Source organism: Trachypithecus francoisi, unplaced genomic scaffold (genome assembly GCF_009764315.1).
Source record: "Trachypithecus francoisi isolate TF-2019V2 unplaced genomic scaffold, Tfra_2.0 Lachesis_group18, whole genome shotgun sequence".
In the NCBI taxonomy this organism is placed as follows: domain Eukaryota; kingdom Metazoa; phylum Chordata; class Mammalia; order Primates; family Cercopithecidae; genus Trachypithecus; species Trachypithecus francoisi.
This window is the reverse complement of record NW_022681463.1, coordinates 1,290,323-1,412,218: the sequence shown is the minus strand read 5'-3', so window position 1 is coordinate 1,412,218 and position 121,896 is coordinate 1,290,323. Positions and strand designations below refer to the sequence as shown.

The 121,896-nt window shown below is 44.4% G+C and overlaps 4 protein-coding genes across 36 annotated transcripts; all 4 read left to right on the top strand.

Moving 5' to 3' along the window:
- The first annotated feature begins 8,030 nt into the window (after positions 1 to 8,030).
- Positions 8,031 to 48,194, top strand: CDC16 (cell division cycle 16). Of its 7 annotated transcripts, none has more exons than XR_004428937.1 (19): positions 8,031 to 8,303; positions 9,771 to 9,825; positions 9,921 to 10,018; positions 11,584 to 11,622; positions 11,944 to 12,084; positions 14,557 to 14,716; positions 15,732 to 15,823; positions 16,324 to 16,457; positions 17,353 to 17,432; positions 18,452 to 18,501; positions 19,766 to 19,839; positions 23,738 to 23,863; positions 32,872 to 33,024; positions 35,125 to 35,188; positions 37,651 to 37,712; positions 38,634 to 38,769; positions 40,937 to 41,027; positions 47,796 to 47,999; positions 48,082 to 48,193. XR_004428937.1 is itself a non-coding variant. In XM_033177083.1 (19 exons), the coding sequence occupies exons 1-18, from the start codon at positions 8,256 to 8,258 to the stop codon at positions 47,959 to 47,961; spliced, it is 1,863 nt and encodes a 620-aa protein (XP_033032974.1). In that variant the 5' UTR covers positions 8,031 to 8,255; the 3' UTR covers positions 47,962 to 47,999; positions 48,082 to 48,194. The 7 variants fall into 7 exon arrangements, 6 of the variants coding, with proteins under 6 accessions (XP_033032974.1, XP_033032977.1, XP_033032978.1 ...); XM_033177083.1 differs by having other exon boundaries at positions 47,702 to 47,999; positions 48,082 to 48,194; XM_033177086.1 differs by lacking the exon at positions 32,872 to 33,024 and having other exon boundaries at positions 47,702 to 47,999; positions 48,082 to 48,194.
- Positions 48,195 to 58,034: 9,840 nt separating this feature from the next.
- On the top strand, positions 58,035 to 80,534 carry UPF3A (UPF3A regulator of nonsense mediated mRNA decay). 20 transcript variants are annotated; one of them, XM_033177088.1, is made up of 10 exons: positions 58,053 to 58,662; positions 59,071 to 59,177; positions 59,876 to 59,982; positions 63,313 to 63,411; positions 63,530 to 63,640; positions 67,106 to 67,161; positions 67,251 to 67,409; positions 74,066 to 74,187; positions 76,549 to 76,843; positions 79,595 to 79,931. In XM_033177088.1, the coding sequence occupies exons 1-10, from the start codon at positions 58,456 to 58,458 to the stop codon at positions 79,721 to 79,723; spliced, it is 1,392 nt and encodes a 463-aa protein (XP_033032979.1). In that variant the 5' UTR covers positions 58,053 to 58,455; the 3' UTR covers positions 79,724 to 79,931. The 20 variants fall into 20 exon arrangements, 18 of the variants coding, with proteins under 18 accessions (XP_033032996.1, XP_033032994.1, XP_033032995.1 ...); XM_033177093.1 differs by having other exon boundaries at positions 58,457 to 58,662; positions 59,071 to 59,330; positions 63,270 to 63,411; XR_004428938.1 differs by lacking the exon at positions 74,066 to 74,187 and having other exon boundaries at positions 58,043 to 58,662; positions 79,595 to 79,803.
- Positions 80,535 to 81,674: 1,140 nt separating this feature from the next.
- CLC (Charcot-Leyden crystal galectin) lies at positions 81,675 to 82,737 on the top strand. The gene is given in 3 exon segments (XM_033177081.1): positions 81,675 to 81,885; positions 81,887 to 82,020; positions 82,023 to 82,737. Coding segments are annotated over 3 exon segments (411 nt in total). The 5' UTR covers positions 81,675 to 81,829; the 3' UTR covers positions 82,244 to 82,737.
- A 13,563-nt stretch (positions 82,738 to 96,300) lies between these two features.
- On the top strand, positions 96,301 to 111,558 carry CHAMP1 (chromosome alignment maintaining phosphoprotein 1). Of its 8 annotated transcripts, none has more exons than XM_033177038.1 (3): positions 96,301 to 96,728; positions 104,079 to 104,162; positions 108,091 to 111,558. In XM_033177038.1, the coding sequence occupies exon 3, from the start codon at positions 108,099 to 108,101 to the stop codon at positions 110,535 to 110,537; it is 2,439 nt and encodes an 812-aa protein (XP_033032929.1). In that variant the 5' UTR covers positions 96,301 to 96,728; positions 104,079 to 104,162; positions 108,091 to 108,098; the 3' UTR covers positions 110,538 to 111,558. The 8 variants fall into 8 exon arrangements, with proteins under 8 accessions (XP_033032929.1, XP_033032926.1, XP_033032925.1 ...); XM_033177035.1 differs by having other exon boundaries at positions 108,047 to 111,558; XM_033177034.1 differs by having other exon boundaries at positions 108,044 to 111,558.
- Positions 111,559 to 121,896: the final 10,338 nt, after the last annotated feature.

Below are 121,896 nucleotides of genomic sequence, written 5' to 3'. Positions count from 1 at the left end.
CTGACCAGATGATGCAGCAAAACTATTTTCTGTGCTTCTTGGACTGATAACTGAAAACAAATTATGCAGAGTAATATTAGGAGCTAAGAGTTTTGAATTAGATTTTTTTCTTTAGCTATGAAGACTTATTCTGTTACCATATTTTGAGCTGTGGTGGATTTGTCTATAATTCCTAGGTGGATTTGTGTACTTATCTTAAAAGCTCTGTGATTGTTCCTTTAACAAGTATCTAAATAAATCATTAAACTTTTTCAACATGGTGAAACTACAGCTTGACTCCAGAGTACATAACCTAAGATACAAAAGGACCCAGAGGGCCAGGCACCATGGCTCACGCCTGTAATCCCAGCACTGAGAGGCCGAGGTGGGCAAATCACAAGGTCAGGTGTTTGAGACCAGCCTGACCAACATGGTGAAACCCCATCTCTACTAAACATACAAAAAAGTTAGCCGGGCATGGTGGCATGCGCCTGTAATCCCAGCTACTCAGGAGGCTGAGGCAGGAGAATCGCTTGAACCTGGGAGATGGAGTTTGCAATAAGCTGAGAAAGTGCCACTGCCCTCCAACCTGGGCAACAGAGCGAGACTCCATCTCAAAAAAAAAAAAAAGAACCCGGAGAGTCTCAGTTGGAGACATTAAGGGTATGTCTGAGAGCCCTTGGTATCTGCTTACGTTCTCTATCAGCCCCAGGTAGGATCTTGCCTAAACTGTTCCACAGCAATGAACATCTAGCCCATGGGCAATGCCTTGAGTTAAAAGACTCACACACCTTCATTCAACAAAACTCTGCATATGTCGTCTCCACCTCATGGAACTGATAGCTAACCCCTCAGAAATGTCATGGTCCCTAACCTCTTTTATTTATGTATTTATTTTTAGATGGGATTACAGGCACATGCACCACCACTCCCAACTAATTTTTGTATTTTTAGTAGAGACAGGGTTTCGCCATGTTGACCAGGCTATTCTTGAACACCTGACCTCAGGTGATCTGCCTGCCTCGGCCTCCCAAAGTACTCTTTGCTATTTTTAACCCATGTTACAGATTTAGATTTTTGTTTTGTTTTGTTTGAGAAGAAGAAGATAATTTCAAGGTGCGCATGGTGTCGCACACCTACATTCCCAGCAGTTTGGGAGGCCAAGGTGGGAGGGTCGCATGCGCCCAGGAATTCAAGACCAGCCTGGGCCACATGATGAGACCCCATCTCTACCAAAAAAAAAAAAAAAGCACAAGCCCCTTTAAAATACACTTGACATGAATAGCAGGCCTTGCCTCCAGCTCCTCCACACGGAATCGGGCAATCCCAGGTTCCTCACCGCTCCTTAGGGTGGACCTTCCATCGACAGTGTTTAAAATCACAGACTGTAGGGTCAGACAGGCCTGGATGTGGATTCTGGGTCTCCTGCTGATCCTGAAGTCTGTTCTGTGCAGCAGGTGGTGCTGGAACCTGAGATGCCTGCATCGGGCGGGGGGCTCAGCCTCTGCCCACTGCAGCCATGACCTCTCCAGGTGGCCCCAGCCCTCTCTCGTGAAGCCCAACCGGGCACAGGACCTCCATGAACAGTCCACATCTGCGCTAAACTTGGAAAAATGGCCTCTCCATAGCAATTGTGTCCTTGGTTTGCAAGCCTCGAATCTGCACCTCCTTTTTGAGGTGGCAGTTTAGGGTTGACTCTGGCAGCGTTTTCTGAATATGTCTGCCTGTGTGTCCCCACCTTGTTCCACCCCACAAGGGTTGTACTCTGCCAGCCCTACCAGCCCTACCAGCCCTCCGATAGGCCCTAATGCAATGAACTTTAAAGGATCTATCACAAAACTAGAAAGGCTGCTGTTTGATCCTGAGAACATTATTCTCTTTTCAATCTGTCTCTTTCCAGAGAGCAAACAGTTTATAAAGACTGACAAATTGCTACACATAGTCAAGAAATAGATAAAATCTTCCCATTACACAGAAGAGCCATGATGTCAGCTCTTTTCCCTTCTGGACTTGGCTCAGAGAGTTAGTGGGCAAATGGAGCATCCTGTCAGCAGCCTTAGTGTAAAAACCAGCCACCCACCAGCTCTGATGACCTGAAAAGGTCAAGTACCAGCTGCATTTTCAGATCCAGAGATGTGTCTGTCCCATGTTACACTGGGTATCAAATTAATTGAAACCTATAGAACTTTGAAATACTTTAAAACCATCATAAATATAATGGATGGAGCAGTGAGAACAGAAGCCTATCCTGTATGAGGTGGGCACACAGGAAATATAGGTTAAATATAGAAGGGAAGAAAATAAAGGAGGGAGAGAAGAAGGGAGAAGCGGAAAGAAGGAAGAAAAGTAGTCCATAGTGGAAGAGGAGGGGAAGAAACAGAAGGAGGAGGAGGAGGATGGAGGAGGGAGGGGGAAGGGTGGGGAAGGGGTGGGGAGGGGGAAGGGTGGGGAAGGGGTGGGGAGGGGGAAGGGTGGGGAAGGGGTGGGGAGGGGAGGGGAAGAGGAAAGGGTGGGGAAGGGGAGGGGAGGGGAGGGGAGGAGAATCGAAGCCAGGGGGAGGTGGGAGGGGAGGGGAGGGAGATGAGAAGTAGGGAGGAGAAATGGGGAGGGGAGGGGATGGGGGAGGATGGACAAGGAGAAAGAGAAGGAGGAAGCAGAATTGCAGGAGTGGCCCAGGCTGGTACTGGGGTGAGGGAAGGGAGTGCCTCCTGCAGAACAGGAGGGTGTTGCCCTCGGGTGTGCAGGGCTCACCTGAGGAGCCTCCTTCATTCTGAGCCCTGAGCGCCGCCTCTACCTCACTCCCATCCCCACCCTGCAATGGTGAAGCCAAAGTCGATACAGCAGTGGCTGCTGTGTGTTTTCTCCAGGTCAGTAGGACATGGGCCTGTTGGACATCGCAGCTCTTTGGCCGTGGCTCTGCCGGGTTTGATTGCCACACTATTCCCTGCTGCCAAATCAGTCAGCGCCACCAGAAGGGTCACACAAGGCCACTCTCAGGACTCCCAGACCTCATCTGTCTCAGAGAAGAATGAGGCCACTATAAAAGGGCGATGTCTTTGGCCTTAGGGTGCATGTCAGCCCCTCTGGTTGCTATGTGGATAGAGCTCCAGATATGAGAGAATGTTCTAGAAATGCAACCTGGGCAGCTGATGGAGTCCAGGCCCTTCGGGTGCTAACACTGTGAAACGTCTCTGTTCTAGAAATGGTTGCCAAGCCTGGAGGTCAGACTTGCTTAGCAGAGAAGGCAAACTCCGGTGAGCTACACCTGGGTTCAGCACACGGGTCTGGTCGGGAAACACACATTGAAACTTTATTAAAACCAGCAAGACTGACACAAGACGTCTGTCCCATGTTACACTGAGCTTGTTTGCAGGTCCAGAGATGTGCCACACTGGGCTGGAGCCACTCGTGAAATATCATTCTGGTCACGCAGCTGTAAAGCTCTCAGTATTTACCAACTAGGACTTTTCTTGTATAGGTATTTAATTGTCTTCTCTCCTCAACAGTAACTACAATGTCCTAAAACTCCGTAGACAATAAATAGTTCTTTAAAGACCAGATTTATGTAACCCACAGGTTGGGGAGGGGGAACCACAAATTGTACTGACCCTCAAAACAGTGGCAAAATAGAAAGAACCCCTTAAACTGAACCCTTAGGAAATCCATCTGTAAAACCCACTGCCTCTCAGATTCTGTGATCTGGGCCCTGAGACAACCTTCAGAGTCCCTCACCTGCATAAGTGCGTGTCTGGGGAGAGACTTTCAAAACATGAAATGCCCCAGGCCAAGCAGCCATCGCCTAACAAGGACCTTAGCGAAAAGCCCATGGACGCATGGAGAAATGGTGCCCACTAGCGGCAATCTCCAGAATGCACGTCCTGTGAAATAGATGCGGCTGGCCGGCAGTGGCTCACACCTGTCAGCACCTCAGGAGGCAGGGGTGGTGGGGGACGGGGTGGATTGCTTGAGTCTGGAAATTCAAGACCAGCCTAAGCAACACAGTGAGACCCTATCTCTACAAAACACACAAAAACTAGCCGGGTGTGGTGGTGCCTATGGTCCCAGCTACTCAGGAGGCTGAGATGGGAGGATTGCTTGAGCCTGGGAGTTTAGGCTGCAGTGAGCAGAGATCCCACCAACACACTCCAGCCTGGGTGACTGAGGGAGATCTTGTCTCAAAAACGAACAAAAAAGATGCCGCTGACTGAAGTACCCGGGCAAATTAACCAGACACTTGGAGATTTTCTCATTTTCTACAAGGCTGAGGGGAAATTTTAAGGAGCCCACAATTCCAACACCCCATCACTCTTTCTCATGTTTTTCCCAATGTTTTCATCAAATCGTAAATTGTGGCAAAATAATGTCTAATTCTCAATACATACCAAGTAACCCAGAATAAGGAGGACTGATCAAGAAGAATGTCACCAATCACCAAGTGCCACATTCACTGGAATCAGCAGTTTGTAAGCATAGTTACCTGTGTGGTGTTGGGCGGGGGGGCTGTAGTGTGTGTGTGTGGTCTGTGTTGTGTGCACTAGTGTGTGGTGTGTGATGTGTCTGTGGGGTATGTGTGTGGTATGTTGTGTGGAGTATGTCTGTTGGGTTTGTACTGGTATGTGGTGTGTGGTATGTTGTGTGTGGTGTGTGTGGACTAGTGTGCGGTGTGTAGTGTGTCTGGGGGGAGTGTGCGCCAGTGTGTGGTGTGTGTGGTGTGTGTCTATCTCCAGATTAGATGATGTCATGCTTTTTTCAGTGAAATACTGCTGTCCTTTTTAAAAATTATCCTCAGCACTGTGTTTCAGGCGATAATGATAATATGTCTTGGCATAAGCAAACTGTGTTAATAAAATATTTTTGGCACTAGGCAACACCTGTAAGCATTGTAGATTATCCAGAGGCAGTTTTTTTTTTTTTTCACACATCGCTGTAGGGAGCTTTTCCTCATTCATCTTATGGGCCCTAACTCACTGCGTTGCAGCCAGACGAGGTTCTCTGCATTCCCTGAACGCCCTGGGCCTTCTCCCACCCCACCCCCTCCCCTATCCACTGGGCCAACCCATCCCTCAGTTCCATTTTGGTGTCCCTTTGAGGACTGCCACTGTGGCCTCCACAGCCATCAAGCCCGTGTTCGCAGGGCCCTCCACAATCTGCACTCCGTCACCCGCTCCTGGCAGAACACTGGCACAGGAGACCAAAGCATGCGTGAATGAGTGAAACAGAAGAACAACTTGTACTAGAAAGTGCTTTCCCAAATTTGACATCAAAATTGAGACCAGTGAACACGTTCATGGCTCATGACAAAGTTCATATCCACCTCACAAAAAATGAGGGCATTATTCAGTTAATTTGATAGTGAGAAAGATAATCAGATAACCAGCTAGAGATCACAACATTTCTGAATTGGCTGTTACCCTCATGTCCGCAGTGCTGGGCCCGTGTATGAGGACAGCAGTCTTTGAGAAGCTACAGAGGGAGCCTGTGCAGGATGACTAGTGCTGCTGTGTCCTGCAGGTGGTGGGACAGGATGCTAGGAAGAAAAGGCGTCCGGCACTTCAGGATGCTCTGTCCAGGTGGCTCGGCTTGCTTCTCGTAGCCTCCCAGTCCTTTTACTGCAGTTTCAGGAGGTGATGCTGGCGACGCGGGGTCTGGCAGATCCCTCTCCAGGCTTCCCTTCACCCCGCAGAGCTTCCCCGCACTGGCAGAACTCAATCACCGCCACCCAGAGGGCATCGTCTCTGAAGAGGCAGGGAGAGGGGGGAAGCTGCAAACCCCAGGCTGATGTTCTCAGTGTCCCCACAGCCTGCTTTTGCCTTAAAACCCCACGTATACTCACGAATGGGTACGACACCCAAGAGGCCATTGTCAGCTCAGGGACTTGGTTTTAGTTGCGGCTTTGGGACCTCACTTAGATAAGTTACCCTCGCTGGGTCTTACTTTCCACATCAGTTAAGTGCCACAAAGCTTAACATTTATAAGTCAACAGAAAGCCTCAATTTTAATTAACAAACATTTACTTATCAATCATTTTTTACCTGGATGGAGGCTAATTCAAAGGAAAGGTATTAACTCAGAAGGTTTTTCTTTTTAAGTGTTAGTGGGGTGCTCATGTCCCAGCGGGGAAGCTCTGAACTTCCTCCGCCCAACTCTGCAGGCGATGCTTACAGCCCCTGTCTGTGGGGTCCAGGTGGACCTGGACAGGTCTCCAAGGCAGCACCGGAGCATGCAGCCGCAGGATGTGGAGAAACGCAAGGTAGATCGAGATTTGACATTTGGATAGATGTTAATTCCGAACCTGAGAACTCTCTTTGTAAAATGACAACAAAGACATACTTGCCAATCATTGACTCCTTAATCATGGCTTTTGCTCTTTGAAAGCCTCAATATTTTGCAGTTTCAGCCAACAGAATTCTCTAACTTTGTAAACTGCTCTCGTGTGGCGACAATACCACCTCACTAATCAGTGAGAAGGGTGATTGTTCTCTCTTCCTTTCAGAGTCATTTAAATTCTTGAGAAACCACTTTGCATATTTAATATTCTGGTCATACTGAAAATCCAAGTCTTGTTTTCCTGACCATATTTCAGGAACTAGTTTAAGGAAGGAATTATCTTTTAAAACCACAAAACACAGATTTTTACACACTCAATTTCACAAGACTCAGTATTGCAGAATTGCAAACACGCTCTGTGACTCAGTCTCCAGGGCTTAACTTCCCCCTTGTAGTAAATTTAGAGGGTCCTGAAATTTTATCTTCTTTAACAAGGGCAAATAGTGGGAGAGAATGTAAGGAGAGAAAAATTAACAGAACATTCTGTTAGTTAAACCAGCCTCCGGCATGTACATATTTGGCAGAGCTCTAATTTTGTTTGCTAACCTCTGATCATTACCTGAAATGGTCTCTGCAGGATATCAAGGCATCAGCAGTGCTGTGCTCCTGGGGCATCTAGGTGAGAATCCAGTCCCTGGCCTTTCTCAGCTTCTGGAGGCCACCTGCACTGCCAGCTCACCTACCTACCTTCCCCCTCCCCTCCCTTCCCTTCCCTCCTTCTCCTCCTTCCTTCCTATCTTCAAAGCCAGCAGCAGCATCTTCCAGTCTCTCTCTCACCCCAAGCCGCCCACTTTCATGTGTAAGAACTCTTGTGATTACATTACACCCAGCCACACAAACCATCTTAACTTAATCACCTCTTACAAAGTCCATTTTGTCATGTGAGGTAATACACAAAATTTATGAGCCCTATCAGTTTAACCAGTTAGTAAACTGTGGTAGAGGAAATACAATGACAGAAGGTTTTGAGGAAAGAAAAATAGCTCAGAGCAGTCTGAACTATCTGAAGGATGCAAAATTTATCAGGACATGAGTGTGAGACTCACTTCAGTCACTGCTCCCCATGCCACAGGGGCAATTGTTTAAGGCATTTTGTTCCTTACTGCTGTGTCACCCATTATTTTCACGTTTCCGGAGTCTGTGAGACAAAGAAAAATCTATAGTCAGTCAATAGCTTATGTTGTTTTAATGTAAGTTCTTGATAAACAACATAAGTTGCTTTCTTTCGTATGTTAAAATCTATTTGCATTTCTTTCCCTGTGAACTGCTTTTTGTCTTTCTCCTGAACCATTGATCTCTTCCCACTTATTACATACATGTAAAGGGAATACTGGCTCTACGTTATAAGGAAATTCGCATCTTGTGATAGGTTTCAAATTTTTCCTAGGTTGTCTTTTGACTTCCTTTGCTGTTTGTACACACAATTCTTTTTTTTTTTTTTGGTAATGAGAGTGCGTTGCTCTTATTTTTAAAATGTTGACTACATTCTGGGGAAGGAAGGCTCAGCCAAAGCCCCCTTTCCATTGCTCAGCCACCTGCTTTTTTGCCCGGGTGGGTGGTCCAGCCCCGAGCCCTCCTGAGTCTCTCGCCAATGCCCAGACGCGCCGCTGTCATTCCGGGGAGGCCGCGCTCTCGCCCCACGGCGGCCAGAAGCCCACGTGCCAGGAGAGGCATCGGAACCAGCAACTCAGGGCCGGTTTCCCGCGCCAGATGGGACTCGTTTGCTGGGGAATTCCGGGGCGGGGCCTGTCTGGAGCGGAAGAGCCTGGGCGGCGCAGCGGGACCGGGCGGGGGTGCGGGTCTGCGGCCTTCGAGTTCTGGGGCGGCGGCGGCGGCGGCGGCGGCGGGCGCGGGCACGGGCGCGGGCACGGGCACGGGGCGGGAGGCGGAGCGGGCAGGAGGCGCGCGCCGGGCGGCGGAGTGCGGCGTGAGGCCGGGCCCGCGCGGCCATGAACCTAGAGCGGCTGCGGAAGCGCGTCCGGCAGTACCTCGACCAGGTGGACGGCCCCGACGGGGGGTGCGGGGCCCGGGCAGGCCGCGCCGGGTCCGTTTCCGCGCGGCGTGGGGCTGGGGTGACTGCCATCAGGGCTCTTGGTGGGGAAGGACTGGGCCGCCCCTGGGCCTTCATCGGGGGCAGCGCTGTCCCCGCCTTACCCCGAAGGGAGCGGCCCCTGCCGCTGGGAGGGGCACAGCCCGGGGAGTGGAGGCCCCCGAGCTCAGGGGGCGCCTCACTCGGATCTGAGCCTCGTTCTGCGCCTGGCGCGGAGGAGGTGCCCAAGAAACACCGACTACTCAGTGCAAGTTGAAGGACAATTTTTGAAGGAAAATTGCAGGGCTAGCGAATAAAACATTTTTGAGAGGTTTAGTTGTAATTTTTATTGGACTGAATTTAAGTGAATAAAGATGTGCAGAAGCCTGTTGTCTGAAATCAGTACTTTAAAAATTCTCGTTAACTATGTCTGTGTTCCCTGCACTACCTTTGAGTGAGTAACAGTGTTTAAGGAAAGAAGTGTCTTCGAGAATCAGCAGCATCAGTTTTATCTATAATGTCATTTACTTTTTGTTGAAATGCTCGCTCTTTCAGGAAATTGGAAAGGAAGGGAAAGAAAAGCCATGGTGATGCAGAGTTTTCGGAATTGGGTGCTAAGTGACGTGGCCACATGTTTGCAGTCCATTTGGAGGGCAGTGTTTTTGTTTACCATAAGTCAGTTGAATTCAGTGCTTTCTGATCGTAGTGAGGAATATGACAGGCCTGGTTTCCAGCCGGAGACTCCGGTATTGAGCATATTTGTAACCATCCCGTTGCCATTCCTCCTGCCTCGTGCTGGCAGCAGTGGTTCTGGCTTGCCTCCAGGGGAACTGAGGCAGAGACTGTAGAAGACTGAGGACCGAGGAGCAGAACAGGGAGTAAAGCTAGCCGTAGGTCACTGGGTGGCTGGCTCTCATTGTCGGCTCCTTAATTTTTGTTAGACTTGGAGGAGGCGAGTTCTTCCCCATGTTCAGTGAAGCTTAGTTAATTTATGTGTGTGTGTTTTTAAATTTGAGTGTTATTAAAACTGCAACTGTTTTATATAAGGTATTTGAGTATAGTGTTCTATCTACTAAATTTCACTTTGGGATTCATTAACAGATCGTTGAAAGTGTTACATAAATAGCACAAGAATTGTTAGACTAGCTTTTGCTGTTTCACTTGCATTTCACTTGTATGTTTCACGATACATTTTTACAGTATGAGTTTTAAAAATTATCTTCATGAGTTGTATATACACAGATATTACAGTAATATTTGTATTGTGACATTGAACTAAAATTCACCCGATGTGAGATATAAGATAGAGATGTAACAAATTGTTGTCTTGAGATGTAGATTTATTACATAGAATTATAATAATATTAGATACCAGTTTAAGACTGTTGAAATAACAGGGCAGTTACCACTTTTTTTTTTTTTTTTTGGTATGCAGCAACAGTATCAAAGTGCTCTGTTTTGGGCAGATAAAGTAGCTTCACTCTCTCATGGTAAGTGACAATGCTAATTGTTTTTCTGATTAATCTTAAATTTTTTTCTATTTCACCTTGTACCTCTGACCACTTATGTGAATTTTTCCCTCCAGAGGAACCCCAGGACATCTATTGGTTGGCTCAATGTCTTTACCTGACAGCACAGTATCACAGAGCCGCCCATGCACTCCGGTCACGAAAACTGGACAAAGTAAGTAATGGTATGAACTTTAAAGCTCTTCAGAGCTTTCAAAAAATGTCATTAGTGGTCGAGTGTGGTGGCTCACACCTGTAATCCCAGCACTTTGGAAAGCCAAGGCGGGTAGATCACGAGGTCAGGAGTTCAAAACCAAGATAGTGAAACCCCATCTCCGCTAAAAATACAAAAATTAGCTGGACATGGTGGCAGTCACCTGTAATCCCAGCTACTCGGGAGGCTGAGGCAGAGAATTACTTGAACCCGGAGGTGGAGGTTGCAGTGAGCTGAGGTCACACATTGCACTCCAGCCTGGACAACAGAGCGAGACTCCGTCTCAAAAAAAAGTCGTTAGTGTTTTAGGTGTATATTCCATTATGTTGAAGTTATTTAAATTTATGCAATTTTTCTTTGTTTTTTTTTTTTTTTTTTTGAGGTCTCTGTGTCACCCAGGAGTGCAGTGGGATGATCGTGACTCACTATAGCCTCAGACTTTGGGTTTGAGTGATCCTTCTGCCTCAGCCTCCCTAGTAGCTGGGACTACTGGTGCATGCCACCATACCCAGCTAATTTTAAAATTTTTTTGGTAGAGACGGGGCCTCACTATGTTGCCCAGGCTAGTCTCGAACTCCTGGTCTCAAGCAGTCCTCCCGCCTCGGTCTCACAAAGTGCTGGGATTATAGATGTGAGTCATCACAGTAGGCCCAATTTTTTTTACCGAATGTGAAGGGAAAATGTTTTACACCTCATCTGTCACATTCTTTTTCCCCATCTCCCATCTAGTCTAAATTCTGAAGACTGTTTTCTAAACAGCTGTGAAATCATGGATATTCCTTTTCTCCCCACTCATATGTGTCAGGCCTTTGATTCTTTGTCTGTTCTGTTACAACCTCTCTGCTTGTCTCTTTTCCGCAGTAAGTTTTTCTCTGCTCACCTTCCCTGTGTCCAGTTCATCTTGTGAACTGTTACAGTGGTGAGTAGTCTTCCTAAAACACAGATGTGATTATATTCCCACAAAGTCATTCAGTGACTTCCCATTACCTGCAGGATAAAGTCAGATGCATCAGTAGGTCTGTGAGGCCCTCCATGATTTCTCTCCAGTCTGCGTCTAATCCACCACCATCAATACCTGGAGCACGTGCTCCAGTCACGTGGGGCTGCTGTGAGCTCCTTGGACACCCAGCAGTTATTCACACTCAGTGCTTGAAGTGCTGCCCAGCGCTCCACTCCTCTGACCACTTACTCGCTGCCTCACTTGCTCTCCTGCAGATGTTTCCTTCTCCACCTGGCTGGTGCTTTCTGTGACCCCCTTTGGTCATGCTTACCTGTTGTGCTTAGTTCACGTCTCCCCTACCGTAACCTCCTGGGGCAGGGCCTTACTCCTTTTTGAATCCTTGGTGCCTAGTAAATAGTAGGTTCATAATAAATATGGTTTAACAGGACTGGAATTTTTTTTTTTTAACTGCAAGAGTAAAACGAGAAATTATGAAATTAGCTCTATTTTATGCTTATGGCTTTCTTTGAAAGTGAAAATACGTATTATTTTGACCACTATGTAAACAAATTAATTTCTTTCCTAGTTGTATGAAGCATGTCGTTACCTTGCAGCTAGGTGCCATGTAAGTATGCTCACAATTTCATTTTTATTTGGTTGAATAAAATGAGTGTTACGCATCCCTTATATATGTGTGAGAATTTTAGTGATGTAGCTTAGCAGGTTAGTAAAATATTTCACGAGGAAGTGTTCTTTTCCTTAGTATTGTTTGCTGTAAAATACTGATTCTTCATTTACTGAAAGCTGACATGCATGAAGAAAATTCTACTTTAGACATTTTATATTTAAGTAGTGGATATAATATATATTATCCTTTAAAAATCTGGATCATATGTTTAGTGTTAGAAATCGTGGGTAATGAGTGGCATTTCTGTTTTCCACATAGTATGCTGCAAAAGAGCACCAGCAGGCCCTTGATATTCTTGATATGGAAGAGCCAATCAACAAAAGATTATTTGAAAAATACTTGAAGGATGAAAGTGGCTTCAAAGATCCCTCCAGTGACTGGGAAATGTCACAGTCTTCAGTAAGTAGTACTGTTAGCACACCTCAGTAACGGCAGCGAGAATTGCCCTCATTACATGGTAGAAATACATTATTTTCTTTTACTGGAGTGTTACCGTATTAAAACAGTTGTGGTTGCCAATTTATTTAATTTGCCCACCAAAACCAAAAAAGATTCTGAGACATTTCTGAGCCCTCGGTTGGAAGCTGTAATTGTATCTGCAGATGCCTGCATCCAAAATAGGCTGGCTTGAAATCTTCCTTCTCTGATGTCTTAAGCTACTCCCTAAAAGTGGAATAATTTTTCTCCTTCTTTCTGTGTTTCAACAGTGTTTTGGACCTACACCAAGAAAGTTGGATTAGCTTACATTGTTTCTTTCCAGGAAATGGTTTTGTGTTCCTGTTTGCTTCAGAGTACATTGCTATGTAATTTTGTGTATTTCAGTTTGTATACTTCATATCTCCATGAAATTGCATATTCCTTGCTGGCAGAAATTGTATAATAACTTATTAAGTGACATTTACAGATCACTAATCTGGATTTTTTTTTAAAAAATAAAAACTGATTGAGGTTTAATTCATATGCCATGCAGTTCACCCATTTAAACTGTATGGTTTGATTCCTTTTAGTATATTCACAGAGTTTTGCAAACCTCACCATGGTCAATTTTAGAATATTTTTATTATTCAGAAAGAATCCCTGTAAGCCTTACCTGACCTACCTACCAATTTATCTTTTTTCCCACATCTTTTTTTTTTTCTTAATTAAGACGGGGTCTTTGCTTTGTTGCCCAGGCTGGAGTGCAGTGGCACAATCACAGCTCACTACAGCCTCAACCTCCCAGTCTCAAGTGATTCTCCCACATCAGCCTTCCGAGTAGCTGGGACTGCAAGCACATGCAACCACAGTCAGCTAATTTTTTAAAAAATGTTTTGTAGAGACAGAGTCTCACTGTGTTGCCCAGGCTGGTCTCAAACTCCTGGGCTCAGGTGATCCTCCTGCCTTAGTTTCCCAAAGTGTTGGGATTACAGGCATGAGCCACCGCACCTGGCCCATTTATTCTTTATATTTTTGGTTGAACTTTATTCGTCTACTTTTCACCTTAGATAGTTATTTTTAAGCATAAAAGACTATTACATATTCTAGGGTTTTTTTTGTCTGTTGGTTTTTGTTCTGGCCACTCATTAATTTATGTGTTAGGAAGCACATTCTTCTGCTAAGAAATGCATTTGTGAGAGTGTCTGGTTCAGTCATTATTTTAGGACCTCTTGTCCATTAACTTACCTGCCACGAAATGTGTGATTTATTTGTAATGATTGTTATTGATTTTGTGAAATTATATTTTTAAAAAAAGCAAATCCTAGGATATTGCTTATCTTGAAGACTCTCATAATTCATTAATTTTTCTAAAATTTTACTTTATGCATCTTCTTCATATCCTTAATGATTTTGGCTGCCTGTTGCTGGATCATCTTTCAATTCAGTTATATGTTTGAGGTCCAGAGTCTAGAATGTGCATCAGATTTCCATATCTTCTTGTTTATGGTAGTCGTGAGATGGCTGTTGAACACCTTACTGTGTGCTAGCACCACAGAGAGGGTAGCATCTCTAGACCTCACAGAGTTCTGTAAGTTAGTGTTTTTACCCTTTTACAGATGAGGAAAGGAAATGGAGGCCAAGAGAGGTTCAATCACTTGTCCAAGGTTACAAGTAAGTGGCAGAGCTGGGGTTTGAACACGGGTCTGTCCTGCCCCAGCAGGCCATTGTGCTGACTGCTCTGACCACGGTGCTGCATTGCTGCCAGTTTCTGCTCATGAAGATCCTTTTGAGGGGTGTCTACCTATCACACTGTCCGATCTTGGAGTTTTATACACATGCATATACACACTGTCGTCTCTAAATCATTGCACTGTTTTGGACAAAACAGGTAATGAACCTAGTAGCTGTGACATGTACTTTGGTTATAAAGATGTGTCGGAACAGAGCGGTTAGAGCCCAGGGAAGATGAATTGAAGAAACTTTGCTGTTTTTTTGTGTGTGTTTTTATTCATGCCTTGACAGTTGTGATTAAATCCTTTTAAATGCAATAAAAACTTCTCAGTATTCTAAGACACAATTCTCTATCAAAAGTTAAGTTTTTAAGGGCTTGGCATGGTGGCTCATGCCTGTAATCTCAGCACTTCGGGAGGCCAAAGTGGGAGGATCACTTGAGGCCAGGAGTTTGAGAGCAGCCTGGGCAACATAGCAAGATTGTCTATACAAAAAATTTTAGAAATTAGCTGTTCGTGGTGTTGTTCACCTGTAATCCTAGCTACTCAGGAGGCTGAGGTAGGAGGGTCACTTGAGATCATAGGAGTTCAAGGCTGCAGTGAGCTATGATCGCACCACTGAACTCCAGCCTGGGAGACAGAGTGAGACTCTGCCTCTAAGGAAAAAAAAAAAGTTAAGTTTAAAAATATTAACTTAATATGCGACCCATTATTTTTCCAACAGATAAAGAGTTCTATTTGTCTTCTACGCGGGAAAATCTATGATGCTCTAGATAACCGAACTCTGGCTACCTACAGCTACAAAGAAGCTTTGAAGCTCGATGTCTACTGTTTTGAAGCGTTTGATCTTTTAACATCACACCACATGTTGACAGCACAAGAAGGTTTGGAAACTCTGGTGTTTTATGTTTAGCAAACTTAATATTGTTTGGATTTTTTGCCTCTGAAATCTTCTAAGTCAACAGTAGGCCACATACGGGTTTAAATAGACCTACTGACTTTCTTAATGTCTTCAAATGTAAAGCACATTGCAGAATGTAGTATTGTACGGTGCCTTGTGCTGTCCAAATCTAGGGATTGTAATAGGAAGAGACCATCTTTTTGAGAAGTGATTGAGATAGTATAAACCAGGATTTCAGTATCTCATTCAGTGATTCTCAACCGTGTTGCTCTTTAAATCCTTGGGAAAATTGAGAAACATCCATGTCCAGTTCCCAACTCCAGAGCAGTTGAGTGGGAGTCTCTGGGTGAGATCCTATCAGATGATTTAAAGCTCCCAGGTGATCCTAATGTACCACAAGCACTGAGAATCACAGTCCCAAGTATGTTGGCAGTAATGTGAGGTGGGTAAACAAGGGAAACAGAAAATAGAGTAGTTGAATTAATAGGATTCTAATGTATTTTAGCCTAGTGCAGGGGTTCTCAACCAACCAGGGTGATTTTGCTGCCCCCCACCCCCCCGGGAACATTTGGCAATGTCTGGAGACATTGTTTGTCACAGCTTAGGGTCAGGGAGGGAGGTTGAGAGGTTGCTGCTGGTATCTAGTGGCTGGCGGCCAGAGGTCCTGCTTAGCACCTGCAGTGCACAGGCTCCCCTGTCCCCAGCAGAGCAAGATCCACGCAGCGTCAGGAGTGCGGAGACTGGTGGTTCTTAGGTGACAAGAGCCACCTGGGGACCTGGCCTCAGCCCTAGAAGAGTGGCCTCCACCTACCAGATGATTCCCATCTGCAGGCCTGGAACTACTGTGTCAGCCTCTGTAGCACATTTTGATCTTCTTATGTTCTCTTTTGAGTTTGATTTACTTAGACCAAGAACTACAGAATAATATTTTTAGTTGTGGGCTTTTTTCCCTCTATAAATATTATGAGGATATTCTTTTTTTTCTCACCATTTTTAAGAAAAAGAACTTCTTGAATCACTACCTCTTAGCAAGCTGTGTAATGAAGAACAGGAGTTGCTGCGTTTTCTATTTGAGAACAAATTGAAAAAAGTAAGTAAAACCAAAGAGTTAGCATTTGCTTTATGTAAATATCATATTCCATTAAATTTGTCATCTAGTCTTGTATTAAATTTTTGAAATTAAAACTTTTTAAATTTAGCACATTTTCAAGAATAGAGCATTTAAAATACATAAGATTCCAAAAAAAAAAAACTTCCAAAAATACCTGTCTTCCTCTGAAAGACTCCTTATACTAAAAGATTGAATTACCAAGTAAATGGAATGGTGTTGCATGAAAATGAAGATTTTTTTTGTTATGCTTCCTGAATGTTTACTTTGAGAAATACATCCCACTATGGAATTCTGTGATAAAATTGAGAAGAGAGTTAAATTTACTGAGAGGAGTACTTATAAAACCTAAAGTTATAAGTTTTCAGAGGCTCACATTTGTTCTTGTAAATGTTTTAACCACTTGGGTCAAACACAAATTGAATCGCATTTTATTTGGTTTTTGCTCATTGAGTTTCTGTTTACATTTCTCTGTGTTTCAGTATAATAAGCCTAGTGAAACGGTCATCCCTGAGTCTGTAGATGGCTTGCAAGAGAATCTGGATGTGGTAGTGTCTTTAGCTGAGAGACATTATTATAACTGTGATTTTAAAATGTGCTACAAACTTACTTCTGTGTAAGTATATCCATCAGTTTTTCTGTAGGAACATGGAGTTCCCTCCATCTTACCTAAGTGATTCATGGACGTGCTCTCTGAATCATCCTGAACTAGATGATAATTTAAGTTACCTTTACCATTTGTAGAGCGCAGAACAGGGTGCTGTCTTAAGAGAGCAGTTTGCAGACATGAGTTTATGCATATTTGTAGATTTATTACATTAACTTGGGAGGGATATACACATTGCTCTTAGTGATCTTGATAATTTCCAAGTTTGAAAATACCATTTTGGCACATTGTTTTGTAAAATTCATTCTCAATTAGAGACTCACGCTGTGGATGCTGGGCGTTCAATATGCTGCACTCGGTAGCTAAGCCATCTCCCACACACATCAGTTTTCCAGTGTGCATAATTTAAACTTTAGCTAAATGACATATACTATTTTTTGTAGATCTTGGTTGGGTTTTAAATCCTTGAAATTACAAAAATTTTAATTGACAAAACACGTAACCTATTTATTAGGTTGGTGCAAAAGTAATTGCAGTTTTTGCTGTTGGACGTAATGGTAAAACTGCAATTATTTTTGCACCAACCTAATAGTATTTCCTATTGGTTTTGATTCTTTTAAATAATCAGCCTACTTATTTTATATATTATAATTCTGTTGACTTAAAGTAAATGTTTGTGATAACGTTTATTTTTATTCCTTTCAAACAATCCAGAATTTTTTCTTTAATTTGTCACTTAATTGTGGCCTTAACTGAATCAACCTGAAGATAATGGAGTGAAGAAAGTGCAGTATTATAACCCACAGCATCATACGTGATGCTGTAATGACTGCACATAGCCGATCCTCGTGAGTGCCGTCACCTACTGTTTTGGGGTAGTAATGTGTCGCTTTTTAACTTTCAGAGTAATGGAGAAAGATCCTTTCCATGCAAGTTGTTTACCTGTACATATAGGGACGCTTGTAGAGCTGAATAAAGCCAATGGTAAGATTTTTTTTTTAATTAAAGTAATTCTTAGACATAAAACAATTTTTTTCTGTAACTTGAAATTTTGTCTCCGAAATTCTGGATAGCTGAGATTGCAGGTAACATAACGGAACCCTACTATGAAAGTAACAACTGGGGAGGAAATGTTTAGGAAAGTAGCAAATGGCCAATTTTGTTTTCCCATCAGAACAATTAGTTTTTTATCGCTGTTTCCTACTACCTTTTCTCAGATATCATTTATGTTTCAAGCTTTGTTAACTTTAAATTGTTGGGTGTCAGTTCTGCCATTTTTTTCCTTTTTGTTTTGTAAATTCCATTGGAAATCTGATATGGTAAGAGTCGATAACTACTTAGAAATTGGAGGGGAGCAGATTGTTTGCTCCTGTTTTCCGTATTTTTAACATTTGACATTTAGCTGTGTTTGGGGATGCATTTGTCCTTAAATTTTTCTAAACCGAATGGTGAGCTCTGTCAGGAAGGAAAACCCTCACTGAATCCCTGCTGCTCAGAGTGTGGTCTGTGGACCAGCAACGTCGCATTTGTGGAAGCTGGTTGGAAATACAGCATCTCCAGCTGTCCTGGTCTGCTGAATCCAAGTCTGCATGTAGGAAACGTCATCTCGAAATGCCAGGATTTACACATTTCTCAAGATTACATAGTATCACTGATCTGATCAAAGTTTGCTCAACCAAATTGGTTGTGAGTGGTTATGATGGTCCATAATGGGCCCTTGGTGTGATAGGCATGAGCTTCTGAGAGAGGTGAGGTGCTTTGCTGTATCCTCTGTAGTATTCAGGAAGTGGTTTCTTAGGGGGTGCCTGTTCCCACCTTGTGCACCATGTGTCCTTCATCGAACTCTCCAGTTAGAGAGTTAATTTTGTATCTAGAAGGAAAGACAAGTATGAAATCATTGCTGTAAGAACAGAATTCTGTGACTGTGAAGAGTTGTAATGAAGTCATGTCTTAAATTACATGTGATATGAACAATTGTTCTTTTTCTGCTTTTTCCTGAACAGAACTTTTCTATCTTTCTCATAAACTGGTGGATTTATATCCTAGTAATCCTGTAAGTAATACAGCTTTTAGTTGTAGTTTTTTTTTTTTTTACCTGAACTTTAAGAAAATGGTTAACTTGTATTTAGACAATAGCTTTAAGTTCAAGCAAGTGCTGTTTTATTAAAGTGTTGCAGCAGAATCTCCTAGTGTTTAACGTATTTACAAAGCAGCATTAACTTTTCAACCCATGAAGGTATTTTTTAATTATACCAAAGCAAAAAGGGTTTTTAACCCTCTTTTCTGATTATAGAAATTATACATGCTTATTTTAAAATACTTAGCATCTAGCAATATAAAATACTGATGATGACAGTCACGCGTCTCTTTCCTAGGAAATGCTGATAATTGTTTGGTAGCTTTCTCACATTGCACATATAAGACAACTTATTGAATTGTGTACTGATTCCAAACTGTTGTGGATTGGAATGGAGAACTAGGAATGGAAAATGGAATCAGGGACTGCATTTTTAAAGACAAAATCGGGAATCAGGGTGTAAGACTCAGTCAAGACAAGAATTTACACCCTATCCCAGTGTGAAACCAGTGCAAGAGAAAACCAGCTAAATAGTCAGAACGCAGTCAGAGAGCAAGGAAGAGCCAGGGTCAAGCTGGGGGAGATGAGCAGTGCAGGGGAGTCAGGACACTGGGGGAGATGAGCAGTGCAGGGGAGTCAGGACACTGGGGGAGATGAGCAGTGCAGGGGAGTCAGGACACTGGGGGAGATGAGCAGTGCAGGGGTCAGGACACTGGGGGAGATGAGCAGTGCAGGGGTCAGGACACTGGGGGAGATGAGCAGTGCAGGGGAGTCAGGACACTGGGGGAGATGAGCAGTGCAGGGGAGTCAGGACACTGGGGGAGATGAGCAGTGCAGGGGAGTCAGGACACTGGGGGAGATGAGCAGTGCAGGGGGTCAGGACACTGGGGGAGATGAGCAGTGCAGGGGGTCAGGATGCTGGGGTAGATGAGCAGTGCAGGGGAGTCATGACGCTGGGGGAGATGAGTAGTGCAGGGGAGTCAGGACTCACAGGCTGGTTTTTGAAACAGGGACTCCAGGGGCCTTGTCTTTTGTAGACGTCTCCTTGAGAAAGAGCCACGGAGTGTCTGCCCTCTTCTCCTTTTGGACCTTAGTAGACTGTGTTAGAGAAATGTCTAACTTAACTAGAATATGTGATAAGAAACATCTAGTATACCCTCTGTCTACTCTAATTTGTTGCAGATTCCAATTGGATATTCCAATTGCAATCTTTGGTTATGGTACATTTTGAACTTTTTAGGTGTCTTGGTTTGCAGTGGGATGTTACTATCTCATGGTTGGTCATAAAAATGAACATGCCAGAAGATATCTCAGGTATGAATTTATTTCCTTCCTCTCTAGGTAACCTATATAATTGATGTCTTGCTCATAAGCTTTCAAGTAGTAATTAGCGAGTACTTTAAAAACAATGTGAAAGAATAAATGTTCTTCTTTTTTTTCTTCTTTTCTTTCTCTCTTTCCTTCTTTCTGTTTCTTTTTCTTCTCCCCTCCCCTCCCCTCCGTGAAGAGGTTCTCACTCTGTTGCCCAGACTAGAGTGCAGTGGTGCAATAGTAGCTCACCTTGAACTCAAATGATTCCCTTGCTCAGCCTCCCAAGTTGCTGGGACTACAGGCACCACCACGCCTAGCTGATTTAAACATTTTTTTTTTTGGTAGAGACGAATCTCACTGTGTTGCCTAGGCTGGTCTTGAACTCCTGGCCTCAAGCAGTCCTCCTGCTTCGGCCTCCCAAAGTGTTGAGATTACAGGCATGAGCCACCATGCCTGGCTGAATAAATGTTTTCTTCAAGAGGTTTTTTCTTTATAAGATGCCACGGGGAGGCCGGGCGCGGTGGCTCAAGCCTGTAATCCCAGCACTTTGGGAGGCCGAGACGGGCGGATCACGAGGTCAGGAGATCGAGACCATCCTGGCTAACACGGTGAAACCCCGCCTCTACTAAAAATACAAAAACTAGCCGGGCGAGGTGGCGGCGCCTGTAGTCCCAGCTACTCGGGAGGCTGAGGCAGGAGAATGGCGTAAACCTGGGAGATGGAGCTTGCAGTGAGCTGAGATCCGGCCACTGCACTCCAGTCCAGGCGACAGAGCGAGACTCCGCCTCAAAAAAAAAAAAAAAAAGATGCCACAGGGAAAGAGAGAGAGAAAAAAAATCAGTGATGTAGACCCTATTCTCAAGGAACCTATATATTTTATTATAAATGAGAATAAATGGCCGGGCATGGTGGCTCGTGCCTGTAATGCCAGCACTTTGGGAGGCCAATGCAGGTAGATCACCTGAGGTCAGGAGTTCAAGACCAGCCTGGCTAACATGGTGAAACTCTGTCTCTACTAAAAATACAAAAAATTAGCCAGATGTGGTAGTGGGCATGTGCGTCCCAGCTACTCAGGAGGCTGAGACAGGAAAATCGCTTGAACCCGGAAAGTAGAGGTTGCAGTGAGCCGAGATCGCACCATTGCACTCCAGCCTGGGCAACAAGAGCAAAACTCTGTCTCAAAAAAGTAATAATAATAATTAAAAATTAATAAATAAGAATAAATATGAAACAATAGAGAATAATGTGGTTTGAAAGTTTCTCTTTTTCACTTGCAGAGATCCTGTTAACCTTCTGCTTTTAGGATTTCTTTTATTAGTTGTGAAATTACACAAAACTTTACATAAAATTGGGGTCACTAAATTTAACTATAAAACAGAGTTCTTAGCAGGGTAAACTGGTTCATATAATGATTTGCTGTGGTTTTAACTTAAGGAAAGTCATGCAGCCTAGTGAAGCTATTTAACCAGTATTATTCAAGTTTAGAAAAATGTCAAGTATATGAAGAATTAATTGCTTAAACTCTAAATGTTCTAATTTCTGTGATTTCTTCTGTGCAACAAAACAGTTGATCTCTAAGGGAAAGAGCATAAACTTTGGAGTCAAATTTGAATTCTAATCCAAGTTCTGTGACTTATCAACTGAAATTTCTTGGGAAAGTTAATTTCTCCTACTCTCTTTCTTTAAAAATGGGGATGTCAGCTGGGCATGGTGGCTCACACCTGTAATCCCAGCACTTTGGGAGGCCAAGACAGGAGGATTACCTGAGGTCAGGAGTTCGAGACCAACATGGCCAACATGGTGAAAGTCTGTCTCTACTGAAAATACAAAAATTAGCTGGGCGTGGTGGCATGCACCCATAATCCCAGCTACTTGGGAGGCTGAGGGAGGAGAATTGCTTGAATCTGGGAGACGGAGGTTGTAGTGAGCTGAGATTGCACCACTGCACTCCAGCCTGGCTGACAGAGTGAGACTCTTGTCTCAAAAAAAAAGGGGTGGGGGGGATGTCATGCTCATATACCAGGATTGTTAGAAAAACTGATGCCACAAAAGTACCCTGTACTAGGAAGAAACTAGAACGTTCCCTGGTTGGTTGTATGGTTAGCATTTTAGAAGAACTTCTACGTAGAAAGATGATTAGTATTGTAAAAGTTCTTTTGAGCTATGCTGCTTTAATCTAGTGTAAATTCAGTGATGGACTCTAATCAGTGGTCTCCAACCTTTTTGGCATCAGGGACCCTTTTGTGGAAGCCCCCACCCCCATCAGGGGTGGGGGCACTGGTTTCATGATGATTCAAGCGCATCATTTATCGTGTACTTTAGTTTTGTTATTATTACATTGTAACATGTAATGAAATAATTATACAACTTACTGTAATGAAGAAGTAAGTTCAGTGGGAACCCTAAGCTTGTTTTCCTGCAACTAGATGGTCACATCTGGGAGAGATGGGAGACAGTGACAGGTCATCAGGCATTAGATTCTCATGAGGAGTGTGCCACCTAGATCCCTCACATGTGCGGTTAACGATAGGGTTTGTGCACTTAGGGAAGCCTCATGCTGCTTCTGATCTGACAGGAGGCAGAGCTCAGTGTTTACGCACTTACAAGAACCTCATGCTGCCTCTGATCTGACAGAGGCTCAGGCGGAAATGCAAGTGAAGGGGAGTGGCTGTAAATACAGATTAAGCTTTTTTTTCCTTTTTTCAAATGGCAAATTCTTTCTTGACACATGAAGCTTTACTCACCTGCCTGCCACTCACCTCCTGCTGTGCCGCCTGGTTCCTAACAGGCCAGGGACTGATACACCAGTCCGTGGCCCAGGGGTTGGGGACCCCTGCTGTACGTGAAACAGGAAACATTGTGATAAAAGAAAACTTAAAATACAAGGAAGTAAGGTATCACCCCATATGTTTTCCACGTTTTGTGGTATGTTCTCTGTATTCCTTGTGGGTTCATTATACAGTGTTCACGGTATAATTATACAGTTATTTGCTGATATATATGAGTCCAGTCCATGTAACCAGGGTACATCTGTTGACCACCATCTACGGGATATCGCTTAATCCCTCAAGCCTCGGTGTACCTGTCTTTAAAATATAAATGAATTTATCTTGCAAGTTATTAGGATGAGAGGATATATCTACTAGGTTACAAAGTGGAGCTCCTGGATTAAGTAAAATCTGTAAGTTCTATTTAGAATGCTAATGGATTTTGCTACCGTACATAAAAAGCTGTGACACTCTCTCCTAAAATTTCTTAAAATTTTGCTATACTTTTAAACAGTTTTAGTTTAAATGAATCAACATAGATGTTACATTAGTGTTTAATATGTTGACAGTTCATTTATTTACTAAATGAATGTTAATGTTTTTGAGGCCATCTCCTTATGTAAAATTAATAATTTAAGAATAAATATTAGCCAGGCACAGTGGCTTATGCCTGTAATCCCAGTGACTCAAGAGGCTGAGGCAGGAGGATCACTTGAGCCCAGGATTTTGAGGCTGCAGTGAGCTATGATCATACCACTGCATTCCAGCCTCCAGCGACAGAGCAAGACTCTGTCTCTAAAAATAAAAAAGAATAAATAGACCAGTGCCTGTAATCCCAGCATTTTGGGAGGCCGAGGCGGGTGGATCACCTGAGGTCAGGAGTTCGAGACCAGCATGACCAACATGGTGAAACCCCATCTCTACTAAACATACAAAATTCACTGGGCATGGTGGCGGCCTATAATCCCAGCTGCTTGGGAGGTTGACGCAGGAGAATTGCTTGATATCGGGAGGCAGAGGCTGCAGTGAGCTGAGATCGCGCCACTGCACTCCAGCCTGGGCAACAAAGTGAGACTTCGTCTCAAAAAAAAAGAATAAATATTATATTACTTAAATTAACTCTCTTGTTTTAGCAAAGCCACAACACTTGAGAAAACCTATGGACCTGCATGGATAGCCTATGGACATTCGTTTGCGGTGGAGAGTGAGCATGACCAAGCGATGGCTGCTTACTTCACAGCAGCACAGCTGATGAAAGGGTACGGCAGAGTAAACTCATCAGACTCCGTGAAGGGATGTTTTTCCTAATAGAAATGAAATTTCTGTTATTATTATTACTGCTATTTGGTTGCTAAACTAAACAAAAACATTTTACTTGCCTTTTAATCTAGTTGCTTGTGATTGTAAAATAACTGCAAGCGGAGGGGTAAAGAGGCTGGTGTAGTGAATTTGCCTAGCAGTTGATTTCAACCAGTGCAAGAAGGAACTAGGAAATTAGGCCAGTAGAGGAGATGAATTATGAAAGCCCTTCTTCACATGCTTATGCAAGAATAAAAATATTCATGAGCAAAATTATTATCTCTTATCTATTACCAAAAGGTGTTTGATGTGGCTTAGTGGAAAGTGCAGGACTGTGTTTGCCAATATTCTAGATTTATATCAATATTAAATGTGTTGATACTAAGAATGTGTTAACTTTGAGGAGTAGAGCACTGCTATTCACATTGACTGTTCGGTCTCGCCATCGGTTACAACTTACAGGGTTCGTTTGTGTGGACTGCTTCTGTTGACTGGTGACTCCATCCCTGCCTGGAGAGGTAGTGGGAGTGCAGTGGTCCAGAGGCCTGGTCTGGAGTCATACCTCCTGCACTCTTCCTGGCTCTTCCACTCCCAGCCATGTGATGTTGGGCAAGTTTCTTAGCCTCCTGAGAAATAGGAATAATAGCAAAATTTACTCACTGGCTTATTGTGAGAAGTAATTGAGATAATACCAATTAAAGACTTTGAAGAGTATCTTACACATAGAAAGCATTCAATGAAAGTTAGCTACCTGGCCAGGCGCAGTGGCTCAAGCCTGTAATCCCAGCACTTAGGGAGGCCGAGACGGGCGGATCACAAGGTCAGGAGATCAAGACCATCCTGGCTAACATGGTGAAACCCCGTCTCTACTAAAAAATACAAAAAAAAACCCAACTAGCCGGGCGAGGTGGCGGGCGCCTGTAGTCCCAGCTACTCGGGAGGCTGAGGCAGGAGAATGGCGTAAACCCGGGAGGCGGAGCTTGCAGTGAGCTGAGATCCGGCCACTGCACTCCAGCCTGGGCGACAGAGCAAGACTCTGTCTCAAAAAAAAAAAAGAAAAGAAAGCTACCTTTGTTTATTGTAGTATGCAGGCGTGGAATCATATATTTATCTATATTGAATTTCATCCTGTTAGGTTTGATCTCTTTGCAAACTGTTAGACTCTTTTTGGCACTCAGTTCTGCATCCAAATTATTATCAACGTCAGTCAATAGTCCTATTAAATTTGGTAAGTATGAATTTTATATCTAAGCATCCAAGTAAATATTGTGAAGGACATAGCTCCTTAGCTGTATTAGTCAGTAGGGTTGCTCTAACAAAAGACTACAGACTGGGTGACTTAAAGGACAGAAATGTATTTTTTCATAGTTGTGCAGGTTGAGAAGTCCAAGATCGGGGTGCTGGCCAGTGCAGCTCCTCTTGAGGGGTTTCTTCCTGGTTTGTAGATAATTGCCTTCTTGCTGTGTCCTCACATGACAGAGAGAGCTCTGGTGTCTCTTTCTCTTGTAAAAACATTAACCCTATTGGATGAGAACCTGACACGAACCCTGTTGGATAAGAGCCTACACTAGCCCTGTGGGATAAGAGCCTGACACTAGCCGTATTGGATAAGAGCCTACACTAGCCCTGTGGGATAAGAGCCTGACACTAGCCGTATTGGATAAGAGCCCTACACTAGCCCTGTGGGATAAGAGCCTACACTAGCCGTATTGGATAAGAGCCCTACACTAGCCCTGTGGGATAAGAGCCTACACTAGCCCTGTGGGATAAGAGCCTGACACTAGCCGTATTGGATAAGAGCCTACACTAGCCCTGTGGGATAAGAGCCTACACTAGACCTGTGGGATAAGAGCCCTACACTAGCCCTGTTGGATAAGAGCCTACACTAGCCCTGTTGGATAAGAGCCTTACATTAGCCCTGTGGGATAAGAGCCTGACACTAGCCGTATTGGATAAGAGCCCTACACTAGCCCTGTGGGATAAGAGCCTGACACTAGCCGTATGGATAAGAGCCCTACACTAGCCCTGTGGGATAAGAGCCTACACTAGCCGTATTGGATAAGAGCCCTACACTAGCCCTGTGGGATAAGAGCCTACACTAGCCCTGTGGGATAAGAGCCTGACACTAGCCGTATTGGATAAGAGCCCTACACTAGCCCTGTGGGATAAGAGCCTACACTAGCCCTGTGGGATAAGAGCCTGACACTAGCCGTATTGGATAAGAGCCTTACATTAGCCCTGTGGGATAAGAGCCTGACACTAGCTGTATTGGATAAGAGCCCTACACTAGCCCTGTGGGATAAGAGCCTACACTAGCCCTGTGGGATAAGAGCCTACACTAGACCTGTGGGATAAGAGCCTACACTAGCCCTGTGGGATAAGAGCCTTACACTAGACCTGTGGGATAAGAGCCCTACACTAGCCCTGTGGGATAAGAGCCTACACTAGCCCTGTGGGATAAGAGCCTACACTAGACCTGTGGGATAAGAGCCTGACACTAGCTCTGCTGGGTAAGAGCCCTACACTAGTCCTATTGGGTAACAACCATACCCTTAGGACTTCATGTAACCTTTATTATCTCTTCATAGGCGCTATCTTGAAGAACAGGCACAGTAGGGGTTAGGGTTAGGGATTTAATGTATGAATCTGGGGACAGAGGGGACACAAACAGTCCGTAGCACTAACATATTACTAGAAATAACCTTCCAGATTACAGTTGTACACCCAGTTACGGATCCACCTAAATGATCCTCATACTCAGTTCAGGTCTTTCCATCCTGTTCACCAAGATGGGTGAGACCTTTTCCAGTTCTCTTCTAAAGCTCAACTCCAGTATCTGCATATTTCCCGTGTGCATCAATCTGATGATTTGTTACCAAAAAAAAAAAAATAAAAGTCTCAAGAATTCACTAAGTTGGTTTTTATGGGCACATGCTGCAGTCTGGTAATTTTGATTTGACATTTTGGGTGCCCAGAAACAGAATAGTCATTTGTTAGTTCCTAGCTGGGAATCAGAATCAATGATAATTAATGACACAATACCTTCAGTGTTTCCAAATCTAACAAACTTTGTCATTAGATTCTCACATTAAGCTAGGGGTGGTAGCTCACACCTGTAATCCCAGCACTTTGGGAGGCTGAGGTGGGAGGATTACTTGAGGTCAGGAGTTTGATACCAGCCCTGGCAACATAGTGAGACCTTCTCGTTACAAAAAAATTTTAAAATTAGCTGGGTTTGATGGTGCCTGCCTGTAATCCCACCTGTGTGGGAAACTGAGGCAGGATGGTCACTGTGCCACCACAGTCAAGCCTGGGTGACCAGTTGAGACACCGTCTCAAAAACATCATGATAACTCATCAAGATAAGCATTATTTTTCTTTCAAGTTTACTTACCTGTCAGAGCAGCCTGCACTTTCTTGTCTGTGTTTGGATAAATGCTTGAAATTGGATGAATATTTTTATGTTTCCTTTATGATTGTTTTTTGGAGTCATTGGTTATTTAAGAATATGTTGACATTTAACTTCCACATACTTATGAATTTCCCACATTTTCTTCTTTTGTTGTTTTTTAACTTAATTTCATTATAGTTGGAGAACATATTTTGTGTGATTTTAGTCCTTTTAAATTTATTGAGGCTGGCTGGGCACAGTGGTTCACACCTGTAATCCCAGCACTTTGGGAGGCCCAGAGGGGTGTGGATCACTTGAGGTCAGGAGTTCAAGACCAGCCTGGCCAATATGGTGAAACTCCTTCTCTACTAAAAATACAAAAATTAGCCGGGTGTGGTGGCTCACGCCTATAGTCCCAGCTACTTGGGAGGGTGAGATAGGAGAAGCACTTGAACCTGGAGGCGGAGGTTCCAGTGAGCTGAGATCACGCCACTGCACTCCAGGCTGGGCGACAGAGCGAGACTCCATCTTAAAAAGAAAAAAGAAAACAATTATTGAGGCTTTTTTATGAGCCATTCTGGAGATTATTCCAGATGTATTTGAGAATTCTCCTCGTGTTGGGTGGAGTGTTCCATAGATACCTGTTATATCTACTTTTTACAGTGGTGTTGAAGTCTTCTATTTCATCATTGATCTTCTACTTATTGATTCTCTGCATTATTGCAAGTGAGGTATTAAAGTCTTCAAATTTTATTGTTGAATTTTCTATTTCTCCCTCCAATTCTGGTACATTTCACTTCATATATTCTTAGTCTCTGTTGTTAGGTGTGTATGTAATTGTCATATTTTCTGGATGGATTGAGCCTTTTATCATCATAAAATATCACTAATTATCTCTAATAATACTTTTTAAATAAAGTCTGTTTCATCTGATGTTACTATAGGCACGCCAGCTCTTTTTTGTTACTGTTTATATGGTGTGGTTTTTTTCATCCTTTTAATTTCAACTTGTGTTTTGAATCTAAAGCATGTCTCTTGTTGACAACATATAGTTAGATCAAGTTTTTAAATCTATTCTGCCAGTTGCTGCCTTTGGACTGTTTATTCCATTTATGTTTAATTACTAACAAGATAGAATTTGTGTCTGGCATTTTGTTCTTTATTGTCTATACATCACATCTTTTGTTCCTGTATTTTTCATTACTGCCTTCTTTTGTGTTGAGTAAATATTTTATAATGTCCCATTTTAATCCCTTTTTTTATTATACTATTTTTTTTTAGTAATTTTCTTAGGTTGGTTATCTTTAGGATTATAATTAGCACCTTAATTTAAAACGACCTACTTTGAATTAATACCAATTTAATTTTAATAGTATACTAAAACCTTACTCCAATATAGCTCTGTTTCCTCTTGCCTCCTTATGCTGTCATTGTCATACAGAATACATCTTCCATATTATAAGTCCATCAGCACAGATCTGTGATTATTATTTATTAGTTGTCTTTTAAATCAGATAGAAGAGTTAACAACAAAAACACATTTTATACTGTCTCATAATTACCAATATAGCTATTTTTATCAGACTCTCATTTCTTCATGTTGGAAACCAAAAATAAAATTTGAAGACCCTCCCCAACTATCTAAATGGGCTTCCTTCTCTAGGCCAGGGCCCTCTAAATTTAACCTGAAAGACTGGTTTAGGCCATGATGGGAAGTGGGGGTCCAACACGCCTCTTTACACCCTACAGCATTAACATCAACATGGATGTTAATGGACCTTCAGTCTGATAAGAAGAAACACTTACCATCTATCCTCTCTGAAGCCTGCTACCTGGAGGCTTCATCTGCATGATAAAATTTGGTCTCTGCAACCTCTTACAACCCAGATATTGCTTACTATTGATAATAACTCTTTCAACCAATTGCCAATCAGAAAAATCTTAAATCTACCTGTAACCTGGAAGCCTGCACTTCGAGTTCTTAGAATTTGACTCTTCTTCAACAATGTGGATTTGAATTCCTATGTAGTATCCTTCTATTTTAGCATAAAGGACCCCCTTCAGTATTTCTTACTGGGCAGATGTACTAATGACAGATTTTCTCAATTATACATTGTTATTATTTATGTAATTTTGTTTTTCAAAGAAGCTGTAAGAAGTGTATAATTTATGTCATTTGTTATATTAACCCTGTTATTTACCATTTTTTGTTCTCTTTATTTGTTCCTATGGGTTCAAGTTACCATCCAATGTTACTTTCTTACTGTAATACAGCTTTGCTGTCACCCGCTTCCTATTATGCTGTTATTGGTAAACCTTACATTTCTGTATGTGATAGACCCAACAATATAATTCCATATTGAGTATCCCTAATCAGAAACTCCAAAGTTCAAAATGTTCCAGAAGCCAAAACTTTTTGAGCAGTGGCATGACACTCAAAAGGAATTGCTCACTGGAACATTTTGGATTTTCAGACTAGGGATGCGTAAATTCCAAAAAAAAAAAAATCAGAAATCCAAAACACTTCTGGTCTCAAGCTAAAGAATACTCAACCTGTACATAGAGTCTCACTCTCTTGCCCAGGCTAGAGTGCAGTGGCACCATCACAGCTCACTGCATTCTCAAACTCCTGGGCTCAAGGGATCCTTCCGCCTCAGCCTCTCAAGTGTCTGGGACTACAAGCCCATACCACCATGCTTGGCTAATTTTTTATTACTTTTTAGAGATGGGGTCTCACCGTGTGCCAGGCTCGTCTTCAACTCCTGGGCTCAAGCATTCCTTTCACCTTGACCTCCCAGAGTGCTGGGATTACAGGCGTGAGCCACTGCACCCAGCCTACAATTGCTGTTTAAATCAAGAGAAAAAAGAAATACGTGCTAAATTGTCTTTTGTAATTACATAATTATCTTTACTAGTACTCTTACTTTTTCTTGTGGATTTCAGTTACTGTCTGGGGTACTTTCAGCTTGTAGAGCTTTTTTGTGTGTTTTCTGTAAGGCGATTTGCATTAAATTTTCTCATTTCCCCCCCCACCCCAGGAATGTCTTAATTTTCAACAGATAATGTTGCTGGATGTAGAATTCTTGGTCAACTTTCTTTCAGTACTTTGAATGTCATTAGCTGCTTTCTGGCCTCCATGATATTTGGTGAGAAGTCAGCAGTTGATCTTACTGAAATTGCCCTTGTATGTAATTAATGATTTTCTGTAACTGCTTTAAACATTCTCTTTTTCATCTTTTTCAGTGGTTTGACTATTATATGTCTAGGTGTGAATCTCTTTGAGTTTATTCTTCTTGGAGTTCTTAAAGCTTCTTGGAAATCTTCTAGCTGTTATTTTCTTCAATATTCCTTCTGCTCCTTTCTTCTGTCTTCTGGGACTCCTTTTATACGTGTGTTGGTATACCTGTTAGTGTGCCACAAGCCTCTGAGGTTCTGTTCAGTTTTCTTCTTTTTCTGTTTCTCAGATGGGACAATCTCAGTTGACATCTTTAAGTTCAATAATTCTTTTTTCTGCCTATTCATGTCTGCTCTTAATCCCTTCTAGTGAATTTTTTATTTCAGTTTTTGTACTTTGTAACTCCAGATTTGCTACTTGCTTAATTTTTATAATTTCTGTGTCTTTACTGGTGTTCTCTGGTGAGACATTGTTCTCATAATTTAGTTTTGTGGACATAATTTCTTTTAGTTCTTTAGAATTTCACATGGCTTATTTAAGCTATTTGTCTTGTTAGTCCAACATCTGGGCTTTTTCCGAGAATGGTTTCTATTGACTGCTTTTTTCATGTGTATGGGCCATAGTTTCCTGTTTCTTTGCATGTCCTTTTTTTGTTGAAAGTAGATATGTAAAGTCATATAATGGGGCAGTTCTGGAAATGAGATTTTCCCACACAGCCCCAGGATTTATTGGTCATTGTCACTGTTTAGTGACTTTCCAGAACTAATTCTCTGATTTATATCCTTTGTTGTATGAAGCCACTGAAGCCTCTGCTCAGTTAACTAGCAGCTTTGATATCTCTTAAACCAGTAAGTCTTCCACCCTTTGCGGAAGGACTCTGCACACCTTCAACACTCAGCATTGTTGACAGCTCTGCCTTAGGCTTCACTTCATTCTAGCACAGAGCCTCAAGATCAGCCAGAGATGAGATAATAAGGCCTTCTCAGGCCTTTTCTGTGCATGCGTATAGCCCTGTGCCCGTGTATGGCCTTCCCAATCCCGAGGAGTGTGTCAGAGCTCTTTAGAGCCCCTGTGGGCATCTTATTCCCCAGGTTTCCTTTTAAGTTTGTGGCCTGCATCCGGTTTGCCCTGACTGGGATAGCTGCCTGAGGCGGCAGCCAATGCTAAATAATTGCTGTTGAGTGTTTCCAACAAATCCCCTGGGGATAGAGCTTTTCTCACTGGGCTTGGAGGTTAGTAGAAGACAAGCTATGAGTGGGGCTCTTTTAGGAGCTACCAGACAGGTCAAATAGCAGCAGTCCCCTGTGGGGTGTTTGAGGAACTCTAAATTAATTCTGCTCTCTCCAGTGGCTGCCAGGCTAATGGCTTTACAGCTACTGTGGTTATGAGGCTGCTTTGTAATGCAAAGCTAGGGAAAGGGAGATGGGAATAAGACAAATTAAAGCAGCACGAAGTTTGTTGTTCTTACTGAGATTTAGCCATTTTTCTTGAATATACACTCCTCAGATTGTTTTAAGAACTTGATTACCTTCCAAAGTTCTGAAAAAGTTGGTTTTGATAATTTTTGCCAGTGTTCTTATTGCTTCTATGCTTCTATGGATGAATAGATTTTTGGAGGTCCTTACGCTGCCATTTTGAAAGTACTTCCAAGAGGTTAGTTGTAAATACTTTTAAAGAATTTGTCATGACCTTCTGTAGAGGATATAATCTTAATTTGAGTTACGGCTCTTGATTAGAACCAAAGCACGTACCAAGCAATCAGTATTTATTGATGTTCCAAGATCATCATCAAAGAAAGATTGTCTTATTACACTTGCTTTAATGCAATCGCTGATCCAGTCGTGTGAACAGATGAAGATTCAATTAAAAAGTAGTTCTGACTCTGCCTAGAACTGCCTCAGACGGTGGGAAAATGGAATCAATACACAGAGCATTCTTCATTCTCTTCTGCACAGAACTGACTCTCATGCGAATTCACAGAAGGGAGAGCATTTATGTTAGAAAAGTCAGAGGTAGCTTCGTAAAGGGAAGTAGACCTCGAACACAATCTTGAAGGATAAATGGTGTGAATAAATCAGAGGAAGACCAGTATAGGCTGTGGCATGACATTAGCATCAAGGAGGAAGACAGCACCACAGAGACATGCCCTTTTGCTTTAGAGAGTTTTTGTTTTTTTACTGTGGAATAAAATGAAAATTAAAGGTAAATAGAAGTGGCAGCTGATTAGTCCAAAGTCCATTAGGCATTCATTAAATATTTATAAATTAAGAGTTAGAAAAAAGTAAATGCTGTGTTTTGGCAACCTTTAAATTATTTTGCAGATAGGATTTGAAGTTGACAGATTAATTTCTGCTAAATCACAGTTTTTGGTGTTAAATATGTGAAAATTTGCAATTTTTTAGGTGTCATTTGCCTATGCTGTATATTGGATTAGAATATGGTTTGACCAATAACTCAAAACTAGCTGAAAGGTTCTTCAGCCAAGCTCTGAGCGTTGCACCAGAAGACCCTTTTGTTATGCATGAGGTCGGCGTGGTTGCATTTCAGAATGGAGAGTAAGTACTGGAAGACTAGAAACCCTTCTGTTAACTAGTGATTGTAAATAGAGTAGACAGTTACTAGAGTTAACTGACCAAAGTGACTCTTCAGTAGATTTGTACTGTTAAGTGTTCTATTTTAGGAGAAGGAGATAGAAAAAAGAGAGAAACTGTTATCTTGGATTTTCTTAAAAATTCTAAATCTTTTTTGACCTGAGCTACCACTTGTTTTCTTACATGATTGGACAATTCAGATTACACACACCCCACAGTGTGGCTGGGAGCACTGTGGAACCCTTAGTTATCTCTGTTGATAAGGAGTTGAATTTATGTATTTGAGAAAGATTTGACATGGTTTTTGAAACAAAAGTGTTTTTTATTTAGTTACTAGTAAGTCAGAAAATTTAAGTAATTAGAATGACCCAATCTCTGAGTTTCCTGGTCAGTGGAGGCTTTACTGTACCCTAGGATATCTGTGGAATAAGTGATTTGGTGTTACACTCAAAGAGAAAAATGTCTGTAATCCTTTGCATTGCATGATATACAAATTTTAAAATGGTAAATTAGTTTTAGTTTTTTTTGTTTTTGTTTTTGTTTTGAGATGTAGTCTCGCTCTGTCACCCAGGCTAGAGTGCAGTGGCGCAATCTCAGCTCACTGCATTCTCTGTCTCCCGGGTTCAAGCGATTCTCCTGCCTCAGCCTCCTGAGTAGCTGGGATTACAGGTGCCTGCCACCACGCCCGGCTGATTTTTTTATTTTTAGTAGAAACGGGGTTTCACCATGTTGGTCAGGCTGGTCTCAAACTCCTGACCTCGTGATCCGCCTGCCTCAGCCTCCCAAAGTGCTGGGATTACAGGCGTGAGCCTCCACGCCTGGCTGTAAATTAGTATTAATACTACTGCAGTGTCATTTATGGCATGTATGTGTTCTAAAAAATGGGTTATCTAGGTATTTTTTTAAAGCTTGAAGCTTTAAAATAGTAATCTTATAATACAGTAATCATCAGTATTTGCAAATTTGCCTACTCACTAAAATTTATTTGTAACCCCCAAATCAGTTCCTGAGGTGCTTTCCTAGCTGTTGGCAGACATGCCCACGGCTGGGAGGAAAGCTGGGTCTCCTGGCACACACATTTCCAGCTGGAGTCTGAGAAGGCAACGCTCTGCCTTTTTTCCCAGTTCAACTATAAACCAGTGTACTTTTTGTGGTCTATTTAGTGCCACAGTTTTCACATTTTTGTGCTTTTTGTTGGTAATTTCACTGTTTTGAAATAATCCCCAAGCTTAGTGAAATGCTGTCTCGTGTTAATTGTGATGTATCTGACAGAGGAAACACATGTGTTAGAGAAGCCTGATTCAGGCAGGCATCAGTTACAGTGCTGCTGGCCCTGACTTCAACATTGATGAATCAACAGTATGTATCAAATAAGACGTCTTTAAACAGACACACACATAAAACAAGGTTACGTACGCATTGATCGATTAGAGAAAATGTTACCAGAGAGTTGCAGGAATCTAACTGTGTTTCCCCTGGGAGCCGCGGTTCAATATTTGCTAACTCAGTGTGCACAGTGACTTTATAGAACATAACTACTGTGGTTGGGTGCAGTGGCTCGTGCCTGTAATCCCAGCACTTTGGGAGGCCAAGACGGGCATGTTGCTTGAGGCCAGGAGTTTGAGACCAGCATGTGCAACCTGGCGAAACCGTCTCCACTAAAAATACAGAAATTAGCTGGGGATGGTGTTGTACGCCTGTAATCCTAGCTGTGTCAGGAGGCTGAGGCACAAGAATCACTTGAACCCGGGAGGCAGAGGTTACAGTGAGCTGAGATCGCACCACTGCACTCCAGCCTAGGTGACACAGTGAGACTCTTAAAAAAAAAAAAAAATATATATATATATATATATATACTACATCTCCCAAAATCTTGAAATCTTGAACTCTTGATATTAATGCCATAAAATTAATCATTTGTGACTTAACTTTGAATTTTTATAATTATTTCCAGCAGTTTACCCCATTGCATTTTAGTACTACTAGAAAGATAATCAAAAGTTTTTTAAAAGTTTATATTTGGTAATTTTGAATAATCTGCAACCTTTTTTCTGTTCATTTTAGATGGAAAACAGCCGAAAAATGGTTTCTTGATGCTTTGGAAAAAATTAAAGCAATTGGGAACGAGGTATTCTTTGTTGTGTCTGTAAATACACACATACGTACCACGGAGTGTTTACTGTTAAATGAGGAAAATCTCATTGCCTTCAAAGATGATAAGCTGATATTTTCATAACAAGCAGCTGTTAATGTTTGCATTGTCAGTTAACTGTTTTACCACATGGTAAGAAATGAGGTTTTTTTCCTAATTAAGAGGGCAAGTGTTGGGCCTTTGCTTCTTAAATGGGCTCTAGCTTTGAAATGGGAGCGGCATCAGAACAGATTGGATGATTATTTGAAGCTAGGAATAGTCGTTGGTTTGTGGAAACTATTGGGCACTGTAGCGTCTGATGTAACATTCCTTCTCGAACTTCAGAGAGCTTCTTTGACTGAAGGGCAAATAAACTATAGTGGCAGGTCCCACTTCTGAAAGGATAGGGATGGGATAGGTATTACTGAAATTCACACCTTTTGTTGCTGTTATTGCATACTGAGTGTGTATTTGGGCCTTTCCATTTTAAAATATTTGACTGCTTCTGCTGCATGAACGATGTACCCCATGAATTGGTGCTTATGAGTTAACCTAACAGTTATCAAGGAGGTGCATATACTGATATGACTTAAAAGTAGTAACAATTATAGATGCCATAAACTTGCATAGGTAAGAGATTTGCATGATGCTCTTCTGTTTCATCCATGCCTGTTTTGTTTCATTCTATTCTGATTTTCACTTCTCAGCTTCCTGCTGTTCCTGTTTGTGCACACCTGCCCACAGTTTTCTTCTCCCTTGGCTGTTAGCTCTCTCTGCTGTTACAGACACAGCTTTGCCTTCCTGCCTAGCGATCTGCCTGTCCCCATAGACACAGCTTTGTTCACTTTGGTCTCTCATGTCATCTGAACTTATAAACACTATTCCTGTGTTTGCACGTGCATGTATATAAAGCAGGTGCCTCTGCCGCATAGTCTCGGTTAGTTCTGGATAATCCAAGTGTTTTGTTAATAGGGGATTGCCACTTGCCACCTTGTCAGTTTTCAGATGGGCTTAGCAGCATCAGCATCGCCTAGAAGCCTGCCAGAGTGCAGAATCTCACACCAACTGAATCAAAATCTGCAGTTTTAGCAAGATCCCCAGGGGATTATCATGCACAGAAAAGTTTGAGAAGCACTTTCCTAAACCATACTTTAGGTTCAACTGAACCTGTATTCTTTGATGATTAAGAGGCAGTAAATTTAGAGTCTTACAGAAATTTAATGGTTTTAAGTATGAAAGCACAATACTATTGAAATGTCAAAATGCCCATTAAAAAGCTATACGAAGAGGGGGAAAATATTGACTTTATTAGAAACTGCGGCAAATGTTAAAATAAAGAGAAATAGTCATGCCTAAGAGTCATTAAATGATTTGTTTTTCATTCACATGGGCTGTGCCTCCTAGAACTGGTCTCAATAGAGATAGAGAATCTGTGGCTCAGGTCTGTTCATTCATTTAGTTGACATATATTTAATGAGCCATAGGCTCTGAGCTAGGTGTTGGGATGCAACGGGCAATGAGTTTACTATTGCCTGACCTCAGATCAACTGGGGAATGTAAATAGGTAAATTGGTGGTGAAATACGGTACAATTGAGGAACTAAAGGTGCCCACAGAGAAAGGCAGTTCACCCAGAAATGAGCCTTTTGCATACCCCTCAGTCCTGAAAGTCATCACACATTAGCCAGGCAAAAATTAGGGCAAGGGTATTTCAGTATTTGCAAAAATTGGAGCTAATTCAGTATGACTTGGATTTTGAGTTCACAGAGAATGTTAAGGAGTGGGTCAAGAGGGTTAAGTGTGGGTCACTAAGGGCCCAGAATGAAAGAGTTTGTACCTTATCCTGAGGAGAATGGGAATACAGAAGGGATTTAAGAAGGAAACAATCTGGTCAGACTTTTATGATTGGGGCCCAGATTTGACTCTGTGAATGAGGAAGGTGAGGATTACATAGGTTGGAGTTATGCCTAGCAATTAGAAGGAACCAGGCCTGGTGTGCTTCGTGGAAGGGTCAGAGGGGATGGGGGTACCATTCACTGACTGGAGGGGCACTCAGCAGCAGTTAGGTCAGGGGCTGGGATGGCCAGGCAGAGACGGGTGTGGTGTGTAGCACACTGAACTTAAAGTGCTTGTAACATTTCCAAGTGGAAGTATTTAGCAGGCAGATGGATAGAGAGGTCTGGTGTTTGAGGGAAAGCTCTGAGCTGCAGATATTCATTTGAACTCCAGCAGGGACAGGCTCTGGGATCAACTTGTCCTAATGATAACAGAGTCCTCAGAAGTCTCCTAGTAGGGAAGAAAGGGAGATAGATAAGCCAGCAGTTACCCTGGCCTTGTGGTGTGCTGGAGGCACACACTGGGAGAGAGCCCAGCTTGCAAGGCGTGAAATAATTCAGTGCAAACAAATCAGGCTGAACCGTGACATATATAACTCGTGGGCTTGATGTTGCTATGTTTTAGGTAACAGTTGACAAATGGGAACCTTTGTTGAACAACTTGGGGCATGTCTGCAGAAAACTTAAGTAAGTGAAGTAGAGCATTTTCAGAAATATACTTTGTGACTCAAAGTTTACTTAATTTTGAATACTTCGTCATATTTTTATTTCATGAGATCCACCAGCTTTCTTGTACTTGGCTGCTCAGATATAATTAGCATCAAAATCAGTTTTTATTATTTATCTCTGTGGTGTAATTTTATTTTAGAAACATTGAGATTTTTACTTTTTTATATGAAAATTTAGTGTTCAAAATTAATTCAGAAGAATTAGGACAGTAAGATATAATTAAAATCCTATCTATATTCTAACTGTTTTCTGCTAGAGGTTTTGTGGTGTGATAAACAGGCAACAGTTGAAAAATGGGTTTTTTGGTTAAATAAGTCTGGGCAATTTTAGGTTACTCAAGACTTAACAAGTGTTTCTGTTGCAGGATTTCTTTGAGTCTTTACTGTGTATTACAAGCTTATGGCATTTTCCAAAGTTTAATTGAGGATAAAACATTTTTTTCACAAAAGACTTTACAAGTCAAGTACTCCAGAGAACTTTGGGGAGCACTTTTCTAAGTAAATCTTTTGAACCTTAAAGCAATACACCTTGGCTGCTTTTATTTACCCCTGATATGGGACACTGTCACCATAAGAGGGGGGTGTGTGGGAAGGACACAGCCAGGGACTGGGGTTCTGGTTGCAGTGTCCCGCTAGACATCAAAAGGAATACAGCAGACATCCCTGCAGGAGTGCCCTTGGCCGGAGGAGGGAGCAGGCCTGGAAGATGCATTTAGAGGGCATATTGAGATGCGTGAGAGTAGGTGTGGAGGACGTTCAGCAGTCTAGACTGCTATTGTCATCGAGATAGTGTTTCTTGGGTGTTGATATGAATGAACTCATCTTAGACTTAGGGATTTAGTGCTTTGACTGTGGCCAGTGATTGTGTTCTCCCCCACAGAAAGTATGCCGAGGCCTTGGATTACCACCGCCAGGCACTGGTGTTGATTCCTCAGAACGCATCCACTTACTCTGCTATTGGATATATCCACAGTCTGATGGGCAACTTTGAAAATGCTGTGGACTACTTCCACACAGTATGTCTTTTCTTTGTACCTAATTTTAAATCTGGTTGACACTGACCACTTCCTTTTTTGAAATATTTTTTCTAGGTAATATTTACTTACTATTTTAATAATCTTTAGGCAACCTTACATTTTATTCTTTTCTTTGCAGAGCAAAGCATGTCGGTGTTGTACAGTACTCATCAAATTAGAAACAAACATAAGCCCTGTCCTCAGGGTTTGCAGGGAAGTGCGCAGGTGCCCAGCGGCACTCGCCAGTGATCTGAGTGCTGAGCACAGCGTCATCTGTCCACGTAGGCCCTTTGGGAACTCCCAGTCTTTCTGTTGATGACTTTTACAATTAATCCGCTTAGATCACTTTAGTAGATGAACAAAACAGTCTGTGCAGTCATCACAAGGAAAGAACCTTTCCTTAATCCATGTACCAGATTCCATCAAATTTAAGACACCATGAGTAAGCAGGATGACCATAAAGAAAAAAGTCCTGCCAATTAAACTTTACATAATTTTTTCTTGTCACTTAATTTTTTTGTATTTAGAGAAAATATTCTTGAACATATTTAGGCAGATTTGTATTACTCTAGTACATACCTAGAAATGTACATGTAAGTGAAATAAATGGTTGCAGTATTCAACCCAGAGGGCCAGTATCTGTGCTTTCCCAAAATAGTGCCCTGATGCTAGCACACATACCCAGTTCCTAACTCTGGGTTTCCTCCCAGCCACAGACACCTGCTTTCCAACTCTCTCTCTCTCATCCCTCAGTCTGCTGAAGTGTCAATGGAGGATTTTTAGAAAACCACAATCCCCGTATCTGTTTAAGTGTTCCTCACATGGTTTGTGATCTAGTCTGTGCTGCCAACATAACCACCAAGTCCGTGCTGCTCAGGCAGGTTTTACCTACGTCACAGCGGTGGCTGGTTGATGGCAGTAATAGGAAACCACAGGTAAAAGGGAAGAAGTGTTCGAATTTGAGAAAATGTGGGTCTTAGAATCAGTGAACTAATGCTATTTGGAAAAAGAGATAAAATATGAGAAAATGTATCAAAGATAAACTCATGAGCGGTTTGTAACTGATTTTCAGGAGTTCATTAGAGATTTTGAGGTTAGATGAAGTCGTGAAGGTACCATGATGGTCACCAGAGCACTGAGCTCGTCAGAAGTTTGGACTAAGCACATTTTCTAGTCCTGTATAATCTTTTAAATATGTATATTTGAGTGTTCTATAGTTTACCTTTCTTCTGAGATCTGATTAATACAGAAGGCTCGGCTGGGCACGTTGGCTCACGCCTGTAATACCAGCACTTTGGGAGGCTGAGGCGGGCAGATCACGAGGTCAAGAGATCAAGACCATCCTGACCAATATGGTGAAACCCCGTCTCTACTAAAAATACAAAAATCAGCTGGGCACGTGCCTGTAGTCCCAGCTACTAGCCCTGTGCCTCAGTCCCAGGCTGAGGCAGGAGACTTGCTTGAACCCAGGAGGCGGAGGTTGCAGTGAGCTGAGATCATGCCACTGCACTCCAGACTGGCGATAGAGTGAGACTGTGTCTGAAAACAAACAAACAAACAAACAAATACAGAGGCTCAGAGAACTCTGTATGGAGATAGAACTTTTTTTTTCTTTTGAGATAGAATTTTGCTTTGTTGCCCAGGCTAGAGTGCAGTGGTGCGATCTTGGCTCACTGCAGCCTCCACCTCCCAGCAATTTTCCTGCCTCAGCCTCCCAAGTAGCTGGAATTACAGGCGCCTGCCACCATGCCCAGGTAATTTTTGTATTTTTTATTAGAGACGGGGTTTCACCATGTTGGCCAGGCTGGTCTGGAACTCCTGACCCCAGGTGATCCACCCGCCTAGGCCTCCCAAAGTGCTGCGATTACAGGCATGAGCCACTGTGCCCAGTTGAGATAGAACTTTTTAAAAAATCTTTTTTGGTGCAGGCTTCCAGCATAAGAAAATAGAATAGTGTGATGAACCTCCATGACCCATAACCAGCTTCAACAGTCATTGGCTCATGGCCAGCCATCGGCTCATGTAGTTCTGTCCCCACTAACAGTGCCACTTCCCCCACCCTGGATGCCCTGGAATATTTTGAAATGAATCAGTGTGGTAATATTTCTAAACAAAAGATAAGGAAATACATTTTCTTTTAATAACCATGCTGAATCTTTTATGGCAGGCCCTTGGTCTTAGGCGAGATGATACATTTTCTGTTACAATGCTTGGTCATTGCATCGAAATGTACATTGGTGATTCCGAAGCTTATATCGGTAAGATGATCATTATTCTTATTGGTATTGTACTCCATTTTTTAGGTTGTCATATGTCTCTGTTTATGTTCCTCATATTCTCATCTGAGGTTCCAAGTTTATCTTTCTAACCATTTATGCTGCATTAAAAACAAGAAACTCCATTTATTTTATTGGAACAATGCTGTGGGGAGTTAGTGACTCACTGAGGATGCATTCAGTTTAAAGTTGAATACTTGCTTGTGGAAAATACCGCTACAGAGTAAGTGTAAAGCACTTTGATAGAAGGATCCGTCTGTTTCTATAATGGAAAAAGAAATCTTAGCAACATTTTTCTAATACACAATCGAAAGGGGCTCTGTCATTATTTTAAATGCAGGGTATAACAATATAAATCTTTACATTTCAATGGAATGTTGAGATGCCATACATTTCCATAACAGTGAATAAGTAATAGTATAAGTTTGGATGGAATTGCTGTACTTGGGCACTCGTTTAGTTGTAAACATTACATGATAAGGAGGATGTGGTGAGGTTAAATCTTGAGATCTAGGATAGGAAAGTCGCAAGCCTGCTAACTCCCATTCCTACTAAAGTAATTTCTTTCTTTCTTTTTTTTTTTGAGATGGAGTTTCACTCTGTTGCCCAGGCTGGGGTGCAATGGCACGATCTTGGCTCACCACAACCCCTGCCTCCCGGATTTAAGCCATTCTCCCACCTCAGCCTCCCGAGTAGCTGGGATTACAGGCATGTGCCACCACGCCTAGCTAATTTTGTATTTTTAGTAGAGACTGGTCTTCTCCGTGTTCAGGCCAGATTGGTCTTGAACTCCTGACCTCAGGTGATCCGCCTGCCTCAGCCTCTCAAAGTGTTGGGATAACAGGCATGAGCCACTGTGCCCGGCCCCTACTAAAGTAATTTCTGATGTAATTTCCCCAAAAGTCAAAAAGGTCAGGTAATGTGATAGAAAACAGAGCAGAGCCTTAGATTTTGAGAAGGACCTGTCTGCTTATGTGTCTTGGGGTTCCCTGAGGGAAACAGAGGTTTCTCCTAAAACGGGGTCTGTGGTGCCCTCTGGTTTTCCCAAGGAGCCCGAGGCTGTCAGAAATTACCTTGGGTCCTTTCATGTGGGCATCCAGAGTGGCAAGAAGACAGACTGGAGAAATAATCCAGTCAACTGAGAAGAACAACAAAAAATGAGTAATACCCATTGTAAAGTAGGATAAACTGAAGCACATCACAGTTTAAACATGCATGTTCACATAGCATTAAGCTCCACAGCTCACTCTCTTAACCATCCTGTAATTGTGCCTGCTCTATGCCCAGTCACTGATACACTTGTGTGGTAGCTCATGGCACACTTAGCAAACAGCTTCCCTCTCCCCTTAGAACCTGGGTTTCACTTCTGGCTCTACAGCAGTATAAACAATTTTTCTCTGAGTGTGTAGGGTTCTATCCTATATGTCTCACGTTTTATTAATATTACTGAATGTTATAGGGGGCTGTGATGTCTTTAATCCTTAGAAATATTAAACAATCTGTAAATAAAGGAATGTATGAGGTTAAACAGTATTCAAATATCTATATGCTTTAAAACATTCAGGCAATGTATTGAGAAACACACCTAATAAACTGTAGTGAATCTACGCTGGATGAAAATTTAGAGACTATCTCTTCAAAAGAAGCTATCTAGGCCGGGCGTGGTGGCTCACGCCTGTAATCCCAGCACTTTGGGAGGCCAAGGCAGGCAGAGGTCAGGAGGTCAAGACCCACCTGGCCAACATGGTGAAACCCTGCCCCTACTAAAAAAAGAAAAACAAAAAACAAAACTAGCCAGGCATAGTGGCACACGTGTGTAGTCTCAGCTACTCGGGAGGCTGAGGCAGGAGAATCACTTGAACCCGGGAGGCAGAGGTTGCAGTGAGCCAAGATTGCGCCACTGTACTCCAGCCTGGGTGACAGAGCCCATCTCAAAAAGAAAAAAAAGCTATATATTGGTAGTTATGCATATTCTTATATATATTAACGGTATTTTACATGCTTATAACCATAAAAATAATTGAAAAGTGTCAAAATTATATGCCTTATACATTTCTGTGGGCTTGAAAATGATACAATATAGGTTGTTTAAAGCAGTCACTAAAATGTATAAATTTCTAGATAATCACTAAAGAAGAAAGTTCATACCAAAAGTAGTAATACTAGGAATAAAAGAGGGCTCAACACTGCCTTTGGGAGAGGAAGGGTCCAGAGTGGTATGTTTTTAAAGTCCTCCTCCAGCCTGCCATGAAACATAGCTGGATTTTTCTCCTTGTCCTGTGTAACCTCCCTTAATTTATCATAGTTTACTGCCTTAGTTACTCTCTCCTTCCTCCAAGGAGAACCTCAAGAAATTTAGGTAACACCAGAGTGTGGCCCCAGCCAGTTGCCCTCAGTTACCAAGGAGCAATTAGGTAGGAAATGACCACTGAAAAACTGAAAACAAGAAAAGCACTTGGGTCCCTCATCCAAACTGGGCAGTGGTGGCCAGGCACTTCCACATGGAAATCTTTCACTTCACCAGAGTGTCCCCAGCCAGAGACCCTCAGTTCTCTGTGCTTAGGTGCTATCCACTGAGGGTCCCGAGTTGGAAAAGGGAAATAGAGAGGCGGGGAGTTCCCCTGTATAGAGCGGAGGGATCCCCACATGGCGATAGCTCCAGCTCATGCCCACAAATGAAGGCTCTCTAGAGAGGAAAAAGGGAAAAAGAGAAGAAAAATAAATCCCAAAATTTGGGCTTACGGCCTGACTGGCTCACCAAAATATGTTACTGGTGTGGAAGGTCTTCACTACAAGTCGTCCAGGTTCTTGGCATGGTGAAAAAAGATTGAACAAAACACACAAAGCAGTGGAAGACGAAAGCATAGGTGTATTGAAGTGAAAGTACACGCCACACAGTGGGAGCCGGTTTGAGCAAGTAGCTGATGAGCCCCAGTTGGGGTTTAAGTACCCTTAGGGGTTTCCTGTTGGTTACACCCTATGCAAATGAAGGATTGGTCTGTGGCTAATCAGAGGCTGAAGTGAAGTTACACCCTATGCAAATGAAGACTGTGACCAATCAGAGGCTGAAGTGAAGGCGCCCTGTCTTTAGACCCTATTCTGCCTCAGTTAAGAAGCAAAGGCGCTCAACATCATTACCTATCAGGGAAATGAAATTAAAACCATAGTGATGGTGTGTGCCTCTAGTGCCAGCTACTCGGGGCTGAGGCTGGAGGATTACTGGAGCCCAGGAGATCAAAGCTACAGCGATCACACCACTGCACTCCAGCCTGAGCAACACAGTGAAAATCCTGTCTCAAAAAAGTAATATAAATAAAACCACAGTGAGAAACCAGTACACACCCACCAGAATGGCTAAAAGTACAGTATGTGGTGTTGGTGTGATGTGGAGCAACTGGAACTCTCATAGATTGACTACTAGTGGGTTATAAAAGGGTAAAGTCTTTTTGGGAAACTGCTTAACATCATAGTAAAGTTAAGCCTATTATATCAGTTCTCTGTTGCTGCCTAACCACTCCAAAAACCTTAACCAACAATGTATTATTTTTACAATTCTGTGGGTTGAGTGACCCATTTGCGGGTCTTCTCTAGGTTTACTCATGCGGCTGTGGTTAGCAGATACTTGACTGGGTAGATGGTCTAAAATGGTATCATTTTCCAGTAGGGAGCTCAGCTTGGGTGCTAAGTCTCTCTCTCTGGGGCTTTCATCTTAGGTTTCTTTGTAGCACAATGTTCTCAGGGTTCTAAAGGACAAGAACCGAAGTTCAGGACCTCTTGAAAATTCAGAGTTGCACAACGTTCTGTTCCATCAGCACAAGTCTCATAAGCTCAGAGTCAATGTGGGAGGGGCTGTACCAGGGTGAGGGTGCGGGGAGGTGTGATTCATTGGGGTGGGTATGAGGGTGATGATTGACCACACTGATTCTGTGATGTAGCAGTTGTGCTCCCAGGTGTGAGCCCAACGGAAGCAAGTGCTTCTGTCCACTAAAGGTCACAAACAAGAGTATTCATAGCTTTATTCATAATAGCACCTAACTGGAAATGACTCGAACGTCCACCAGTAGGAGAGAGGAGAAATAAATTGTGGCATGTTCATACAGTGGAATACTATATTATTTGAAAGACTACTGAATCATTTAGAAACATGGATCAATTTCACAGATTTTTTAAAATGTTTAATTATTACTATTTTTTTTTTCTGAAAGGGAGTTTCAGTCGCCCAGGCTGGAGTGCAGTTGTGCAATCTCGGCTTACTGCAACCTCCGCCTTCTGGGTTCAAGCAATTCTCCTGCCTCAGCCTCCCGAGTAGCTAGGATTACAGGCGCATGCCACCCCACCTAGCTAAGGTTTTGTATTTTTAGTAGAGATGGGGTTTCACCACGTTGGCCAGGCTGGTCTCGAATTCCTGACCTCGGGTGATCCACCTGCCTCGGTCTCCCAGAGTGCCGGGATTACAGGCATGAGCCACCACGCCTGGCAAATTTCATAGATTTTTGACAAAAATATGAATATCTACTAATTACTTCCATTTATAAGATTAGTGTATTAGTCCATTCTCGCGTTACTATAAAGAAATACCTGAGCCTGGGTAATTTATAAGAAAAGAAATGTAATTGGCTCACAGTTCTGCAGGCTATCCAGGAAGCATGATGCTGGCATCTGCTTGGCTTCTGGGGAGGCCTCAGGAAACCTGAAATCATGGCAGAAGGCTAAGTGGGGAGCCACCACTTCACATATCCGGAACAGGAGTGATTGAGAAAGGGAGGAGGTGCTACACACTTTAAACAACCAGAACTGACTGTCACAAGAACAGCACCAAGAGGATGGCACTAAACCATTCAGGAGAAACCACCCCCATGATCCAGTCACCTCCCACCAGGCCCCACCTTCCAACATAGAGGATTACAATTCAACCTGAGATTTGGTGGGACACGGATCCAAACCATATCAATTAGTAATGAACAAAACTAATTGGTAGTGATAGAAAAGTCCGTACAGTGCTCATTTCAGGCTTGGGAAAGCTGGCAGTATTGACCAGGAGTGGACACAGGGTGGTCTTACGGAGCTGTGCGTGTTCTGTGCCCTTCTGGCGGTGGTCATGTGGGATGCATGTATGTAGCGTTCATTCAGTCATGTGCTTAAGGAGATTCACACTTGACTCTTGGTTTTAGCTCAGTTTTAAAAAACAAATGTAAGCTCTGGTTTCCTAGAGATGTTGGGTTGAAACCTCAGCTCTGCCCCTCTGCAGCCCTGTGGCAAGAAAGGAAGTCTGAGCCTTAGTTTCGTCATTTGTTCAAGGGAAATTCATAGGAAGCTAAATAAAGGCTGGAGAGTTGATAAGGAGTCAGAGGGACGTCTCCTTGACCTTGCAGAAGAGATTTACCATTCATGTCATTTTTATCTTTAGAAGGTTTGCATGTCATTATCTGCCAAACTACCTATTCCTGAAAGCTATTGGTTTGAACTGTGTAAAACTCATTTTATGTCAAATGATTGTAAATGATTGTACCTAATATATCTGTTCAGATCTGTTCCAATTTATATTACCCTTAAGGTTTTAATATATGGGAAATGAATTTTATTTCATCGTGGCTTCTGTGTGCATAAGATTGGTGACTATACCCAGTGGGCACCACAGTTCTTTTTTTTTTTTTTGCGACAGAATCTAGCTGTGTCAGCCAGGCTGGAGTGCAGTGGCACGATCTCAGCTCACTGCAAGCTCCGCCTCCCGGGTTTATGCCATTCTCCTGCCTCAGCCTCCCGAGTAGCTGGGATTCCAGGCACCTACCACCACGCCTGGCTAATTTTTTTGTATTTTTTTTAGTAGAGAGAGGGTTTCACCATGTTAGCCAGGATGGTCTTGATCTTCCTGCCCACCTCGGCCTCCCAGAGTGCTGGGATTACATGTGTGAGCCACCCCTCTCGGCCACACAATGCAGGTCTTATCTGGGGTAACAGCCGAGAAAAAAGTTGCCCACAGGCCTCATCCGTATTTAGGAGGCCTTGGAAATAGGGCAGCTGTTGAAACCCTGGAGCCGCAACTGCCTGTGCTTCTAAAAGTCTCCTGACACCTCCTTTGCAAATGGTGGAAAACAAATGAAAAAGAAGAAAAAGATTGGAATGTTGTTTTCCTTCTGCTCTCAACTTGTGCTCTTTTTTTTTTTTTTTTTTTTTTTTTTGAGACGGAGTCTCGCTCTGTCACCCAGGCTGGAGTGCAGTGGCCGGATCTCAGCTCACTGCAAGCTCCGCCTCCCGGGTTCACGCCATTCTCCTGCCTCAGCCTCCCAAGTAGCTGGGACTACAGGCGCCCGCCAACGCACCCGGCTAGTTTTTTGTATTTTTTAGTAGAGACGAGGTTTCACCATGTTAGCCAGGATGGTCTCGATCTCCTGACCTCGTGATCCGCCCGCCTCGGCCTCCCAAAGTGCTGGGATTACAGGCTTGAGCCACCGCGCCCGGCCTAACTTGTGCTCTTAAAAGTATAATTTGACTTAAATGATAGAGATGGTATATAATGATGGAAATGATAAATGATGGAGTTTTATATTTTATTCTAAATAGTATAATCTGAAATGATAGAGGTGGTGTTATATAACAATAGAAATGATAAATGATGGAATTTCTTATTTTATTCTAATTATAGTATTTCTTTTTAGGAGCAGACATTAAAGACAAATTAAAATGTTATGACTTTGATGTGCATACAATGAAGACACTAAAAAACATTATTTCACCTCCGTGGGATTTCAGGGAATTTGAAGTAGAAAAACAGACTGCAGAAGAAACGGGGCTTACGCCATTGGAAACCTCAAGGAAAACGCCAGATTCCAGACCTTCCTTGGAAGAAACCTTTGAAATTGAAATGAATGAAAGTGACATGATGTTAGAGACGTCTATGTCAGACCACAGCACGTGACTCTAGTCAGTGGTCCTGGTCCCGCTGTCCCAGTGTAGGTTAGTATTCTCTCACATCCTCTCCATGGCTTAAGAACGTCCCACTTCCTAACGTGACTCCAAACTGCATCTCTACATTTAGGAACAGAGACCCTCCTTAAGAGACTGGATCGCACACCTTTGCAACAGATGTGTTCTGATTCTCTGAACCTACAAAATAGTTATACATAGTGGAATAAAGAAGGTAAACCATCTGTTATGTCTTTTTTTAATTTTTCTTTTCCAATAAACTTTTATTTTGGACTAATTTTAGATGTACAGAAAAATGGCAGAGATAGTACAGAGAGCTTCTATGTGCCCCTCACCTAGTTTCCCCCATTGTTAACGTCTTACGTTATCATGGAATATTTGTCATGACTAAGAAACCAACATTGGTAGTTACCATTAACTAAAATCCAGCCTTTATTTGGATTTCACCAGTTTTTCCCTAATGTCTGCTTTCTGTCCCAGAGTCCCATCCAGGCGCACACTGCATTTAGTCATCCCGTCTCCTTTGCGGTCTCTCGCCTGTGACAGTTCCTCAGACTTCCCTTGTTTCTCATGACCCTGACAGTTCTGAGGAGTACTGGCCAGGCAGTCTGAAGAATGTCCCTCCATTGGAGTTGGTCTGATGTTTCTGAAGCACCTTTCTCATCACATCCTGCTGGGTGGTTGTAACCACCACACCACCTGTCCCAGGCAGTGCTGACCTTGGCCACCTGGTCACAGTGGTGTCTGCCAGCTTTCTCCACTGTCAAGTTCCTGTCTTTCCGTTTCCACACTCTGTGGGTTGAGGAGGTTTAAGCTCCAACCCCGGGAGAGAGCAGTATCTGTGCATGTTATTCTTCTTGAAGATTTGCTTCTTCTCTCCTGTTTATTCAGTCATTTATCAGTATGGACTCGTGTACCTACAGGCATGTCTTGGGGACATTGCAGTTTTGGTTCCAAATTGGCGAAATAAAGCAAATATCACAATAAAACAAGTTTCACAAATTGTTTGGTTTCCCAGTACATATAAAAGTTACGTTTATACTGTAGTCTATTAAGTACGTAATAGCATTACGTCCAAAAAACAGTGTACATACCTTAATTTAAAAATACTTTCAGAAATTCGAGACCAGCCTGGCCAACATGGCAAAACCCTTTTCTACTAAAATATAGAAATTAGCCGGGCGTGGTGGCACGTGCCTGTAATACCAGCTACTTGGGGGGCTGAGGCAGGAGAATCACCTGAATCCCAGAGGCAGAGGTTGCAGTGAGCTGGACAGCACACCCACCACTGCACTCCAGCCTGGGCAACAGAGTGAGACTCCATCTAAAAAAAAAAAAAAAAGAACACTTTATTGTTAAAAAAATGCCTTTAACATTTAAGCCTTTAGCAAGTTGTAGTCTTTTTGCTAATGGAGGGTCTTGCCTCCATGTGGATGGCTGATGATGATGGCTGCTGAAGGCTGGGGTGACTGGTAACTTCTTCAAATAAGACAGTGAAGTTTGCTGCATTGATTGACTCTTTGATGAAAGGTTTCTCTGTAGCATGTGATGCTGTTTGACAACGTATCACAGTAGAACGTCTTTCAAAACTGGAGTTAATCCTCTCAAACCCCGATGCTGCTTTATCAGCTAAATGTATGGAATCTTCTAAATCCTTTGTTGTTGTTTCAACAACGTTCACAGTATCTTCACCGGGAGTAGATTCCGTTTTAAGAAACTATTTTCTGTGCTTATCCATAGAGAGCAACTCCTCATCTATTAAAGTTTTATCATGAGATGGCAGCAATTCAGTCACATCTTTAGGCTCCCTTTTCAGATTTTATTTCTTTTTTATTTCTTTGTATATTTTTTGACACAGGGTCTCGTGTGTTGCCCAGGCTCATCTTGAACTCCTGGGTTCAAGCAGCCCCCTCACTTCAGCCTCCCAAGTAGCTGGGATTACCGGCACACACCACCACGCCCAGCTTCACTTCTAATTTTAGTTATCTTGCTATTAGATCACCACATGCTGCAAGCAACTTCTTCCAAACTCCCATTTTGACCACTTCTCATGAATCACAAATGTTCTTAATGGCATTTAGAATGGTGAATCCTTTCCAGAAAGTTTTCTGTGTTCTTTGCCCAGATCCATCTGAGGAATCACTCTATGGCAGCTATAGCCTTACAAAACGTATTTCCTAAAAGATAAGACTTGAAATTCAAAATGACTCCTTGATCCGTGAGCTGCAGATGGATGTGTTAGCAGCATGCAAACAGCATTCGTCTTGTACATCTCCCACGGAGTTCATGGGTGACCAGGTGCATTGTCAGATTGTCAGTGAGCAGTGATACTTTGAAAGGAATCATTTTCTGAACAGTAGGTCTCAAGGGTAGGCTTAAAATAGTAAACCATACTGTAAACAGAGGTGCTGTCACCTAAACTTTTTCTATTTTTAAAGCACAGGCAGAATAGACTTAGCTCTCAGATTTTCTTCAGAATGTGAATGAGCATTGGCTTTAGTTTAAAGCCTCTAGCTGCATTAGTCCCTCACAAGTCAGCCTGTCCTTTGAAACAAGGCATCGACTCCTCTTCAGCTATGAAAGTCCTAGATGGCATCATATTCCAATATAAGGCTGTTTTGTCTGCATTGATCGTCTGCTGTTTAATGTGGCCATCTTCATTAATGATCTTTGCTAGACCATCTAGATGGCCTCTCCATCAGCAATTGCTGTTCCGTCTTGCACTTTTTATGTTGTGGAGATGGCTTCTGTCCTTAAACCTCATGAAAAATCTCTGCTAGTTTCTACCTATTCTTTTGCAGCTCCCTCGCCTCTCTCAGCCTTCATAGAATTGAAGAGACTTAGGGTCTTGCTCTGGATTAGGCTGGCTTACAGCAATGTTGTGTCTCGTTTGATCTTGTATCCAGATCACTCAAACCTTCTCCCTATCAGCAATAAGGCTATTTCACTTTCTTTTGTGTGTTTAATGGAGAAGCACTTTTAATTTCCTTCAATAACTTTTCCTTTGCATTCACAACTTGACCAACTGTTTGGTGCGAGAGGTCTTGCATTTGGCCGATTTTGGCTTTTGGTGTGCTTCCTCACTTTCCGGCCATTATTTCTTTAGGGGTTTTTTGTTGTTGTTGTTTGCCCTTTTTCTCACTTGTTGGGATTCCTAAATGCGTGTGTTGGTATTTCTGATGGTGTCCCATGGGTCCCATAGGTTCTGTTCTTGTGCTCCTCAGACTGGGTAAGTTCAACTGCCTTCTCTTCACCTTTGCTGATTCTGCCTGCTGAAGTCTGCTGCTGAATCCTTCCAGTGAATGCTTTAATCTCGGCTGCCGTGTTTTTCAGTTCCTGAGTTTCTATTTGGTTCCTTTTTATCGTTTCTGTCTCTGTTCACATTTTCTATTTGTTCATACATCACTCTCCTGGTTCCTTTAGTTTGTTTTCCAGGGTTTCTGCTAGCCCTGTGAGCATATTAATACAGTTGATGAACATCTTTGACTAGTAATTCTAATATCTGGGCTTCCTCAGGGACAGTTTCTGTCATATTCTTTTTTTCCCATAAGTCAGCCATATTTTCCATTTTATTTGTGTGCTTTGTAATTTTGTGTTGAGAACTGTACAGTTTGAATATGACACTGCAGTAGCTCTGGAAATCACAGTATCCCTTTCCTCAAGGATTGCTTCTGTTACATGTTGAGGGCTGCAGTTCATTTGTGTAGTGAATTTTCCAAGTTATTTTTGCAAAGTCTGTATTCCTGAGGTTCCTGGTCTTTTTATTGTCTCTGGTCAGCCTGTAACCTGACAGAGATTTCCTTAAGTGTCTGGATCTTTTCTTTTTTTTGACATGGGGTCTCTGTCACCTAGGCTACAGTGCAGCGGCATGATCATAGCTCACCACAGCCTCTAACTCCTTGGCTCAAGGGGTCCTCTCGCCTCAGCCTCACCATGCCCGGCTAATTTATTTATTTTTATTTTTGTAGAGACGCAGTCTCACTATGTTACCTAGGGTGGTCTTGAACTCAGGGGCTCTAATGATCCTCTCGCCTCAGCCTCCCAAAGTGCTGGGATTACAGGCATGAGTAACCACGGCTGGCCCAATATCTGGATCTTTTTTTTGAGACGGAGTCTCGCTCTGTCGCCCAGGCTGGAGTGCAGTGGCCGGATCTCAGCTCACTGCAAGCTCCGCCTCCCGGGTTGACGCCATTCTCTCGCCTCAGCCTCCCGAGTAGCTGGGACTACAGGCGCCGCCACCTCGCCTGGCTAGTTTTTGTATTTTTTTTAGTAGAGACGGGGTTTCACCGTGTTCGCCAGGATGGTCTCGATCTCCTGACCTTGTGATCCGCCCGTCTCGGCCTCCCGAAGTGCTGGGATTACAGGCTTGAGCCACTGCGCCCGGCCAGTTTTTTGTATTTTCTAGTAGAGACGGGGTTGGTTTCACTGTGTTAGCCAGGATGGTCTCGATCTCCTGACCTCGTCTTTTTTTTCTTTTTTTAAAGTGTATATCTCTAAATTTTCTGACAGATGGTATTAGGGAAATTGCTGCAGCCTGAGGGGTCGAGACAAAGGCACGCATCTACGTTAGTCCCTCAGGGCACCATTATATGACCAAAATTCACAGGGTCCTTGCTGAGGACAGGCTGCAGCAGGTACATAGGCTGTCCATCCACACCACCCTCTGAACCAAAAAGCTGCAGCCTCTGCATCATCAAGCCTTCCCCGGGTTGCAGTAAGCATCTGATGAGGTGACAGAGTTAGAAAACAGTTGATTCTGCTAATTTTTTGTCCAGCTTAATGGTGGTTTTGGCGGAAGAACCAACCAATTCAATCCCTGAAGCTGCCTGCCCTGCCATTTTCTATGACGTCACTGCTGTCTTTAAATATTAGTCATATTTAAAAAAAAAAACTATAGGCTGGGCATGGTGGCTCACGCCTGTAATCCCAGCACTTTGGGAGGCCGAGGCGGGCAGATCACGAGGTCAAGAGAGAGAGACCATCCTGGCTAACACGGTGAAACCCCATCTCTACTAAAGATACAAAAAATTAGCCAGGTGAGGTGGCGGGAGCCTGTAGTCCCAGCTACTCAGGAGGCTGAGGCAGGAGAATGGCGTGAACCTGGGAGGCGGAGCTTGCAGTGACCTGAGATTGCACCACTGCACTCCAGTCTGGGGGACAGAGCGAGACTGTCTCAAAAAAGAAAAAAAAAACTTTAGCTAAATAATAGTCATATAAAATTGTTGGCCGGGCGCGGTGGCTCAAGCCTGTAATCCCAGCACTTTGGGAGGCCGAGACGGGCGGATTACGAGGTCAGGAGATCGAGACCATCCTGGCTAACACTGTGAAACCCCGTCTCTACTAAAAAAATACAAAAAACTAGCCGGGCGAGGTGGCGGGCGCCTGTAGTCCCAGCTACTCGGGAGGCTGAGGCAGGAGAATGGCGTAAACCCAGGAGGCGGAGCTTGCAGTGAGCTGAGATCCGGCCACTGCACTCCAGCCTGGGCGACAGAGCGAGACTCCGCCTCAAAAATAAATAAATAAATAAATAAAATTGTTTGCACTACTTATCAAAATTCAGTTTAACTTTTGAAAGTCATAGTGTTTAAGATAATAAACAGCTATTAATACATTGGTGATGCTTTAAAAAGCTCAAAGAATCAAACAGCCATTGGTGCTGTTATCATTGTGTTCTATAAAATAAATGTGGTTCACTGTTCTTTGTAATTTCTACCTCCTGGTATGTGTAAGGTAAAGAATTTGAATTTTACCTATTTTCTCACATACTAATTTGGTGACGTATCCTTTTAACTATTGGTAAATGTTATAGGCTCTCTTGGCCTGTTTTTTACTCCATTGTTTTAACACCTTTTGCAGTTTTCTCACATAAGATTGAAAACTGAATCTATGTGAAATAAGCAGGTATCTGTCAGTAATGATATTTAAAATATGTCGCAGCTGGACTCCCTGTTTTATAGGAGCATCTGAGATCAGCCATGGCGGAACAGATGGAAACGCCCCATTTGTCGGGGTCGAGAAGGAAACGTTCTTACATAGTTTTACACATTTGGCTGGTGGTTGATTTTGTGAAAAGATATGTTAAAATTTGGGTTTTTTTTTTTTGAGACGGACTCTCACTGTGTTGCCCTGGTTATAGTGCAGTGGCATGATATCAGCTCACTGCAACCTCCACCTCTTGGACTCAAGCAGTTCTCCTGTTTCAGCCTCCTAAGTAGCTGGGATTGTAGGCTCCTGCCACCACACCCAGCTAATCTTTGTATTTTTAGTACAGACGGGGTTTCACCATATTGGCCAGGCTGATCTCAAACTCCTGACCTGAAGTGATGCACCTGCCTCAGCTTCTGAAAGTGCTGGGATCACAGGCCTGAGCCACAGTGCACGGCTTGAAAAGATATGTTTAAACATTTTATTTTAAAAAGGTGATACAAGACAATTTTATTAAATCTCTAATCTTTAAACTTTTTTTTTTTTTTTTGAGGCAGAGTCTTGCTCTGTCGCCCAGGCTGGAGTGCAGTGGCCGGAACTCAGCTCACTGCAAGCTCCGCCTCCCGGTTCCCGCCATTCTCCTGCCTCAGCCTCCGGAGTAGCTGGGACTACAGGCGTCCGCCACCTCGCCCGGCTAGTTTTTTGTATTTTTTAGTAGAGACGGGGTTTCACCGTGTTAGCCAGGATGGTCTCGATCTCCTGACCTCGTGATCCGCCCGTCTCGGCCTCCCAAAGTGCTGGGATTACAGGCTTGAGCCACCGCACCCCGCCTAAACTTTTTTTTTTTTTTAAACCTCTTCACTGAGATTAGCAAAAGAACCTTGATATGACTCCTAGGTGATAACTGTACAGCAAACAACACCCCCACTCTTTTCGTCATTCTAATAAAGAGAGAGGATTATATGCTTCATTGGTTTAAGGTCCTTTATTGAAACGCTCCTACTCCTAATGTCAGAGGACACGTTACTCTACTTCATTAAAAAAAAAACAAACTTGTATAGTTACTACAAAGCATCTACTCACAGCATCATTAACAAATTAGGCATTATACAGAAGTGAATTTTCCAGGCAACTGAACTGCCTTAAACACAAAACTTTTTATCTTAACCTTTCTAAAGTGTATTCCCTGTATTTCTACCTTCTGAAGCAGAACGTGATAGCGTTCATTTCTTGAGGATCCCCAGGTGTTAACTCCAGTAAATCTTTTAAGGAGAGCTTTGTTCCCCTTCATACAGTTGAGGGTCTAGCACTGTTGTATGGTGCTTTGAAGACCAGCATTCAGACCCCATCCTGTCTCCAGTCATCACAGTGAAAGTCAGATATTGTGCTGGAAGTTAATGCAGTAATACCCTTAGAGACCATGAGTTACCCCATGCTAAATTAGACTCAAACTAATGTGTTTTCGTGTTTTCATTTTTAAATGGCTTTTCTGTCTCTCTGTCAGGCATCATGTATGCCTCCCCTGTCTTGAGTTAGGGCTAGAAAATCAAGTGACTGAACTTAAATTATTTTTAAAACAACTAAAATGAAAGTATTAATGAAGTGCTGAGTTTTTACATTTATTTTTCCTGCCAGAGAAAAAAAAAGAGAAAAAACCATTTAGTTTTCTCACTGATCACTGTTAGGATTTTTTTGGTTTCTGTAAGTGAATGTCCGGTAGGTGAGCCATTACTCTGTTGACAGTGCTTTACGACACAAAATGCAAAGTGTTCAGACACTTGACTAAGCTGTAATTCAGATTAGCAGCAGTGTTAACACCAGTGTTTAGGCCTCTTGAGAGTAAAAATAATGTGTGATCGTACTGCCAAGTATTTGTGTTTAGGCCTCTTGAGAGTAAAAATAATGTGTCATCGTACTGCCAAGTATTGTTCCTGTTACTACCCAGTTCTTCAGTATCTCATGACAAGTTTATCCTAAAAAGGTGTCCTTCTCGCTAACTACAGTGGCCATGTTATCCTTAAGGGAAATACTTGGAAGTGTTATGGTCACCAGCTTCTTCAAGTCACTGTCATCTACCAATGAGATAAGGGCTACCAAGTAAAATGTAGCCCAGGGCCACATTCACAGATGGAAGTGTTCATTTAAGCAAAAGTAAAGTTACATAGTATATAGCCCACATGAAGAAGGGTTTGGAGATTATTCTTACTGCTTTGCTTTGGCTGTAAAGTTCTGTACATGTATCAAACAGAACATTTCAACAGGCTGGCTAATGTGTAGGAAGCTAGATTTTCTTTATGATATAATCTGTCATGTAAAATCATTAACTATTTTACAAGTGTATTTCATTCACTGTATCTTAAAATTCATGTAAGATTTTATTTAAAGATAATTTCATCAAACAGCTGAATTCTAAAATCCTTTTTTTCAAAATCATTTTTCAGAACTTTGCAATAACAGAAGTAATGAATCAGAAAAGTGTTAAAAAATTGACTTGGGGGGTGAAGAAACATTTGGACATTTTGCTAGCTAGGTTTACAAAATATACACATCCAGCAAACGTTGAGTCCCTTTAGGTATACAGTGCAGTGAAGGGAGAAGTGGAAATACAGTTCTGGGGAAGGTCAAATGAAGGCTCCCTCACCTTGGCTGAGGCCAACCTGGCTTCAGCCGAGAACAGGTCTTTGCAGTGGTGAAGGCAAAACACGAACACAAGAAATACCCTAAGTTACTGTACCTGGTTGTGCCTGGTGAGAGGCAGGACCAGCTCTTTTTTCTCCATTTGGTAATTTTAGGAAATTTGGCAGAGTTGATAAAGAAATCCCCTGGTGCAAGATTGCTTCATTAAGAATATGTTACAGATGGCAGATGTGAAGTTCAACAGTCCTTTTTATTATCCCAGCCTAGTAACATGACTAGAGGTAAAATTAAATATTGAGTTAGATTGTTTAATATTTTAAAACTAGAGGGAAGACATACAAATAGATTGAGAGCAGTTTCTTTCTAATCAGAATATATCTCCTATATTTTAAACACTGCAGGAACAGTCAAACATTTGAAATAAATGGTTTCAACATTCTGCCCTTCACTATATGGTAAAATATTTTATCTGGCAACCACATTTATCTACTTTTAATCATACACATCATCAGAGCTTTTCATCAGCCTAGTCTTCCTACTCACTGAGTCTGGTCGAGGCACTTTTACCACGGCCATATTTTTGCTAAGATCCCTGCAGACTGTGAACTATGAAAACCAGCCCCTGGCCCCGCTTGTGGGTGCTGCACAGCCGCGTGTGAACTGCTCCTAGGAAGCCACGTCTCTGGGCGGGGTGGCTCTCGGGCCTGTGGATCCGCCTAAAAGCTTTTCTGCCAGTGACGCCCTTGGTCTCTGGATGTGTTCAAACCTCAGTGATTTTATTCTCTGGTTTCCTGTGTGTGCTTGGGATTCTTGGGAGAAAGCGTGCTGCAGATAAAATATACAGCCTACATGAGGAAGAGAAGGGGAAAGTCATTTTAAAATAACTTCCATATAAGTTACTGTAATCAGAGTGCTGCTACCTGTGTGTTCATAAGAAAATATGTGCAAGGGCCCGGATCGGTGGCTCACGTCTGTAATCTCAGCACTTTGGGAGGCCGAGACCATCCTGGCCAACATGGCGAAACCCCGTCTCTACTTTAAAAATACAAAAAAAAAAGGCCGGGCGCGGTGGCTCAAGCCTGTAATCCCAGCACTTTGGGAGGCCGAGACGGACGGATCACGAGGTCAGGAAATCGAGACCATCCTGGCTAACACGGTGAAACCCCGTCTCTACTAAAAAACTACAGAAAACTAGCCGGGCGAGGTGGCGGGCGCCTGTAGTCCCAGCTACTCGGGAGGCTGAGGCAGAAGGGCGTGAACCCGGGAGGCGGAGCTTGCAGTGAGCTGAGATCCGGCCACTGCACTCCAGCCTGGGCGACAGAGCGAGACTCTGTCTCAAAAAAAAACAAAACAAAACAAAAAACAAAAAAAAGTTACCCAGGTGTGGTGGCGCGTGCCTGTAGGTCCCAGCTACTCAGGAGGCTGAAGCGGGAGACTCGCTTGAACCCGGGAGGCGGAGATGCCCTGAGCCGAGATCGCGCCACTGCACTCGTCTGGGCGACAGAGTGAGACTGTCTCCAAGAAAAACACCAAAAGACAAAAAAAAAAACGTTCAAATGCCAACCCAGCTCTGATGGCGTCCGGCCGCAGAGAGCCTGGGGGCGGGGGATAAAAACGGTGCTGGGCTGGGAAGGCGGTTTGCCGCGATCTCCTCTCACCACGACCAGACCAAAGCCGCCGGCGCTCCGCTTCCGGGACCGCCCTAAACCTCGACCGCCGCTCCCTGAGGGTCCGCCCGGCCCCGCAGAGAGCCAGGCTGTGTGGCCGGAGGTCACGACCCCGATCCCAACCCGTCCCGCAGCGTCCTGGCCCCTTCGTGGGCGGCCCAGAGCATCGCAGCCCGAGGAGGGGCGGGGCGGGGGCGGTCGAGCTCTCGCGAGGTTTTGTCGAGGGGTGACAGTTGCGGCTCGGCGGAGAGTGCGGGATGCGCTCGGAAAAAGAGGGGGCCGGAGGCCCTAGGGCGGCCGTTGTCGCGCGGGGACCGTGCGGGAGGGAGAAGCTGTCGGCCCTAGAAGTGCAGTTCCACCGCGACTCGCCGCAGCGCGAAGCTGAGACTCAGCCAACCTCGTCCTCCGGTTGCGGGGGCGGCGCGGGCAAACCTCGCGAGGAGAAGAGGACGGCCCTGAGCAAGGTGGGGACGGGGACGGGGGCGGGGCGCGCAAACCTCGCGAGGAGAGGACGGTCCCGAGCGGAGGAGGAGGGGCAGAGCCGGGAGGGGGCGGGGGTCGGGGTCGGGGGTCGGGGGTCGGGAAGGGGCGGGGGTCGGGGGTCGGGAGGGGTCGGGGGGTCGGGGGCGGGAGGGGGCGGGGGTCGGGGGCGGGAGGGGGCGGGGGTCGGGGGGGGAGGGGGCGCGGTCGGGCCGGGAGGGGGCGGGGTGGGCGGGGTCGGGGACGGGGGCGGGGGTCGGGGCCGGGAGGGGCGGGGTCGGGGTCGGGAGGGGCGGGGCCCGGAGCCCCCTGCGCGGTGTGCCGTACGCGGTCGCTCCGGAGCTCCATGTCCACGCCCCGCTGCGGTGGGAACGGCCGCGCGCTCCCCGCAGGTGGTCATCCGCCGCCTGCCCCCGGGCCTCACCAAGGAGCAGCTGGAGGAGCAGCTGCGCCCGCTGCCAGCGCACGACTACTTCGAGTTCTTCGCCGCCGACCTGAGGTGAGGCCCGCCCCGAGGCGAGGAGGAGGAGGAGAGGGCGGAACCCAGAGCTCTGCGCCGCTGGCCGCCTTGTTGCGTTAAGTTCCTTACCGTGATTTCTCCTTTGTGGGAGTCGTGTGAACCTTTTGAATAAATTACATTTCAGTAAAACGTGTAAGTCCTTTCAAAGAAAAATAGCAGCAACAAGGAAACGCAGATGTGGTTTGCATTAGAAATGCGGATGATTTTCAGGTGGCTAACGCTTAGGAAAACGGGTGCCTTTGAAAGGACCAGCGTTGCCCGCCCGGCGCCTCCCGGGCGTCCCTGCCAGGACGCGGACTGGGCGCTGCGGGGCGGGAGGGCGCCGGGTCTTCCTGTAGCCTCCACGCCGGTGCCGCAGCCAGTGCGGCTGTAAATACCGGAGAGGGTCCCCGGCGCCGCGCGTTCCCCTGGGAGTGCGCCCTGGCTTTGCCTTAGGGTTTCAGCCTCCGAGGACCGGTTTTGGGCAGCGCAGAAGGGACCTGAGTTCTGCCTCGTGAAGTTAACGTTTTGCGTTTGTTTTTGCTAAAGAATATCCAGGTTGTTACAATTAACTGAGATGATTTGGCACAAAAGTTTTATCTAAAGTGGTTTGTTGTGCCCAGAAAAGGAAAAAGAGGCTAAAATAATGGAGTATTGTATTTTTCACTAACCATTTTCACTGTTATCTCTTATTTCAGTCTTTATCCTCATCTCTACTCAAGAGCATACATTAATTTTAGGAATCCTGATGACATCCTTCTTTTTAGAGATCGTTTTGATGGATATATCTTCCTTGACAGCAAAGGTTGGATTATTGGTTTTTAAAAATCTATTATAATCTCTAGGTATACTAATGAAGTGTTGCTAGAATATCCGTGTTTTTATTATTATTTTTAGAGACAGGGTCTTGCTCTGTTGCCCAGGCTGGAGTGCAGCAGCCACAATCACGGCTCACTGCAGCCTCACACTCTGGCTGAAGAGATCCTCCAGCCTCCCAGGTAGCAGGGACCACAGGCGTGTGCCACCATGATCGACTGATTTAAAAAAAATTTTTGTAGAGACAGGGGTCTGTCTCACTGTGTTGCCCAGGCTGGTCTTGAACTCCTGGCTTCAAGTGATCCTCCCACCTCAGCCTCCCAGAGTGCTGGGATTACAGGTGTGAGCCACAGCATCTGGTCTGTTTGTGCGTTGTAATTAAAAAGTTCTCAGACTAAAGTAAGATGATAAATTTTGATTATGTTACTGTAATTATGTGGAGATATTAAAAATTGAAATTATTTAATTTTATTATTTAAACCAAAAAAATTCCAGAAATTCTGTGTAATAGTGACAGTCTATTTATGTATTATCAGAGAATGAAGGTTTTCATGAGTGAGTTTTTTGCATGAGAGAACTCTATCTTTTTGGGTTTTAAAACTAAATTATTTTACCTGTTTGATAGGAATTTTCCAAAATGTATACTGACTTCTATCTTCCTAAACAGCACCCTTCATGACTGTACCATTTATGATAATATCACCAGGAAGTCACTGAGTGCTGTTAAACAGCTTTGCCCGCGGAGACAGCAGTCTTTACCTCTAGTCTCAATAGTTCCCTTCCCAGTACTTCTAGGGTTCTGCTTTGATCTTTTCCCCTTCTCCTCTCCTGTCAGGCTGTCTGCTGTTGCGTTCCTGGCTGTCAAGTTTGTGTACCTTTCACAGGAAGTTGTTTTCTGCCCTCCCCTCCCCGGCCACCCTCTTCGCACTTCAAGCATTTTGACACTGATGAGTGTTTTCTTTTTCTCCACTGAGGGGTAATGACTAGAAAGATTGTTACAAAATAAGCATTAGCCACGCTAGTTCCTGTGACCAGAAGCAAATGTGATGCTTGAACTGACCTTTGTGTTCATTGCTTATTTATTCAGTAACTTACTCAGCTTCCCCTTTTCACTTAAAAAATGTTGATGGGCCGGGCACAGTGGCTCACGCCTGTAATCCCAGCACTTTAGGAGGCCAAAGGCGGGTGGATCACGAGATCAGGAGTTTGAGACCGGCCTGAGCAACAACGTGAAAAACCCCGTCTCTACTAAAAATTCAAAAATTAGCCAGGCATGGTGGCAGGCGCCTGTAGTCCCAGGTACTCAGAAGACTGAGACAGGAGAATTGCTTGAACCTGGGAGGCGGAGGTTGCAGTGAGCTGAGATCATGCCACTACCTCCCAGCCTGGGCGATGGAGTGAAAAACTACGTATGTGTATGTACGTATATATATGTGTGTGTGTATATGTAAAATATATGTAACATGGCCAGGTGTGATGGCTCACTCCTGTAATCCCAGCACTTTGGGAGGCTAAGGCGGGCAGATCGCTTGAGGTCTGGAGTTTGAGACCAGCCTGGCCAAGATGGTGAAACCCTGTCTCTACTAAAAATAAAAAAATTAGCCAGCCATCATTGTGTGTGCCTGTAATCTCAGCTATTTGGGAGACTGAGGTATGAGAATCACTTGAACCTGGGAGGCAGAGGTTGCAGTGAGCCAAGGTGTCACTACATTCTAGCCTTGGTGACAGAGCGATTCTCTGTCTCCAAAAAAAGTCACAAAATTTATACCGTACTGTTTTCCACAGCAACTGTGCCATTTTACATTCCCACCAGTAGTGAGCAAGTCAGTCCTTATTTCCGGTTCAACTTTGTTGTTGTTTAGTTTTTTAAATAGAGACGGGGTCTCGCTAAGTTGCCCAGGCTGGTATCGAGGGATTTCCCCCACCTTGGCCTCCCAAAGTGCTGGGCTTACAGGCGTGAACCACCGCCCCGCCGTTGTTTTGATGGTCTCTGGCCTAAGCCTTTGCTTTTGATGTCATATGCAAAAACCCATTGCCAAATCCATTGCCATGGAGCTTTTTCCCCTGTGTTTTTTCCTAAGTGTTTTATGGTTTCAGGTCTTATATTTAGGTTTGATCCATTTCGAGTTACTTTTTGTATATGGTGTTAGGTAAGGGTCCAACTTCATTCTTCTCGCTATGGATATCCAGTTTTCCAGCACCAGCTGTTGAAAAGACTTTCTTTTCCCCATTGAATGGTCTGGGCACCCTTTTCAAAAATCAGGTGACCAAATATTACAAAGGTTTATTTCTGGGCTCTGTATTTTATTCCCTTGATAGATGTGTCTGTGTGGTGGTACCACACTGATTACTTTTAGCTTTGGAATCAGGGACTATGTCATCTGCCATTGAATGAGTATCCACTGTGTGCTAGGTCTTGTGGGTGGAGTGGTGACTTGGACATCATCCCTGCTGGTCCATTGCCCTACTGTCTCCCTGATTCTGACTTTATTCTGGATAGTGGAGGTTGGCACAAAAATGTCTCCCAGATAAAGGAGTTATAATTCAGTCACTGACAAGTCTAAAAATGACTCAGTGGGTTTAGTACCAAGGTAGCAGTGTTCCATTTGATGATTCAGCATATAGCAGGTTCTCTTAGTGAACATTTCTCTTTGTATATTCATTTTTCCCCCACATAGCAACAAAGTTAGTTTCTAATGGTTTCCATTCTCTACTTTTATCAGAAGCAGATTTCACCTGGAATATTCTATAAAGCCTTTGAAGCCTCAATTTTAGCCATGGTGTCTTCTAAGCAAAGTAATTTTCTTGAACTTAAATAACAAATTGATAGTTGAATTAACCTTTTAAAATAAAATGTAAAACGTAGTTAAGAAATCTGATTATTTAAAGGTATTCCAACAATACATTATTTGGGATGGGGCTGGGGAGGTCAGGTTTATTGAGGTGTAAGTTATATATGGTAAAAGTCACCCTTTTAAAGTGAACAATTGGATGAATTTTGAACAAATTCAGTTACACAACCACCACAACATGATGGATTGTTTTGTTTAATAAATAATTGTTCTTCCTACCATGAGTTCATCCTTGTTTTAGTCTGGAGTTTGCTATGTTAAGGTTGCAGGTGCTTGAAAGTGTAATTAAATTGTAGGTTTTTAAATTTTTTTTTTTAATCTCTTACTGGAAGGATGAATTATAGTTTAAATAGTAATAATACATTGTCATTGTTACACTTACTCTTTAAGTAAGCTAGGTCATTATTTTGCAAAATGAATGTAGTAGAATTTCAGAATGGCTTCTGGGACATGTTTCCTGTTAAAAGGCCTAGAATATCCTGCAGTGGTAGAGTTTGCTCCGTTCCAGAAGATAGCCAAAAAGAAGCTGAAAAAAAAAGATGCCAAGACTGGAAGCATCGAAGATGGTGAGCCCTTTCCAAGTGCTACATTATGAAGCTGCCAAATTAAGAACACTAAGCAAATGTAATTCTTCTGTAGATGGGAAAGATTATATTTATTTTCTTTCTGTTTTTTAATGTCTAGATCCAGAATATAAGAAGTTTTTAGAAACTTACTGTGTGGAGGAAGAGAAGAGCAGTGCCAACCCTGAGACCCTGCTGGGGGAGATGGAGGCAAAGACAAGAGAGCTCATTGGTCTGTTGTGCTCATTCTCTTTTCTTTATTGAGAGATTTACTCGTAGAGGATATACTTTTTTTTTTTTTCTTGATTGTGATAACAAGTTGAAACTTGTTACAGGCTTGGCAGAAATGTAGAGTAATTTCCAGTTTTGACAAAAGAATGGCAAGATGGCCGCATGGGAAAACATTTCTGGGCATTGGCTGATGGAGAGCACGTGATTTTTTTAGTTACGATCCTTTTAAGTTACGATGCTTCCGAATGAGCAGTGGAGAAGACACATGAATGGTATGTGCCTGACGGCGTCAGGGAAAGCGCGTGTGTCACAGAGTTGAAGTCAGTGGTCACAGACGGATGCCTCAGGAGCCCATAGGAATGAGATGTTTGGCTCGTGGTGAGGTCATCTTGCGGCTCTTCCACAGCAATGCCAGGCTCCCTGAGCCAAGCCAAGCCAACTTGTGGATAAGCCCAGCCAGAGCACAGAATCGAGTTTAAATCCAGCCTTCCACCCCATGCCCACAAGTCGTGTACTTTAGAAATAGTTCTCAGTAGCACTGACATGAAAATCAGGCAGACGGTTGTGGTTTAGTCCCAGACACACCTAGAAGTGTTTCTCCTCTCTGTGGATCTCCTTTCCTCAAAGCCCCTGTTCTTCACCCCTCACCTCTCCCACCCAGGCTGTGCCCTGCCCACCCATCAAGAGGAGTGTACTTTGGGAGGCCAAGGTGGGCGGATCACAAGGTCAGGAGTTCGAGATCAGGCTGGTCGACGTGGTGAAACCCCGTCTCTACTAAAGATACAAAAACTTAGCTGGGCATGGTGGCGGCGCCTGTAGTTCCAGCTACTCGGGAGGCTGAGGCAGGAGAATTGCTTGAATCTGGGAGGCGGAGGTTGCAGTGAGCTGAGATAGCACCACTGCACTCCAGCCTGGTGACAGAGTGAGACTCCGTCTCAAAAAACAAACAAAAGAAATTGATGTGTCGTGACAGCCACATTGTTTGTCTCCCACCACATAAACTCCCTCGTTTGGTTTCCCCAGTGGAACTACATTTTCATCTTCACGGTTGCAACACAGAAAAGAAAAGTTCAGGAATTTGTAAATGTTGATTGAATTAATAAGAAAGGTCAATGTTATTGAAATAGTCCACTCACTTTCTTCATTTGTCTAGTAATAAAGCTTTTTTTTTTTTTTTTGAGACGGGGCCTCACTGTGTTGCCCAGGCTGAAGTGCAATGGCACAATCTCGGCTCACTGCAACGTCTGCCTTCTGGGTTCAAGCAATTCTTCTGCCTCAGCCTCCTGAGTAGCTGGGATTACAGGCACCCGCCATCATGCCCGGCTCATTTTTATATTTTTGTGGAGACGGGGTTTCACCATGTTGGCCAGGCTGGTCTTAAACTCCTGACCTCAGATGATCTGCCTGCCTCAGCCTCCCAAAGTGCTAGGATTACAGGCGTGAGCCACCACGCCTGGCCGAAATGAAGCTTTTGATCACTAAAGTAAGCAAGATGTGCTGAGGCTGCATGCTGCCTGGGCACTGACTCTGGGCCTCAGCCTGGGGCGAAGTGGTAAACAGGTCTCACAAGGTCTCTGCCTGCCATCGGGATGACAGGTAGGAAGCAGGAGAGGGAACAGCCCAGCCAGGGCCCCTCAGTTTGTAATCAGTGCCACTGATGTGACAGTGGAATATGGGAGGGAAAGAGGTTGGGAGATGGTGGTGGAGCTGGAGCTGAGACTGGCTGCGGGAGGGAAAGAGGTCAGGAGATGAACTGAGACTGGCTGTGCTGAGCAGTGGAGGAAGGACGCACCAGGGGCAGGGCTGGCGGCTGTCACTTTTCACTACACGTGCAGATTGCAGGCTTGTGGGGTTGGCACACGTGGGTGAGGGCAGTGCGGTTGGAGGGTCGGGGCACTGTGCAAGATGTTTAGATTCATTCCAGGGCAACTGGAAGCCACTGGGGGAGTGGCATGGTCTGATTATTTGTCCCCATCACTCTGGTGGTGTCACATGGAATAGATTGTGGATGCCAGGAGATGCGCGTGTGTTTTGGAGATGGACTGGACAGGACTGACAGATGGATAGGGTGTGGGAGGTTAGGGAACAGGAAGAATTAAGACTCCAGGGTTTGGCTTGAACAGATGGGTGGATTGTGGCACCATTACACACAAGGGAAGACGAGGGTAGGACAGTATTGGGGGCAAAGTCGAGACCAGTGATGAATTTACATGAAGTTCCTTTTCAGCATGTTAGTGACTGTTACAGCTGAGTAACTAGCGAAAAATAATAGCATATGGGAACAGTAAATATTCAATGCTTTTATATTATTTTTAGCTTACCGTGGAATATGTATTTTGATTGAGGAAGGACATGAGAGACTTAGACATTAGAGACAATGCTAGTTTGAGCCTCATTCCTTGTTTCCTTTTCTTTCTTAGTTAAATTAAAAGGATAAAGTGAGTTGTTGTGAGATGGATTTTACTGGGGGGTGGTTTTTCTGTAAGTTTTAGGTCACAAGATGCGTCTTTCCTGCCAATTAGAGTCTATATGTTCTTCACTTAAGAACTTGATAAATTGAAGAAGAGCTAGAAGTAAATTAGATGTTAATTACAGGCCTCTCCTCCCTGCCCTCCCATTTCCATCTCACTTTGTTTTAAATGTCCCCTTGCATAGGATTGGTCACTTTAGGGCTGTTTTGAGACATACCTTTTTGGGGCAGACACGTGGCTCCTGCTGGGGTGGGGAGAGGGGGGCGTGTCCTGGCACCTCCCGAGAGTCTGCTGCACAGCCAGTGCTTTACCAGAGTTGAACGAACGAACGAACGAACGAATGAATGAATGAATGACTGTGGCTTAGAATCCACCATCCCTGATGGGAACGACTAATTCATTCCAGGACTTGGCTGTAGAGTCTTCCTTGTTGTTGTGATTGCTGTTTCTACATATTAAAAATTGAACCTTGGCCGGGCGCGGTGGCTCAAGCCTGTAATCCCAGCACTTTGGGAGGCCGAGACGGGCGGATCACGAGGTCAGGAGATCGAGACCATCCTGGCTAACACGGTGAAACCCCGTCTCTACTAAAAAATACAAAAAACTAGCCGGGCAAGGTGGTGGGCGCCTGTGGTCCCAGCTACTCCGGAGGCTGAGGCAGGAGAATGGCGTGAACCTGGGAGGCGGAGCTTGCAGTGAGCTGAGATCCGGCCACTGCACTCCAGCCTGGGCAACAGAGCGAGACTCCGTCTCAAAAAAAAAAAAAAAGAATCAGGAATTAGATGTCTACTGTGTATAAAATCGTTGATACTTTCAAATTACTTGACATGATAGTAATGTAATAAAAACTCCGCTGGAGACAGTGTGGAGTCATGTAAATTTAAAAAGTAATGATATTGTTCCCTTATTTATTTTAAAGATCAAATTGAAAACAAGTATTTAAAATAAATCTTTCTTTAGGAGTTAAATACTATATTACAACTTTTGTGTTTTAGCTAGAAGAACAACACCTCTTTTGGAATATATTAAAAATAGAAAATTAGAAAAGCAGGTAGGTCTGGCCTTTACCTCATGAACACCCTCCCTGCTGCTGCCGTTCTCATCCAGGCAGTTTATATACACACCCTTCTATGTCTTTAGAGAATTCGAGAAGAGAAGCGAGAAGAACGGAGGAGGAGAGAGTTAGAAAAGAAACGTTTGCGGGAAGAGGAAAAAAGAAGAAGAAGAGAAGAAGAAAGATGCAAAAAAAAAGAGACAGATAAACAGAAGAAAATTGCAGAGAAAGAAGTAAGGATTAAGGTAATTCTGAGGAAACATTTCCTTTTTCCAAAAATAATTCTGCTATAGTAATTATACTTTTTACAAATCTTAGTTCTTTAGAATTTTGAAAACATTCTGAATTAATCTAATATTGTGTTGTTTTTTTTTTTATCTTTTCCATCCTTCCATCCTACAGCAGTGGTTTTCACAGTGTGTCCTGAGCCTTAGGAGTCCTCAGGCTGCTGTTGGGCACCTGTCCTCCTGCGTGTGCAGTGGGGAGCACACCCCCACGGGAGCCCCACGCTGGCACACGTCGGGCTGCTGCTAACACTGTCTTTTTTTTTTTTTTTTTTAACTTTCCAACTTGCATTTTTGGTTCAAGGGCTACATGTGCAGGTGTGTTACGTGGGTAAATCAAGTGTCTCTGGGGTTTGGTGTACAGATAATTTTGTTACCCAGGTAGTCAGCACAGTACCTGATGTTTTTCAGTCTTCACCCTCCTCCTATTCTCCACCCTCTATATTTTCCTTTTAAAAAAAGTTTTCTGGCTGGGCATGGTAGCTCACGCCTGTAATCCCAGCACTTTGGGAGACCAAGGCGGGCAGATCACGAGGTCAGCAGTTCGAGATCACCCTTACCAACATGGTGAAACCCCGTCTCTACTGAAAATACAAAAATTAGCCGGGTGTGGTGGCAGACGCTTGAAATCCGAGCTACTCAGGAGGCTGAGGCAGGAGAATCGCTTGAACCCCGGAAGCAGAGGTTGCAGTGAGCCGAGATTGCGCCATTGCACTGCAGCCTGGGCAACAGAGCGAGACTCCATCTCTAATAATAATAATAATAATAATAATAATTTCCTGGCCTGGTACAGTGGCTCACACCTGTAATCTCAGCACTTTGGGAGACCAAGGCAGGCGGATCACTTGAGGTCAGGAGTTTGAGACCAGCCTGGCCAATATGGTGAAACCCTGTCTCTACCAAAAACACCAAAATGAGCTGGGCGTGGTGGCGGGTGCCTGGAATCCCAGCTACTCAGGAGGCTGAGGCAGGAGAATTGCTTGAACCCAGGAGACAGAGGGTGCAGCGAACCAGTATCGAGCCACTGCACTTCAGCCCAGGTGACAGCGAGACTCTGTCTCAAAAAAAAGTTTTCCTGATTAAAAAGTACACGTTCGAAAACCACTGGTTTTGCCTTTCTGTGTGAAGGCTGACTCATAGAACCGGATTTTATCATTTCTTTTGTGGTAGCACTAATGAGTTTCTGTATTTCTTGCTGATTTTTTCTTGTGACTGATATATGCATTGATGAGGGTGGTTTAATACATAGAGGGAATTTTTCTCTGTGTGAAATGTGTTGGCCAGAATTGGGACCAGCCATTGTCTTCTCAGTACTAAACCTAGATTTAGAACTAAGGTATCACTTCATGAAGGATTTAAGGCATATTCAATATGACTTATTATTTATTGAATACCTTATATTCAATAAAATTGTATAAGGGGAAAAAAAAAAGAAATGTCAGGACTTGGGGAAAGAAGATAGGTTAGGAAAGGGTGAGGAAGAGATCATTGAACTATAGATTTGTTTCTGATACGGTCAGTCAAAAACAGAAAACTTGGCTGGGCATGATGGCTCGTGCCTATAATCTCAGGACTTTGGGAGACTCCAGGGTGGGTGGATTGCTGTAGCCTAGGAGGTCAAGACCAGCCTGGGCAACAGAGAGAGGACCCTGTTTCTATTTTTTGTAGAGATGAGGGTCCCACTATATTGCCCAGGCTGGTCTCGTACTCCTGGACTCAAGTGATCCTCCTGCCTCAGCCTCCCAAAGTTTGGGGATTACAGGCCTGAGCCACCGTGCCTGGCCTGGTTTAGCTTTTAATAAGCATCTGTGCTCAGTATGGGGGTCTTTCACTTCTAAATCATGTGGAAAATTGAAATTCTTCTAATGCCTGAAAAATGGAATCTGTGGAGGAATGCAAAAGAAGGTGTATCAACAACTTAAAGACAGATGGCTCATGACTATTTTGCTATTTTTTTGTTTGGTTTTTGTGGGGGGGTTGAGACAGAGTCTCAATGTGTCACCCAGGCTGGAGTGTAGTGGCACAGTCACAGCTCACTGCAGCCTCTACCTCCCAGGCTCAAGTGATCCTCCTGCCTCTGCCTCCCATTACAGGGGTGCACCATCATACCTGAACAGCTAATTTAAAAAAAAATTGTAGAAATGGGGGTCTCACTGTGTTGTCCAAGCTAGTCTTGAACTCCTGGGCTCAAGCGATCCTCCTGCTGCTGGGATTAGAGGCATGAGCCACAATGCCTAGCCCTCATGGCTATCCGTAATAAAGAGAAATAAGGTTTGGGAGGCCGAGGCAGGCGGATCACCACGTCAGGAGATCGATCGAGACCATCCTGGCTAACAGGGTGAAACCCCAACTCTACTAAAAATACAAAAAATTAGCTGGGCTTGGTGGCGCACACCTGTAGTCCCAGCTACTCGGGAGGCTGAGGCAGGAAAATTGCTTAACCCGGGAGGCAGAGGTTGCAGTGAGCCGAGATCACACCACTGCTCTCCAGCCTGGGTGACAGAGCGAGACTCCGCCTCAGAAAGGCTGGAGGTGGGTGGATCACTAGGTCAGGAGATCAAGACCATCCTGGCTAACGTGGTGAAACCTCATCTCTACTAAAAATACCAAAAATTAGCAGGTCGTGGTGGCAGGAGCTTGTACTCGCAGCTACTTGGAAGGCTAAGGCAGGAGAATGGCGTGAACCCGGGAGACAGAGCTTGCAGTGAGCCGAGATTGCGCCACTGCACTCCAGTCTGGGCGACAGAGCGAGACTCCTTCTCAAAAAAAAAAGAAATACGGCACACAGACAGCTCAGCTGTTTAATGTTCCTCTGAGGATGCTAAGCAGTGAGCTTATGTGTGGCCTTATGGGTGAACACACACAGGCAAGGGCTGGGAGGGAGCACAGCTGCCCATGCACTCCGGTTGCCCTCCGGAAGCCTCGCAGGGCGTAGCAGAGCTGGCCTGCTCCCCAGCTCATCTCCAGCGGCTCTGGCCTGCTGGTTTCTCCTGAATGTACCAGCGGATTCCACCTTAGGCCTCCACAGGGACTTCCCCAGATGTGCCCATGGCTCCTTCTTGGCATCTGGTCTTAGTTCCCGTCTTGGCTCTGCAGAGAGTCCTCCTGGACCCTCCTCTTACTGCGTCTGCTGCTTTACTCTCCCTTCGTGTGTTCGTAGCTGCTATCTGGGGCTATCCTATTCATTTGTTTCCTCCCCTTGACCACCATTGCCTCAGGTGGAGCATCAGGTGTGAGTTCCTTCAAGGCAGGGGCACCCCTGTCTCATTCATAGCCATTCCCTAGTGCCTAGCACAGGGTCTTAGTCCCTGATTCCTGCACACAGCTCCTCAGACCCCGGGCATCCACAGTAATGTGAGTATCTTATATGCCAATGAGAGGACTGGGGGCTGGAGGCCCCAGGCAGCTTCAGGATGGGGACTCGTTGGCAGAAAGACTAAGGCAGGACTAGAGGGTTGGGACGTTCAGTCCCATGCTAGCAGAGGGCAGAGGGCCTAGAGAGAGGTCACCAGTGGCCAGTGACGTAATCAATCACACCTGTATCATGAAACCTTAATAATATGCCTAAAGACAGGGCTTCCGGGGGCCAGGCATAGTGGCTCATGTTTGTAATCCCAGCACTTTGGGAGACCGAGGTGGGTGGATCCCAAGTCAGGAGTTTGAGACCAGCCTGGTTAACATGGTGTATAACCCCATCTCTACTAAAAATACAAAAATTAGCCAGGCGTGTTGGCGCACACCTGTAGTCCCAGTTACTCAGGAGGCTGAGGCAGAAGAATCGCTTGAACCCAGGAGGCAAAGGTGCAGTGAGCCGAGATGGCGTCCCTGCACTCTAGCTTGGGTGACAGCAAGACTCTGTCTCCAGAAAAAAAAAAAAAAAGACGGGGCTTGCTGGGAGGGTTACTGCACGGAAGCTCCAAGCACCGCTGCGCCATCCCCCATACCCACCTTGTGTGTTTTTTCCATTTGGCTGTTCCTGGTTGTATCCTTTATGATAAGCCAATTATTGAGAAGACAGTGCCTTTCTGAGTTCTATGAGGCATTTCAGCAACTTATCAAATCTGAGGAGAGGCCGTTGAGAACCTCGAAATTTATTGCTCATTGGTCAGAAGTTCCGGTGACACTCCAGGACTTGGAACTGTCATCTGAAGGGGGCAGTCTGTGGGTCCTGGTGCTAACTGTAGGTCGATGGCCTCAGCGCTGAGTTGAATGTGGAGCACGCAGCTGGTGCCGGAGAGGCGGAGAGTGGTGTGGAAAAAGACACGCAGTGTCAGGAATGTTGTGAAAACAGTTCCTAGGCACTCAGAATATTTGTTGAGTGGGTGGATGGAGATTGGCACTTCCCTATGGCTCGCATTTGTTACAGACGTGTTATTGTTGCAGTTTTTATAAAAGACGGACAGTTACCAGAAAGGAAATGTGTAAGTTCCCAGGTTCCACGTAGGCAGAATAAGAGGATGTTCACAGCTGACACAGGGCCCACACTTGATGAGAAGCCGCGTCCAGGGCTCCACCTTTCGCGATGCGTTGCGTTCCCAAGTGAGCGTGTGTAATTGAATACGTCTGTGTGTGGCCTTGGTGTGCTGCAAGTTAAGGTATGTCCACTTTATGAGTGAGAACAGAATTGTCAGAAGTACACCTTCCATTTCTGTTCTACAAATGATCAATCTGTGGTGCTTCCATTGCTTTTTTGTTTTGTTTTTCTCCCTTTTCCCAAGTTAGCTGAGGTGCTTTACTTTCAAAAACTGTGCAGAGAGCAGGGAGAAAGGCCCAGGGACATACAGGGCAGATGAAATACTTTGTGGCAACGTGTCCATTTATTCTGTTTCAGGAAAGAGAATAATCAGTGTTTTGAAAACTATATTCTAAATTATCAGAAGGAAGCAACCTTTTAAAAAATTTTTTCCTTATTACAAAACTAATGCTTGTCTATTTTAGGAAAACTAGACCCGATAGATGAAAGGAAATAAAGTCATTTCAGTTCTGCCATCTAGAAATAATCACTATTGGCCAGGCATGGTGGCTAACGCTTGTAATCCCAGCACTCTGGGAGGCCAGCGTGGGTGGATCATGAAGTCAGGAGTTCAAGACCAGCCTGGCCAAGATGGTGAAACCCCATCTCTACTAAAAATACAAAAATTAACCAGCCACGGTGGCAGGAGCCTGTAATCCCAGCTACTCAGGAGGCTGAGGCAGGAGAATCGCTTGAACCCGGGAGGCGGAGGCTGCAGTGAGCGGAGATTGAGCCACTGCACTACAGCCTGGGCGACAGTGAGACTTCGTCTCAAAAAAAACACAAAAACTACAAAAATCAGCCAGGTGTGGTGGCACGCGCCCGTAGTCCTGGCTGCTCTAGAAGCTGAAGCAGTGGAATTGCTTGAACCGAGACGAGATTGTGCCACTGCACTCCAACCTGGACGACAGAGCGAGACTCTATCTCAAAATAGGAAATAATCACTGTTAACACAGTGCTGCAGAGCCCTTTATTTATTTATTTATTTATTTTTTTTTTGGAGACGGAGTCTCGCTCTGTCGCCCAGGCTGGAGTGCAGTGGCCGGATCTCAGCTCACTGCAAGCTCCGCCTCCTGGGTTTACACCATTCTCTCGCCTCAGCCTCCCGAGTAGCTGGGACTACAGGCGCCCGCCATCTCGCCCGGCTAATTTTTTGTATTTTTTTTAGTAGAGACGGGGTTTCACCGTGTTAGCCAGGATGGTCTCAATCTCCTGAACTCGTGATCCGCCCGTCTCGGCCTCCCAAAGTGCTGGGATTACAGGCTTGAGCCACCGCGCCCGGCCTGCAGAGCCCTTTAGATGGTGTGTGTGTGTGTGTGTGTGTGTGTGTGTGTGTGTGAACATAAATAGACGTGGCGGCCGGGCACAGTGGCTCACGCCCAGAATCCCAGCATTTTGGGAAGCCAGGGTGGGTGGATCACCTGAGGTCAGGAGTTCGAGATCAGCCTGGCCAACATACTGAAACCCCATCTCTACTAAAAATACAAAAAATTAGCTGAGCGTGGTGGTGGGCGCCTGTAATCCCAGCTGCTTGGGAGGCTGAGGCGGGAGAATCACTTGAACCCGGGAGGAGGAGGTTGCAGGGAGTCAAGATCGTGCCACTGCACTCCAGCCTGGGCAGCAAGAGTGAAACTCCGTCTCAAAAAAAAAAAAAAAGGGGCGTGGTGGCACATGCTGTCGTCCCAGTTACTCAGGAGGTGGAGGCAGGAGACTCGCTTGAACCCTGGAGGCAGAGGCTGCAGTGAGCCGAGAGTGCGCCACTGCACTCCAGCCTGGGCAACAGAGCAAGACTCTGTCTCAAAAAAGAAAGAGAAGTACAAGTGGAGTTGTGGTGCATGTTCTGTTTTTTTAGCCCTTTATTCATTACGTGAACATCTTTGCATCACATTAACCGACCTTACTTTTCATGACTAAAAAATACTTCATTCACTGAATGTTCCACCATGTATTAAACCAAAAACCTCACTTTTGGACCGTTAGCTCTAATTCTTTGCCATGCAAACATTTGGCTTCAATATTGGGGTATATTTGTAATTATTTATTTAACAGCTTCTTTTAAAATGTGCTCTTGAGGTGCTATTTTACTAACATTGTAATTTCTCAGCTTCTTAAGAAACCAGAAAAGGGAGAGGAACCAACCACAGAGAAACCAAAAGAAAGAGGAGAGGAGATTGATACTGGAGGTGGCAGGCCTGTGGAAGGCTCACTGGAGAAGTCCCAGGAGATGTGAGCGTGCTTTTGTTGTTATGACCACGTCAGCTCCCAGTCATGGTGACGTAGGCCTTGTCAATACGAGTATGCCTGTTTCACGTTATTCTTGGAATCCCAGACTTCCCAGGGTGTGCGAGTGCACATTAGCCTTCATTTCCCGTCAGCATGGCAGGAACTTAGTGAACTCGCCTCGTCTGCAGTCTCAAGTCTGTCTTCAGATCAGGGAATTTCTTCTTGTCGTTTGCTTTGCTTTTCCCTCCATGTCCTCCTTTTACTCCTGAGCCATCTCCTGGATTCCTGCTGTTGTATGTCAGGTCTTCAGGATCTGTCTTCCCAGTCTTTGTTTGTTTTCTGTTTTTTGTTTTTATTTTTCTCTGTGTGTGTGATACCTTGCCCTTTGCTCTTTTAGCCCCCTTGCAATTTATCTATAGAACTGCATGTTTGGGAACCCATCTTTTAGGGCTGGCAGATCTTTTGTGGTAGAGAAACAGAATTGTAAGTGCTGTGATCCTTTGGTTGAAGCTGTCCCTGGCTCCTCTGGCTGTGGGTCTTGACCAGCAGCTTTGACTGTGCACTGCGGGTCCTGCCTTTTTCTTTTCCTTTGCTGCTTATAACAGTGCAGCTCTGTGGAGGGAGCTCATCTGCAAAAGGGACAGACACAGCAGCATCTGCCTGGTGGGCCAGAGAGACCAGCCAGATGCCAGTCAGGGGAGATCTTGTCCCTCTTGCTCCTGGCACCCACCATCCTCAGGACCCCGGGCACCTGGGCTTGCCTTCCCCTCTGGGACTCCTGCCCGATCACCACATCTCGCCACCCACGGTCTCCTGGTGCCCAGGGCCACTTGGCTCGCAGGGAATGGTGGACGTGGGTTTTACTTGGGAAGACTAATGGGATTAGGCCGCCAGCTTCCCAGAGTCACAGTCGTAGGGGTGATTTCTCACTGCCTTTCTTTCAGAGTTGATGAAGTATTTTTTCTGCTGCTTGGGGGTTTTGGTTTATTGCTTTGTTTATAAAATTTATGTCTGATTATCAAATCCATGATTGTGAAGCACTGGGTTACGTTAAGGGTGTCGTTACTGTGACTGTTCACGACACTGCCACGTGTCTGGTGTGAATTCGTGCTTGGTTACAGATCCTTATGGTCCCCACCAGCCCTGCCAAATGAGCGAAGCAGCCATTTATTTACTATTCATTTAATATTCTGATAAATGCATAAAGATAATTAATCTGCCATTATTAAATGTCAATTAATTTTACTCTGCACATCATGATGGATATGCACCTGGGCTCCCAGGACAGCCACTGGACCACTTTAGTCTCAGTCACTTTGTAGAGAAGAAGGTTTATTTTATTTTTTTTTATTTTTGATAAATAAAGTCTCGCTCTGTCGCCCAGGCTGGAGTGCAGTGGCACGATCTCGGCTTACTGCACCCTCTGCCTCCCACATTTGAGTAACTCTCCTGCTTCAGCCTCCTGAGTAGCTGGGATTACAGGCACGCGCCACCACGCCTGGCTAATTTTTGTTCTTTTGAAACGGAATTTTCGTCTTGTTGCCCAGGCTGGAGTGCAATGGCGTGATCTCAGCTCACCACGACCTCCGCCTCCTGGGTTCATGCACTTTTGCCTCAGCCTCCTGAGTAGCTGGGATTACAGGCATGCCTCTCCATGCCTGGCTAAATGTGTGTTTTAAGTAGAGACGAGGTTTCTCCATGTTGGTCATGCTGGTCTTGAACTCCTGATTTCAGGTGATCTGCCTGCCTTGGCCTCCCAAAGTGCTGGGATTACAGGCGTGAGCCACCATGCCTGGCCTAATTTTTGTATTTTTAGTAGAGACGGGGTTTCGTCATGTTGGCCAGGCTGCTCTCAACCTCCTGACCTCAAATGATCTGCCTGCCCCTGGCCTCCCAAAGTGCTGGGATTACAGGCACATGCCACCACACCTGCCTAATTTTTGTATTTTCAGTAGAGAGGGGGTTTCACCATGTTGACCAGGCTGGTCTCCAACTCTTGAGCTCAGGTGATCCCACCCACCTTGGCCTCCCAAAGTGCTGGGATTACAGGCGTGAGCCACCATGCCTGGCCGAAAGAAGGTACTTACTTTGGAGGGTTAGTGAGAATTAGACAATATGTATAAAAAGTACCTTAGCGTGCATATTGCCTATCTGTCACTCAACTGAAATGACAGATATTATTACTATGATTTATTCTTCTTTGTAGTGGTTTTTGTCAGTGCCTGCTGTGTGCCCATTGCAGTGCAGCCTCAGCAGTGCAGTGCTGACACGGGCCCCTGTTGTCTGGGAACCAGCGGGCTAGAAAGGAGGGTGAGCAGCCGACCGGCGGTTGCTGCAGTCGCTGATGCTTGGGTTGAACCACAGGTCACGCAGCAGCAGTGATAAAGAGTACAGGGATGTGGAGAGATCTCAAGAAAAAGAATCTGAAGCACAAAGACACCATGTGGATGACGGCAGGAGGCACAGAGCTCACCACGAGCCTGACTGGCTTTCCAGAAGGAGTGAAGATGAGCAGAGATGGGGGAAAGGACCTGGCCAAGACAGAGGGAGGAAGGGGAGCCAGGACAGCGGGGCTCCGGGGGAGGCCATGGAGAGACTGGGAAGAGCGCAGAGGTGTGACGACGGTCCGGCACCCAGAAAGGAGCGACTGGCAAACAAGGTTTTTATTAAACCCAAAAAGAAAAATCTGTCGGGCTGTCTTAAGGTCCAGGTTGCACGCTGACCGTGTCACCCGCACTTGGCCTTGTGTCTTGGGAAGCTCATTATTCCTGAAAGTCAGATCCTAGAGTGAGACTAGTCGCCATCTTTTCTCAGAGAGTCCAATTATTTTTCACCAGGAAAAAGAAAGTTTTTTTTAGTATAAAACTAACACGTTTGTATGATTCACTTGGAATAAGATTAAATTTTCCCTTGAGACAGGAAGGAAAGTTTTAATATTTCGTGGAGGTTTCTTCCACATTATCAACAACATTCTGATTATTAGTGAATATTCCTGTGGCTCACAAACACTGAATTCAGTTAGTTCTGCACAGACGCTGAGCACAGGACTGTGGTTACCCCCTTAGCCAAGCAAACAGCTTTTTTTTTTCAGAAGTTTGAAGCTGATTTTTGTTCAGATTGCGTTTTCCCAGCGCAGCACTACAGACGGCATCACCCTTCTGACAGCACCAGGCCCCACCCCGGCTCCCAGCAAACTGAGGGCTGCCTTGGGTTCGCATTCCCACTCACCTCCTCCCCATGTCTAACCTCTGGCAGCCACTGTCTGTTCTCTGCCTCTGTGATTTTGTCATTTCAAGAATGCTGGATGAGTGGAAACACTGTGTGTGAGCTTTGAGAGTGGCTTTCTTCACTCAGCCTAATTCCTTTCAGATCCTTCCAGGTGGTTGTGTGTAGGAACGATGTTCACTTTTAAAATGTTTCAGTGTAGCCGGGTGTGGTGGTTCATGCCTGTAATCCCAGTACTTCGGGAGGCCGAGGCGGATGGATCACTTGCGGTCAGGGGTTTGAGACTAGTGTGGCCGATATTGCGAAACCCCATCTCTACTAAAAATACAAAAAATAGCTGGGCGTGGTGGCGCGTGCCTGTAATCCCAGCTACTCAGAAGGCTGAGGCAGGAGAATCACTTGAACCTGGGAGGCAGAGGTTGCAGTGAGCCAAGATCACGCCATTACATTCCTGCCTAGGCAACCAAAGCAAAACTCTGTCTAAAAAAAAAAAAATGTTTCAGTGAAGTCGAAGCTGAAAGCCAGAGGAGAGCCTTCTTGTCTTCACCCTTGAATAAACACCTCTGGAATACTCCACAGTTTTCTGGGGTTGCCTGGACCTTGAGGGGCACAAAGTACAGCTGTGGGTCTTTTCGATAGGCAGTCCTCAGTCTTCAGTTGCCTTATTTTAGCAGTGGTGAATGGCCTGGTGCTCCCCCGAACTGAGGTGGGGGAGCATTTGCTCCTCTGTTGAGCCTCACAGTGCTGTGGTGGGAATGTGTGCAGGAGCCTCTTTCCCGGGAGCCTGGCATTTGTTATGCACTTCTCAGGTCAGGCTCCATGCTCCATCTGTGTACACAGGTACTGCCCTGGTAAGAAGCCGAAGTGGCGGCCGGGTGGGGTGGCTCACGCCTGTCATCCCAGCACTTTGGGAGGCTGGTGGGTGGATCACCTGAGGTCAGGAGTTCGAGACCAGCCTGGCCAACATGGTGAAACCCCATCTCTACTGAAAATACAAAAATTAAGCGGGTGTGGTGACACGCGCCTGTAGTCCCAGCTACTCAGGAGGCTGAGGCAGAAGCATCACTTGAACCCAGGAGGTGGAGGTTGCAGTGAGCTGAGATTGTGCCATTGCCCTCTAGCCTGGGCAACCAGAGTGTAACTTTGTCTCAGGAAAAAAAAAAAAAAAAGCTGTGCATGCTGGCTCCAGGCAGCCTATCTCCGCCCCACAGGAGCATTCAGGTCCAGGGGCCTGCTGAGCCTGTTCGCACCCCTCCCATTGGTCAGGTTCATACCAAGGAAAAGAAAATTAAGTTCAACCCCCTGATGGCAACCTGATGTGGGCTTCCACACACAGTCCAGGAGGAGGTAAAGGTGAGCTGGTGAATCCTGGAGAAGAAGTGTGTGAGATGTGCCCATTTGGTCATCCTTGCAGCCCACACTTGAGCTCCTGGTGACTGTTGGAGGCTAAGGCTGCAGCTCTGCAGGGAGAGTAGGCAGGACGCGGGAGGCACGTGGAGCAGGACGCGGGCCTCAGGAAGCTGGAAGCCACCTTCCTCCTCTGCCACCCCTTCAGTGCTGGGGCAGGGCTGGTGGCCCCATCAGGGAGGAATTGTGCTGCTGTCGCTGCTGACGCTGGCCTTCAAGGCCACTCTGTGCTTCCCTGGCTGTTGCCTTCTTCAGGCCCTGAACAGTTACCCTTCATGGACTTTGGGTCGTTTTTATTGCTTTGCCTCCAGGAATTTAATAAAATGATGGGATGGTGTTTTCCAAAAAGGGATCAGTTTAGTTTCCCTGCTGGAGATGCTAGGCAGGGATAAGCCCTGTGGAAATTGCTTACCACTCACGTAAATAACAGTTTGAGTTCGCAGATCTGAAACTGTCTCTGAGGGTCCACATGTCATTTTGTTTCAGGCTTAGGGACTGAGGTGGACATGTTTTGAGTTTTCACCTCCCCAGCTCAGATTACAAGGTGTTCTTGGTTTGAGCAGTAATATTTGCTCAGATAACCGACGTTTACATGGCTTCTTAAATTGCCTGAGAATGGCTGGTTTCTGAGAGAGTGCTGTGAAAAGGGCTGATTTTTAGCTGCCTGGTTGATTTTCTTTGGACAGTTCATATCATCAAGTTCTAGAAATACAGGGAGATATTGACCCTTCTGTGTTGCCAGCCCTTGGAAGAGTAATATGCCCTCTTATCCTGGCAGGACCGGCCGGCCTTGCAGCTGTATGATCCAGGAGCTCGCTTCCGAGCGCGAGAGTGTGGCGGAAGTGGGAGGATCTGCAAGGCAGAAGGTTCGGGGACTGGTCCTGAGAAGAGGGAAGAGGCAGAGTGAGTCACTGGGTGCACCTGGCCTCCATGGACAAGCGAAGGAATCTCAGAAACGTGTAAATGACTCCGAGTGTGACTGGAAAGGAGAACTTACTTCTTACCAGGAAACTGGAAGCTAAAAATACAGAGGGTGACATAGAAACACGCAGAAACCATTCTAAAGAAAGTAGTGATCTTGTATTAAATTGAGCAGAATTCTCACGGATTTTACCCATTCCTGTTATAAACTAATATTTGTTTTTCAGCCAAAACAGAAGATGATTTCCACTGGACAGTAGAAAAATATGTGTAAAATAGGGAAGAAAGTTAGTATTGGATCAGTGTGAGTCCTGAAGCACTTTCAGTGCTGTGAGAACGACATCCAGTGTGGGTTTCATTCATTTAAAGGCAGAGGAGCTGTCCGTCTCTCACGCCTCTCGGTGGCCTCTGAGCCGTGATGTCGAGTACAGAGTAATCTTGTTTGTTACAGCCTCCGTGAGTCAGCCATGCCTGCAGAGTGTGCTGTGTTTTAGTCCTGGTAGGAATATATACCAGAGTTCCCACTGTCTAAAACCCAACACCTTCAACTATTGCCCTTTCAACAGTTTTGCCACTGACCAGATGAAAATGGTTTCACAATCTTTGGATGGATGCATCTGTGGTTTGTAACCATTACAGTTTACACCATGGTTTAAGAATTTGCCCAAATACGCGGTGGCTCAAGCCTGTAATCCCAGCACTTTGGGAGGCCGAGACGGGCGGATCACGAGGTCAGGAGATCGAGACCATCCTGGCTAACACGGTGAAACCCCGTCTCTACTAAAAAAATTCAAAACACTAGCCGGGCGAGGTGGCGGGCGCCTGTAGTCCCAGCTACTCGGGAGGCTGAGGCAGGAGAATGGCGTAAACCCGGGAGGCTGAGCTTGCAGTGAGCTGAGATCCGGCCGCTGCACTCCAGCCTGGGCGACAGAGCGAGACTCCGTCTCAAAAACAAAAACAAACAAAAAAAAAATTTGCCCAAATAACAGAAATTTTGTTCGTGAAGGGATAAAATAGGTGTAGCATATAGAGTCTGTCTTTGAGTTTTAGATACTTTATTTGTAAATAACTTAAAATAGCTTTCTGAAACCGTGCATTCTACAGTTTCTTCCTTTCAGTGAAATTGTTAAATGTTAATGTCTTTTTGGCACTGCGATTTAAACCATTTATTAAATACAAATTTTGTTAAAGAAGTATTGACATATTCTTTGAATCTGTGTCAGGGAAATTCTGATTTGTTAGTTCAAATGCCTGACAGCATAATCATACAGATCTTCTCTTTTCTTGGTTTGGATGACACTGAGCAGCTGTCAAAAATGTGCAAAAAATTCCAAAAGGTAAGGCCTTTAAATATTTTACTGGTGAATATTACACAGACTTTCAAAAGGAGAGAGAATGACTTAGAAAGTCTTTCTGTTTGTTTGTTTGTTTTCTCGGAGATGGAGTCTCAGTCTGTCGCCCAGGCTGGAGTGCGATGGCGTGATCTCAGCTCAGCGAAATCCATGCCTCCTAGGTTCAAGCAATTCTCCCACCTCAGCTTCCAGAGTACTGGGATTACAGGCGTGTGCCACCACACCTGGCTAATTTTTCTTAAACAAACACTGTCTGCATCTGCCCTAACAGAGTGAGAGAGAGACGAAACGCCAGTTATGACAAGCAAACTCACCCACCCTTAAAAAAAATTCAGGGCCAGGCATGGTGGCTCACTCCTGTAATACCAGCAGTTTGGGAAGCTGAAGCGGGCAGATTGCGAGGTCAGGAGGTTGAGACCATCCTGGCTAACACTGTGAAACCCTGTCTCTACTAAAAATACAAAAAAAAAAAAAATGAACCGGGCGTGGTAACACTGTGAAACCCTGTCTCTACTAAAAATACAAAAAAAAAAAAAAATGAACCGGGCGTGGTGGCGGATGCCTGTAATCCCAGCTACTCAGGAGGCTGAGGCAGGAGAATGAACCTGGGAGGTGTAGCTTGCAGTGAGCCGAGATCGCGCTACTGCACTCCAGCCTGGGCAAAAGTGCGAGACTCCGTCTCAAAAAGAAAAAAAGAATACTAAACGCAATTCAGAAGGGCCACCCAGAGGGAGACAACAATGTCACCACTACTCGCGCCACACACACAGGCTGTGCTCTTATCTGTTGGTTCTACCTGACAAAGGAAAACTAGCTGTTTGTTTCATCAATAAACCACAGCTGCAGGTGGATTTCCATACCAGGATGAATGAAGACTCAGACATCACCTTCCGTTTCTAAGTGTACTTTGGCCGTTGTGTGGTCACGAACAGCATGAGAATGGGGCCTGGAAGCCTGAGGTGAAATCCAAAACTATGCCCTTTCAGGATGGCAAAGAATTTGACCTGAGCATCTTGGTGCTGGACAATAAGTACCAGGTAATGGTCAATGGTCAATGCTTTTAGAGCTTTGACCATCGAATCCCACCTTAGTCTGTGAAGGTGGTGCAAGTGTGGAGAGATGTCTCCCTGACCAAAATGAGTGCCTGCAATTGAGGGTGATAACCAGACTCCCTGTTGACAAGGAACCCTGTTTCTGCATGACCATGGGATTCCCAGAGCCAGCTGACAGCGTAATTCCTCCTCACTTCAGCCCTTACTCGCTCATTAAAACCTCGCCAAACTTAAAAAAAAAAAAAGAAACACTGGATTTTAAAAACACATATGCCTATGCTTCTTCACAAAGGGAATATCTTACCTGTAAAATAAAGCCATATTCACACTGGAAAGTCGGTGATCATTAAGAATTTCTAGATTGCTTAAATAACAATACCTTGCATTTATGAAGTTCTTAATGTTTCTCAGGCAGAAGATTGACAGTTGTTAAAACTGATGAGAGTCCATTACCCTCTCTTCCTTGAATGTTTAAAATTTCTAGTAATAATGCATTAAAAAGAAAATTCGGCCGGGCGCGGTGGCTCAAGCCTGTAATCCCAGCACTTTGGGAGGCCAAGACGGGCGGATCACGAGGTTAGGAGATCGAGACCATCCTGGCTAACATGGTGAAACCCCGTCTCTACTAAAAAAATACAAAACACTAGCCGGGCGAGGTGGCGGGCGCCTGTAGTCCCAGCTACTCAGGAGGCTGAGGCAGGAGAATGGCGTAAACCCAGGAGGCGGAGCTTGCAGTGAGCTGAGATCCGGCCACTGCACTCCAGCCTGGGCGACAGAGCGAGACTCCGTCTCAAAAAAGAAAAAAAAAAGAAAATTCATCTCAGATAGATGGGGATTTATTTTCCCAGTTGGTTTATCTGTCAGTGGATGAGTTGAATACCTTTTACTAATAGATAGAATAAGATAATGTTGGACAATTCTATTCCAGTTTTTAATTTTATTAATATAATTACTGAAAAATCTTGTTCACATAGTAAAAAGGAACAGAGGAGTTTTGTTATATTAACACCACTTAATTCTTTAATTTCTGGCTGGGCGTGGTGGCTCATGCCTGTAATCCCAGCACTTTGGGAGGCTGAGGCAGGCTAATCACTTGAGGTCAGGAGTTCACCACCAGCCTGGCCAACATGGTGAAACCCTGTGTCTACTAAAAATACAAAAAAAATCATCTGGGCATAGTGGCACACGCCTGTAATCCCAGCTACTGGGGAGGCTGAGGCAGGAGAATCGCTTAAAACAGGGGAGACGGAGGTTGCAATGAGCCAAGATTGTGCCACTGCATTCCCGCCTGGGTGACATAGTGAGACTGCATCCAAAAAAAAAAAAAAAAAATTTATTTCAAGTTATATTGCAAAATGTTCAGTTATCTATAATCAGTATTACTTCTATTAGTCTACCATCTCATAATTCTTTCAATTTTATTGAAAGCTAACGATGAGGAACCACTTGACTTCTAAAAGGATTTGTTATTCAATCACTGAAGTCATCCAGTTTCTCTATTTCTGAGAAGTAAATATAAAAGATTTCCCAGGACTTACCAACTAACTATGAACTACACCTGTTGCTTTTCCGCTCTTAGAAACAGCTCAATCTGACATACTCAGAAAGGTTTGTGGGGAGAATCAAAGCAGTGATTTCAGCACATCTTTGTCAGTGCAATATTTTTATAAAGTGTTCAGTGCATATTTGCCAAAGTCTTGGATTGCAGATTTAATTCATCCAATTTCTGGAAATTGCAGTAAAGTCAAGATTAAAATTATATAGAGCAAACAGTCTGTTTCTCATTACCTAATTTAAATAATACAATATAATGTCTAGCTGAATGTGTGAGTTATTGATGAGGCCAGCAGTGTGATAATGGGAGTTCTGTTTCTTCAGTAAATATGTGTATGAATATGTAAAGCTCTAGCATGGGGCTTTTGGGAATGAGAAGATTGGTTTTTAAAATTATAATTTTGTTTTACAACATGACCAAGTGTTTTACCTGTATTTAATAAAAAAAGTATATACTGCTGAAAACTAACTGCATTTAGCATTTAGTTTATAACTTTTTTAACTAATAGAAGGTGGAAATAATTTTTTTTTTGAGACAGGGTCTTACTGTGTTGCCCAGGCTGGAGTGCAGTGGCGCAGTCTTGGCTCACTGCAACCTCCACCTCCCAGGTTCAAATGATCCTCCCACCTCAGCCTCCCGAGCAGCTGGGACTACAGGCATGCGCCACCACGCCTGGCTAATTTTTTTGTATTTTTAGTAGAGATGGGGTTTCCCCATGTTGGCTGGGCTGGTCTTGAACTCCTGACCTCAGGTGATACACCCACCTGGGCCTCCCAAAGTGCTGGGATTAACAGGCGTGAGCCACCATGCCTGGCCAGAAATAAAATATTTAATTGGATAAAGAATGACTGCAACTGGGAAACATTTGGTAGAAACAGGTTTTAACTATCTTAGTGATTACTGTACACTTTATCAGGGTGAAACCACATAAAAATTTACCCTTAGTTTTATAGGATGTATTTTGGAAATGGCCCCATTAGCAAGTTGCTTAAACTTTGACATATGTTCATTGTTCATTCTGCATCTGTGAGAGTCATGTTTATGGAGCTGGGGTCTCACTGTGTTGCCCAGGCTGGAGGCCAGTGACTCGTGCACTGCAGCTTCAAACTCCTGGCCTCCAGCAGTCCTGCCACCTCAGCCTCTCAAGTAGATGTTTTTGCCTTTCTGAAAATCATACTTTAAGCCTCTCCCCTTACCAGTTTGCCCAAAACTGTCTCGCAAATACTGTATTCTTACTGGGTCCTGATACTCATCCTATGACGTAGTGTTCTCTATTGGTCAGAGTTCTTGTTACTATAAATCAGTATAAAATAATGGCATCTAGCACTGATTATGTTCAGTGTGCTAGCACTAAGTGCTCTGAACACTTCATGCTGTCTTATGCCAAAACAAGCTGATAAGGAGGGTACTACCGTTCTACTGCATGCGAACGCATGAGAAAGAAGCTTGCACAAGTTCACATTCAAGCTTGTGCACACACAGTAAGTAATAGAGGCAGATTCTAATGTAGATTGGTCTGACTTGACAGCCAAAGGTCTCAGCCACTGTGCTTGCCATTCCCAGGAGAAAGTATGTTTTCTTTTTTTTTTTTTTTTTTTGAGACGGAGTCTTGCTCTTTCACCCGGGCTGGAGTGCAGTGGCCGGATCTCAGCTCACTGCAAGCTCCGCCTCCCGGGTTTTACGCCATTCTCCTGCCTCAGCCTCCGGAGTAGCTGGGACTACAGGCGCCCGCCACCTCGCCCGGCTAGTTTTTTGTATTTTTAGTAGAGACGGGGTTTCACCGTGTTAGCCAGGATGGTCTCGATCTCCTGACCTCGTGATCGCCCGTCTCGGCCTCCCAAAGTGCTGGGATTACAGGCTTGAGCCACCGCGCCCGGCCGAAAGTATGTTTTCAACCAGCATTAAAGCTGCAGGTCTCTGGCTGTGCCAGTGCCTTACCTCAGCTTTAGTGATGGCAGGTGGTGGAAGTCCTTGCTCATACAGGGAGCCTGGCTGCACATCTGGTACACGATGTTGGGCAGTAGAGATGCCACGGGCTGTCTCTACAGTTCTGCAACCACAAGTGGTGTCCAGGGCCAGGCTGGTTTCTGTGCTCACCACTCCTGCTTTTTTTTTCTTCAACCAGCAGAGCAGGTGACCGTAGTTCTTGGGCAGCCTGCTTGAAGCAAAGTGCCTTCTACTGCTCCTTTCATGAGTGCAGCAGGATTGATTGAGGCTGGCTTTGCACCTGCATGGTAAACCGGCCATGTGAGAACTCAGTTGCACTGCCGGCCAGCACCAGGCTCTCGGTTGTCTTTCACTCGCTCACTGGTGCTCAGCTAGCGTTGACTGAGTGCCTGTGATGCAGCAGTCAGTGCCCATCTGCCACCCTTGGCAGCTGTGTGGACCTAGACTGCCCTTCAGCAAAGCCTGCTGCGCTGCCTCAGAGGAAAGGAAGAGCCCCACGCCCACCAGCAAAGGCTTCTGTGCCCTGGGCATCCTCTCCTCCCTCCAAAACTGGGGCTAGTGAATGTTAAGACCTTGTCTCTAAAAAAAAAAAAAAAAAACTTTAAGAAAATATTAATGGGCTTGATTCTAATTTTTATATTTGATTTTTATTTTTCAGTCCTATTTTTTAAAAAGTCTGAAACTTGGAAATAAGGCAAAAAAGGACTGATTGCATGGCGGTGTCATGTCTGACAAGCTAGAATTATTTAACGGTTGACCCACATTTGTGCCCACACTGTGACATTACATATTTACTTACAGATTTTTGTCCAGTAGAGATGTGAGTGATTTCTGTATGATGGCCTCAAAGCTGGCAGTTGTGCTGCCCTGTAGGATCTTAACCACTTTTGTTTCTAATTGGCCATTTGACTCCACTTTTTCCAGTGGCTGCACGTACTCAGCTTTGTGAACTTTCTGAACTAGCTTTATCCTCCTCTGGATTCCCTCATGAATGAGTTAAATAAATCCTCTGAGATTGAGACCATCCTGGCCAACATAGTGAAACCCCGTCTCTACCAAAAATACAAAAAATAGCCAGGCATGGTGGCGGGCGCCGGTAGTCCCAGTTACTCGTGAGGCTGAGGCAGGAGAATCGCTTGAACCCGGGAGGTGGAGGTTGCAGTGAGTAGAGATCGCACCACCTCACTCCAGCCTGGCAACAGAGCAAGACTCTGTCTCAAAAAAATACAAAATAAATCCTCTGATACGTGTTCACTTTATATTCGTGTGAGTCATGTGTTTAACTCTTGAGAACTATACTTGGACATTCCCCAAAGCCCAACAACAGAGTTACTCACCCAGGAGGAATTCCATTTTGTCATACTTCCCATTAAGTAACTTATTTTAGTTCCCATTATTTTGCATTATTATAAATTAAGTAGAAATAGCAGAATAATTCTTTTTATTATGAGGTAGCTAAGTTGATTATATTAGATCTGTATTATAAGCTGGACAGCTTTTATTATTTCTCTTACAGGAAGCATTTCACAATTTCTAATTTTTATTATGTTCCTTGTAATACATACTAATGCAGCAATTTGAATGGAAAAATTAAGTCTGAATTTCTGACAGCCAGTCTGATTTTGGCTGCTTCATTTGACAACATGATTCTATGTAGGTTTTGAATATGTGCAGACACTCAGCACTGTTATTCTTCATACACAGATGACAAATGACAAAGTCCATCTCAGCTCATGAGTTTGAGGTTCCTCCTCAAAGGCTGTCAAGCTGCCACTTTCTACTGCAGTTGTAGTTCACCTGCCTCTACCCATTCCCTGATTCAGGTCTGGCCCTTGGAACATAGTATAACATGTTGAGAAAACATCTAAATAAACTGTTAAGAAGTATATGTTCTGTTAAGAACTGTTAAGAAGTAATAGATCCTTAAGGGAAATGTTGAAAGTCCAGAAGGGGTCTGGTTTTAGTACAGGATTTTATGAGAGTTATTTCTGCTTCCTTTAGTTACCTTCAAGTTTAGGGCAATATACTGGGAACCTTTCAAAAGGCCAAATTGGGAGTTTATTTGCATTATTCATCTTGAACTATTTAATATTGTATAACTACAATAGCTTTTTTAAAACATGATTTTAGGCCGGGCGCGGTGGCTCAAGCCTGTAATCCCAGCACTTTGGGAGGCCGAGACGGGCGGATCACGAGGTCAGGAGATCAAGACCATCCTGGCTAACACGGTGAAACCCCGTCTCTACTAAAAATACAAAAACTAGCCGGGCGAGGTGGCGGGCGCCTGTAGTCCCAGCTACTCGGGAGGCTGAGGCAGGAGAATGGCGTAAAACCGGGAGACGGAGCTTGCAGTGAGCTGAGATCCGGCCACTGCACTCCAGTCCGGGCGACAGAGCGAGACTCCGCCTCAAAAAAAAAAATAAATAAAATAAAAAAAATAAAAATAAAATAAAAATAAAATAAAACATGATTTTAATTCAGCATAATAGCAGAGGGTGTTTTGGTGTTTTGTTATTTCGTTGTTATTTACAGAAGAAATATCAATGAAAAAGACCCGGAGTTATGGCCCGTCATAGTCTAGATTCTGGCTTCCAAGAGTTGCCTTATGCTCGAGTTTTGTTCAGCCTTCAGTTGGGATAGGGCTTGGGATCATCAACTCATTCTGACACTTCAGGAAAAAACAACTGAAGCAGCCATTCAAAGTAGGTCCTGCAGCCACAATGAACCTGTTTCATATTAAGAGTCAGGATCTCAGAAAGTTCTCAATCAGTACATCTTTGCTATTCAGAGAAAATAAAAGATCCTCTCATTTCTGCATTTAACATTACAGTTTACAAAGTGTTTTCATTGGCATTTTTAAAAGCTTGTGACTAGGTGGATACTTTTTAAAGCTATTAAATTTAATGAATCAATTTTGCTGCAAAAACAAAACTTAGAAAAATCCTAAAATATTTGATATTGATATTTGAATCCTAGAAATCAGAATTATTACAGAAATTAACACAGGATCCTAAATTTTGCATGAAAGGGACGTAGAACAATGACAGAAGAAAACAGAGTGGAGATGCCTGCACTGAGTTCCCACGGGAACCCAGACGCTGTGGAGCAGGAACTTGAGGTAAGGGCCTGTGTGTTCTCTGGTAGCAGGTTCTAGCTGGCATTCTGGAACACAGAGAATCTTCAACAGGGACTCTCGTCCTTGTGCAGCACCACCTCAGTTCTGATCACTTAGGCCTATTGTGCCTAAGTGGACTTTAAAGGACTAAACAAAAGAGAGAAAGAAAATAGGGAGGATTCTGGGAAGATGGTAAAGTAGGAATTTAATGTAAATGTTTTCAAACTCTGGAGTCTACTGAACTGAAGGCTTGTAACTTCCCAGGGAAGTGATGGATGGTCAATTGCTGTGAATTACGGTCAATTTCAGCTCTCAGCGCGGCAGGGACTGCCCATCCCCCACCACTAGTTCCATGACAGGCAGTGAACTTGAAGACAGGACAATTGAAATTATTGTCTCTGAGGAACAGAAAGAAAAACATTGAAGTGAACAGAGCTGTTGATGAAACGACGCTCTGTAAAATATTTAAAGAGGTTTATTGTTCCTGGAGCAGCTTGTACTAGCTTACAGGAGCCAGGGTGGGCAGAAAGAACACTGACCTCCAAATATTGGGAATCTGTGCTCTGCTTGCTGATTGCTGGTTCCGAGCAGAGAGGCGCAAATAAAGAGGTGGGGAGTCATTATATTGCACCTTCCACCATTGTTACAAGCTCCTCCTCTTCCAGCCAGAATGACTTCCAGGGAAGTTAAGGGGCTGGCACCCCCTTTCTCCCCTGTCATGGTTTTCTTTTTCTCCTTTTGGGAGCCAGACATTGGAGATTAGGACATTCAGAAACAACTTTTTTTTTTTTTTTTTTTTTTTTTGAGACGGAGTCTCGCTCTGCCGCCCAGGCTGGAGTGCAGTGGCCGGATCTCAGCTCACTGCAAGCTCCGCCTCCCGGGTTCACGCCATTCTCCTGCCTTAGCCTCCCGAGTAGCTGGGACTACAGGCGCCCGCCACCTCGCCCGGCTAGTTTTTTTGTATTTTTAGTAGAGACGGGGTTTCACCATGTTAGCCAGGATGGTCTTGATCTTCTGACCTCGTGATCCGCCCGTCTCGGCCTCCCAAAGTGCTGGGATTACAGGCTTGAGCCACCGCGCCCGGCTAGAAACAACTTTATACATGGAGAAAATTATTAGAAAGTGACAGTGCATACTCAGGGGAAGGCACAGGTTCCGAAAGGACCTGAGGAGACCTCAAGTCTACACCTCAGGCCGATCCCCAGGCACAGAGGCAGCTTACAATGCAAAAACAAAAACAAAAATCAGCATAATCTGGGGAATGGGAGAATCTGATTCCAGAGTTACCACATTATTATATTCAAAAGACCAGTTTTTTGTTTTGTTTTTTTGTTTTTATTTTTATTTTTATTTTTATTTTTTTTTGAGACGGAGTCTCACTCTGTCGCCGGGGCTGGAGTGCAGTGGCCGGATCTCAGCTCACTGCAAGCTCCGCCTCCCGGGTTCACGCTATTCTCCTGCCTCAGCCTCCCGAGTAGCTGGGACTACAGGCACCGGCCACCTCGCCCGGCTAGTTTTTTGTATTTTTTAGTAGAGACGGGGTTTCACCGTGTTAGCCAGGATGGTCTCGATCTCCTGACCTCATGATCCGCCCGTCTCGGCCTCCCAAAGTGCTGGGATTACAGGCTTGAGCCACTGCGCCCAGCCGTTTGTTTTGTTTTTTTAAACAGAGTCTAGCTCTGTCACCCAGGCTGGAGTGCAGTGGCATGATCTCAGCTCACTGCAACCTCTGCCTCCCAGATTCAAGCAGTTCTCCTGCCTCATCCTCCCGAATAGCTGGGATTACAGGTGCCTGCCACTATGCCCAGCTAATTTTTGTATTTTTAGTAGAGACGGGGTTTCACTGTGTTGGCCAGGCTGGTCTTGAACTCCTGACCTCATGATCTGCCCACCTCGGCCTCCCAAAGTGCTGGAATTACAAGCGTGAGCCACCACGCCTGGCCTCAAATGAACAGTTTTCAACCAAAAAATCACAAGGCATATGAACAAAAAATAAATTGTGGCCCATTCCAAGGAAAAAAAATAACAAACTGTCCCTAAAAAAGATCTGATGGCTGCTGTTCTCAAGAAAGACTTTAACATAACTGGCTTCAAGATGCTGAAAGGACTAAAAAGAGGTGTGGAGAATGTCAAGAAAATGATGTATGAAGAAAATAGCAATACCACTAAGGAGATCGGAAACCAAAGAGAAATTCTGGAACTGAAAATTGTAATAACTGAAATGAAAAAAAAATCACTAGAGGGATATTCAAAGGCAAATGTGAACAGGTAGAAGAAAGAATCAGTGAACTTGAAGATAGGATAATTGAAATTATTGTCTCTGAGGAACACAAAAAGATTAAGGTGACAGAGTTGTCAATAAAGAGTCAGGCTCCGAGAAATATTTAAAGAGGTTTATTCCAAACCAAATATGAGTGACCAAGACCTGGAGGCACAGTCTCAAGAGGTACTGAGAATATGTTCCCAATGTCGTTGGGTTACAGCTTGGTTTTTATATGTTTCAGGGAGACATACATCAATCAATACCTGTGGGGTATACATTAGTATGTGGGATATACATTGGTCAAGAAAGGCAGGACAGGGGCTTACAAGTCATGGATGAATTCAAAGGTTTTCTGATTGGCAATTTGTTGAAAAAGTTAAGTTATTGCCTAAAGACCTGGAATTAATAGAAAGGAGTGTTTGGGTCAGGATAAGGGGTTGTGGATATTAGGGTTCTTATTATGTAGATGAAGCCTCATGGTTGGCCACCCTTAGAGACAATAGATGGCAAATGTTTTCTATTCCCTAAAAGGTGCTAATCTCTCAGTTAATCTCTTCATGATTGAGAGGTCCTGGGAGGGGAAAAGATCTAGTTGTGTTAATAGAGAGAGTGCACAGATGCAGTTGTTACCGCACAAAAATGACTTTGCAAGCCTTTTCAAAATATGACCAAAAAAAGAAAAACCCCTATATTTTTGGGTAAAATATTTTTATTTCCTTCTTTATCTGTAATGTAATGTTGTACCAGAGTCAGGTTGGAAAGTAAACCTGTATAGATTGCACCATTGCACTCCAGCCCAGGTGACAGTGTGAGACTCCATCTCAAAAAAAAAAAAAAAAGAAAAGAAAAGAAAAGAAAAGTAAACCAGTTTATATAGAATTAAATAAAACTCCTCTGAGGAAATTTTATGGCTTGTGGGGCGTGACTCCCCTTGCCCCTTAGATAGGAAGAGAGGGCAAGAGAAGAAAAAGATCAGAGTTTAGTCCTAAGAGCTTAAAGGACCTGCGGAACATCATCAGGTGGACCAACATAGGCACTGTGGGAGTGCCAGAGGAGAACAGAGAGATAAAGGGGTAGAGAGAATATCTGAAAAAATACTAGTTGAAAAGTTCTCTAATTTGATGAAGACATGAATGTGAGCATCCAAGAAGCTCCAAGAACTTCAAATAAGATGAAGTTACGGAGATCCACACCAAGACATTGTACTCAGACTCTCAAAAGCCAGAGATAGAATCTTGAAAGCAGCAAAAGAGAAGTGATTGACATACAAGCAATCCTCAACAAGCTTATCTTTGGATTTCTCATTAGCAACTATACAAGCCAAAAGGCATTGGGCCAATATAGTCAAAGTGCTAAAAGAAAAAAAAAAAAAAAACTGTCAACCAAGAATCCTATATCCAGCAAAACTTTCATTCAAAAATGGGGAAGATGGCTAGGCGTGGTGGCTCACACCTGTAATCCCAGCACTTTGGGAGGCCGAGGTGGGTGAATCACAAGGTCAGGAGATCGAGACCATCCTGGCTAACATGCTGAAACCCCGTCTCTACTAAAAAAAATACAAAAAAAAAAAAAGGGGAAGAAATTAAGACTTTTCCAGATAAACAAAAGTTGAGGGAGTTCATTACCACCAGACCTCTCCTGCAAGAAATGTTCAGGGGAGTCCTTCAGGGTAAAATGAATACTAGACAGTAGCTTGAAGCCAAATGAATAAAGATCTCAATAAAGGTAAATACATGGGCAATTATGAAAGCTAGTATTATTGTAACCTTGGTTTATAACTCCACATTTTGTTTTCTACATAATTTAAGAGGCTAATGCATTTAAAAGAATTATTAGTTTGTTTTAGGGCACACAGTGTATAAAGATGTAATTTTTTGAAATCAACAACTGAAAGGGGTAGGAGACGAGCTATTAAATGAGCACAGTTTTTGTATGTTATTGAAGTTAAGCTTGCATAAACCCAAGTTATAGTGTTATAACTTTAGGGTATTAAATGTAATCTCCATGGTAACCACAAAGAAAATAGCTATATAATATATTTTAAAAGGACACCATAAAGAAATTTAAACATTTCACAACAAAAAATCAACTTTTTTTTTTTTTGCAAGAAATAAGGGACATAAGAGTTGTCAGGCAGGCATATAGAAAACAAATAGCAAAATGACAGAAGTCCCTCCTTAAAGTAATTAAATGCAGGTTAAATATTCTAACTAAAATATAGAGATTGGCAGAATGGGTAAAAAATGATTTGACTATATGCTGTCTTCAGAAGATTCACTTTAGATCCAAAGACAAATAGATTGCAAGTGAAAGGATGGGAAAAGATATTTCACGCAAATAGTAACCAGAAGAGAGCAGGGGTGGCTATACAAATATCACACAAAATAGATTTTTAAAAAGGTTATAAGAGATAAAGAACAGGGCGTGGGCGCGGTGGCTCACACCTGTAATCCCAGCACTTTGGGAGGCAGAGGTGGGCAGATCACGAGGTCAGGAGTTCGAGACCAGCCTGGCCAACATAGTGAAACCCCATTTCTACTAAAAATACAAAAATAAGCCAGGCGTGGTGGCACGTGCCTGTAGTCCCAGCTACTCAGGAGGCTGAGGCAGGAGAATCACTTGAACTGTGAGGCAGAGGTTGCAGTGAGCCAAGATCACGCCACTGCACTCCAGCCTGGGTGACAGAGCGAGACTCTGTCTCCAAAAAAAAAACAACAAAGTTATATATTAATAACAGTTTCAATGTAGCAAGAACGTATGATTATAAACATTTACGTACCTAATGGCAGACCATAAAACTATATGAAGCATAAAATGATAGAATTGAAAGGCGAAAGACAGTTTTTTTTTTTTTTTTTGAGGCGGAGTCTCGCTCTGTCGCCCGGACTGGAGTGCAGTGGCCGGATCTCAGCTCACTGCAAGCTCCGCCTCCCGGGTTTACGCCATTCTTCTGCCTCCGCCTCCTGAGTAGCTGGGACTACAGGCGCCCGCCACCTCGCCCGGCTCGTTTTTGTATTTTTAGTAGAGATGGGGTTTCACCATGTTAGCCAGGATGGTCTCGATCTCCTGACCTCGTGATCCGCCCATCTCGGCCTCCCAAAGTGCTGGGATTACAGGCTTGAGCCACCGCGCCCAGCCTGAAAGACAGTTTTACAATAATAAATGTCAGTATCACCCTCTCAGTTATCAGAACAAGTAGAGAGAGATAAGTAAGAAATTAGAGGTGAGAACTTAACACAATAAACCAACTAGATCTGAAAGACGTAGAACACTTATCCAACAACAGCAGCATACACATTTTCAAGAACATATGGAACATTTTCCAGAATACATCATATGTTAGACCACAAATTAAGTCTTGGTAGATTTAAAAAGATAAATATCATGCAATGTGTCATCTCAGACCACAATGGAGGAAGTTAGAAATGCTTAACAAAAGTATGATGGGGCTGGATATGGTGGCTCACGCTTGTAATCCCAGCACTTTGGAGGCTGAGATGGGCAGATAACTTGAGGTCAGGAGTTTGAGACCAGCCTGGCCAACATGGTGAAACCCCGTGTCTACTAAAAATGCAAAAATTAGCTGGGTGTGGTGGTGCATGCCTGTAGTCTCAGTTACTTGGGAGGCTGAGGTGGGAGAGTCGCTTGAACCTGGGAAGTGGACGTTGCAGTGAGCCAAGATCACACCACTGCACTCCACCCTGGGTGACAGAGTGAGATTCCATCTCAAAAAAAAAAAAGTATGATGGGAAAAATCAAAAATTTTTGAAAATATAAACAAGACACTCAGAAAAAAGAACAATAGATCAAAAAAAGAAATCACAAGGAAAATTAGAAAATACCAAGAGATGATTGAAAATGTAAACACAGTATAGCAACTTTTGTGATGCAGCAAAAGCAATGCTAAAGGGGGAGTTTATAGCTACAAATACATCAAAAACTAAGACAATCTCAAATTAACAACCTAACTTTACAACTTAATGAACTATAAAAAGAAAGACTAAATCCAAAGCTGGCAAAAGGAAGGAAATAATAAAGATTAAAGCCAAGATAAATGAAATAGAAAATAGAAAACGATAGAGAATATCAATGAAACCAAAAATTGGTTCTTTGAAAATGTCAAAGCATTATTCACAATATCTTGAATAGGTAAGCAAGCCAAGTGTCCATCAACAGGTGAGCGGATAAGCAAAATGTGGCATATCCATACAATGGGATAGTATTCAGTGTTAAAAAGGAAGGAAATTCCACAATGTGCTACAACATGGATGAACCTTGAGAATGTTCTGCCAAGTAAAATAAGTCAGTCGCAAGACAAATACTGTATGATTCCACTTTCATAGTGGTCAAACTCAGAGACACAGGAAGTAGGATGGTGACTGCCAGGAAGTAGAAGGTGGAGGGGAACCGGGAGTTAACATGTAATGCATACAGTTTGTGTTTCAAGATGAAAGAGTTATAGACATGGATGGTGGTGTTATGAATATACTTACTACCACCGAATGTACACATAAAGATAGTTAAGACGGTAAATTCTACGGATTTTATTTTTATTTAATTATTTTTTTGAGACAGAGTCTCACTCTGTCACCCAGGCTGGAGTGCAGTGGCGCGATCGCGCTGTAACCTCCGTCTCCCAGGTTCTATGGGATTCTCCTGCCTCAGCCTCCCGAGTAGCTGGGGTTACAGGCGCCCGCCACCATGCCTGGCTAATACTGTACTTTTAGTAGAGATGAGGTTTCACCAGGTTGGACAGGCTGGTCTGGAACTCCTGACCTCAGATGATTCACCCGCCTCGGCCTCTCAAAGTGATGGGATTACAAGCGTGAGCCACCGTGCCGGCCATTCTATAGTTTATTTTTACCACACACACACAAAAGAAATTCGCAACAAGCAAAACTTAAGGGTACAAAGGTAGAGAGCAGTGTGAGCTAATTTCAGTCTTTCAAACCACGCAGACTGATAGCATCAGCATTGGAGGTGCGTGCATTTTAATTAGAATTGTGGTAGTAACATTCATAAAACTGAAAACAAAACACGAAGAAGATAACTTCCGGGAATGGGGACTTTCAGTGGAGGCGGGGTGATGGGAAAAGGAATATTTACTGTCATCCAACAACTTTGTCTTGTATTTTTGTCACAGGTATCACGCCAGTAATACCCCCGAGAATGTATTGGGGAGGTCCAGCTCTTCTTTTCCTAATAAATTCATTCACACAACAATCAAAAAAGCAAGAAAAGGAAGAGACAGCCGCACGGCGGCGGCAGGCCAGGGCCGTTCCAAGGGCTTGGCGGGAGGCCACAAGCCAGACGCGGCCGAACCCTCCCGGAGCCAGCGCCCGGGCGCGCGCGGGAAGCGCAGGCGGAGTGGGCACGTGAGGCACTTCCGGGGCGGGGCGGGCGCGCAGCCCTTCCGAAGGCCCGCGCGAGCCGCTAGTTTTGCCCACGCGCTTTTGGCACAGCCGCGCCACGCGATCCGCGATCTGATTGGCCCGCGCGGGAGGGCGCGCGGCGCCAAACTTGCTTCCCGTCAGCCCCCGCCCGTCCCCCGGGAGCGCGCACGCTCGCGCACCCGGATCCCGGCTCTTGCGTGCAGTCGCCATTCGGGAGGCCGCTGCGCTGCAGGGTCTGGCGGAGCTGCCAGCTACCGCGAGCCGGGCCCTCCGCGCGGTTCTTCGCCCACTGGACGCCGCCCGCGGCCGGACCGGTGAGGAGCGAGAGCGAGCGGGGGAGGGGCGTGGTTGGGGCCTGCATCTCTGAGCCCCGTGTCTGCCGCCGACCTGGCGGGGCCGGTCCGGGGAAGCCGCGGGTCCGAGTGAAGGGGGCCTGCGCTGCCTCGCCTCCCACACGGCCCGCGGGAAGGGCCCGCCCCCAGAGGCCGGGGCGGGAGTGCGTCTTTGTGCAGGGAGCGGGGAGGCCCGGTGTCAGTCGCGGCCAAGGCTGGAAACATTGCGTTTGAAACCGTTGGGAAGTTGGGGGCAGCACAACACGAAAGCCATTCTTCCCGTTTTAGCTCTAGACTGTCTCCTTTTCTGTCATTATTACTGTTTTAAAATCCGCTATACAGCCTCCAAAATGGGAGAGGACCTTTGTAAATCATAAACCTGATAACGGGTTAATGTCTACAATACAAGAAAAGATGCAGCTGACCAACAAAAAGCAACCAGTTCAAGAATGGACAAGGAATTTGAATAGCGTATTTCTTCAGAGAAGATAGACAAATGACTAATAAGCACGTGCAGTGATGCTCAGCATCACTAGCCATTAAGAAAATGCAAATGAAAACCACAATGAGATACCACTTCACACCAGTTGGGATGGCTATTAACAAAAAATGGGAAATTATGAGTGTTGGGGATGTGGAGAAATTGAAGCTCGGGTGCATTGCTGGTGGGAATGTAGGGTGGTGCAGCAGCTATGGAAATTGATAGTCGTTTCTCAATTCTAGGTTTATACCCCCAAAAAATGACAGTAGGGACTCAGATATTTGTTCACAAATGTTCACTGCAGCATTATTCAAAATCCCGATGTCTATCAACATGTGAATGAAAGACAAGCTGTGGTATGTGCATATAATGGACGCCTTTAGTTCATCTTTGGAAAGGAATGAAATTCTGATACACGCTACAATATAAACGACCACATTGAACACATTATGTTGAGTGAAATAGGACACAAAAAAGACGTGTGAAATAGGACACAAAAAAGACATACTGTGTGATTCCCCCTCAGGCATAATTGAGATTACCAGCACTGATAGTGGAGAGAGAGTTACTGTTTCATGGGTACAGAGTTTCTTTTTGTGGTGAAGAAGTCTGGAAGTGGATGGTGGTGATGTTTGCACAACGTTTTAGTACTAAACTAATCAAATTGTGCTTTTAAAAATGATTAAATGTTAAGTTGTTTTCGTTTTTGATTTTTTGAGACGGAGTTTCACTTTTGTTGCCCAGGCTGGAGTGCAATGGCCTGACCTTGGCTCACTGCAACCTCCGCCTCCTGGGTTCAAGGGATTCTTCTGCCTCAGCCTCCCAAAGTGCTGAAATTACAGGCACCCGCCACCATGCCTGGCTAATTCTGTGTTTTTAGTAGAGACAGGGTTTTCTCTGTGTTGGTCAGTCTGGTCTCGAACTCCCAGCCTCAGGTGATCCACCCGCCTCGGCCTCCCACAGTGCTGAAATTACATGCATGAACCACCACGCCTGGCCTAAATGGCAAGTTTTTTGTTCTATTTTACCAGTCTTTAAAAAATACACATGAAAAAGCAAAATGACGGAGACAGTAAAAAGATGAGTGGTTGTCAGGAGCACAGGGAGATGTTAAGCAGTGAAATTACTAGTAGTGGATACATGATGCTATGCATTTGTTGAACCCGTAGAACTGCACATCATGAAAAGTGATTCCTTGGTGGGGCGCTGTGGCTCACGCCTGTAATCCCAACACTTTGGGAGGCCGAGGTGGGCAGATGACGAGGTCAAGAGATAGAGACTATTGTGGCTAACATGGTGAAACCCTGTCTGTACTAAAAATACAAAAATTAGCTGGGCATGGTGGCACTCGCCTGTAGTACCAGCTACTGGGGAGTCTGAGGCAGGAGAATCGCTTGAACCTGGGAGGTGGAGATTGCAGTGAGCCGAGATTGTGCCACTGCACTCCAGCCTGGCAACAGCACCAGACTCCCTCTCAAAAAAATAAAAAATAAATAAAAAATTACTCCTTGTGTAAACTATAGACTTAATAATAAATCAATATTAGCTTATCATTGTAGCAGATGTCTCACACTGATGCAAGAAGATGTTAATACAGGTTGAGTATCCTTCATTCGAAATGCTTGGAACAGGAAGTGCTTTGAATTTTTTTTTTTTTTTAATAGTTGCATTGTACTTACTGGTCGAACATCCCTAATCTGAAATCTGAAATGCTTCTTTTGGCCCTCAAAAAGTGTTGGATGTTGGAGCATAATCGGATTTCAGATTTTCAGATTAGGGATGCTCAGCCTATATAATAGGAAAAACTGGGGGCAAGAAGATAGGTGGGAATTCTTGTACATACTCTTCAGTTTTTCTTTAAACATAAAACTACTTGAAAAATTAGTTTATTAATTTCTTTCTTTTTTGGGTGGGGGGCGGGTATGGAGTCTTACTCTGTTGCCCAGCTGGAGTGCAGTGGCTCAATCTCAGCTCACTGCAACCTCCATCTCCCAGGTTCAAGCGATTCTCCTGCCTCAGCCTCCCAAGTAACTGGGATTATAGGTGTGTACCACCACACCCAGCTAATCTTTGTGTTTTTAGTAGAGACAGGGTTTCACCATGTTGGCCAGGCTGGTCATGAACTCCTGTCCTCAAATGATCCGTCTGCCTTAGCCTCCCAAAGTGTTGGGATTACAGGTGTGAGCCACTGCACCTGCCCGGTTTATTAATTTCTTTTTTTTTTTTTTTTTTTTTTGAGACAAGAGTCTCGCTCCGTTGCCCAGGCTGGAGTGCAGTGGCCGGGTCTCAGCTCATTGCAACCTCCGCCTCCCAGGTTTACGCCATTCTCCTGCCTCAGCCTCCCGAGTAGCTGGGACTACAGGCGCCCGCCACCTCGCCCGGCTAGTTTTTTGTATTTTTTAGTAGAGACGGGGTTTCACCGTGTTAGCCAGGATGGTCTCGATCTCCTGACCTCGTGATCCGCCCGTCTCGGCCTCCCAAAGTGCTGGGATTACAGGCTTGAGCCACCGTGCCCGGCCTATTAATTTCTTAAAAGGCCAGGCGTGGTGGCTCACACCTGCAATCCCAGCACTGAGAGGCCAAGGCAAGAGGATCACTTGAGGCCAGGAGTTCAAGACCAGCCTGGACAACATAGTGAGACCTCATCACTACAGAAAAAAAAAAAAATTAGATGTGGTGGCATGCACCTATAGTCCCAGCTACTTAGGAGGGTGAGGTGGGAGGCTCTGTGGAGCCCAAGAGTATGAGGCTGCAGTGAGTTATGATTGTGTCACTGCACCAAAACCTTGGGCAACAGAGCGAGACCCTGTCTCTTAAATTAAAAAAAAAAAAATCCACTAAGATAAAGAACAATGCTAGTGTGTATAGACTAATAGAACCCATTTAGCTTTAAACATGTTCTATATGTTGAATTTTAATTAAAAAAAACTATGCTGGCTAACACGGTGAAACCCCGTCTGTACTAAAAAATACAAAAAACTAGCCGGACGAGGTGGCGGGCGCCTGTAGTCCCAGCTACTCGGGAGGCTGAGGCAGGAGAATGGTGTAAACCCGGGAGGCGGAGCTTGCAGTGAGCTGAGATCCGGCCACTGCACTCCAGCTTGGGCCACAGAGCGAGACTCCGTCTCAAAAACAAAACAAAACAAAACAAAACAACTATGCATCAGATGTGTTTTAAAAGATCAGTGATGTTAGACTTCAAAGAAGAAATGGAATGGGAAATGGGAAATAGGTATGATACACCATATGGCATAACATTGCATTGGAGAATGCTGGGTGACAGACTGGCAGAGCACCAATGATTAGAATTTGGGTTTTTTAGAGACAAGGCGTAATCTGTCTCAAAGACAAAAAGAAATTTTTGTTAATCTGGACAATTCTGAGTTAATTTTTAGTTAGGGTTAGGAGTTCTTAAATTTAGGAAGAAATTTTGCTAGAACCTTAAAGCTGAAAGGGTGCCCAGCTCTCTAGGCTTTGCCTAAAAGCTGAATTCTGGGACTCAGTTCTGTAACACCTTTGTAGATCGTTCTGCTACTGTGAGAAAGAGACCAGAACTGAGAAAACCAGAATAAACCAACTGTTCCCTCTGACCTCAGTGTTGATCTTGGACAGGTCACTTCTTTCCCTCAGCATCAGTCTTTTTTTTTTTTTTTTTTTTTTTGAGACGGAGTCTCGCTCTGTCACCCGGGCTGGAGTGCAGTGGCCGGATCTCAGCTCACTGCAAGCTCCGCCTCCGGGGTTTACGCCATTCTCCTGCCTCAGCCTCCCGAGTAGCTGGGACTACAGGCGCCCGCTACCTCGCCCGGCTAGTTTTTTGTATTTTTTAGTAGAGACGGGGTTTCACCGTGTTAGCCAGGATGGTCTCGATCTCCTGACCTCGTGATCCGCCCGTCTCGGCCTCCCAAAGTGCTGGGATTACAGGCTTGAGCCACCGCGCCCGGCCAGCATCAGTCTTTTCAGTTATGAAATGAAGAGGTCGAACTCAAGCCCTCTGAAGATCCTTCTAGTCCTATGCTGATCATCAGTGTTTTTTTTTTGGTTGGTTTTTTGGTTTTCTTTTTTGAGACAGGGTCTCGCTCTGTCATCTAGGCTGGAGTGTAATGGTGCAGTCTTGGTTCACTGCAACCCCTGCCTCTTAGGCTCAAGCGATTTCTCTTGCCTCAGCCTCCCAAGTAGCTGGGACTATAGGTGCATTCTGCTGCACCCAGCTAATTTTTGTATGTTTTGTAGAGACAGGGTTTCGCCATGTTGCCCAGGGTGTTCTTGAACCCCTGAGCTCAAGGGATCCACCTGCCTCAGCCTCCCAGAGTGCTGGGATTACAGGTGTGAGCCACCACACCCGGCCTGATCATCAGCTTCTAATTATGGAGTACTCCTACCTAACAAAGGAACTCATTCTAGTTCATAATAGAGTAGTTTGTAAACTGTGTTGAGCCACAGTTCTTTTCCTACTAGCTTCTGATTATCACTTCTAGGATAGCTCATATATTATCTATAATTCTTACCCTTTTGAAGTTAATGTCTGTATTCATAAATGACTTTTTTTTTTTTTTTAAAGGGCCATCTGCCATCCTGGTTGCCTTTTTTTTTTTTTTTTTTTTTTTTTTTTTAAATATTCTCTAGTTTCTTAGAGACTCTCTTAAAGTGTCCTTCCTGCCCAGAGCTGGGGACAGTGATCTACTGGTATGGTGTACTCTGCCCATGCAGAATATGGGATATAGTTCTCTATAGTCCTGTATTTATGCACCCGATATGTGGATTCTAAGTGTTTGTTTCATCTTGTTTATTTTGGCCTGTTGTACAGGCTTTAAAAGAGCTACTGAATTCCACTGTATTAGTTTGTGTATATGTAGAAAAAACCTAGACAGAACTTGATTCTCTCATCAGATACTGATCATTTGTCTGACTTGGGCAAGCTGTTTAATGTCAAGCTTGAGTTTCCTTAACTATTAATTGAAGTTTTAAAGTAGATGATCCCTCAGGTCTTCTCCTATCCCCAAATCCTATGACTTTGAGACTAGATGGTAGCTTAGGTTTTCCTCTAGTTTTAAAATCCTGTGAGTCAAAGATTGAGAGAACGTTGGGATTGAACAGAGCACATGCTGTGTGCCAGGGATGTGCAGCGGTTCCAGAGGTGAATAAATGGATAGTCCCTCCTCTCCAGGAGCTGGCAACCTGTTGTTGGTATCAGGCTGTAGTGCCAGAGGGTGACATATACAGCTGGGGCTTCTAGGAAGATTGAGAGGGAGTGGAAAATTGGCCAGTGCAGTTGACGCATGAATAACAGAGGTTTGAACTTCATCCAAATGCCAATAAAAAAAGACAGCATTTACAGAATGTGAGACATTTATGTGGAGGGCAGATTTTTCATATATGGGAATTCCACAAGGCTGACTGTAGGACCTGAGTATGTGTGGATTTTGGCATATGGGAGCGGTCCTGGAACCAATCCTCTGTGTTTACAGGGAGACAGCTGAGTTAAAAAGCCGTCCTGCCTGAAGGATGAAGGAATTTGCCTGATGGCCAGGCAAGACAGGGAGTGTAAAGGAGAGGAAATAGTTTATACAAAGGCCCAGATGCTGGAATAGTCAGGGAATTACATGTGGGCCAGTATTTTGAGAACACAGTCTGGTCATAGGCCAGACTGTGAAGAGCTTTATATACCGTATTCAAATCGTGTAGTGTAGGTGTCTTAGTTGACCTGGAGGAAATGTGAACAGGCAGGTCACGTTAGGCTTCTGTTTGGAAGACAGGTTTGGTAGCTGGAAGAAGGGGAGACTAGTGGCAGGAAGTTCAGATGTCAGAATTAAAGCAGTGACGGGGTGGGGAATAGAGAAGGGGTAGATGAATGTGCTGGAGCTAATGAGAAGCACAGTGTGCGCTGTTGTGTAGCTTGTGCACAGCCAGTTTATCACACATTCTGTTCTTGTCAGCAGACTCATCTACACCGTGATGCTTTATCTTTGAAATGCATGCAGGAAGGGAAGAGGGCAGAGCAATCACTGAAGCAGGTCCGTGTGTTCTTCCTTGGTGTCAGGACACCGCCATCCTCCTCCCAGAGTCCTTTCTTTTTGTACCTCTTGGTCCTGTTTGTTGTGGTGTCCCTTCCTCCACTGCCTGTAAATTTGTCACTCTGCTGTGTAATATCGATAACTGACAAAAGTCAGCCATTGTTAGCATCAGTAGTCACACCAGCAGTCTTCTGAGTGCTTATCAGAGAAGTGAAGTTAGGTTGTGGGTTTGAGAAGGATATGATTACACACATGGGCATAATTCCATAGTGATTATTAAAGAGAAAGTAGACAAGGATGGTGTCAGGAGTGGTATCTACTATAGTCTTTGGTGTCATTTCATAAAAGTAAGTGTTCAGGCCTGTACAGTGGCTCACGCCTGTAATCCCAGCGCTTCGGGAGGCCGAGGCAGGTGGATCACGAGGTCAGGAGATTGAGACCATCCTGGCTTGGCTAACACAGTGAAACCTCGTTTCTAATAAAGATTCAAAAAAATTTGCTGGGTGTGGTGGCGGGCACCTATAGTCCCATCTGCTCGGGAGGCTGAGGCAGGAGAATGGCGTGAACCCGGGAGGCGGAGCTTGCAGTGAGCCGAGATCGTGCCACTGTACTCCAGCCTGGGCTGGACAGGCCGAGACTCTGTCTCAAAAAAAAAAAAAAGTAAGTGTTCAGGCTTAGTGGATTGGACTCCTCTCACTGTTAGGGCAGGATGGTGAGAGAAATACACAGAATTCCATTACAGCGGACACACACGATCACAGATACAGTTTTGATCACTTTTGTTTTTTGTTTTTTTTTCCAGGTTCAACTTCTTGTCTTGTTCTTCTTCTTCTACTATAGGCTGTTTGCTGTGGTTTAGTCAAAAAGCCATGTAGAATGCCTGCCTTTTGAAGACCAATTTTAAGGTGTCTAGTAATACAGCAGGTAAGTCTAGTAGGGAAAGCATGCTTGGGAGAATATTTTATGAGGAGAAAATAAAAAAAAAAATACTTGGAGTTCTTGAGGAAAATCTTTAAAAGTATACACGCCCTTATGGATATAACGTGTGATGTGCGCTAGATATACATAATTTGGGATATGAGAAGTGAATTCTGTAGCAGTATTTTTAGATTTGAGATTGGCCTGAAGAGCTGATGGTAGGCAGCGGGAAGAAGTGGGTTGGCTGGGAGGGATGGGGAATGGTAGGTGAGTCTGACTCAAACCCAGCACACCTGAGCTCTTAGTCTCTGTTGTAATTACAATATGTAATATAGTGCTCTTTAATGTTAGCTTGGCTGTTCATTATTGCCAGTTATAGCTGCATGGGATTATTGAGACTTATCCTCCGGTTTCTCTTAAAGTCTTCTAGTTTTATTTAACGATGGGCTCTGAGACGGATGGTTAACCCATTATTTCTACATGTATTCAATTATGTTTGTAAGTTAAAGATCATTTTTAGAGATTTTTCTTCAGTACTGAATTATTTATTTTTCTTTTTTTACAGTCCTAGTCCTAAAAACAATATTCTAAAATACAGAATAGCCGCTGGGCAATGCAGAAAGAGTAAATAGTTTCCGAAGAAAAGTATTTATTTCCTCAAATACCTGTCACCTTTTTAGCTTTAGACCAAAAAATAAAGAAGGCAAATGATATACCGTCGATAAAAGTGTTAGGAAACAGTATTGTCAGTGAGAATATCTTTAAAAACAAGTTATCAAAGTTAGAAATATACTTTTTTTTTTTGAGACGCAGTCTCGCTCTGTCACCAGGCTGGAGTGCAGTGGCATAATCTCAGTTCACTGCAACCTCCAACTCCCTGGTTCAAGCGATTCTCCTGCCTCAGCCTCCCAAGTAGCTGGGACTATAGGCACACACCACCATGCCTGGCTAATTTTTGTATTTTTAGTAGAGACAGGGTTTCACCATGTTGGCCACGATGGTCTTGATCTCCCGACCTTGTGATCCACCCACCCAGCCTCCCAAGTGCTGAGATTACAGGCGTGAGCCACTGCCCCCGGCCTATACATTTTTTTAAATTAATGGTTTTGTAATTAATAAAGGGAGAGCCTGAGTTTCTAATCTGTACCATTCTTTGAGAAGCAGTAAATATTACCATCAATAAGGGAAAGTGTTCAGTCTTTCTCATTAAGAGAAGCACATTAACACAGTAGTGAAATACTGGCTTTCACCTAGGTTGTAGCAAGGATTAGGAATTTATAGGAAATTGTCTGTCATATATACACTGTTGTTAGGCAGTAATATAAGTTTTTGAGAGTTTGGTAAAATGTATCAATTTTAAGCACAAATGGCTAAGTAATCCATTTCTAGGAATTTTCCCTGCAGAAATAGCCTCACATGCAACGATAAGTACAAGGAAAGTCAGTGCTTACTCCATATGTAAAAATGTCTTAGAGATAAATTCTAAATGAGAGTAAGTTGCCAGATAATATGTTTAATATCCCATTTATGTAAAGCATGTGTGTTGTATATGCCTAGGACATTTCTTCCAGGACACATGACTACACTGGCTACCCCTGCGGTCTGACACTCCATATCTTGTACTGTGTGAATGTGGTTTTTTTTTTATTTTTTAAATAAGTTCTAGGGTACACGTGCACAACGTGCAGGTTTGTTACATGTATGTACATGTGCCATGTTGGTGTGCTGCACCCATTAACTCGTCATTTACGTTAGGTATATCTCCTAATGCTATCCCTCCCCCTTCTCCCCTCCCCCCTCCCCACAGTAGGCTTGGTGTGTGATGTTCCCCTTCCTGTGTTGTGTCCAAGTGATCTCATTGTTCAATTCCCACCTATGAGTGAGAACATGTGGTGGTTGGTTTTCTGTTCTTGCGATAGTTTGCTGAGAATGATGGTTTCTAGCTGCATCCATGTCCCTACAAAGGACATGAACTCATCCTTTTTTATGGCTGCATAGTATTCCGTGGTGTATATGTGCCACATTTTCTTAATCCAGTCTGTCACTGATGGACATTTGGGTTGATTCCAAGTCTTTGCTGTTGTGAATAGTGCCGCAGTAAACATACATGTGCCTGTGTCTTTATAGCAGCATGATTTATAATCCTTTGGGCGTCTACCCAGTAATGGGATGGCTGGGTCAAATGGTATTTCTAGTTCTAGATCCTTGAGGAATCGCCGCACTGTTTTCCAGAATGGTTGAACTAGTTTACAGTCCCACCAACAGTGTAAAAGTGTTCCTATTTCTCTACATCCTCTCCAGCACCTGTTGTTTCCTGACTTTTTAATGATTGGCATTCTAACTGGTGTGAGATGGTATCTCATTGTGGTTTTGATTTGCATTTCTCTGATGGCAAGTGATGAGCATTTTTTCATGTGTCTGTTGGCTGTATGAATGTTTTCTTTTGAGAAGTGTCTGTTCATGTCCTTTGCCCAATTTTTGATGGGGTTGTTTTTTTCTTGTAAATTTGTTTGAGTTCTTTGTAGGTTCTGGATGTTAGCCCTTTGTCAGATGAGTAGATTGCAAAAATTTTCTCCCATTCTGTAGGTTGCCTGTTCACTCTGATGGTAGTTTCTTTTGCTGTGCAGAAGCTCTTTAGTTTAATTAGATCCCATTTGTCAATTTGGCTTTTGTTGCCATTGCTTTTGGCGCTTTAGACATGAAGTCCTTGCCCATGCCTATGTCCTGAATGGTATTACCTAGGTTTTCTTCTAGGGTTTTTATGGTATTAGGTCTAACATTTAAGTCTGTAATCCATCTTGAATTAATTTTCGTATAAGGAGTAAGGAAAGGATCCAGTTTCAGCTTCCTACTTATGGCTAGCTAATTTTCCCAGCACCATTTATTAAATAGGGAATCCTTTCCCCATTTCTTGTTTTTCTCAGGTTTATCAGAGATCAGATGGCTGTAGATGTGTGGTATTATTTCTGAGGGCTCTGTTCTGTTCCATGTGAATGTGTTTTTAACTGTGAGCTTCTATTCCTTTTACTACTTAAGAAGACTGGTTTCCATTTTTTTTTAATTCATATTTTCCGGCAACTGTGTTCCAGCTGCCGGGATGTACTCTGATTTGCCCTTTGCTTGGTATGCACCTTCACATCATTCAGGATCTCTGCTGGAATGTCCCATGCATAGAGGTCTTTTCCAACAGCCCCTCTACATCACTGTCCACCTTATTTTCCCAACTCATGAATGCCATATTGCAAAGCTCTGCTTTAAACCTAGGTGCCTAGAAAATTATAGGACACAAAGTTATTTATTTATTAAATGAATTAATAAAATACTATATTGGGATAGATTAAACATTGCAAAATATGTTGACATGAAATCAAGCCAGCATCATATTTTAAAGTCATCTTTTTATAGCTAGATGTAATTTATTAAGTGCTTTCTGCAAAAGGGTTACTCTCTTGTTCATCCTTAAATAGCCAAGGTTTAATTTTGATATTCACTCGTCTTTGTGTACTGAGGACTTGTGTACTGGAGTTTGAGAGTCAAAGTATAAAGCACATGCAACAGCTAATTGTAGAGTCAGGCTCAGATCACTGATAGTCCTATAGCCTGGACCAGAGAAAGTCATGTACCTTCTGTGAACCTGTTTCTTCATCTGTAAGTGAAAATAATAGTTGAGTCATATCATTAGGATTAAATGAGATGATGTATGTGAAACTCCTAGCAGAGTGCCTGGGACTGTTCTCTATCTCCTTTTCTTCAAATTCTCCCTAGAGATATTACCAAATAAAGCACGCACTGTTCTAGACTTAAGATTATGCAGTTATAGAATGGACTGACAGTATTTTATTCAGAATTACAGTTCATGAAAATAATTTATTCCTACTTTATTGCAGCAGTATTGAAAGTTTTTAAAGAATATAACCGTGTGTGTTGGTGACAGAAAGAAGAATGGAAGTATTCCAGGAACTTCGTAAACCATCAGCACGTTTGGAGTGTGACCATTGCAGTTTCAGAGGCACAGACTATGAAAATGTACAAATCCATATGGGTAGTATCCATCCAGAATTTTGTGATGAAATGGATGCTGGTGGGCTAGGCAAAATGATATTTTACCAGAAAAGTGCAAAGCTATTTCACTGCCATAAATGCTTCTTCACCAGCAAGATGTACTCTAACGTATACTATCACATCATATCCAAACATGCATCCCCAGACAAATGGAATGATAAACCAAAAACTCAGTTGAACAAAGAAACAGATCCTGTGAAAAGCTCTCCTCTTCCTGAACACCAGAAAATACCCTGCAATTCTGCAGAACCAAAACCCACACCGGCCCTTTCAATGGAAACACAGAAACTTGGTTCAGTTTTGTCTCCAGAATCACCAAAACCTACTCCTCTTACTCCCCTGGAGCCTCAGAAACCTGGCTCTGTTGTTTCTCCTGAGCTTCAGACACCTCTTCCTTCTCCTGAACCTTCAAAACCTGCCTCTGTTTCTTCTCCTGAACCTCCAAAACCAGTCCCTGTTTGTGAATCTCAGAAACCTGCCCCTGTTCCTTCTCCAGAACCACAGAAACTTGCCCCTGTATCTCCTGAGCCCGTAAAGGCTACTCTTCCTAATCCCAAACCCCAGAAGCACTCTCATTTCCCAGAAACACTGGGCCCACCTTCAGGCTCATCTCCAGAGTCACCAGTTCTAGCTGCTTCCCCAGAACCTTGGGGACCATCCCCAGCTGCATCTCCAGAATCTCGGAAATCAGCCCGGACTACCTCCCCTGAGCCAAGGAAGCCATCCCCTTCAGGGTCTCCTGAACCTTGGAAGCCATTCCCTGCTGTCTCCCCAGAGCCTAGGAGACCAGCCCCTGCTGTGTCACCAGGCTCTTGGAAGCCAGGGCCACCTGGGTCCCCTAGGCCTTGGAAATCCAGTCCTTCAGCGTCATCAGGACCTTGGAAGCCAGCTAAACCTGCTCCATCTGTGTCTCCTGGACCTTGGAAACCAATTCCTTCTATATCTCCTGGACCTTGGAAACCAACTCCATCTGTGTCTTCTGCATCCTGGAAATCTTCGTCAGTCTCACCCAGCTCCTGGAAGTCCCCCCCTGCATCTCCTGAGTCATGGAAGTCTGGCCCACCAGAACTCCGAAAGACAGCTCCCACGTTGTCTCCTGAACATTGGAAGGCAGTTCCGCCAGTGTCTCCAGAGCTTCGCAAACCCGGCCCACCACTATCCCCAGAGATCCGTAGTCCAGCAGGATCTCCAGAGCTCAGAAAACCCTCAGGGTCACCAGACCTTTGGAAGCTTTCTCCTGATCAGCGGAAAACTTCTCCTGCTTCACTTGATTTCCCTGAGTCCCAGAAAAGTTCCCGTGGCGGTTCTCCTGATCTCTGGAAGTCTTCCTTTTTTATTGAGCCTCAGAAACCTGTCTTCCCTGAGACCCGAAAACCAGGTTCTTCTGGGCCATCGGAGTCCCCCAAAGCAGCCTCAGATATCTGGAAGCCTGTTCTCTCTATCGATACTGAGCCTAGAAAACCTGCCCTGTTTCCCGAGCCTGCCAAAACAGCCCCTCCTTCTTCTCCAGAACCACGCAAACGTGCCCTTTTTCCAGAGCCCCGGAAGCATGCCCTTTTCCCCGAACTCCCCAAATCTGCTCTATTCTCAGAATCACAGAAGGCTGTTGAGCTTGGTGATGAACTACAAATAGATGCCATAGACGATCAAAAATGTGATATTTTGGTTCAGGAAGAACTTCTAGCTTCACCTAAGAAACTTTTGGAAGATACTTTATTTCCTTCCTCAAAGAAGCTCAAGAAAGACAACCAAGAGAGCTCAGATGCTGAGCTTAGTAGTAGTGAGTACATAAAAACAGATTTGGATGCGGTGGATGTTAAGGGCCAGGAATCAAGCAGTGATCAAGAGCAGGTTGATGTGGAATCCATTGATTTTAGCAAAGAGAACAAAATGGACTTGACTAGTCCAGAGCAGTCTAGAAATGTGCTACAGTTTACTGAAGAAAAAGAAGCTTTTATCTCTGAAGAGGAGATTGCAAAATATATGAAGCGTGGAAAAGGAAAGTATTACTGCAAAATTTGTTGCTGTCGTGCTATGAAAAAAGGTGCTGTTTTGCATCATTTGGTTAATAAGCATAATGTTCATAGCCCTTACAAATGCACAATTTGTGGAAAGGCTTTTCTTTTGGAATCTCTCCTGAAAAATCATGTAGCAGCCCATGGGCAAAGTTTACTTAAATGTCCACGTTGTAATTTTGAATCAAATTTCCCACGAGGTTTTAAGAAACATTTAACTCATTGTCAAAGCAGGCATAATGAAGAGGCAAATAAAAAGCTAATGGAAGCTCTTGAACCGCCACTGGAGGAGCAGCAAATTTGATAGCTCAGTATGAATATTTGTTCTACAAAGGTTCGTTGAAACCATTCTTTGTAAGTATAGCTTATCAAATAGCCTAGTTAGACCAGTAGATGATGTGTGGAATACCGTGTTTCACTGTCTCAGTTGTGTTACTAAGAATGAGCATTTGAATTTTTTTTTCTGGTCTCTGTCTATGTGGCTATCTTGTAAGTCAATAAATTTCTATATAGTCCAGATGGATTAAACTTCTCATTTCTTTTAAATATGTATGAATGATAAAACAAGGAAGTAGGCATTCCATTTAATAATCAAGAGCAAGTTGTACTCAAAGCATTCAGTTAAAGTATATCTGTGTGTGGAACTAATTTCAGACAATGGAAAATATTCGTTGAAATGTTTAAGAATTAGGCATGAAAAATAAATTTGAGGAATTTTGTTTCCTTTTATGTATTTTTAAATCAGAGTTATTTTCTATTTGATGTAAAATGAGTTTATAAATCTTAATCAGCTTCTAGATGTTTATTAGCTTTTATGTCATGAAATGTTGGAGTCTCAGGGTTGCTGATTTTCTGCTAATGGGAAAAATTAAAATAGTTTGCAGCCTTCTCCCACAGGAGACAAGTGAACGATAAGTGTGATTTTAGATCTTTTTTGTCCATAGTTGTTTTCAGTGGAGTCTTCCATTCTGTATCTTACCCTAAGATCTGGTTCTTCCCTCCCCATCCCCATCCCCAGCCCCCACCCGCCAGCTCACACTAATAGATGATTCTTAATTGCCAAATGTGTTAGAGTTTGTATGTCCTACTCTTGGGCCTTACATGTCGCCTGTTGGGGCTTAAGACCAGGTTAATAAGTAGGAACTGAAAGTCTTCCAGATTCACAGTAGAAAATTTTATAGACATTTATGTTAAATATATCGATTTTATGTTTTTCAGTTCTGTTACTGTAAATACCTGGTACCTGTTTATGGATTATTTTATTCTAAAGTATTTTGTCAAATGTGTATCAACCAAATTAAAAAAGAAAGGCTTTCGTGTCAGCACCATTTTCACGTGTGTTTTCTTTTGTGTAATTTGCATTGTATGATATACAAATCCATTATTTCCATGTTTTCAACATAGGAGTTTTCTTATCTGGAGCAGCATTTTCTTAGCTGTGTTTTTTCCCAAGTTCTGTGGTCAGGTAAATTAGGGGAATGCTTGTATAGGGAGGACTCCCTGTGAAAAATCTCATCCTTTCATATGAAAGGTTTTTTAATTCCAGTGGTTGCCTATCCTGCCTGCCTCTAAACAGTGTGAGGCATTTAATCTCAAAGGATTCTGATGTGTAGCCAGGATTGAGATGCTGTACTGGGTTTAATTTAGCTACTCCCAGACATTTTTTTAACAATGAACAGTTTTATCCCAGTTCCCCACCGGCTGGCTTCCCTATTAATGTGCCTGTTGGGATATCTTAACAATAATTAGTGATGTGGTTTGGCTCTGAGTCAAATCTCTCTCTCATTTTTTTTTAAGAGACCGATCCTTGCTCTGTCACCCAGGTTGCCCTGCAGTGGTGTGATCTTAGCTCACTGCAACCTCCGCCTTTCAGGTTCAAGGGAGTCTTGTGCCTCAGCCTCCTGAGTAGCTGGGACTACAGGTGCGTGCCACCATGTCTGACTAATTTTTGTAGTTTAGGCCGGGTGCGGTGGCTCAAGCCTGTAATCCCAGCACTTTGGGAGGCCGAGACGGGCGGATCACGAGGTCAGGAGATCAAGACCATCCTGGCTAACACGGTGAAACCCTGTCTCTACTAAAAAATACAAAAAACTAGCCGGGCGAGGTGGCGGGCGCCTATGGTCCCAGCTACTCGGGAGGCTGAGGCAGCAGAATGGCGTAAACCCGGGAGGCGGAGCTTGCAGGGAGCTGAGATCCGGCCACTGCACTCCAGCCTGGGCGACAGAGCGAGACTCCATCTCAAAAAAAAAAAAATTTTTTTTGTAGTTTAATAGAGATGGGGTTTTGCCATGTTGGCCAGGCTGGTCTCGAGCTCCTGGGCTCAAGTGATCCACCTGCCTCAGCTTACCAAAGTGCTGGGGTTACAGCTGTGCGCCACCACACCCGACCCCCACCCAAATCTCATGCTGAATTGTAATCCCCAGTGTTGGAGGAGGGGCCAGCCTGGTGATAAATGATTGGATCATGGGGACAGACTTCCTCTTGGTGTTCTCGTGATAGTGTGTGAGTTACTTAAAAGTGTTTAGCACCTTCCCCTTCGCTCTTTTCCTCCTGCTCCAGCCCTGTTGGATATGCTAGCTTCCCTTTCTGCCGTGATTGTAAGTTTCCTGAGCCTCCCCGCCTCCTGCTGCAGCCGTGTTTCCTCCGCAGCGTGTGGAACCATTAGCTAATTAAACCTCTTTTCTTTTTTTTTTTTTTGAGACAGAGTCTCGCTCTGCCGCCCAGGCTGGAGTGCAGTGGCCGTATCTCAGCTCACTGCAAGCTCCGCCTCCCGGGCTTACGCTATTCTCCTGCCTCAGCCTCCCGAGTAGCTGGGACTACAGGCGCCCGCCACGTCGCCCGGCTAGTTTTTTGTATTTTTTAGTAGAGACGGGGTTTCACCATGTTAGCCAGGATGGTCTCGATCTCCTGACCTCGTGATCCCCCCGTCTCGGCCTCCCAAAGTGCTGGGATTACAGGCTTGAGCCACTGCGCCCGGCACCTCTTTTCTTTATAAATTACCGGGTCTCAGGTAGTTCTTTGTAGCAGTGTGAGAACAGACTGATACATTTAGATAATACCAAGTAAGATCGTAGAAGCCTCAAATCTGTTGACTTTGGTGAACACAGCACTGAGTAGCTGCTGCTATCAATTTACATGGCACCTTGAGAACGAGCTTCCAGATGAGTTCCCTTGTAGGCAGTGATGCCAACAAGTAGGACAGGTAAGATTTCTTGGTTATACTAGTTGTCCTTTTCTTGTCCATACTGACTGACTGAAATTGTTTTTGAGAGACAAAAAGGGTCTGCATTACCTAGAAACTCCCCTGGCTGCTGCACCCTCAGACCAACCCTGTTAGATTATTTCCTAAGACTTCACCCTGTCTGGTGCAAACCTGGCAGTTCATCCTAGACCTTTGCTCCAGGTGGCACCAACTAAGTCACATGAGTTGCCATCTGAAATGGGGTTTTTTATAATAGTGCCATAGGATAAGGGCTGACTTCCCGGTAAGTGGTAGTGATGCATGTGTAGTTTTGGCTTAAAGGCCTGAGCTGTATTTGGCTAAACCCCTGTGTTCTTGGTTTCCTCAGTGTGGCTTCCACTCTTTTTTTTTTTTTTTTTTGAGACTGAGTTTTACTCTTGTTGCCCAGGCTGGAGTGCAATGGCGTGATCTCAGCTCACCACAAAGTGCCTCCCGGGTTCAAGCGATTCTCCTGCCTCAGCCTCCCAAGTAGCTGGGATTACAGGTGCCCGCCACCACGCCCAGCTAAATTTTTGTATTTTTAGTAGAGACGGGGTTTCACCATGTTGGCCAGGCTGGTCTCGAACTCCTGACCTCAGGTGATCCACCCACCTTGGCTTCCCAAATTGGAGGATGGAGACATATTTAAAAGCACTGAGCACAAAGGAGGCACCCTATCCTTGGTAGTAACCTTGTTAGTCCCCTTCCGATTCAATATACACCATTCACTACTTTGTTTAAATACTTTGTGAACCAGTTTACATTTTCAAGTTGCCATGTGTTTTAGGGTTCTCCAGAGAGTCAGAACCAATAGGAGATATATAGATACAGATACGGTGTAGAATGGTAACCAGCGTTCTACTCTGTTTTTATGAGTCTGACTTTTCTTTTTTTTTTTTTTTTTTTTTTTTTGAGACGGAGTCTCGCTCTGTCGCTGGGGCTGGAGTGCAGTGGCTGGATCTCAGCTCACTGCAAGCTCCGCCTCCCGGGTTCACGCCATTCTCCTGCCTCAGCCTCCCGAGTAGCTGGGACTACAGGCACCCACCACCTCGCCCGGCTAGTTTTTTGTATTTTTTAGTAGAGACGGGGTTTCACCGTGTTAGTCAGGATGGTCTCGATCTCCTGACCTCGTGATCCGCCCGTCTCGGCCTCCCAAAGTGCTGGGATTACAGGCTTGAGCCACCGCGCCCGGCCTATGAGTCTGACTTTTCTAGATTCCACATACAAGTGAGATTATGCAGTATTTGTCTTTCTGTGTCTGGTTTATTTTACTTAATGTCCTCCAAATTCATCCATGTTGCCATAAGTGACAGGATTTTCTTCTTTTCAGACTGAATAGTATTTCATTGTGTGTGTGTATATGTATACACACAATTTACTGAGCAGGGAGATCTGCAGACTCTCTTGGCTCCCAGAATGCTAGGGTCGGGCTTGCAGTCTTAAACAGGAAATTGGTGCACTCTTGGGAGAGGATCTGCAGATACTAACAGTTTTAGGGTTTCCTAAGGTCCAGGAGTGCCAGGCTCCTGTGTACTCTTCCTTTGGGGAAGCAAAGGAAGACTGCATCTGTGCACACAGAATGTATTAATTATACTTTCTTATTTTCTGTTTTCTTGATGCTCTGGCATCTGGGGTTTACTGGGAAAAGATTGCCTTTTCCAGGGCCAGGCAATTAAACTACCAATCCAGCACCCATACTCATAACCACCTACTGTATCTGTCTATGTATTATCTTTATATATATACACACACACACTACATTTTCTTTATCAGTTCATTCATTGATGGACACGGGTAGATTCCGTGTTTTGGTTATTGTGAGTAATGCTGCAATGAACATGGGAATGCAGCTATTTCTTTGGGATCCCGATTTCATTTTTCTGTGGATAAACACCCAGAAATGAGATAGCTCTTCATTACACTCCGTGAAAGGCCCTAAAAGCTACCACACCCCTAGGTGAAATTACCGGATTAGTGAAAATAAGCTCGATCTCTCCAGCCAAAGTTCTCTTCCCATGCTCTTAGCACTCCTGGTCCTAGTGCCAAGGGTTTTCTGTAACTCCAGCTGTTTGCATGCTCTATTAGCATTAGAAAATTATTTCTTTAATCCGGAAAGCCACGGTCAGGCTGTTGCAAATCACCCACTTTGAACAGGCCTGTAACAAGCCTAGACTAGATATAAGTAATAATAGGCAGGGTTGGGCGCGGTGGCTCAAGCCTGTGATCCCAGCACTCTGGGAGGCCGAGGCGGGTAGATCACGAGGTCTGGAGTTCAAGACCAGCTTGGCCAATATGGCGAAACCCCGTCTCTACTGAAAATACAAAAACTAGCTGGGTGTGGTGGTGCGCACCTGTAGTCCCAGCTACTCGGGAGGCTGAGACAGGAGACTCACTTGAACCCGGGAGGTGGAGGTTGCAGTGAGCCGAGATCGTGCCACTGCATTCCAGCCTGGGCGACAGAGCAAGACTCTGTCTAAATAAATAAATAAATAAATAAATAAATGCAGGTAAAATAAGCAAGAAACACAATTGGCAGTGGTCATCCAGAGGACTGTGACTTCCCTGAGGAGGACGTGTGAAGAAACCAGGTAAACGACCCGAAGACATCAAGGAGTTCAAGTGACCCCATTATTCATTATTCGTTAATCTGTTCTCCAGCCAAGACTGGGGTTAGTGCCTCCCACTTCCATGGAGATAGCCGACTGTATAAAGACAAGCTGTGTGGGGGTGGGATTTCAAGGACTCTCAGCACTTTTATATTTGTTACTTAGTATACTGAGTTGGATACAGGCAATAAGGTCTCCGTTTGACTTGCGTGGGGATGAGGCACTCTGATATTCACAAATACAGGTATACTACTGGGTGGACCCGATGGGCATTCTGATTTGGTTAAATTTCTGTTGGTAGATGGCTGTGAATAACAGAGCAACTACCTGCTCTGGTTTGCCCATGACTGTCCCAGCAGCTTGGGATGACTGGTCACCCAGAACACAGCCATTCTTAGAGCACAGGGTGCCCCCAACATCACTGTGTTTGCACGTGCCAACCTTTGATCCCTACAGCTGTCTTTTTTTTTTTTTTTTTTTTCCGAGATGGAGTCTAGCTCTGTCGCCCAGGCTGGAATCTGGAATGCAGTGGTGCAGTCTCAGCTCACTGCAAGCTCCGCCTCCCAGGTTCACGCCTTTCTCCTGCCTCAGCTCCCAAGCAGCTGGGACTGCAGGTGCCCGCCACCACACCCAGCTAATATTTTTGTATTTTTTTAAATAGAGACGGGTAGGCCGGGTGCGGTGGCTCAAGCCTGTAATCCCAGCACTTTGGGAGGCCGAGACGGGTGGATCGCGAGGTCAGGAGATTGAGACCATCCTGGCTAACATGATGAAACCCGTCTCTACTAAAAAAAATACAAAAAAACTAGCCAGGCAAGGTGGCGGGTGCCTATAGTCCCAGCTACTCAGGATGCTGAGGCAGGAGAATGGCATGAACCTGGGAGGTGGAGCTTGCAGTGAGCCAAGATCACTCCACTGCACTCCAGCCTGGGTGACAGAGCAAGACGCCGTCTCAAAAATAAATAAAAATGAAAAAGCACTGTGCTCATGGAGACAGTGGTTGGGGGAGGGGACCCCCTGAACCCTCCATGTGATCCTGTGTGAAGTGCACAGGTAAGTTTCAAAGGAGATCCTTTCTTGTCTATGGTGAAACATGACAACAGGAGGCCCTCCTTCCCCATGTCCCAGTCACCCGTCCTGGCTGACTGAAGAGTGCGGTCCCCGAGCACGCAGGGAGAAGACTGAAGATGACCTTGGAGATCACCTAATTCAGCCCAGCCATGACACACTGACATAAAAGAATTGTGAACTTTCCCCATCAGATGTCCTCAAGGTGAGGCAGGGCCAGATTTCTCCTTCCAAAAGCATAGCTCAGGGGTCACACCAATTCCCAAATCCTCCTCTGTAGGGTCCTCCCGACCAGCATCACCACCACAGGCTCCCTGTGTGGTTTGAGGCACAGGGAATCTGGCTGCTTTGGGAGGAAATTGTGTTTATAACCACATGCAAGTGCTGTAAACTCAAGGGACAGGGCCCGTGCCATTACACTGGGAGTGCCCTCACCTTAGCATAAAAGCGTCAGCTTCAGACGCTTCTGGCTGGCAAAACCCTCCTCTTATCCTAACTCATAGGTCACCGTAATGTTTCCTCCTAACTCAGCCCCCAGTCCAGGCAGAAATGGCATTCTATGAACACCTCCCCACACACTCCTGAAGGAAAAAGGACATTATGCATCCTGGGCCGTAAGCCACCTTGCGTGGCCTTGGGTTAAAAGCTATTCTGGAGGCAACTGATCTGGCCTTGGGTTAAAAGCTATCCTCGAGGCAACTGATCTACCACCTTGTCGGGGATTCTTGGGTCCTGGCCACAGAACTCTTCCTATCTCTTTCGTGCCTGCAGTCACCTTGTTTTTCTCACGTCTCCCTCCCCCAACTCCGTCTTTCTATCCTTCTTTTCATTCTGCTTTGGTTTGTCACAGATTTAATTTGTATCTGCTCATCCAGACTATTACTTTGCGTTACTTCATAGGAGACACATTCTTGCCTGTGCACTCTTGCAGAATATCAGACAGAGAGAGAGAGAAAGAAAGGACAGCAACCAACACTGGCTCTCCCAGCTTTGTAACCCGCCTTCACCACAGCATTCCATTCACCCACTGGGAGTGGTCAGTGCTGCAGCTTCCTTCTCCTCACAGTGAGGGCCATCAGAACATGCCACCCAAAATATGCTGCTTTGATGTATTGATGATTTTGAGCGGAAGGCATTTGAGAAACAGCAGATGCCAGAAGGCCTCTCTGGCTTCCCTCTGTATACCTAAAATTAGGGCATAGAATCCTTTGAGAAAGGTGCCCCCCTTTTTACCAGAAAGAGGAAACCATTCTCATCACCAGAGATGGGGAGACCGTGCTGAGATGTGTCCGTACAGACGGCCCTCCTAAAATGACCCACTTCTTCCACTAGTTTCCTCATGAGTTTTCTGATCACTTTACCACAATTTACCCCAGCCCCTTTTTCCTTTTGTCTTGTGACATGTTTGGAATTCATCATTCTTTGTTAAAATGGCATATAAGCTCTCCGCCCTATCCACTTCTTTGAGTCTTCATTTCTTCCTTAAGAATACCTCTGTGGAGGCCGGGCGCGGTGGCTCAAGCCTGTAATCCCAGCACTTTGGGAGGCCGAGACGGGCGGATCACGAGGTCAGGAGATCGAGACCATCCTGGCTAACACGGTGAAACCCCGTCTCTACTAAAAATACAAAAACTAGCCGGGCGAGATGGCGGGCGCCTGTAGTCCCAGCTACTGGGGAGGCTGAGGCAGGAGAATGGCGTAAACCCGGGAGGCGGAGCTTGCAGTGAGCTGAGATCCGGCCACTGCACTCCAGCCTGGGCGACAGAGTGAGACTCCACCTCAAAAAAAAAAAAAAAAAAAAAAAAAAAAAAAAAAAAAAAAAAAAAAAAGAATACCTCTGTGGAAAACCAAACACCGCATGTTCTCACTCATAGGTGGGAACTGAACAATGAGATCACTTGGACTCGGGAAGGGGAACATCACACACTGGGGCCTATCATGGGGGGGGAGGGAGGGATTGCATTGGGGAGTTATACATGATATAAACGTCATGCACATGTACCCTAGAACTTAAAGTATAATAAAAAAAATAAAAAAAAATACCTCTGTGTATATACAAAAATATTAACATCAAACACAATGTGCATACTTTTCTTCTGTTAATCTTCTTTATGTCAGTTTAATCCTCAGGTCCTGTGGGCGGCAAGCCACCCAGGTGCCGAGGCAAGAGACGGAGGGCACGAGCTGTTCCAGTGTAATAAAATATATAAAATAAGAATAGTTCTACTAGATATAGATCATAGATATGATTATATATGAATGTCATTAATCATTAGTTTGTAGCAATTACTGTTTATTCCAATATAATAATCCTCGCTCTACAATGATAACCTAGGAAAAAGCAGGCCATATAGTGATAGGGTCTGAGGGGACATAGAAGTGACCAGAAGACAGGAGTGTGAGCCTTCTGTTATGCCCGGGCAGGGCCACCAGAGGGCTCCTTGGTCTAGCGGTAACACCAGTGCCTGGGAAGCTGCCCATTACCAAGCGGACCGTGGTCTAGCGGTAGCATCAGTGTCAAGGAAAAACACCTGCTACTTAGCAGACCGGGAAAGAGTCTCACTTTCCCCAGGGCAGTTTAGAGAAGATGACTCCTCCACCTCTTGTGGAGGGCCTGACATCAGCCCGCAGTTCTCCGGAGGCCTAACTGTCTCCCTGTGATGCTGTGCTTCAGTGGTCACGCTCCTAGTCCACCTTCATGTTCCAATCTGTACACCAGGCTCTGCCTTTTAGATAACAGTAGCAAAATTAGTGAAAGTACTGAAAGTCTCTGATATGCAGAAATAATGGCGTAAGCTGTGTCCTCTCTCTCTCTCCCTCTCTCCTTCTGCCTCGGCTGCCAGGCAGGGAAGGGTCCCCTGTCCAATGGACATGTGACCCACGTGAATATCATTGGATATGGCTCACATTCCTTATCCTGCCCCTTTGTCTTGTATCCAATAAATATCAGCACAGCCTGGCATTCAGGGCCACTACTGGTCTCCGTGTCTTGGTGTTAGTGGTTTCCCGGGCCCAGCTGCCTTTTCTTCTCTTTGTCTTGTGTCTATTTCTACAGTCGCTCGTCTCCACACATGGGGAGAAAAACCCACTGACGCTGTGGGGCTGGACTAGGGTCCAGCCACAGAATCTAAGAGGGTAGAGGAAACCTCTTTCCTCCCCCAACACCCCTGAGACTTACCTGAAAACAGTTTTCTAGAGCCATGAGCACTTCACCAAGAGCATTTGCAGTGAACAACAAAATGTCTCATGGTTCCAGTTGTCCTTTAATTCCTCTTGCTTCAGTCAATTGAGGCATCCCCTACTCACTGTGTCTTTAGGGTATCTTTTCCCGGTCCTCATGCTTCATTCTCTTCCTTTCACCTTCCTTTCCGGCCCTCTGTTCTTGCACCCCTTCCCTCTTGTGTGCTGCCTCCCACACAAGTTTCTGGTTCTTCAGTAAGAAGAATGAAGGAGACTTCCTCTGCTGTCATAGGTCACCATCCCCATTAATTCTGTCTTTTATGATGCCCCATTAAAATGAAACTTTCTACTGCCCAGTAAATGAAGCTTTCTATTGCCCAATGAATTGTGCCTGACAGCACAGTTAACTGCTTCACAATTGATCATTCTTTTTACCCTCAGAGCATCCTTGAAATGAGTGACAACCATGAGAGAAACACTGTAAATATTCTCAGACACAAACTCACAGTATCAGCTTCACAGAATACCTGTAGATGCAAGTAACTAAAACTCCAGCTCAGTTTGACTTTAGTAAGAAGGCACTTTATTGATTCAGGTGGGTAGTTCAGAAGCAGGCCAGGCTTCAGGGTGAATTTGAGCAAGAAGAAGCTCATGGATGCTACCAGGACTCAGTCTCTTCCCAATTTTCTGCTCTGCCTTCAGTGAAGTCAGAATCATTCTGAGTGTGGCAAAATCTCCAGGAACAATTTCTGAGGCTGCATTCTTCATCAAAAAGGGAACATGAACAAGCACACTCTTGTTCCTAAAAACCCAGCACAACTTGTATTTGACTCTAGTTGGAACAACTCAGACCCTTGCCCATCCCCAAGTCCATTAGGGGGCCATGGGAATGCTGTGTGGCACCTGGCATGAGCCTCAGTTATGCACCTACCTTGGAACCAGTAACAGTGACATAGGGTGAGACAGTGCTGTTTAGGTTAAGTCAACCAGCACCCACCCCATGTTTCAAACCATGTGACTGAATAATTCAGGGCTCTATTAGGAAGGAGAAAGGGGGATGCTTCTTGAATAGCACCCAACACTCAACTACAATTTGATTTGACAGGAACCCAGAGGCCTTGCCCATATAAATCTCTCACAGTTGCTTGGAAAGAGCACTCAGTACAAAAATCCTATGGCAGCAACCCTGTGGCCTCAAGGGCGCCACGCAGTTGGTGTGGATGGTGGAGAAGGGAGGGTGGGGAGGGGCTCAGTGTCTTCTGAAGATGAAGCAGAAGAATAGATGGCACTGCCTTAGCAGAGTGGAAAATGTTTAACCCCAAGAGATGCCTACAGAGACAGCTGAGCCACACCACAGATTCCTAGAAGGGCTTGGGTTAGGGTTCCCAAGTGTCTAGGTAAGCAGAGGAGATGGCGAGGCAGACACAGAGGGTCAGTTCAAAGCACATTGGGAAGAGAGATGCCTACAGAGGCAGCTGAGCCACACCACAGACTCCTAGAAGGGCTTGGGTTAGGGTTCCCAAGTGTCTAGGTAAGGAGAGGAGATGGTGAGGCAGACACAGAAGTGTTGGTTCAAAGCACATTGGGAA

Coding starts and splice junctions, on each gene's coding strand:
- CDC16 (XM_033177083.1), top strand. CDS start 8,256: ATGAACCTAGAGCGGCTGCGGAAGCGCGTCCGGCAGTACCTCGACCAG. Junction 9,826..9,920: donor AGTAGCTTCACTCTCTCATG/GTAAGTGACAAT, acceptor TTTTCCCTCCAG/AGGAACCCCAGGACATCTAT. Junction 10,019..11,583: donor GGTCACGAAAACTGGACAAA/GTAAGTAATGGT, acceptor TTTCTTTCCTAG/TTGTATGAAGCATGTCGTTA.
- UPF3A (XM_033177088.1), top strand. CDS start 58,456: ATGCGCTCGGAAAAAGAGGGGGCCGGAGGCCCTAGGGCGGCCGTTGTC. Junction 63,641..67,105: donor AAAGACAAGAGAGCTCATTG/GTCTGTTGTGCT, acceptor TTTGTGTTTTAG/CTAGAAGAACAACACCTCTT. Junction 67,162..67,250: donor ATAGAAAATTAGAAAAGCAG/GTAGGTCTGGCC, acceptor CTATGTCTTTAG/AGAATTCGAGAAGAGAAGCG.
- CHAMP1 (XM_033177037.1), top strand. CDS start 108,099: ATGGAAGTATTCCAGGAACTTCGTAAACCATCAGCACGTTTGGAGTGT.